The sequence below is a fragment of the Aphelocoma coerulescens genome, chromosome 3, assembly GCF_041296385.1.
Source record: "Aphelocoma coerulescens isolate FSJ_1873_10779 chromosome 3, UR_Acoe_1.0, whole genome shotgun sequence".
In the NCBI taxonomy this organism is placed as follows: Eukaryota; Metazoa; Chordata; class Aves; order Passeriformes; family Corvidae; genus Aphelocoma; species Aphelocoma coerulescens.
Genome location: NC_091016.1, coordinates 1,724,285 through 1,864,874, shown reverse-complemented (window position 1 = coordinate 1,864,874; position 140,590 = coordinate 1,724,285). Strand labels below are relative to the sequence as shown.

The following is a 140,590-nucleotide window of genomic DNA, read 5'->3' as shown; positions in this document are numbered from 1 at the left end:
CTGCAGAAGCCAATTTGATTCCGTGTGGTCTTCCCCCTGCAGGTGTCTGCTGGCCCTGAAATGATTTATGACTGCACTGGATTTGGGGTGGCTGTGGTGGAAGCAGTTGAGAGATGCAGTAGATCACAGAAAGCGGCCAGGCTGATGAAGTGTCCCAGGGAAGTGTCCACATTCGCTCAAGGAGCTGCTGATCCGTGGTGTCCCCGAGCCTGCTGCATCCTGCTCCTCTGAGAAACGGGGGAGAGAGGGGAAGTGATGGCCCCCCAGCGTTATCCTCACCCTACATCCAGAGCACAGCACTGTACCAGCTAACAAAACCGTACCCCAGCCAAACCGGGACAATCAAAGGAAGCATCTCGTGCAGTATTTCGTCTGTTTTATCGCCGCATGCATAGGGAGCCTGAGCTGCCGTTTTTATACAAATGCTAAAATTTATCATTTCTCGTATTTCCTGCGGAGATATTTTTATTACACTCGGTGTTTTCTCCCTCTCTTTTCTTTGTGTGTAACTAATGAAACGCCAGAAACAGTAGCAGAGAAGGGAGAAGACCAGAACAAAGGGAGAAAGGCACGTCCCGTGACAAGGGTGACCTCAGCCCAGCAGGAGCAGATGGCACTCGGGGAGGACACTCGGACAGAGCCCCAGGAACGCGTCTCCCTCTCTGCACCTGGAGCCTGTGGAGAATTGCACGGGATGTGCCAAAAGGTGAATTATGACAATCCTGCTAGTTCTGGGCTGGCAGCAGGGCTGGGGCAGGTCCCCTCACTCTGATGTCACCCACTGCCACAGGTGACAGCTCTTGAGCTCAGAGTTCCAGGTGGCACATGGGCTGTCCTTAACAGGCTTAGCGGGGTTTGGGGTCTTTTTCCCCCTTCTCCTCCTGACTCCAAACTTTGCTTCCAGGGGGCCAGGAGGAGAGCTCAGGACCCCACGTCGTGGGGAAGGGAGCTGAAGAGCACCCATATGTTCAGCATGTGTCAGGCTACCTTCTCGGGCTCATAAATAATGAATTATGTGCATCTGAGCCTCTCTCCCTCAAATCAGAACATCTAAACATGGGCACTCAAAATGTAACTTAAACTTCAAATTTGAAAAGCATCCATGCTCCCATCTGATTTTGGACATGTCAACCTGTACCCACCTGCTCTTTATAGTCAGTGGAGATGCCTGAGTGTGCCTCTCCTCCACTGACTCCAGAGCAACCCTCAGGGTAGGCTGCCCCTGACACCCACAAAAGCAGGTGCCGTGACCTTGGACAGTAAAGGAGAGCTGTGTATTTCAAGCTCTTTAAAAGTCTGTCAGCTCCCCGAAGCGGGAGCCATCTTCCTTTTCCTTTTTTTTTGCTAACGATGCCCGTGTATTTTCACTCATTGGTTCCCTCACTTGGCTTCAGCTCTGCCAGATGACTCATGTCAAAAGCTCATAAAACCTGCAGTAAACAGCCTACTGTTCCTCAGAGCAATTTGGGAGCTCCTTCTGGGAATATGCTTCAGATTGTCAATGTTCCAGCCCCGTGGGTGTTCCAGCACCACTGCTTTCAAAATCATTGGAAATCCTTGGGTGCCCTGTATTTTGTTCTTCAGGTGTCTAAATGTCACGTTTGGAAATCAATAGCTACACCCCTTTCCTTTTGAAAGCAATTCCTGCCCCCTGAGTCTGGCATCCCTCCTGGACTTGAACTGTTCAGCTGTTCCTCGTTAACGGAGGTGTCCACATAGTCGTGGCACGGTTTGGGTTGAAAGGCGCCCCAAAGCCCACCTAGTTCCAGCCCCCCTCACTTTTGGCAGCGGGGTGTCCTCCTGATGTTCCCTAAAAGGCAGCTCCTGCCAGAGCAGCCCTGGGCACTGCAATACCCGAGTAACACGTAATCCTCAGGAACCAAAATGGGAAACACTGTGCAGGCTGCAGAGGCACCGCTTCCTGCGGTGTTCCCAACGCCTCCCGGCTGCCTGAGGACGCCCCCTGGTCCCTTCCATTGCCTCGGCCTTTGCTAAAACAAAACAGCCTCAATTTCTGACTGACAAATACATATGGAAATGGTGCCGGGTGCTGAGGGATCAGCATTTCTCTCATCTGGGTAATTAACCTCTCAGCTGGCTGTGCAGCTGGATCTGAGCCCCACCGAGCTGTTAATCAAACCCTTCCTCCATATTCCCATACGTGCAGCTCAGTCTGGTCTGTGATTTACACAACCCAACATCAAACACTGCTCACACAGCCACTGGGAATTTCATTCTTTATTCCTTTTCAAACCCTCCCTGGCGGTCAGAGATAGGGGCGGGGGGGTGGGGGGGGGTGATTCATGTTCTTACACGGGGTCATCTCCTCCATGTGGCATCAATTGGAATGAATTTGCGTAAGGTGCTGAGTAGACTTCAGGGAAGGCGAGAACTTGTTCAGGATGGAGCTTCGAAAGGAATCAGGGAAACTTCCAAGCCTGTTTTCCCTGGGCTCGTGAGGAGCAGCCCTGGCCACACGGGAAGGGCTGTTCGTTCCCTGGGCTGGCTGTGACACCGCTGTCGTGCCAGGCAGCAGCTGGATCAGACGGGCTCCTGCTCCCGGGGGCTTCACGCTCGGCAGCAAGCACACTCATCCATGCCCACTCTCCGGGCCAGGGCTGTGCTGGGAAGGAGAAGGTAATCTTGGAAAACAGGGAAAATCTGCTGGGAAAAGAGCACTTCCATCGGTCTCTTCCTCTCAGCAGCACTTGCCAGTTTCCGTGCTATGGCAGTAAGATGCTTTTCTTTCAGCTGAAAGAATCCCATTTCCCCCTTTTTCTCTTTGTTTCTCTGCAGCTCTTCCTCGTGCAAAATCTCCAAAGGACCCTTGAAGGGTGGGCAGGAGTCCTAGAAACTGCTCCCCTCAGGGCCATTCCCCTGGCACTTTGGAAAAGGATGGAAAGTGAGGAAGGAGGAGCAGGACCCGAGAAGGACATGCTTTCTCAGGATGCCGGAACATCCCATGCTCAGAGCAGCAGGAGGACGTTTGCAGGCAGCTGCTGCTGGGACAAGGGCTCCTGCCGCACGTGCTCTGCTTCGGATGTAAATCCAGGTTTTCCCTTGAACTCCAGTTCCGAGCATTGCCGAGCACTGAGCAGAGGAGCTTCAGGAGGACACGTGCAGTCCCACCAGGGTGTTGCCCGCCCAGAGCCGGGGATGCTCAGGCCTTTCCTCTTTGTGCCACACTTCAGCCCCTCCTCGGAAAACACCCGATTCCAGGCTGTGGCACTGCAGGAAAGCCAGAAACAAAAATGTTTTTAAGAAATGATTAAACGAATTAATGTCCCAAAATCACTGGTGGCTTCTCTGCACTGTGCTCAGAGGCAGCTTCCAGCTCTGGAAATCCCCAGGTACTGCAGCTGGGAAAGGCTGAGGTGGGACAGGCTGTGTCTGCCAGGCACACCTCGCTCCTGTTCCCTTCCCTTCCCTCACCATCTGCTGGGGGCCACCCTCGAGAAGAGAAGAAGCCGATGGCGCAGCTGTCACGCCTTGGAATGAGGCGGACTCCTCGGTGTTTGCTGTCCTAAACCCGCCTGCTCACCGCAGCCACGTGGCTGCAGAGTTTGGGATCACTGGGGACGGGGGCGTTGGCTTTCCCCTTGAAGCTTTTTGCTTATAAATCCCCCGGTAAAAGGTCATTCGTGAGGAGGCGGGAGGGTTCACAACCACACTGACGCGGCTTTTTAAAACACTGAAATGCAGGTAAAGCTTTGGGAGCCCACAGCGAGCGGTGAAGGGTTTATTTAATCTTGCCTTTTAGTGTGTATGCCATTTTAAACCTGCCCAGCGCCTGCAGCTCGGCTCGCCTGAAGTCACACCATCCCTTTTTTCACCTCCAGGCGCAAGGGGTGCCTTTTGGGAAAGAAGGGAGCACGGAATAGCCCCTCCCCTGGCGCCCGCTCCCTGTAGGAGAATCCCTGCCTGGGAACACAGCTGAGGGCTGGGCTGGTGCCGGGCAACCGAGTCTTGTGCGCATCTCCTTTAGTTGCCCGCTCCAAGTGCTCCAGTTTGCTTGGAACACCGTCTGTTTCACAGGCTGTGGCAATGTTTGCTGCTCTCTCCCGGTGCTGCCGACGTGGTTATCTAGAGAACAGGCATGACTGGGGGTTTGCTCGTGTGTCTATAAACTTTGAGGGAGGAAATTCACAGAGGTGTTGAGTCACTTGCTGCTTCCTCAGCCCCTCTCCTACGGAATCACCCCCGGCCACCGGCAAGGGATGCTTTTCACTAGGCCAAGCCCCGGTGTCCAGCCTGGCCTTGGACACTTCCAGGGATCCAGGGGCAGCTGCAGCTTCTCTGGGCAGCCTGTGCCAGCTGCCAAAGAAGATTTTGAGTGCAATGCAAATGACAAATAAGCCGAGTGGGGAAGGGCATTACAGCCCTCCAGCAAAGCAACCCCATTAGTCCGTGGGGTTGGTCCTGGCTTCAGCTATTTCCAGCTCCCCGTTTTTTGGCTGCCCCTCATACCTCCCGCGTAGCCGGGCTCTGATGAGAGGTTGTGTGTTCCCAGTGAACACGTTCTTGAAACTACAGCCGAGGCCTCTTGGTGGGGCGTGTGCGAGCCCCCATGGTGCCCACGTGTGCTGGGCGGCAGTTTTCCTGCTGGAAATGCCCAGCAGTTACCAACACCATGCCAATCTGAACACAAACCTTTTTCAGAACTTCTGTTAAGTGCTGGCAAACAACAGAGAGGCTGCCAATTACTGCTATTGAAATTCGCCTTCGAGCTGGAGCAATTTACCATAGGGCTGAGTTTTCTTTTAAAACTGCTTTTATTTTCTCAATAGAAAATTCCCCGAGGAAATCTCCCTGGTAACCAGAGATTATGTTAGGGGTCCTATCAAAATGTTCTGCTGGTTTTCATGGACTCTCAGAAGAGAAAATAATCTTACCAGCAAAAAATCCTGATCAGTTGGTATCTTGCAAGTGTTTCGGTCCAGGTGCTGAACCCGAGGGCCACTTCGCTCCAAAAAGCAGGATTTTAAGGGTGGAAGAGCATGAAGAAATGGTGCTACTCTGACAGGCCAAAGGTAGTACTGGTAAAAAGGATTGGAGGGGTTTAATTTGATGTGTAAACACCAGTGGATCAAAAGGGAAACACCTTCCAAGTGTTACGATTGAGGTGGAATGGATGAGTTTGCAGGCTCCAATGCTGATGGCAGCGTGAGCGAGGGATTTAAACACGGTCTGACTTACGGGGAGTGGGGCTCATGCTGGATCCCCGCTCGCAGCATCAGCTGCCCCTCTCCGTCCCACACCAGCGGCTGCGTGACAGCAGGTTTCGGTCTCACCCTCCTTTGTGGCACTGCCCTGAAATCCGTCCCCTTGAGCTTCCCCGTTAACCTGGGCAGCTGTTAGTCTCCTTGAAAGTGTGCTGTAATGCCCTGCTGAAATGGAGTGTCCAGGGTGGATAGCAGTGCAGGGAGCTCCGGCTGCCTTAGGGCATGCAACGGGAATGGGAATGGGAATGGGAATGGGAATGGGAATGGGAATGGGAATGGGAAAGAGGAGCCAGTGCCCCAAGGGCAGGTTCGGCACCACCACCTCCTCCTCTCAGGGCTTTGGGAGGAGGGGCTCCATGAGCTCCTTTGTTCTACTCCTCCTTCCTTTAGACCTGTCCTCCTGTCCTCCTGCTTATCCAGGGAGGTTGTTGGGGCTTTTTAACATCTTTCCTGCTGGGAATATAGATTTGGTGGCAACAGCACCCAAAGGGGTTGTAAGGGGGCTGGAGAGGGGCTTTGGACAAGGGCCTGGAGCGACAGGACAAGGGGGAATGGCTCCCCACCGCCAGAGGGCAGGGATGGATGGGATACTGGGGAGAAATTCTTCCATGTGAGGGTGGGGAGGCCCCGGCACAGGCTGCTGAGAGAACCTGTGGCTGCTCCTGGATCCCTGCAAGTGTCCAAGGCCAGGCTGGACGGGGCTTGGAGCAGCCTGGGGCAGTGGAAAGGGTGGAACTGGACGAGCTTTGAGTTCTCTGTCAAACAAAACCAGTTTGGGTTTCTGTGATTACTGTCAAAGCTCCTTCCCCTGACAATGGCTCAGCTGCTGGGAGCGTTACTTGGGAACATTTGGCTGTCAGGAATCTTGTCTCAGCTGGAAGTTACACAAAAATGCCTCTTTGCACTTGCAGAACCACTTCCCATCCCGATGATGGACGACTTTCTGCTTCCAGACTGCTGTGTTTTGGCAAGAAAAGAACATCAAACGCACGTGTTCTGTGGCAGCTGCTGGTTCCCGAGCACCCTGTAAGGACGCCTGCCCCGTTCCTCGTGCCAGCCGGGCCCCTGCTTTCCCGCAGTGCACCTTCTGGAGGCAAACGCCAGGCAGGCAGCAGCACAGCTCCTTCCTCAGTAGCCTCACCGTGCTCCCCTGCCTGCTGGCACCACCCCTGGAGCGCCGAGCCCTCCATCCTCTGCCCAGGCAAGAGCTGGCAGCATTCCCTCTGCCAGCCTGGCGCGCTGCCCTTCCCGAGGGACCGGGATATACCGGGATAGAGCCACACGAAACAGCACCTGATGCAGCAGGGGAGCCCGGGCAGGTTTTCCCTGCCATAATGAGGAGAGTTTGCAGAGTGGAAGCAACTCCACTTCGGCAGCAGTGTATGGAACGATGCTCCCTGAGCAGCTCTGCCCTGAACTCTCCTAGAGGGATTCACAGAAATTTCTGGCAAACTCGGTGAATTTTGGGGGTAGAAGGGAGTTGGGTGTTTAGGCGCGAATGTTTGGCCTTTGTTCTCCCTGAAACTGCCCTAAGGAGAAGCTGAGAACCCAGCGTGGGGGAGCAGAACTCTCCAAAGGTGTTGATGGGCCGGTAGCTCAGCCCCAAATGCTGCCACAGTGCATCTCTTTGTGCTTTCGGCCTCTGCTTTCAGAATCCGGGAATCATTCAGGTTGGTGGCAGGTAGGTGACTGAGCACCTCTCTGTGCTGGTGAGCTGTGGGCTGCTCTGGTGGGTGATGGGGCTGTGGTACTGTGGGGCCGGGCTCTGTCATCCCTGGGGGGCACACAGCGGGTGTCCAGCCAGGAGCGCAGAAATGCCCCAAACACGCACGCCTGGACTGCAGGGGGTAAATGCTGCACACAGGCACGAAGAACTGATTCACGTCTCGCCACAGAGCAGAGCAGCTCGAGCCTCTCTGTTTAGAAATGGATGAAATGAGAACACCCACCTCGCATGTTCTTCCAGTAAAGCTAGCAGCTGGAATGGTTCGCAGGTGCTGTGACAACAAGGCTTAACTCCTCAGGTGCTGCTCGGGGCTTTTTTTTTCTTTTTGTTCTGGTTGGGGTTTTGGTCTTCTCCTTTCCCCTCCTGCTTCACTCTTTTACTGAACAGTTGTCTGAAATCAGTGCTGTCAGTGGAACCTTTTTGGTTGGTCAGGACAGCTTTAGAAGCAGCTTTGGGCTGCAGCATCTTTCTAGGCAGCCTGGCATAGCTCTCCAGGCTGGGGAGCAGGAGACCTCTGATAGTGTGAGAAATGCTCTCTGTGTCCGAACAAGGAATGCTGGGTGGGGATGTACCAGGGAACAGTTACCAGGAAAAACTTCCCTTCATTTCTCTGCCTTGTGCTGGCTTCAGGGAAGACCCAGGACATCACCTCTTGTTTTTTCTCTTGAGGCAGTTTGCTCTCAGGCTAAATCTGATTCAGGCTCTCTCTGCCCGCCTGTGCAGGCATCGTGCCAGTCCCGGCCCCTCGTGCCTTGGCTTCTTGGCGTCAAAATGTGGAGAAGGAGCAATTCAAAGCAACTTGCTGATAGGCCTCCTTTCAGCAGGGGTGTCTCTGCTCAGGTCCGTGTCACAGAACCGTGGAATCATTTCTGCTCAGGTCCATGTCACAGAGCCATGGCATCGCTGAGGCTGAGCTCTGGCAGGACTCTCAGTGGGCACTCCTGAGGTGAACAAACAGAAAACTCTGCTGCTGCATTTATCCTGTGGCAGGAGGCAGCAGGGCAGCCTCTCCTCTCATGTGCTCTGCTCTCCCCAAAAGCTTCTCCAGCCCTCTGAAGCAGGAGATTTATTGCAGGAGCTCTTTAAAGTGCTCCATGCCTTGTTCCCTTGTTAGCACAAGGAACAGGCGCTCCTGATGCCTGAATTATTCCCCTTGCCGGACTCTGGAGAGACCCAGCTTGCTCCCTTGCCAAATTCCTCCCTTCCCTTCCTCCATCCCTCTTTCCCCATCACATTTATCTCGTATTCTCCTGCCCTCGGAGTAATGGCTGGTACCTGCAGTGAAATCAAGTGGGACTGCAGTGATTTGGAGGTGAAGGGCTTCTGGACGCCTGCTCCGGCTCTTTTGTTTGTGAGGAGGGAACAAACCCCGCTGTTCCAGCACAGTGCAGCAGAGACAGTGGTGGCAGCGAGGGCTGGCGCTGCTGGCGAAGCAGAGCTCCACGGAAGCAGCCCTGGAAAGCAATCCATTACACTGGATCCTGCATTAACGGGCAGCACCGGAGCTGTGACTCACTGGACCACCACTACTGGTGCCTAAAAATACCTCAGGAGAACATTTCAGATGGATATTGCAAGTGAGTCGCTCTTCCCAAGGAAAGGGCTTAAGGAAACGTTTGTGTGCTGACAGAAACGACTCTCATCTCCAGGGCAGAGGTTTCTAGGGAGCACACAGGCCTTGGCCATCCGACTGCATCCATCCCAGCTGCTCCAGGCTGGCTGTTACCCGGGGCTCTCTGCCCTAGAAGGATTCTCTCTAATTAACGTGGCAGGCGAAGGGATCGATAACCGATAGGAAAGCAGATAGTAAGAACCACGTAACTTGGGACCGAGGAACATCAAACCAATGAATGTCTCTGGGTCTTGACAGTGTGGGAAAGATCTGGTAAAAAAATCACCAGGGAATCGTTCCCTGTGGTGGAACGATTTTCTCTGCACAACCCGGGCAACATGTGGATGAAATGATTTGCGTTGCGCATCCTGGCCGGAATAAAGCAATGCCTTGATTCTCTAACTCTCAAAAACGTTGTTGGAGAGTTTTTGTTTTTCCCAGAGTTTCGGTGACATCCTCGGAGCAGGGCCATGAACAAACCTGGACCAGCAGAGGGATGTCCCTCACTGTCCCAGCCTCTCCCATGGGCTTTTTCCCTGAGGGGTTTCCAGCACGGCTGATGCCTCTCAGCATGGGCAGCTTGGAGATCCCGCTGCTCTCCAAGCAGGGAAGCTCCTGGGACAGACGGTCCCAAATTTTGAGCTCTAGGAGGTCATCTTGCTTCCCAGCAGTGTGGCCACCTCCAAAAGCAAACAGGAGGTTAAAGCGGAGGTTTAAACCCTGCTTGTACTGATAAAAAACCAGAGTGTCCAGTGATCCCAAGGGAGACTCCTGCCCAGTGCCAGAGGGGCTGTGGGTAAGTTGCTCTATTTCCTAAAGCTCTCCCACTGACTGTGAGGAGCAGCTTTGGAAGCGGACAGGGAAATGCCTGCTGAATTCAGGCAGCCCCGCTTCTTCCTGTTACATTGCTGCCTCCTGCCCAGGAGCCCACCACCTGAAAATCTGCTCTTGGAGTGCTGAATTCTGTCCTTGGAGTGTTAGGCGCAGCTTTGGAAAGGGCAGCTTTTCTGTGCCACTGCTCACAGGGACTTGTTTGAGCCCGGTGCACAGCCTGGACTGTTCTGAAGCTCCAAGCGCGATTTAATCGTGTTATTTGGTCACTTTCTGGCATTACTCTGTTCCTTGGAGATTACATTCGTTTTCAAAATAGCTCCAAAATGAAACACTGCTGTTTTCTATGAGTTTTTATTGTGGGTAGGGAAAGAATAGGATGGGTTGGGATCTCGCCTGAGGCAGTTTGTTAAGCACAAGGAGAAGGCTTATAAACAAAAGGACAGTGAGGGGCTGGAAAAAGGCTTGGGGGCAGATTTAAGAGCAAATTCAGTAGTTTTTTCCCAAACATTAGGAGACCTTCTCAATCTCTGCAGCTACTTGAAAGGAGGCTGTGAGCCCAGGCGGGGCTCAGCCTCTTCTCCTGGGTAACAAGCAGCCGGAAAAGAGGAAACGGCCTCAAGTTGTGTTGGGGGAGGTTTGGGGTAGATATTAGGGACAACCTTTTCGCTGAAAGTGCTGTCAAGCCCTGGAACGGACTGTTCAGGGCACTGGTGGAGTCACCATTCCTGGAGGAATTTAAAGGATCTGTAGATCCGAAGTGACCCAAAAGAATGCCTTTCCCAGGGGTCTCGGTTACCCGTACCCACACAAGGCTGCATGCAGCCCGGCAGTCCTGCCATGAGGATGTGGCGGGGAAGGTGGCCCGGGCAGGGCCAGGAGGTGGCTGCTCTCTGCCTGACCTTGATCCCTGCTCTGCTCCCTCCCCTCTGCCCAGGAGCCAGGGGATGAGACCAAGCGGGACTTCCACGTCAGAGCCCTCAGACGCTGCCTGGAGAGACCATTAGGGGTAAAATGAGGGGCCAGCACACACAAACATGGCAGCTGTGCAGAAGTCCCCTTATGTGGCCGGTTGGCCTGGAGCAGAGCTGGCACATGGATCCCTTTGCTTATTTGGGCTGCTTCCCGCACTGCCAAGCAGCAGAAATATCATCTGCTCCTCGTGGCAGGGTATAAACACTCAACCTCTGCTTCCTGACCCCGTCGCTTTGATCCATGTGCTCTTCCAGCGGTGCCCACCGGCCATGGAGAAACACATCAGCCTGAGCGGATCCCTTTTCCCCTTACAAACGCGTGCACGTAGTCTTGGGAAGCGGGACAGGGAAGAGCGATCCTGGAGCTGCAGGGCAAACCAGCACATCCCTGACAAGGCTTCAGGGGTGCTGGTTATTGGCAGCAGTGGAGATTTCGGGTCACGATACTTTCGCTTCTTAGAAAGATTTGCTGTCTCTTCTTTGGTGCCAAACAGGTTTTGCCGTGAGGAAAACAAACCCGGAGGTGTGTAAATTACTCTGCCCCTTCTGAGGGCTGTTTCACTTGAGCAGAGAAGATTGACAGGACAAGGGAAACTGAGGAAATTTTATCAGCATTATTCCTGGGGCCGGCCTGTGAGTGAGCAGGGGTCAGGTGCTCCTTTTCTGGATCCAATTCTATTGCTTTTGAGCGGTTACACTGTGGTCTCACCAGATCCCCTTTTTTCCCCCCCCTTTTTGCTTTTTCTTTTCTGCTGTGGTGGTGCTGGAACCTGCACTGAGGTGAGCAAAGTGCTCTGCCATCCCTTTGTCTGGGAGGGTCTGAATTTCACCCCTGTTGCAGAAGACCAAGCTAAGGACGGGGTCTGGTCAGAGGATCCTACTGTTTGTGTCGCTCCTGGAATCCGTCCATCCTATTGGGACAGAAAACCCCTGGAGCCAGCTGCCCACGTGGAAACCAGGCCAGCAAAGCCTGGTCCCTGCTGGTCTGGTCACAGTGTGCTGGTGTCCCAGCTGAACCTGCTCCTCCATATCTGGGGCTCGCTTGTTTCTTCTCATCTCTCTCAGCAGAAGATGCGCTCTCAGGTCCCAGCCCTGTGCAGTCAGGGGATGTGGAGCCTGCTGAAAGTATCTGCCTCTGCTACTGCAGCTGGCATTGTCTGGGCAAACCAAACCAAGGAATTAGCAAAACCTAGAAGGTGAGAAGAGCCAGGGGTATCACTACAACCCCATGGGCAGCTCAGCCGCCTCTCCGTGAGGAACAACCGCAGATGGGCCGGGTGAACAACTGCGGTGCTTCCTGCGGCAGCTCCACTCCGACTGCCCAGTGCTGCTGGGGGGAGCAGGCTCAGGGGGCAGCCCTGCTCTGCTCCTGCCCTGGCCAAGTAAGGAGATGATGCTGCGGCTGAGGCTCGGTGATTTGAGGCTGCAGTGCTCATCCCTATCCCTTCCCTCTGCTAAAGCTTGCAGAACAGGAGGAATGAGCCCTGCTTTGTGAATCTCGCAGCCCTCAAGGCAGCCCCGGGATTTGGGGGGCTTGGCTCATAATTTCTGCATAGCTGGGGCTGGCAGCTCAGCATTTAATAGCTGTGTGCCTGGAGGACTGACTATAAAAAGTCATGTTTAGATTTCTGCAGCATTCATCATTTATTTGAGAAAATACAGCAGCAAGCGTGTAGGCAGACCCAAATATGGTAATTGCTCCATCGTCTCTGTCCCAGACAGAGGAACGATCCGGGTCCCAACGCCTTTTTCTCACCCTGACCCACACCTGACACCAGGGATACGTCTGTGAAGGCTCTTCAACAGCCACCACTAACTACTGAACTCATGGAAAAGCAGGCCTAGCAATTAGCAGTTTAATGCCAGGAGCTTGGGAATATTTTCTTGTTTTGTGGTTGTTTTGTTTTTCTCGTCCATGTAAGTGGGTTGCTTAAACTGAATTTAACATACACGGGGTCAGTCCTCTCTGACTGAAGGCTGCGTTAATACTATTTAAGTTTGGAAATGACTGGAGGTAAATCAAATTTAGGTCATTTTGCTTCTGAATAGGAACTTGCATTGAGGGATTGAATGCATTTTAACTAATCCACTTAAAGTCAAGCAGGGACTTAATTTAGATTATTTCTCCTGAGCAAGTCTGTCCAGGTAAGACCTTTCACTGCCTTCCAACCCACCCTGCTCCACTCGGGTAGAGCGGTGTGGCACCAGCAGAATTAAATCCACATAGACAGAACAGAGTGCTGGGTTCCAAAGTGTGAAATGAAATACGAAATAAGTATTCGGGAGAATGAAGTCATGGTCTGGATGGGGTTTTATTTCTCTCCTTTCTGAGCAGCCAGTAGAAATACAGCACATATCTATCTGGGTAAAAATACAGTACACAGGACAAGAATTTGAAGCAAGTCCAGAGACTGTCTTTGCTGTCCCTGAGGCAGCACGCCGTGCAGCAGCTGGGTAAGGGTCGTCTCGGGTGATTTTGTGGTCCCACCTGCCTTCAAAAGACTTCTTCATCTATTTTTTTTACAAAATACAGTGTCCTGATGAGAGTGCTAACTTCTTGTGCATGGTGTTTGCATGGCAGGCTGTTACAGGTCCCCCAGAAGAACTGGGGCTAATTTGTCACCGAAACAAAGGAGAGCACAGGTGAGTGACGTGGCCGCCTTCCTTCTTGGTGGGGTTGCTCATGCAGGAGATGGTGAAAGTGCTGTCCTTCAAGTAAACAGAACTTTCATTCATTAGTGCAAGTGGAATCATGGATGCTTGATTAGGAGGTCGGTTCACCACAAATTAACCCATTTCTCCCTCTTTGAGGTAGGGATTGACCATGCTGCTTTTCCAGCACCGCTTCTTTACACAGAATCACTTAGGTAGGAAAAGCCCTCTAAGACCATCAGGTCCAACCATTTCTCCAGCACTGCCAAGGCCACCACTGACCCGTGTCCCCAAGTGCCACATCCACACAGCTCTTAAATCCCTCCAGGGATGGGGACTCTGATGCTGCCCAGGGCAGCTGTGCCAGGGCTGGACAGCCCTTTCCATTAAGATGTTTTTCCTGATATCCAACCTAAACCTCCCCTGGTTTAGAAGGGGTTCTTGAAGCCCTTCCCTCTTTGTCAGGGTTTTCCTGGCAAGTGCCATCTCTGGGCAGTTCAGTGCCACGACTCTTCGGAGGGAACGGACCAGCTTGTGAGAGCTGTTACATGAGACAGGACTTGAGGAAGGAGCCTGGGTACTTCCCTGGCTGGCAGCGGACCTTGTTGTTCGGGCTGGATGTGCTGGCTGTTTCCTGCTGGCCGCGATAATGTGTTGGGAATTGGGAACGGCGGCGTTTGCCGGCTGGGAGCCAGCCTGGGATTATCAGCTCCTCGCAGGGCTGCTGCCCTCTTCCCTGTGGCTAAATGTGCCAGAGGCTCGTGCTGCGTGCTGAAAACGTGCTGGTAACAGGCACGCCTGAAAACACAGCAGAGCTTTTGTACTTGGATATTAAATTTCTGAGAGAATTTGAAAATATAATTTAATTTTACCATAAAGATTTAAAATAAATTTGGATAAATTACAGATACATTTATGCCTGAAAATTGGTGTCAATCTAGTTAAAACAGTAATGTATCTCAGACCGTGGGTTTTCTGTAGTTGTTTTAATGTAGGTCAGGCCAGGCCAGTTCGGAAAGTGACAAAGCCTTGCTCCAAACTGTCACCTGCTGAAATCTGGAGCACATTGTGTGTCAGAACTTGGGCAAATATGTTGGCTAAATTAGGTGTCATTGAGGAGCCAGCAAGGAGCTTCTTTCTCTTTCTTTCTTTCTTTCTTTGTCTGTCTGTCTGTCTGTCTGTCTGTCCTCCGTGATGTGCACAAGCACTGGCTGTGAGACCTTGGTATTTGCTGTGTCTGAAGTGCTGAAGGACTCAGGGACCATAAGCAATGGAGCTGTTTCACCAGCACCGTAGGAGAGCTCTCCCACAGCAACTCTGCTCTCCCCACAGGGATGTTTTTGGGTGGCTGTGCCGGTTTGCATTACGCTGACGCCTCACTAGATGTCTCCAGGAGCAACCTGTGTGCTCCCAGATGCATCGCCTGATAAATCCGAGGCTGGAACGGAGCTGGAACTGAGTCCAAGCAGGAGCTGGCCTGTTTGCATGCTGTCACTGCCTCTTCTGGAAATGAGAGCCAATCTCTGCAGCACAACTGGTCTTCTAACCTATTTGGGCTTTGTTGCCGAGAGCTGGTGACAAATTCCATCACGTAACACACTTATAGGCAAGGAAGTGAGGGCTACTCTGGGCAGGGGGAAACATCCCACTGAACCCTCTCTTGGTCTTCTGTCAACCCAGGCATGTTTCCCTCACAGTTTAGGTTGCCACTGAAGCCTGCTACATAAACCACTCCTCCTTCTTCTCCTATACCTGGAAATGGGGAAAAAATGGTAAGCAATAAACCATATCTCTGCTCACAGGAAGGAGGATCACAGCTTCCTTCCAGTGACTTCAATTAAGCTACTTCAGCTGGGCCAGTAAGTTCAGCCCACTCAGCCAAGCAGCAGCATCTCTTCTCCTGGTAATCGTGAGTTATCTCACGGAGCTGCAGCAGTGCACTCCGATTGCATCAGCTCGTGTGTGAAGTGCTGATGAGCTGGTTTCAGGTACGGACCCACAGATCGTCCCAGGGATCTCTGCCTCCTACAGGTCCTTCCAGTGCGGAGGGAACAAACAGCCCCCGGCGCTGGAGGCTCTTGCACCTCTCCTGCAGACCATGTGTTCCTCTCCTGCTGGCAGTCGCCCTTTCCAGCCTTCTCTAAATCCAGGCACGCTGCCGAGAGGGTGCAGGGGAAGGAGGAGAGGCAGATTTATCTGCTGTCTGAAGGGAAGTCACACACAGTGGCCTGGGAGAGGCCACTGGAATCACCCCAGGGCAGCCACCTCTGCAGAGCTGAGGCGATGGAGGCCCTGGAGGGAAGCGCTGCTCCTGGGTTGGTGCTGCTCAGTCCTTACGAGAGACCCTGGGATGGCCAAGCGTGCCCCTGGCAAGCCCGAGGACATTGCCAAGCTGGGGGACAGCCTGGGGGGCAGGAAGGTGGCAGGGCTGCCATTCAGGGAATGAGAAGTGGGCTGGCAGGAACGAAGTGCTGATGTGCTGGATGGAGCCCCCTGTGCGGGTGGGCACAGTCTCTCCTGCATGCTTGCCATGGCATCCTCCGGAGCACCCTGAGCTCCCCGGAAGGAGCCAGCCTGCTGAGCCAGGGCTGCGGGGACACAATTCCCAGGGCAGGTCCTCACCTGCCTCCGGCCCCATCCACATGCCACGAGGCCTGATACATCAGCAGGACCCAGGTGATGCGGCTCTGCCACCACCGGCGGTGGCCAGCGCTGCCAGGCAGAGGAGAGTTCCTGTCCCGAGGGGCTTATCAGGTCCTCGTGTTTAACAAGGAATAAGCAGTCCGGGTTAATGGCTGGACTTGATGGCCTCAGAGGAGTTTTCCAAGCTAAATGATTCTGAGGGAGCCACGGGAGAGCTTGAAAAAGGCAGGAAACAGAAGGTGCTTTCATACAGCCTGAGGGAAAGAACTTGTATGAGCAGCCCCGGGCCTTGGGGACAGGGGACACCACAGGAAGGTGGGGGCAGAGACTGGCATCCAGCCAGTGTTGCTGCTGTGATGGTGCTTTTTGGAGGACAGCATCCCTCGCAGGCAGGCCACTGTGGAGGGGTCCAGCAGCAAAGGGGGGCAGAAGGATTGGTGATGATCCAAGATCTATATTACATTTCATGATCTTTTTTTGGTTTCTCAGACTTTTACCAGCTGTAAACTGTGAACTCTGGGTATACCAATGTTAGGATCCATTCTGACACTGCTATTCTCAATATTTACACAGTTACCCATCCTTCTTCTGCATTTCTGAAATTTTTTTGGCTTCAGAAACATCTTCCCGTGGCAAAGGGTCCTCCAGGGCAATTTCACTCCATGTAATAGGGTTTCATTTGCGTTCGTTTTGAATTTTCTGCCCTTTAATTTTGTTAAACGTTGCTGTTTTCCAGTGCCATCAGGCAGGTAGAAGAGCAGCTCTTTCCTACGGAGCAGTTGTTATTCCCCAGCCTTTCCCCAAGGCGGGGATGCACAGGGGCACACCACCAGCCCGCCCTGTGGCTGCAGAAGGGGAGGGGAGCACCACGGGAGGACGGCCCATGAGGAGACACAGAATCACTCTGTTTGTAAACCTGATCATTGATTTGAGAGCAAACAAGCTGCTGCTGGAAGAAAAAAAGGAAAGAGTCATCCCGAGGCATTCAGCAATGAGCTATGCACGACACAGCCTCAAACCACAGGAAGCCCTGATATCCCATGAAGTAATAAATATTTTTCTATAAATACCAGCGTTTTTATTGCCTCTTTCATCCAGAAAGAACCCTAGTTGGCTTTTATGCGCTGCATACTCAATTTGGTAATTGCTTCTCCTCGCCACTGAAACACAAGATGTTCCCAAGAATTCACCAGTAGCAGAGGGTTAAGCACTGGGACAAGCAGCTCTAACGGGGGAGGGCTGTCCTGCTCCATCCTGCCAGTCTGGCTCCCACCCCTCTGGCCTTGGTCAGAGAAAAAAACACCTGGAAAGAAGGCCGCAGGAGAAAATACCTCCAAGCCTCAAAAAGACATATACACGTACAAATACAGGGTATGTTGTTTCTTTAGCCTGTTCGTTCGTGTCCATATTTAATTGTGAATCAAGAAGGGAGGATGTGGAAAGCTTTAGAAAAATCTGTCTAAGGAAGGGTACAGACCAGAAAAGGGGTGAGGAAGCCGGATGCTGCTGCCCTCCTTTAACCACCAAAGACCCCAAACCCCTCTGGCAGAAGGTGAGACGGAAATCAGCTCTGTCACGGCCCTGTTTGTTTTCCTAGAGAGCTGAAACACGGAGAGTGTGTGTCCCCCCCCCGCTCTCCCCTGTTATGACAGGCCTCCCTGAAACCCGGGGCTCACCACAAGCCTGTAAGTGCAAACACTTTTGCTCAAGCTTTTTGGAGAGAGGAGAGAGCTGCCACCCTTCAGGAGGAGGACACCCGGCGTTATCCAAGGCTGTGACCTTAAACTGTTTTACCCAAGCAGATGCAAACTTATTTAAATGCTCTTAAATAAAATGGGAACAGGCATAGCCTAAACTACTGTAAACTGTTTTCACATGAAAATCGCGTCAGCTGAGCAGCCTTTTGAACCACCCCGAACCTGGAGCACAAGTGCGTGACTGAAAGGAGGAGGTTTGTCATCGCTGCGTGTGGCACTGCCGGGAGCTGACCAAAAGCATCGCTCCTTCAGCTGCCGGCCACCAGCTAGCAGTGAGATCCCGGTGTACACACGCTCCCTGACCTCCCTCGGGGCACGGCTGGTTGGATTTGCTGAAACCAGCTCATTCAGATGGGTCACTCTACGTGGGAGCAGGGCAGGACCGCTCAGGCAGGCTTTCTGCTCACTGGGCAGGCCGGAAGGAGAGAGCAGTGGCAATCAGCAGCGTGTTTAATTGCATCCTCTCTGCGGCTTGCGGAGGATGTGTGTGATGTGTGTGTGAGTGTGTCTAAGGTTTGTGGGTCAAACAGCTGGTTTAAGCCAGCCCCTGTTACCTCACAGGAGAGAAGCACCCCGGCCGCTGCCTTCAGCCTGGCACTGGAGCTGCGCCCAGCCACAGCCCGGCGCCGGGCCACAGCAGCACACGCCTGGGGCGAAGGGCGCGGCTCTCTGTGTAGGCAGATTGGCAGGGAGGGCACGGATGCTGTGCTGGAGAGGAGGGGCCCTGGACTGGAACCCAAGGCAAGGAACCCTCCCACTGTCCTTTGAGACCCACCCGGAGTGCTGCAGGTGGGTTCTGTGCGTGTGGAAGGCAGCAGCAGTGAGACTTGATGGTTCTGCCACACAGGTGGCCTCTGCTGGGCAGCGCTGCCCAGCCCCAGGCTCACAGTGCCCCCGTCCATGTTTGGCCAAGGCTACAGGGCCACTCTCAAGCGCAGCCCCCTTCAGCCCTCGGAACAGACTTGGGCCTGCCAGCTGGGGATCGCCCTCCCCGGCAGCTGGATTCTGCCTTGCCGATGTGGATTGACTGTGCTCTGCTTGAATCCCAAATATTTTTCTCCAGAGCTGAAAGCTCTTTGTGAGCATAATCTGCGGGTCCAAACAGAAGAAAATCTCTGTTTGGTCTGAGGAGCAGAACTTGGCGTGGCTTGCGGGGGAAAACGCCAAGTACGCGAGGGCCATTCACTCTCCTCGCAGCAGTCACGGACGGCTGTTCCTTAGCTCCGCTGAGGCACATCTGGCTGTCATCTCTGCACATCTGTATCCTGTGATTTACACTGTCTTCTCCCAATGCTCTGTGTGGTTTTGTGCTGTGGAAAGAACAAAAGCGCCTCTTTCTGCCCCTCTGAGAGCTGGCTCTGTGGGAACCTTCCTAGGGCCCGCACAGAGCAAGGGGACCTCCTCCTCTGGAGCCTCCGCAGCCCTCCGCGGAGAACGCTCTACATGGCAGCAAGCATGGAAGGCAGTGGCAGAGGTGACACAAAGCAAACCCTGTGAAGCTCAGCAGCATGTTAATCACGTCAGGTCTTTAGCAGTTGGGCTTTTTTTTTTTTCCTCGCAGAAGGCTCCTGTGGAAGATAAATACAGTGTTTCTTTCAGAAGAGTAACATCCACCGCGATTCCCTTCCTTCTGTTTCCTCCTGCAGACGGAGACGTTCAAAGCCTGTTCCACCCACACACCTGTATATTGGTGGGAGAGAAGAGGGAATCCTCCTGTCTTATGCTCCCCAGAAACAGAGACGTTTCAGGAGCTGTTACTCACTATGCTAGTAAGGCATTTGCTAACTTGCCTTGTGATTCTGAGTGGGAAACTTGTTCCTGAGCTTCGTAGGCTTCCCAGATAGCCCCAGTCTCGATTCCCAAGACAGTGAGCTCCCACCTGGTATTTACAAGCAGCCCTGCAATGGGACCAGAGGAGGCTTATGATGGAGACGTGAGTAATGATTTTGCAGTGACTCTCAGGGTCACATTTTTAAGAAGCTACAGACTTCAAAGGGGCATTTAAATTTAAAGGGAGTACTTTGGGAGCACCGTCATAGCGCTCTGTCGTGTCAGCAAAAGGGACTTTCACCCCCAAGCCCCTCTCACCCTGCAGTGGGTTGACTGCTCTCCCATGGCACCAGTCAGAGCCAGCAGTGGGACAGTCAGGATCTCTTTCCTCTGTTGGAGCGGCTTGCTGTAGTGTTTGACAGCGCTACAGGTTTCAGAGTTGTTTACCATGGGATAAAACCTGCCCTGCCAGGGGGAAGGGAGTGTGTCCTACCCGGAAAAAACACAAACCAAAACAAAACACTTCTTCCCTAGCTACATCCTAGGCCAGTTGTCAGCTCCATTTACTGCCTGGGTGGGAGCTGGCTCTGCCTACCCTGGGCCAATAGGGACACCAGTGTTGCTAAAGTTGTGTGTAGGAGCACATGCAGTAGATGTGCAAGAGCAGAGTTGGAAACCAACATCCCGGTCAAGTTCAGAACTGGCAGAAACCCTTTCGGGAGAGGGTGGGTGCACATAGTTCACTGCTGCCCCCAGAATTAGACTGTCTTTAACAGGAAAGGTGGGTACCTAACCAAAAATACTGACAATGATGTTTACTTCCATTTCAGTCTGTGTCCTGTGAGCCGTGGCAGCCCATGGGGAACATGGAGGAACAGAGGTATTCCTTCTGCTCGCCTGTTCATCTCAGCTGAAGGTGGCTCTCCAGCCAAAACGGCAGATCCGTCATGTAACTCCAGGGCCCTTCCTGGGTGATGGTGTCTGTGCGCAAGCACGGGCCCTGCAGAGGCAGCTGTTCCCTCGCATGTGCACAACGCTCCGGGTTCAGCACAGCCTGTAGGTATTTGTGTCAATGTTCCAGTAGCAATTACGGCATTACGTGGAAGGAAGGAAGAACCGGCCCAGGCTCTCAAGCCGGGGAGCCCCAGCAGAGGAGGGCTGGAGTGGCTGTGCCAGAGCAGGTGGCACAGCTCCCCAGAGGTGTGTGAGCCAGGGCGCCAGGGTGCCCAGCAGAGTGATGGGAAGCAAGAGGGCTCGCACAGGACCAGGCTGAAGGGCAGGCGGCTGCTCACCCAGCAAGAAGTTCAGGGCAGAGAGTGAGAAAGGGGGGGAAAATCCCCAACCACCCTCAGCGAGAAACCCCCCGGGTGTCTGAAAGGCGCAGGGATGGCAGCAAGAGCTGCCTGCTGCAGTCACTGGGAGCACCGGTGAGGGGTCACCGGTGCGCTGGGGCTTTTCTGGTGTCAAGACACCGCACGGGTGGTACAGGCTGTAGCCCAGGAGACGATGCCGAGAGGTCCCGAGCGCCCCCGCGGTGGCGGGCGGTGCGATGGGTGCGATACCCAGCGCAGGCGAGGCCGGGCCACGCTGCCTCGCCGCCCCTGCCCGCCCGGGAACCAGCCGGGGCCGTGCTCGCTCTGCGCGCCGGCCGAGGGGCCGCGGCCCCGCCGGGCCCGCCAGCCCCGCCGCGCTGCCGTGCGGCCCCCGCCCCGTCCCGCCCTCTGTGGGCGGGCGGAGGCGGCGCTGCGGAGCCCGGCGGGGCTCGGCGCGGCGCGGGGAGCGGTCGGAGCGCAGCGGAGCGGCCGCGATGGGCGCCCCGGGCACGGCGGCGGAGCGGCGGCGGCTGCGGCGGCGGCGGCGAGGGGAGCTGCTGCGGGGGCAGCTGTGCGCGCTGGCCGCCCTGGCCCTGCTGCTGGCCGGCTGCGCGGCCGGGCGCGGCGGTGAGTGCGGGGCCGCGGCGGGGGGCGGCGGCGGCGGGGCCACCGGGGCCCGGCTGCGGAGGGCGGCGCTGCGGGGGCCGGGGCGGCCGGGGCTTCCTCCCGGGGGTCCGCGCCGGGGCCCGCCCGAGCCGGGGCGTTGCGCGCCGGGGGCGGCCCCGGGAGCGGCGCGAAACTTGGCGGAGCTCGGCGTGCGGGGCGGAGCGGGGCCCGCCCGCCACGGGGGTCCCGGCGGGCACGGGGCGCGGGGGGCTCGGCGCGGCCGGAGCGGGGTGCCCGGAGCCCCCCCTGCGGGGCCGGGGCGCTGCGATGGCGCCCGGGGGTCCCCTGCCCACCGCTGCGCGGGGGGCGATCGGAAGCGGCTCGCGTTTTGCTTTGCAGATCCGTGAATGTAAGCAGAATTTACGCCAGGCTTATTTGCCTTTAAGAAAAGAAGAGCATACCCCTCCGTGACTCGAATTTGCTTTTTAAATAAACAGACGTGTCTGAAGGGTTTCACGGTGTCCAGCATGGTGTGAGGAATGCTCTCATGTTCGGGGAAGAGCACAAACACCAGCTACGGCTTGAGCACAGCGTTTCTTGTGGAGTATAACGATATTGGGATGGGTTTTTGAGATTCGGGACTCTTATGCCCTCAATTTAATCGAATCATCTTTTTTTTTTTTTTTTTTTTTTTTGGTACATGTCTTCTAATACTTATGCTTTTTCTCACAAACACGGTGATTGCATCTGAGAAGTAAGGCCAGGAAAAACACGAACATCATTGTGAGTAAACAGGAGTTTATGCGTGTACTGAGGTATATTCAAGTCTGCCAGCATGGAAGATGCAGATGTGTAAGGCCAGTATCCATCCTTCCTTTACCTAAACTTCAAAGGCTGCTGGTGTGAAGGTCTGTGGTGCTCTCTTCCCCCTTCCCGTCAGAGGGAAGGTGATTTGTGTCCAGCCGAGCAGACTGGCTGCATGCTGCTGCCTTTGCCACACGAGATATTAGTAGGTGATGTGGCAAGGGTGATTTTCACACCTATTTTGAGAGCGGCCCAGCATGCTCACCTCTGTCTGAAGAGCAGTGCTCGTTCCCATCCCCTGTTTTGGGGTCCCTGCCTATGCAGAAGGAGCTCCGTCTGCCGCGAAGGCTGGTGCCGCAGGTGCATTCGTCTGCGCTCTGCCTGAGCTGCTGAAATGTTCCCTAGCTGGTGCAGCAAGCTCATGTCAGGGCTCTGGCCGCTTTGCTTCAGTTTGGGAGCCTGTCTCGCGTTGTGATCAGAGTTTGCTTAAAGTTAATCCGAGAGATGAGGAATGGCATTCGGCGCAGAAGACCCGGCTGCCGTGCAGAGCCAGGAGTGACAGGGAGAAGAGTCGTTTTACAGGTGGAAATTTTCCACAGCGCCCACTGCATCCGCTGGCGCTGCGTGGGCCCAAAGCGAGCGGGCTCTCTGGGGAGCCTCGGATACAGCCTGGTGCTCTCTGGCCTTTGCGTTGTGCTTAGGAGGTGGAAAGGTGTATTTCTGTTCAGCTGTCTCGGTATTTTTCCCAGGTGAAAACGTGGGGTTTAAGATCCAGCACAAACTTTTGACTGGGCTGTGGTGCGTTCCTGTCGAGTGGCATCTCTCTCCCTGCTGCCCTGGCAGGAGGCTCTGGGGTGGTTTTCACCGTGTGCTGTTAGGAGCACACGTGGCGTGGGCAGCTCCCAACATCCTCGGTGCCAGAGGGAGCGGTGGCAGCGTGAGGCTGGGCACAGGCTTCCCTGGGGTGCAGTGGAGATGCTGCAGTGACCGCTGCTCCTGGAGAGCCTTGGTGTCGAGGCGCGATCCGGCTCAGAAACCCTAGGCTTGAATCCCCTCTTCGCACGATACGTGCTCGTTTTGAGTGCCGCTGTTTTTCTTAGTCAGTCCCCTTCCCCTCAGGCACCGTTTCAGCCGTGGCCTGGATCTGGAGGAGCAGGGCTTTTCGGGTCACTGGTGACCTGTGTGTGCAGAGGGTGTTGGGTGCCAGAGCCTCCTTGTGAGGTGTGTGTACCTGTGTGTCCCCGCAGGAAACAGGCTAGAGCCCTTCTGGAGAGGCGGGTAACCACAGCGGTCTAATCGATAAACCATCTCGGGGAGGCAACGCCAGGGGCACGGCACAAGCTCTGGGTTTCTGCTCCGGTGGCTCCCAGTGCTTCTCTGAGGGACTTAGTCTAATCTCTCCATGTCTTGTTTGGCTGGGTCTCGAAAATAAGGCTGCTTTGTGAGGTGAGTGTGAGATCTCCTGACGCTAAATGATGCGTAGTAACAAAGTGTTAAAACATTATACCGTTCTATGAGGCTCATTCCGATGATCTCCGTATTGCACAAGGATCAAGCTTTCGGAAATAGACACAGTGCTGAGAAGAAATCCAAGTTCACACAGTTTGTCTGGGCAGTGATCATACAGCTGGGGAGCCTCTTTCTTTGCTTCCTGGCAGTGTAACTCCGTGGTTATGCTCTGACATTAAGGAAGTCAACACTGGTAGCTGAGAGGTGTAACTGAGGCCAAACACAGCCCTGCAGACCCCAAATCCAGCTGCCCGACTCTGCCGCCCGCGCGGAGAGGGTCAAATGGAGAGTGAAGTTGGGTTTATTTTTTTTTCCCCCTTCTCTATCCCCTCCATCACTCTGACGCAAATTCCCTCTTCCAGAGGGAGGGAGGAGCGGAGACTTCATTATATGAGACCGTCTTCCAGATCGTAATGATTCAGGTTTTTCAAGGGAGGCTTCTGAGTCAGGCCTTTTACCAGTTTGCTGTCGTGGACAGCAGAAATAGCAGGGGCATCAGTCAGTGGGATTTTTCTCTTCTTCTTTGTGTCTGTGTCTTTGGCAGGATGGTGAGGAAAAGCTGGGTCTGATTCTGCAGCCCTTACTCATGGGGATGGGCACATCCAAGCACATGGAGCTGCCCGTGTGATTCAAGCGTGGAAGACTGGGGTTTCTTTTAAGTCTTGTTTTAACTTGAGGGGAGCGAAGTGTTCAGAATGGCGGAGCAGGGCCTGCCAGATGCGTTTTGACAGGCTCTGAGACTTACCCCAAACATGAAGCTGGGGCTGTTTTCACAGGACTGGTATTTGCCTGGTCCTTGTGGGCTGTGGTGTGTTGAGAGCATCCCTGTCACGAAAACACACTCAGAAAGCCTCTGAGCAATCCTGGGTGGTGTGATGAGAGATGGGGAGCAAGGATCCTGGGCATGTCCGCCTTGCCGCCCCGGTGCTGGTTGGAGGAGCTCACAAGGCTGGAATGAGCCACGTAGGCTGCTCGCTCCCGACCGCTTTGTCACGGGCCCTGCCTCAAAGGGCTTTTCCTTACAGATCTCCTTACTGCCAAAATAACGCTGAAGAGCCTTGGTGTGACAGATCCTGGTCCTCTAGCTGAGAGTTAAGCGAAAACTCCCTGATTTCATTTGAATGTTTTGGTTTGTGCAAACCAAGAAACCCAAACCGAACTTTGGAGGTCATGCAGTGAAAGCACAAAAGCAGTTGTTTTCCTCACCTCTTCAGCGGAGCGTAATCCTAGCTCCAGCGTGAGTAATCCTAGCCCAGATGTATTGCTGTAATTGTTGGACCCCTGGATATGGGAATTTACCCTCATAAACTCGGGAGAGGCATCAGGCCAGAGCGTGGTATGTGACCTCTTTGGCAGGGAGCGTGTTTGGCCTTGCAGGAAATGACTTGTTCATTTATTTAGTGCTTGTTCAAGGTCCTGCACCGACAGCTGACTGAGACTGAGCCCTTGTGTTGAGCAGCTCAGGGAGAGCAGGGATGGGACGCGCGGCGCTGCTCGGAGGGGTGAGGGAGCCTGCTCAGAGCCATGCTTGCTTGGCTGTCAGCATCTGCTCCGGGCGCCAGCAGAGCAGGGCTTGCCCACCTGGCTGTGGCTGAAGAACTGCCTTCAGAACTCCCACCTCTCCGGGCCCGTTTGGAGTCCACTTCCTCGAAGTGTTGTGGAAGCGCTGGGCTGTGTGCCAGGCTGGCTGCCTTGCCAAGGCTGGGCGCCTGAGGGTGGACTCTGGCACCCCACCGGGAGCCACGGGGTCATGGTGCCCGGGACGAGGATGCGGGGTGCTCGGGAGCGCTGGCTCCAGCGGGGCGTCGGGGCTGAGGGCTGCTGGCCACCCCAGCTGCTCACCAGCAGAGAGAACACCAGGCTGAGAGAAGGTGAGTTGCAGAAAGACTCAGCAGCTGCTCTTCCTGTGGTGTCTGTTGAGGTAAGGTAGGCTTGTGCTGCACACCTGCCTGCGCTGATGGAGCGGTACGGCCTCAGTCCTGCCCTGTCCGTGGCTTGTGGCTGCTCCTGCCCCCATTGGTGCCTCGTGCCTGGGCTCTGGCATGGTGGTGGCCCTAAGCTGAGCCCTCCCAGCAGGCTAACCCAGCAGAAAACTAGCCCAGGATAAATAAAAGAGGTTTTCTGCCAGGCTAGCATGCTGGAACGACTCGGTGAGGGGCATTAACAAGCTGTGGTTGAACAGAGAGCCCTTGGGTGGTGGCTGTGGTCAGAACAGCAGAGCTCATGAGGAGGTGGACATGGCTGGTCAGTTCTGTCCCAGCCCTTTCTTAGTACTTCCTTCCTGTTGCTAATCTTGAATAGTCCGTAATTAGGCCATAATAGAATAATTACGAGTCCATAATTAGAAAAGGCAGGCCGGTCACACTGTCCATTTTTGGTCAGGGATCCTCAAAAGGCTCGGCTGGACCTGTCATGTATTCACGTGGCAGGTATTTGTGTCTACCCTCCTGGATATGGGACAGGGTCTTGGAGGAGATCAGCATCCAGCCCTGCAGTTGGAAAACTCCCCTCACCTCTGGACCTGACCTGCTTCTAGGTGTTATCCTGCCCCAGGGCTCTTTTCTCTGTTTTGTCTCTGTTCCTTAAATTGATGGCAACTCTGTGGTAGCTAGGGGTTTTCTTCTGGTTTCTGTTCCTTCTGGAGTGGTTTAAGTTACCCCTTCTGGCTTTCCTGTTGACGAGCATAGAAAACTTAGTTTTCATGAAGCTTTCTCTAAGATAAAACTTGAGGAAGAGAGCCAAGTTTCACAAAACCTGTCCCCGAAAGCTTCAGAGTTTTGTGTTTGGGAATGAAAACCACGTGGGGTTCGCAGGAGCTCAGAGTCTGAGGGATGCACCTTAGGATCCAGTGCAGCAGCTTCCAGCAGTTCCCGTGAAGCCGCAGGATTCTCCTGTGGGCACGGCGGTGGAGCTGGGCCATGTTGTGGTGGGAGCTGCACCGTGCTGTGCTCTCTCTCCCGCTGCTTTTCACAGCCCACAGCCAGGCAGCTCAGCCACAGCAGTGCATTTTGTAAAAAAAGGGGGTTTTACTCTTCTTCTGGCCTTGTCTTCCTTGCCCTTCTCTAGGGCAGTCTTCAGGCTTGGGGTTTTGGAGAGCACTGGGTCTGTTCAAAAGCTTTGCTCTGCTCTGGGTTTTATCAGCAGGAGCCGAGTCAGACCCATGCCAAGAGCCACTGGTAACCTCATCCTAACTTTTTTCCGCTGCTGTGGCTTTAGGGGAAGGAGCGGTCGGGCATGCCCAGGTGTGAGCAGCGTGGTCGTAGTCCTTCCACGGAAACCATCCTTCCTGTAGACATGCTCTCAGGAGAGTAGGGTTACACGGTGAGTAAATCCTTGCGGCTGCTCCGCATTGCTCACGGCATCAAAGGGAAATCCTTTGAAAACAAAGTGGTAAATGTGTGTAATTTGCAGCTCCTGAATGGGCTCTTGGCTGACCCTAGAGGGATGCAGGTGTTCTGTCTCTCCTCCCCGGGGATCCTTGCCCGACTGTGAGACTCCTTCAGCCCTGAGCTGCCTGTCCTTGTTACTGACTGCCGAGGGCATCCAGATGGGGAGTTTGCAGTTAGCTGGGAATCCCTCGGGGTCAGGTCCCTCTGTCTTGTCTCACGGAAAACTACTTTACGTTACCTTTTCTTGCATCGCCTTCCACAGAAGGTCAGGTCTCCACAGCAGCCAGCTAAGGAATGTTCAGGTGAGACTGAGACCCGATTTTGTCAGCTTGGAATTGATAGCAGTGGAGCTGCCTGGGCAGGGAGATGGGCGTGGGATGAGCCTGCTGTGCTCGGGAATTTGGGAGGGTGCTGAGGCCTCCATCACTTTGGCCAAGAGACAACTGCATCAAAGGAGCAGCTGTACCCGTGTGAGACAGGAAATAAGTGCAGTCCCTGTGTCCGTACTGTGGTATGGCTGGATTTCAGCTTAATGCTCAGATTTAAAAATAGAATGGGTACAACCTCTAGATGCTCAGCTTTTCTTCAGAAGCAGGCTGAGAAGACTCTGGAAATAGCAGGATTTCTCAGTGTGTTTGATTGTTGGAGGGAAGAGAAGGGAAGGGAGTGGGGCAGGGTGTTGCATCCAGCAGAAAGGGCTGGGCTCCAGACTGGATTAAAAACTGAAGCTTGATGGGAACTGGAGGTGTTGATCTGGGATTTTTCTGGTTGGTTGGTTGGTTGGTTGGTTGGTTTTGTTTGGTTGTTGGTTTTTTTTTTTTGGGGTGGGGTTGGGGTTTTTTTCGTATTGCTGAGACTAGGAGCATTGTACCAAGGACTCCAGGGAAAGGTCCTGGGTCTTGTTCCTCTGGAAAAAGGGAGGCATTGAAGAGGAGTCCAGATGTGGTGTCCAGGGAGAAAGCTGTGTGAGACAGTACTTGCTGGGACTTTATTTGCCTTTTATGGACGCTTTTGGCTAACGTGGAATGTCATCTGCCTATAAGCCTTGCCTGTGGGAAGCAGATGGTCCCCAAGTGATGGCTGGGACCTGGGAATCGCCTGGAGGAGAGGGGAGCAGGAGGTGTCTCCGCTGTACCTCCTGCCCCACGGCGTCCTCTTGCTCAGCTCTGTTCTGCCTGTGGCAGCCCAGGGCACAGGTCCTGTGTCAGTGGATGTGAGTGTGTGTTGGGAAGGGGAAATAGCATTCACAGGGGAAAACACTCCTGGGCACAAAGGAGTGTCGGGAAGGGTTTGGAGGCGTGGATTTGGTGGGTTTGGGACATTCCTGTGCCTAGCTGCGAGCTGAACAGCCGTGTGGAGTGGCAGGGATGCACAGCCTGGCCTGACCTTGCTGTTCCTCGATGGTGTGCGTGGTGCTTCAGCTCCGAGCTGGGTTTGTGTCCTCAGGCAGCCAAGACAGGGACCAGGGCTTGACTTGCAGTGTGGGAAGTGCTGGGTTGACATCAGGTGGTTTCGTGTGTGTGCGAGGTTACCCAGGCCCTTCCTCGCTCCAGCCATTTCTCAGCCCCCGATCCTGCCGGAGGCAACGAGGTGAGCAAGCGTGTCCTCAGGCTGCGAGGGAGGGAAACTGAGGCACAAGAGAACTCTTGGGATTGGCACGGGAGTGACAGGCATGCACGCAGAGCTCCGGTCCACAGTGTTCTGCCCTGTCCCTGTGGATTAACCCCGGGAAGTCTCCTGTGTCCCTGTGGTGGCTCCCTGGCAGCGTCCATCAGTCGCAGTGCTGGGAGAGGAGAAAGATGTGGCAGTGCTGAGTGTGTGCCCTTAAAGGGAACCTTGGTACACGGGGGCTCATCCTCAGCGTTTGCTCCAGCAGCAGGCAGCACCTATCCAACCAGAACTGCAGACACATTTAATAACTCAATTGGGAAAGAGCCTTCTGAAGTCCAGGCAAAGAGTCTTTTTGATACGCACGCCAAAAACATGCTAACTGAGCTACAAGCAACTGAAGGGTCTGCTATTAGAGTAATCCTCATTCAGAGATAGACACAACTGTTTTTTTTCCCTAAGATGGCCAGAACATCCTGTAACATAAAGCAGGAGGAGAAACGAGCCTTACATGGACATCCCTTTTTCCTCTGACAAGATCTGCCCTCCAGTTCTCAGTGCACCCCTGGACATGACAGTTGATTTGTATTTTTTGAGAGCATGGGGCAGAAGGAAACTCTTGTCTGTGAACGTTGCCTGTGCTGAGACAGGGCAGCAGTTCGTTTAAGGGAAAGCTGGAGCCGTGGCAGCTGAGCTTACGCACCGTGACGTGTCCAAAAGGGCTCCTAGCACTGGAGTTGTTAAAAAAGAGTAGGTGCATGTGATGTGCAACCCCCAGGCTGCTGGCAAGTAGAAAAGAGTTGTTAAATGCCTTGCTGTGGTGGCCAGTGAGTGCCACACGGTTCAGGAGCAGGGGGGGGTTCTGGCTGTGATCACACTTGACGTGTAGGCTCTGTTCCCTGCTCTGCAGAAGGGTGCCCGGTGCTGCAGTGGGGCCTGGGGCAAGGGACGCTGCAGAGCCCTGGGACACAGCTCTGCTGAGCGGTGCAGCAAGGAGGGGTCTCACTGATGGGGTGGCACCATGTCCTCTCAAGGATATGGGCTGCTAAGGCACCGTGGGTCAGATCTTTCGTCAGGGCACAGGTTTGGTGTCTGGGGTCGTGGTGAGCAGCCCATCCTGCCCAGGACTGAGCGACCGCGCTCCTCACAGGCCTTGTGAAGGCGGAGCCAAGACAGCCCTTGTCCCAGAGAGCTCCTGTCCAAGCCGGTGGCCTGTCACACGCACAGAGCTGGCTTGTTCCCTAGGTTCCATCAGCCATGCTCACAGCAAGGTGCTGCTGGCTCTGGGCTGCTCCTGGGACAGCAGTGGCATGGGAAGGGAGGAACGGGGAGAAGAGGCAGCGCCTAAAAACACCCTCTAGTTAACTTTGCTGCTGACTGTTGGCAGAGTAAAACAAATTGAGTTTCATGTTCTGTGGATTTATTCTTGTGCTAAATCAGAGGAGGCAGCAAATCGAGCTTGTTCAGAAGTGGAGTTGTCCAAAAAAGTAACTGAGTAATGCAAAAGCTTCTTGAGTGAAGAAATGATCCAGAGGGAGGCTGCAGGGGTGCCTGTCTCCTCAGCAGAGGTGGTCCAGCCCTCTGAGCATCTTTGTGGCCTCTCTGGACTTGCTCCAACAGGTCTGTCCATCCTTCTGATGTTGGTGGCCCCACAGCTGGATTCCAGGTGGGGTCTCACCAGAGCACGGTAGTGTTTTTAAAGCCTTGATCGTAGGGCTATTTAAAACAATCCCCAAAACCAAAATAGGCTTTTTGTTTCATTTTATGAAAACCATGCACTGTCCAAGGGAAGCAGGAGTTCCCTTCGCCCCACTCTGCGTCCCTCAGGTCACTTGGGGCATGGCGGGGCTGCGTGTGGGTGGCAGAGCTGTTTGGGAGAGGGAGGCTGAGGACCCGAGGGCTCTGGGGCTGGCGTCTCAAATTGTTTAAATTGACTGTGGTGGCACGGCGCCAGCTGACACCAGCTGAGAATCCGGACAGAACAACTTGTCCAAGGTCACCTCGCGGGCTAATAGCAGAGCGGTGAATTAAACCCGCGTCTGCAGCGTCTCACTTCAGGGTAAATAAAGAATTGCTTACCACTTCTTGGAGGGTCTGCCCGTCTTAAAGCCTTATAAAGAAAGGACAGCATCCAGCACTTGATTCTGGTATGATGTGGAGCACTGTCCTTTTGTTCCAGGATCTCTGGTCAAAAATAGAAAGTTGTTGGTTTTTTTTCCCCCCTCTGTAGTATTATTTTTTTCCTTGAAACACTTTGAAACATTCCAGGCCAGGCTCATTTCTCAGAGGAGGGCAGGGGTGCTGCTGTGCTGCTTGGGACTGGTACCTCTTGCCTTTGTGCCTGCCTTTTCTGACAGCTGGTAGGGAACATCCCCTGGGTGGAAAAGTAAGGGTGTACTTACCGGTTTGGACAGGGGTTGCATCCATGTCCTCTACTTTTAGGGACAGGCTGCCTTTGCAGGGATGTGCTAAGGAGCCTCTACAAGCTTCAGTCAAGCCTCAGTACAGATCTGCCTTGAGAGGCTTCAGCAGCCTTGTTACTCCGGTGCCACCCTGGTAAGGGCCAGTCCAAAACCTGCTGAAGCCAAGGATAGTTTTTGATAGTTTTCTGCATTGATCTGTGGTGATTTATGAGGAGCTTCCCGGATGTGTCTAGAGAGGCTTTTATTTTCTTTTTTCTTTTTTTTCCCCCTTTTTCCTTCTTTTAAAGTTTTTTTCAGTCACCATTGTGCTGAGAGAGAACAGGAGCTGTGTTACAATTCAGGGTCTGCAGCAGAGCAGGGCACAAGGCTGAGTAGCTGCCTCTTGCAGGAGGGGTCCCAGGGCTGATTCCCTCCCGTGGGACTGGGAAAAGGGATCCGAATGGCACAAAGGAGAGTGGGATGAGCAGGACATCCCTGCCCCTGAGGCTCTGCCAGCACCGGGGCTGGCACCCACGTGCTCAGTGAGCTTTGGGGTTCGCAGCCACATTTGCCGCATGCAGGGATGGGGGCTGGGGCTGGGTCAGGGGAGCACCAGGGACAGCCTGGGGCAGCTCAGCTGGGACACCTGTTGACTGTGGGAGAGTGGCTGGCTGAGCCTGGTGGGCCCTGGCAGGCGGGACGGCCCCGGATGTTCTGGGGCGTTTGGGTTTGGATCATCGGTGTGGAAGGGATGTCGTGGGAGGGGATCTGTGGCGGGACAAGGCTTACTTTTTCCAGATAGCCCAGGCTGGCAGTTTTGATTGAAATGAGCCTGGCTCACGTTGGTTCTGTGGTTCCCAGGCTGCCTGGCCATGTCCCTCTCTTCCCTGATTACCAGATTTATTCCCAGATGTGTTTGCTTACTTCAAATAAATATAAGAAAGAGATGTCCTGAGGCTTCTATATATATTTGTCCGTAGTTAAGGTGGGATTAATTGCTTAAAATTCTGTTTAAGGGCCTGTTATGAGATCAGCAGATAGGAGCATGGGATAAAATGCATAATGAATACATTATGTTATAAATAATGGACACAGCCAGTGCACTGGCATTCCTGAAAGGTAATAGCTCTTTCAATATTTAATTAAGTGGGTACCGTAGGGAAAACACTCTCTGTCACTGAGGTAATTTTCAGCTTGGCTTGGAGGCACATAGATCAGTCTGAAGGAGGGCAGGAACCCATGTGCAGTGGGGGCACCTTGGCGGGCACGGTTCGTGGTGACAGAGTGGTGTGGAACCAGGCTTTCCATGAGGTGGAGCCAGGCTTTCCAGCCTTGGTGGGTGCTCCCTCCTGCTCTCTTGCCTGTGGCTGACTTGGGGCAGCTTCAGGCCAGCTCCATTTGCTGGCCAGTGGCAGGGAACAGGACCACGAGCACCCTGCAACCTGTGGAGCATCTTGCTCTCCTGCGTTAATTCCGGCTGCAGGGCTGGGAACCAAGGAGATGCATTGGTGTCAGGAATTCAGTTTCCTGGGAAGGAAGGCACAGCATCAGTCACAGGCCAGCAGCTGCCCTTCAGCACATTCTCAGCACCGGTAAAAATCATCTCACAGGTTTTCTGGACAGATGCAGAAAAAGGGGGGTTGGCACCGCTCCGCAAGGCCTGGATTCACGCCTCTGTCCCTAACTTCTTGTTTCACAGTTCCCAGCTCCTCCACACTCCTGTCTCAGTATACTTTAAACCCTGTGCTTTTACTCCCCCCACTGCAGTTCTGCTCTGGCTGCTGGGGGCTGGCTGTCAGTGAATTGTCCTGAGTGTCACCTCACGTTGGGAGTGGATTCGGGGAGCAAATCCAGACTTGGTGCTGAACAGTGGCGTTGGATATCAGAGCCAGTGTCTTGTCTGGGCCTAGACTCGTCTCCGTTCTCCAAGTGCCTTTCCAGCTCTGTGGAAGCAGTAAATAACAACGATTAAACAAGCACCAGTTACAGATTCGTGTGGTGGTGTTGCAGGGAAACACAAGGGGAAAGGAGTTGTAAGGCAAAGGGACAGGAGAAATAGTCTTTTTCGCTTGAAAAACGTGTTTGTATTGAAATTGGACACAAAATCTCCCTTTTCCCTCGTGCTTGTTTATTCTTTTGCAAGATCCAGTTTTTTCATTATCTTTTGTGGAGAAAAGCATGAAAAGGATCTCTCTTTTGTGATGTTTCCCCTATCATCAGAGATACCAGAGTGGGAGCCAGGGCTTATGATGGCTTTTTTTTCCCTGTCCTTTCTTTCCTGGAAGGGTGGCTTGTTTTTAGTGCTCGCAGGAGCCACCAGGCCTGTCCCAGCTGCTGTCCCTGGGAGCTCCTGGGTGCTTGCTGTGTGCTTTTCCTGCAGCCTGGCTGCTGCGGAGCAGGGCTGGAGGAGGGACACGGAGCCCACCGGGCACGGGACAGGACCTCTGGTGGCACCTGGCAGTGCGGTGCGGGAGGGGGATGGAGGAGCCCATCCTGCCCATCCTCCTCATCGGAGGAATTCACCTTGCTGTGCCATGGGTGGATTTCACGGGATCATAGAATCCCAGAGCAGTTTGTGTGGGAAGGGGCCTTAAAGCTCATCCTGTTCCAACCCCTGCCATGGGTTGCTCCTTCCACTAGACCAGGCTGCTCCAAGCCCCATCCAGCCTGGCCTTGGACACTGACAGAAGTTTTTTAGGCAAAGCTGCAAGGGCGTCACTTTTCATATCTTTTAGAATTTAACTGGGATAAAGTCATGGTTTCCCTTCCCTTCCCTTTTGTTGGTTTGTTTTTTGTTTCTTGGTTTTTTTTGGTGGAAGAGCTGCTATGTTTCTTTTCCCAGCACATTTTTATGGTATTTTCAGACTAAATTTAATTCTGTGGAATTATATTTAGCTGGAAGCATAAAAGAGAGCAAACCAAAATAAAATATTTTATTCTGCTAAAACATTTCTTCTGACCCAAAACCGTCTTTCCTCACACTGTGTCAGCTCAAAATTAGGAGAGAAGTACATAAATGTGGGCTAAGGAGCAGTGACTGTTTGCCTCCTAAGCACAAAACCCCCAATCAACCCCTAGGTATTGGCTCCTGCCACAGGGGTTTGAAACACAACTTGTTTTTTCACTGCTTTTTAGAAGATAAATGCCTTCTCCAGAGAGTTAGCTCTTTCTGTAACACGTTACCCAATCCTTCCGAGAAACAAGGGTCCGTCTGGTAACAGTGAGGCTCTCAAGTGCTGTTTTTTCCAGCCTTGTAAGGTCATGATTTTTCCAGGTTCAAGCAGCCACGGGATCTTGGAACTGTGTAAAAAGTGGCACTGTTACTGATGGCAGGTCAGCTTTAGATTAATTCACTGCTGCTCTTTTTTTCCTCGCTGTCTACCGTGAAGTAGGAAAATCACAATGTATGGTTTTGAGAGGGACGACCCAGATGTGCAGCCACCTGTAGCATGCTCCTGCTGCTGTGATTCCTGCCTTCCATGAGCGGGCTTTTCTAGTGAAACGTGGAAAAGGGAAAGAGCGGGGGGTCTGGATACGCTTTAGGATTCCCTGGCATCCCTCACAGGGAGCAGGGATGAGGGGGAGACACATTGGAAGGAGCTTGGTCAGGGAGAGGAGCTGCCCCAAGGAGGTGCTGGGGAGGGGAATTTGCTCTCCATCTTCCTTTTCTACCTCTGAAAATTTCCTTTCTATTTATTCTGGGGCAGGGGGGAAAGTGCTGGCGTCTGCAGCAGGGTAATGTGAAGGATGCTGCTTGAAATTTTCCTCTGTGAAACTCCTGAACTTTTCTTCTATGACAGCCACAAGAGCAGGAGGAGGCAGAAGCAGAGTTCTCTGGCCGGTATTAGGAGACTGTCCCACGCTTGGGACAGAAGGCAGACGGAACGGGCAGCAGCAGCTCTGTCAAGGGGAGATGTGCTGTGCCAGCGGAGCTGCGGAAATCACGCCGGGCAGTCCACGGCTGCCAAGCGCAGAGATCATGTCGACAGTGCCCAGACTTTCCACTCGTGCCAGGTGAAATGTTAATGAGACGGGAGTGCCAGCAGGGAGTGAGATATCCCTGAGAAACCGGAGTAGGGAATCGGGCTCAAAGTGCCGAGTGCTGTTGGACAGGCCAGTGGGAAACTGCTGCCTTGAGACTTAACCTGCGTTTTGGGCAGGGCCACGGAGGTATGTCCAGGGTAAAACTGGGGAATTTAACAGGGGCATGAAAAGACTATCAGGAAAAGAAAAGCCCTGTTTACCTTAGAGAGGAGCCGAGTCACATGAGGCTGCGATAGGGAGAAGTAAAACGTGGTATTTTTTGCCAGGTGCAGAACTGTTCCTTTTGCGCTTGGGTGTAGATCAGGAAGAAAGGAATGGTCAATTTAATGGTCAAGCTGATGAATACTAAAGAAAACAAATATCTGCACAAATATACAAATATCTACACAAACTGGTAATGAACAATCATGGAAGCTTGGAGTAATCACAAATCCAGTAGCAGTTTTTGGCACAACGCAGTGAACACAAGACAGAATTTTATCTTCGCTGAACTAAGCTTAACCCAGCGCTCTTTGGGACCTAGAAACCCGGGAGCTCTTGGGGAGCCTGTTCATCTCTTGCAGGGATACTTCTTCATCCCCTGGGCTTTGCTGTGTGAAGTGGTGCAGGGACTTCACCCGGAGCTTGATGAGCCGTGAGTGCGTTTCTACGGAGCGCTGCCTGTCCTTGAAGTTTTCTTTGCCCTCACGGTGGGAGCAGAGGCAGACCCCAGCAGAATGCATGTGGAAATTTCACTTTCAGAGGGTGGGCAGCTTTTCAGAGTTAAAATAAACCAAAAGTCACATTTTGCTGTTGCTGTGAGAGCTGTGGAGCTGTTGTTGGAGCTTTGGAGTGTGCTCTGCCCTCCCAACTCCAGCTGGGCTTTGCTGAGAGCGGTGCTCAGCTTGTGCTTGCTGGGCTGGGAGGGGCAGAAGCTTCATGGGGCGCTCAGCGGGCTCTGTGCTCCTTAGGAGGGAGCTGGGGAGCCTGTCTGGAGGCGTGTGGGAGCCGTGGGCTCGGTGAGCAGGACCGGCAGCCCATGCGGTAGGCGCACGGAGTGCGGAGCCCGTGTCGTGCTCTGATGGGTCCCTGGCTTCTGCCTCACTCCTCTGACAGCGCTCGTGAGGGATGAGGGCTACAGAGGCAGCATTTGTGGTTTGTGTGGTGTGTTTGAGGCTAGGACAGGGTTCTGGGCTCTGGCAGGGGTCCTTTCTGATGCCTCTGAAGGGTCTTCAAGCTGGCAGAGAGGAGGGTCAGTTTGGACAGACACTGAGTGTGTGGTCACTGCTGGTGGGGGAACAGGAGAACTTGTTCACCCCTCCAGGTCCGTGAGCCTCCTCTAGGACCAGGCTGGATGTTTAACTGAGGCTGCAGTTACTTCTGTGACACAGCAAGAAGCATGTCGGATGTAATTGTGCCTGAGGTTTTATGGGGGCTGTGTTTTGGGTTTGTTTTTTTTTCTACTGGTGGTCGCATAGAAAATATGTGGGAGGGTGTGCAGTGAGGGGCTGTTGGTGCAGGGACCCTGCCCTGCTTGGTCGCCGCCTGCAGCTTGGCTCTGGCCTCTGTGCCTTACTCGTGTGGTACAGGTGTTATCAGCAGTGTGCTTTCCCTGCCCTCCTGCACCTTTCCATGTAGGTCAGGATGCATGGAAATACAGCTCTGAAATCAGGTATAAGGAGCAGGCTGCTTGTCAAAGCCAGGTGTAGGATTTCTGGGGGTTTTTGTTGTTTGTTTGGGATTTTTTTCCCGAGGATGCTCTATTTATGGTCTTTGCTGCTGATGAAGAAAAGCATCTCCCAAATCAGCCTAGGAAAAGAGCTAATCCATTTATGACACGCTTATGCAATCCCGAGCTGAGATTATGTGGTGGCTGTCTGCAGCAGGTGGGAGGAGAAACCCATGTGCAGGGGCTGGCTGGATGCGTCCCTGTGGGTCTGGGGCCAGTGGCCACAGGGACACGGCTGTGGGAGGGCAGCTGTGGAGCAGCGCTGCACCTCACTCAGCTGAGTGCTGCTCTTCCACCAGGATACACCTGGTCTGTCTTGAGCTCCCCACACCACTGCTCTCCACCTCTGCGCCGGCTTTTGTGGAAGCTCGTGCTCATTCCAGCTCTTTTCTTCCTCCGAAACATTTCTCTGCGGTTTTAACTGCAGGAAAGTTTCAGGGAAACGGAGATAATTCAGCTGGTTGTGAAACCAACCCTCCAAAACCCAAAGCTACCACCCTGAAAACAATAGATAAAAGGGACAGACGAGAGAGGAGGAAGGGCAAGCATATTTCGGAAAAGCTGTGCTGTTTTTGGCTCCGGCCAGTAGTTTGCATAGAAAGTAGTTTATTGTCAGTGAGAGCTGCAGATACCTGCCAGCTCTCAGAGCCCTGCCTGTGCAGCAGTGCTTTGTGCCGGGGAAAGGCAGTGGTGACAGAGCTGTTCCTTCAGCTGGGCCAGCCCTTCCCTGGCCCATCAGCTCTTCCCTGCTCCTGCTGGCTGCTCACAAGCACCTTCCATCTTCGTTGCCTTTCTTCACCTCACCGTTGCCGGGCCCAACCCTCCACTGCAGCAGATGAGTTTCTTCTGCTCTTCCAGCGCTGGCTTGGGGTGCTTTTGTCTCACTTAGCTGCTTGGGCCAGCTGTGCAAAGGCCTCCCTGTCCTGCAGGACCCCCATCTCCACACCAGCCTGCCTTGCACCCAATGGAAACTGGGTGTCTGCTCCAAGGTCTTGTTGCTGTTCCATCCTGTTGGGGTTCCTGTGCCGTGCTGCTGGAAATAAATGCGGTTGTGAGATCAGAGTGCATTTGGGGAACATGGGGATGTCGTTCAGCATTGTAAAGTGGTGTTCTTCATGCTGGGAAGTGCAGCCAGGATGTGCTTGGCTGTGTTACTGCAGCGCTGGAAGTTGGTTGTAAACTCCAGCCAGAGCCATCTGGAATAGCGTAAGGAGCGCCCGAGTTCCCGCGTGGAGATCTGGGTCACACACAGAGCCTTTTCAGGAGTTCTGAGCAGCCCAGGCAGTTCTTCTTTCCACTCTACTTAATTTTTGTGATCATGAGTGGAACAGGTCAGCAGTGTTGCTGGAGCAGCCATTCCCACCAGGCTGCCACCCCAGCTTGGCAGGGACAGGAGCTCCCAGCAAGCACACACTCGTGTGCTCCCTGTCTTATGTAAGGAGACACGGCCACTGGAAATGCACCGTCTGCATTGTCTTAGTTCTGTTATGAAGTGCAGAGCAGGCACAATGACAGGGAAAAATGACTCATGTGCTTATTGTCCATGGGAATATCTCCAGGAGGAAGTGCAAGTAGAGCTCTCCAGAACCTGGGTTCCGAGTGTGTAACGTAAAGCTGGTGCTGGGCAATTGGAATGGTGGAAAATACCTTGTGGCGACGTTCAGCGCTTAAAAATGTAATTTGCCCACTTTGAAGTACGCTATGGTGCAGAACTTTGGAAAAATTCTTCATTGTACCAAAGCTTTAGAGGATGTCACAGGATTATTTTAGTATAAAGCCAGCAGCTAGAACATTAATAAGAAAAGTGTTCAATCTGGCTTGCCCAAAATGGCGTTGTAGCTAAGGCGGGATGTTTAGCAGTCTTTACGTCTGCTGAGAAAACAAAAAAACCTCTTTGTTGTGTTTCCCATTAAAAATCATCCAAACCTGAATAACAGCATTTGAGAAAGAAAACTGTTAGCTTTCTTTTTTGTAAGTTTTCCTGCTTTTCCTTGGGAAGAGGAGTTTGGCCATGGTGGTGGCAGCCTGGTGGCCCCGTTGTGGGGTGCTGTGGCCGAGGTGATGTCCTTGGTGCTTGTGCCTCGTGCCGGCACCCGAAGCAGGGGAGGCCTTGAGCAGCCTCCACCACACCGCAGGGAGACTGGTGCCAGCACATGGGGAAACCATAGGGATCCTGTTATGTGTCACCAAGTGTCCTTGTTAGCAAGGTTAAAATCTTGATGTGTCCCTGTTTTCACAGGGAAATCCTTGGAAGGCCAAAGCTTTGAAGACAGTTCATCTCTAACTTCTATTTTCTATTGCTCTGTAGAGTGAAGTGTGTTTTAGAATGGAGATGCCCTAGGCAGGATTTTGGGGGCGGTGGGCTGCAAGTTCTGTGGTGGGACAGCTGGCCCTGCTCAGACCTGGAGGTGCCAGAGGAGAGCTTTTCCTGGTGTCAGTCACAGCCGTCCCATCGAGCTCGGCCGCGGACCCAGGTCCGCTGCTATTTACGCTGATTTCTGTCAGTGCTGGATGTAGCCTTTATAAACACTTCTACTGCCAAATTAAGCTTTTCTCCTTCCAAAGTCACCTTAGATGACTTTCTTCTTCTTTACCCCTTGCTTGGAAGAGTTTGCCATCCGAGAGAGGCAGAGTGGAGGGAGCAGGAGGGGCTCCGCCGGAACTCCGGGGCCATGGCTGTCCCTGTGCTCTCCCTCGTGCCATTGCTCCATGCAGTGGCACAGAGAAGCCTCGCCTGCTTGGAGAAGAGTTCCTCTGCTTTGAAAGCAGCTTGTATGTGGAACTGAAACTGCTTTGCTCAGGCTACCAGTGTGCTTGTTGTTACGGGAGATGCCTGATGCTGCATTACGGCTTGAGCTCCTTCTTGGAAACGCAGTCCGCTTCCATCAGCCTCATCTTACTGGTGTTCACGGACTAAACTGACAGCAGATTCCATTCCCTAGCAGTGGTAAAGCATTGAAAGGACAAAGTGCTTGAAGCTTCAAATGATGGCATTTGCTTTACCAAGGTGAATGAGGTTTTCTTTGCTTTAGGAAACAGGGGTGCTTCAGGCTGCCTGTGCAGCTGCGGCTCTTCCCCAAGACGTGCACCCAGATGGCTTTTGCGTATCCTGGGAGCGTTGGTCCCAGTTACTGCTGGTGGCCTGGGATGCAGATTCCCAGGCAACCCTTTCCCAAACATTGTCTCCTTGCTGCTAGCATGACATGGAGCAGCCTGAGCAGAGCACGATCTGGGCGAGGCAGACAAGCCTCAGGTTGGGCAGCTCTCCCAGCTCAATGCGCCAGGGAACCTAACAAAAGGGTTGGGACTTGCAGAGAACCTTTTCCTTTGTCCTTAGTCACCCTCTGAGACATTGGCACAAGACTTGAATCTCTGTCTCACTGCTTTTTTTGCTTTTGGTCTGTTTCTGAAGCAGTGGACAAAACTGGGAATAATTCAGAAGTCCTTGTGAGAGAGCCCGTGTTCTGCTTGGTGGGAAGGAGATGGATGGATGGGTGGGAGGAAATCCCTCTGAAATGCTGTTTGTTACTGGAGGGCCACAGGGTCCCCATTGCAAGAGGGCTGATTTGGTGTGTGGATACCTTCTGGCTTAAAAAAAAAAAAAGTAGAGTTTTTTCTTCCTCCCTTGAGTCTGAGCCGGTGTAGGAGGCATGGAACTGACACAGGAGCATGTGTGTGCCCAGCTGGCTAGGCAGACATGGCATGTCCAGGGCTGACCAGCCTCGTGCCAGGAATATTGTGGGAATCAGCCAACTGTCTTTGTTGACATTGCTAAAATAGAGCTTCACTTAGCCAGCACCAAGGCAAAGCTGAAGGGAAGGGCAGAGCAAGGGGTGAGTCAAAGGTAGCGAGACAAAGTGATGCCCCTTGTGTTCGTGGATATCTCCTGTTACTGGAAGCGTGGAGGTGTGGAAGTGAGTTGGAGGTGTGCTCCGGCTTCAGTGAGATGGTGCTGGGTGGGAAAACAGAGATGCTCTTCTAGGATGAACTTCGGAAGCTGTGGAGGAGTGCACCTGACTCCCGTGGGATGGGGAGCTGCTGGCAGTGTCCCTCTCCAGTGGGCTTAGAAACACTGCTCCTTTAAACCCAGGGGACCATGGGGTTTTTGAAATGCAAATGTTTGGGCTGCTTCAGGTGTTCAGGAGCAGAATCAGGAGCTGCCTTTCCTCATGTATCTGCTGCTCTTTTCCTTCAGGTTATGATGCCCTGAGCTATTCTGTGGAAAACAGCGACAAGTGGAGTGGGCGGCAGCTACTGCAAGCACGTGAGCAGAACGTGACTGACGTCCCAGAGGATGGGGGGCAGCTCTACGTCAGGAATTGCACCGAGCCAGGTAGGAACGAAAGCTGCCTCCAGCTCCTCGGTCCTGCAGTTGGCTTCCTCACATCCGTACTGCCAAGGCTTACCTATTTTTAAATCCATAAACACTGCTTTTCACAGCAGAACTTGGATATAATTTCCTCAAGTTTTGGGGAGAGGAGGGGAAGGGTTTTGCTCTGTTCTTTGGGACTAATGTAGGTTACGTGCCCCAGGAGAAATTCTAACAAATACAGCTCTTGCTGCACTTCTCTGTCTATAATTTTTCCTCTACCATAATCCTTAATAACATTTCTGGACAGATGGATGATTATGGTCTTTTTTAGACAGCGAAAAAACGGGTACAGAAATTCTTCTTTCTTCAATTTTCGCTTGTTTGCATAACTCTGGCACAGCGCAGACCCAGTCTTGCAGCCTCACATCAGCACTGGCAGTAATATTTTCCCCCACTGCGCTCGGTGCCTCAGCACCTGCTGTCTCACCATTGCAGCTGCTCCTGCTGCCCTCACCAGAGAGAGTGGACTGTAGGAAGCATGGGGGATTTCATTTGTGGTCAGTGGGTTTTCCCTTCCCCCCCGCTTTCTTTCAGAAATTAAAACAATAACTACTTCTCTCTCAGGAGAGAGAAAGCAGAAATATCTGTATGTCTGAAATTACTGTTTCTTTTTGAAATAGTCATGATGTGACATTCTGTAGTAGAAACTGATGCAGAGTACTGCAGAAAGGAACTGAAAGTAACAGAGTTAAGGTCCTGTGTGTCATTTTGTCAATTTTGTTTGGGTTTATTGCAGTGTAAATGTAAATAACATTAAGCAGTGAGAAGTATTGTTAAGCGTCCTGATGTTGGGCCGGGTGGCAGTCAGAAGCATTTGGGAGTGGGGACACGATTGCAGTGTCTACAAAGGTTACCAGCTGAGCTCAGTGGGCTGTAGGTGACCTGCAGAATGCACCAGTTCTGCTGCTCCGCAAACAGGTGAGTGAAGGAGCTGGCAGAAGGGCATGGGCACATCAGCTTGTCGTGGATGACATTGGTGCTGTGTGTGATCGTACAGCACGAGAGAGCAAAGTGCTGTTAGCTGTGCTTTCGCATTTAAAAGTGTGGATAGGGGTAGGGTGGTGCAAATCCTTGTACAGCCCTGACCCCAGCAACTGTGATTGTCAGGGAAAGCTGACGGAAGGCTTGATCCCACGGCCCCCAGGGCAGCACCGTCCTTCCCCCGGCTGTGCTGCTGCGGGATCAGGCCCCAAATGGTGTCACAGCATTTGGGAAGTACGGGATTTCACCAAGCACGTCTGCCTTTGCCTTCTCTAAGGTCTGCTCAGGGAAACTGGGGCAATTTGTGATGCTGCTGAGCATAATGCACGAGTGGTGCATCTCCAAACCCTGGGGGCCTGTTGTGACCTGGGAATCAGCAGAGCTCAGACCTCCCCAGCATCCTCACTGGCCCACATGTGTTGGCCTTCAGGTGCTCCTCCTGCCCTTGGGCAGCTGTCGGGAGGGAAATGCTGCCTGAAAAGGGTTTTTTCCCCGCTCGCTTCCCAAAGGAACCTGTATGAACACCTTGCAGCTAGGCAAAAGTGGGTCATTTAAGAAAGCAGTTTTACCTCACCTGCTGCGGGAGGCAAGCGGAATGCCTCCTGTTGAAATGTGTTGTGGTTCTTTTGCAGTGCTTGGCTTCTGTGGTGTGTTGGCAAGTAAACAAACACACCTTGACGAGCTGAAGGGAAAGTCTCTGTTCTTCAGCTGCTCGGGTGACGGCAGGCTCATTTGAGTGCCTGGCATGACATCTGCCAGCTGCAACTTTCATTTCCTAATGGTTTATCCAGTGGCCTATCTAGTATCATTTCGTCATCAGAACCGCTCCAGACAGGGGGGGTTTTGCTCACTTTGCCTTTGCAACAAAAACGGTAGAAATATTAAAGGGGTGAAATAGACTGAATCCAGCCTAGAGATCATTTTAGGGGGTTATTTGGTTGTTGTTTTTTTACCTTTTTCTGAGAAGTACTCGTCGCGGCTCTGGCCTGGCCCTGTGGCTGGTTGTGGTTGTGTGGAGTGCCTGTGGAAGCAGAACCACAGAGCAGCCTGCTGTCCTTTCTAAGGAGCCTCTCATCTCTTGTTGCCTGTCCCCTGAGTGTCCAGCCCTGCAGTCATAGCTGCTTGTCCCCTCCCTCTTGGATCCCGGTGGCTTCTCATGGCAGTGTCTGCTGTCAGACAGCAGATGCTCTTCTGGCCTCTCCTACCATCCCCTTGCCCTTGTGGTATGCACATGAAGGTGTGTGGAGCTAAAGATGGACAAAAAAGTCGGACAGAGTTTATTCGCAGAAGTAGTGATACTGTTAAAATGAAACACTTGTGACGCTGGGCTCTGTTTAACAGTTTTAGCTTATGCAAAAGATGGTGAGGAAAGAGTGAGAATTACTTGTGTCAATTCAGGCAAAGTATCATTTACTCACCCAGTCCTGTTCAGAAATGTGATTCACCCTCTGGAAGCCAAGAAAAAGGATTAAGCTGGTTTAATGTTGAGCTTTGGGTCAGGTCCCTGTGCTACCAGATTCAGAACTGAGATTGCACTGGAGGAGCTCCAAAGCTTGCCCTTAGTTCAGACGGGGTTTATTGGCTGTCAGGAGGTGACAGGCTCCGGGGCTGTGTCGGGATGGGATGTCGTGTGTCTGGAAGCTCGGGCTGGAGGCGGCGTGGCTGAGGTCCCGGTGCCAGCCCTCCTTAGCTCCTCACCAGACTGACATATGCTTCCTCTGACGAGCTGTCATCACCTTCCTCCCCCGCGTTACCGCTTCCACTCCCGCCTTAGAAAGGCTGAAAATAAAGTAACAGCCCTGCTTAAATGTGCTGTTTTAAAGTCACTGTCGGTAATAGCAGGAAATACTTGATTGCTGCAGGAACAAAAAGATCTCCGTGTGTTCATTTAGACTCTCAGCCATAAAAGTGTTTAAATTAAACAGACAAAGAAGCTTTTTGTGCAATTATTTTTTACATTTCCTCATCTTATTTCAAAAGCAACTTTCTCTTTTATCAATATTTTTCCAGTGAGTCATAGCTCATGATAATGTAATTTGTGGTGCTTGGCTGTGGAGCAGGTAACCCTTCCAGGCTGCTTGCTTGTGGCCATATCTTTGGAGCCCTTTTGGCACTGAGCCACAAACCTGAGCCCACAAACCCAAACCCCCTCGGGTGAAGCTGAGCTTTCTGATCTCTCTCCTCTGTGCTGTGGCTTATGCACGTGCTGGGCTTTCTGTGGTCTGAGCTCTCCTGGGTTGTCATGGACAGATGAAGTCAGGAGAACACGCACCAGGCCCTGCACTGCAGACTTTAGGAAGGCCTTCCCAAGCAGACACAGCATGCTATGTGAAGAGTGATTTTTTTGTTTGTTTGTTTTCCTTTTCTTTCTCTTTTTTTCTTTTCCTCTTTGAACCTCAATCCAATTAAAAAACAAAAAGTTGCCTTCCCTCAAGCAAAATTAATTTTATCCTAGCAAAAGGAAAAGTAAAAATTTGTTTCTGCCTTGCAAGTTGCCAAACCTTGCTTTCGCTTGGGGGAATGTTAGAAGAATAAATTGCTGTAAGTTTAGTAACAAAACGTCCTCGAGGAGTAGCAAAAAAGATGTTCTTCTCTCACTGAGCTGTAAGTTTGGTGAATTTGTCAGAAATCTGCTTGAACTTCTGCTCCCACACTCTGCTTCTGTTTGTCAACTTCAGACCTAAAGCATCAGAAACCCACAATGTTTGGGTTAAAACCTCAGAAGTGAAAACAAAAACATGCGTATTTCTTCTGGGTTCGTGTGCTGGCAGGGCGCTGGGTTATCTCTTGCTGCAGCCAGGAAGGGCAGATGTTCTCCTGGTGGGCACCAGGCGCTGAGCTTTGGTACTGACGTGTGGTCCCAGGGGCTGGGGCTTGGGGAGCCCGGTGCTGGCCGAGCCCCCAGGGCTGGTGCCCGAGTTTATCCAGACACTGGATTTGGCCGGGCCGTGTCCCAACAGCTGCACCTGTGGCTGAGGGGAATGTGCAAGGCAGCTGAGGGGCTTGGAGCTCTCCTTGCAGAAGAGCCCGTGGGCTTCCTTCATTAGAAACAGCTGCGGACGTTTTCCTTACCCGTATCCTTATCCTTAGGCTTATGCTGCGCTCAGGACTCGCTCGGGGCTCGGGGTTTGCTCTCTGGGCTGGGTTTTCTTGTGGGACTGCTGGATTGTAGGATCTCTTAGCAGTAATAGGTGGTCACAGGTATTTTCTTTAGGATTTTTCAGCCGTCCAAGGGGGCAGCAGCCCAAGTGTGGCTGAGTTGTGTTGCCATACAGGGGAGCAGGTACCTGGGCACCATCGCTCTGAGGCAGCACCTACTATGTTTTACAGCAGGGCTGTGCCTGGACAGCGTGCCAGAGGGGAAGGTCAGAACAACTGCTTCTGGCTGGGTACTTGAAAATTCTGAACTGATGGCCAAAACCAGGCAGTTCCCTGCAAAACAGGACCCTCTGGGCATGCACAGGATACCGGTGGTGTTCTTTTTGCTGAAATTTTGCCAGTGTTCCCGTGTGATTAAGTGTGCAACTGCAAGAGCCAGAGCTTCAGGGAGAAAAATAGTACAAGCTTGTGTGATTAAAATCAAGAGGTGGCAGTGCTCTTACCCCGGTGCTGTTACAGTTCATCCGCGGTGTTCTATTGCATCGATGAAACAATACCAGGAGAAAGGAAACCCCCAGATTCCAAAGCCAGCATTGTCCCCACAGTGTGCAGGCAGGGGAGAGGTGGCGAGCTCCAGGGCATCCTCCTCGGAAAGCTGCTGCTGGCTTTTGCAGGATACGTGTATTGGACAGCTGTAATTGAACTACTTCTTGTTGTGGCCGAAAAGACGCTCGGCTCAGCCCTCGGCGCTGCAGCAGAGCCGAGATGGACGCCCGTCGTAGGGGGAGATCCCACGGGCTGGGAGTCGCTTGTGTGAGCGGCGATGCTTTAGTGGTTGTTTCTGGTGGAAAACGCTGCGTTGCCACAGGCTGGCTGTGCAGCGAGGGCTCGCAGAGCGCTGGGGGAAGACTCGTGTGTCACGCCGCGTGGGGAGGGAGGAACGCCAAAGGTTAATTGACTGCTGCTACCCAAGAATCGTGTTGATAGTCTTGAGAAATGATGGCAAGGGGCCAGGAAGAAGGGAATAACCCTTGTAGGGAACAAGGAACGGAACCTGTACACCTGCTGCTATAAAAGGCACAGGAGGAGGTTGTTTGAGAGTCTGTCAGAAGTGCAGCCCCATCTGCGTGGTAGCTCTCCAGTGGTGGAGTGGGGAAACCCTGTGTCCTTTTTCATGATTACTTTTTCCCCTCTGGAATTAACTTTAAAATGCCCAGAAATTTTCTCAGCTTTCGGGTTTATTTTCGCTTTTCTCCTCTGTTACTTTTTTGTTTGTTCTTTGTGTCTAGAGGAATCAGACTTGCTTCCTTGACCTTTTAGTGAGCTTGGGTTACTCCTTTGGTTATTGTGTGCTGTGGAGAAGGCAGCAGAGAGGTTTAAAACACTGAAAAGGGACCCTTGCTTCCAAATCTTTAAATGCCTTTGCATTTAAAAGGTGTTAAGAAACAGAGCATGACTTCAGACACGAATAAATATCACATTGTACCTCTTCTGAACTGGGTCTTACTTCTCTGACACTTGAGGATGCCAGGCTGCTGCTGTGCATCACTCTGGTAATCTGAGAAGTCTTCCATGAAGCCTGTGACCTGAATTTCTAAGGAGGCAGTGAAAAAAAATTGTCAAGTCAGCCCTGCTCCTTTCCCTTGGAAGAAAACGCACTCAGATTTTCGCATGCTGAGCATGAAAAGCGGTGCCAGTGGAGGGCTTTGGGTTGGCAGCTGGGGAGAGTCAGTGTGGTGCCCTTGTTTGGTGACTCTGGCTGCCTCAGGGCACTGCTGAGGTGCGGATGGCTGCTCACAGCTGCAAGAACGTCGCAGCCTGCACCAGATGTAGATGTTCCAGACTGGCCAGGCACTGGAGTGGTTCATTTCTTTCGCACACCTGAATTACTCGTCTGCCGTGGCCAACGCGAATTGTCCACTTAGCATTTAAAAACGTGTTGCTGCATTGCTGTAAAACGTCCAAATTCTGCCCGGGGAAAATCTGTGCTGCTGTACATTTGTGGCTGTTAAAAACTTTAGACTTGCAGTACCAAGAAATTCGGGAATGAAGTCATTTGCCTAGGTGCCTGTTGACCCCAGGCCACGTGAAATGCGTGACTTGTTTTTGTTGGGACAGAGCATGAGGTTCCTGATCAGATTGTGTGAACGACAGTACCTTTCCTAAGCTGTTTTAGAGTTTCTCCGTGATTCCAGAAGGTCAGAAGGAGTAAGCTTGATAATGAAGGAAATCGGAGCAAGTGGTTATCAGCACATGCTTTAAATTCTGGTGTCTGTAGTATTTCACAGATCGAACATAAATGTGTAAACAGGGGCCTCAAGCACTAATTCAAGTTTCAGGGCTGAAAGCTGATGTAACTCCCAAGATCCAGGACAAACCTTTCTTAGAGCTCTGTTTTAAATTTGGTATTCTTGAGCTATTACTGCAAAGGAAGAAAAATAACATCTGGCCCCGTGTTGCAAACTGGATTTTTGTTGCTTGTTTTTCAGTTCTTGCCAGTAGTTAGTAGTTAAAAATCAAAGGTCCAGATTTTCCACGAGTGTAAATTATTACTGGCTTCATTGCGTTTACGCTAGATTTAAACGACCAAGAATCAAATAGAGCATCCCAAGTCAGGATTTAATGCAGTCGGGATGGAGTCTTTATCATCTGCCATCTGCATTTTAAGCAGTGCTTAATTGTATAGTTTTTATATACAGACACGTGTGCAAATTCACTTATGCATGCACAGAATAATGGTTTTACGTATTAATGCTGAAGCAGTTTGATTTAGTGTGCAGCAGTGGGTAAAATGAAAGTATTTAATTAAAATGCCCTTTTTTCATGGACTGCATTAAAAAAAAATTCCCAGATTAGATATTGGTCGCCCATATGTGCAAGTCCTTTGTCGTTTCCCTGCTGTTCCCGTTAGGAGATGGAGAGGGGAGAGATTTTTCTTTCCCAAAGATCCCAAGATGCCCGGTGCTGGCAGTGAGGTGGAGAAGCTCCCACTTTGGCCCAGGCTCTTCAGGGGCACTCCTGTCGGGATCAAAGTCTTCTGTGCTGGGTACGGTGGGACCACACAGAAAGAGGCATCACCGCTCCGTGTGCGCCTGCAGCCCGCGTGGGCGAGGTGGAAGCTGGGAGGCCGCAGGGGGAGCGGTGTGTGCCAGGCCCCCGCTGGGCACCTTGGGCTGTGTGCTGAGCCAACATCACAACACAGAGCTGACTGTGACAGCAGGGCACGCTCCGGGCAGACGTGGGGGATAACAGAACAGGGTGCCAGCTGCTTGGGGCATTCAAACCGGGCAGACACCCCACGGTCACCAGCGCGGAGAGCTGCTCGGCATTCCATGTGCGCTCATCCAGAGATACTGGGAGGTTTTCAGACTTGGTTTTATTTCCATCCTGAATTTCGGGATTTTAGGATATGGTCAGATACCCTAAAATTTCAGGATAGGGTCAAATATCTTTTAAAAGGCTTATACTGGTGCTTTGGGGAAAAAAAAACCAAAAAAGCACTGATTGTGGGGCAGCGCTTGCCCCAGTGCTTCATGAGCTGTCTGGCAGCTTCTCTCTCGGGGCAACTGCTGCCTCCCAGCTGTGCCTGTGCCAGTGGCCAGAAGTGGTGTCCAGGCAGTGCCACAGCTTTCTGTCCTCACCGGCGGTCTTGGCAGCATCTCCCCTCCATAGGCATGAGCTTGGATGAGCTCTGGAGGTTGTTTGCCCAGTCATGGTTGTGCCTCTTTGCTGGAGGGGGAAATACTTTGGAATAAACCCTTTCCTTAGTTTTACATGTATATGCATAGAAAAAAGACAGGTGGGGTAAAAAGAAGCGAGCAGTGCTGGCCGGAGGACAGTCCTGGGGCTGCAGCCTGGTGAACACGGGAGCGGTGTCAGCCGGGGCAGCTGGGGATGGATCAGCAGGTGCTGACGGCCTGAATGGCCACTTCTAATTAGCACTCACTGAAAGCCTCGGAAGAAACCGACTGGAGAATTAGCTCCTGCCCCGATGAGTGCGACTCCCCGGTGACCCAAGCACTGCAGCGCTCTGTCCTTCTGCAGCTTGGCGAGCTGCCCGTGCCCTGCCGGAGCAACGCGGCCTGGGGCAGCACCCCGGTGATTACCCACCGCTGCAGCTCCAGCCCCGAAGGGCTCTGAGGAATCATGAGCCAGAGGTGTTGTCTTCTCATCTCTTAACTGGCAGGAGAAGAGGAGGAAAGGAGAACGCGATAATTATTTTGTGTTAAAGCAGAGATAGTGACTGCTATAGGATTTCGCTAGAAAACAAAGCGGCCATTAATTATTCATTGGCAGAACTCCAGCACAGCTCAGCAGAGCCGGGGTTCCTGTGGGCCAGGGTGCGGGAAGCCCTGGGCCTTGTCACCCTGCACAGATGGCTTCCTCGGGAGGGGTCTCTTGGGGCTGCTGCCCACTGGAACTAAACCTGTTGCTCCATAAAACCTGGCTGCAAGCTGAGTGCCTGATGGGATCCCTGCCTGTGCTCATGGTAGACGTGGCCCTATCGCTGTGCCCCAGCCAGGTCAGCACGCCCGGAGAAGGGCCCTGGCAGAGGGACAGGTGGCTATTCAGGCTGGAGGTGTGTCTGACACTGCCTTCTGGCTCCATCCGCATCCAGTGTTCACTGGGAAAAGTGCAAGCAGAGTGCGGGGTGTGTTTGCCACTGGGGTTGGGGCCTGTGGACTGAGTGACGCTTCCCTGGCGTACTCTCGCATCTCCCAAGTTAACAAGTCAGTAACTGGTTTCTCTGTATGAAATAGCTCCTTGTGTTTCATTTTCCCTGGGAATTTGAGTGCTTCCTGCCCCCTGTGCAAGCCTTTGTGCTCTGCCATAAGAGCTGCTGAGCTCTGCCTCCTGAGAGGACGCCAGTGTGCTGGGGAAAAGGGAAGGAGGAGGCAGGGATTTTCTGTGAGGGAACATCAGAGCCGCTCTCGAGGCAAGCAGGATCTCGAGGATGTCCCCCAGGGCAATGGCTTGCTACGAGGAGCCTCGGTGAGGCAGGATGCTGCATGCAGGGATGCAGCAGCTTTCCTGTAGCCATAGCAACCACTGGGGACATGGTGGTGACTGCTGGCATCCCTGGGCTGATGGGCCTACAAGAGAGGTGTGGCTTCAAGGCCAGCAGTGAACTGACCCACAGCCGTTCAGGTGAGCAGGGCAGGCGTGGTGGGACTGTCCAGCTGTGCTGCCGGCTCCTTCCTGGATACCACATCGTGCCTCCAGCTCAGGCACCCAGGGTGGGCAGGAGCCGGAGCCAGGTCTGGCAGACTGCACCCCAGCCGTGCCAGGCTCTGCAGAGGCTCTGGCAGCCCCCCAAAGCCGAGGAGGGGTGGGCAAGGGACCGGTCGGGACAGCGCAGGGAGCAGCGGCCAGGGGAGCGCAGACTAATTCCGTCTCACAAACCGCGTCTCGGAGCGAGATTGTCGGACCCCTAAGGAGCGAGGCTCCTGTGGGTAGTGCTGAACCTCACCCTCTCCCCCATCCCCAGTTGCCAGGACTGCAATTGCCTGATTTAATCAGGATGCAGGAGCTGACAAATACTTGGACTGGGCGATGGAAAGTTCCACTGAGCCACCACTGCTGGTGTGCTTGGGGGAAGCTGGCAGTGGGGGAATCGAGCTGTTCGTGCAGCCTCCGTGCTCGAGTTAATTTTGTGTTCTGCTTGCACTTGGGTTCCTCCTTTGGACATGTCTTTCCAAACTCCCTTTTTCTTAAAAAAACCATAAATTCCAAGTGAAGCTTCTGTTGAAAGCCAGCACGTCTTCTGCCCTACCTCCGCTGCATCCGTGCTGAACGGTTTGGATTGAATCGCTGTCTCCTGGGGAGGACTTGCAGGGCTATCTAACCTGCCCTCAGTATAGAATTAATAAACAGGTGAGCACGCAGGAAGCTGAGGGGACCCAGCAGTCCACAGCTGAGTTCATTACCCATGACCTGCTTGGCCAAGTCTCCTTGAAGCTCTTGGTGGTGTTTGGTGAGTGCTGGAGGAGACCTCAGTGTGCGGGCACGTGTGCGTCAGTGTTCTGAGCCTGAGTCTTGTTCCCTCGGCAGAGCACGTGGAACTGCTCTGCCCAGCCAGGGACACTGGAGCTGAAGACAGGATTGATGTTTCCCTGGCAAATTTTTCCACGTAGGAAATTCCCTGCTGCTTCGGGCCCATAAATCAGGATCGGATGGCCTTTTAAGGGTGCGTGCTATCAGTCAGTTTCCCATCCTGTTTTGATTTCTGCAGATCCTTGACACATTCCCAGTGGGGGTGCAGACTTGCCTGCAGCCAGCCGAGCTAGAAAAGGGCCCGTTGCTTTCGCTCCTTTTCCCAGCCCTGTGGATGGTGGTCCCACAGAGCTTCCCCAGGTGACGCTGCTCCTGGGGGAGCCCTGCAGGTGAAGCTGGGGTGTCACTCTGGGGGACAGGGCTGGCGCCATCCCCTTCTCCCACCAGTGTGGTGCTGCCAGTCCTGCTGGAGCTCGGGCGAGCAGAGGGCTGGTGGGGTTAAAGCAGAGCCTCATTTCAGAGGGAGGTTTGCAAGCAGACCGGGCTTAATTTACTGCCTTATTTTTCTACTCCCACAGGACTAGTAGAAGAAACACATACTTTGTAGTTTATCTCTAAAACTCTAAGAACTAAGTGAACTGTTAAGACGGTGTTGCTGTGAGTGCTTAGTGTATAGAAAACTGAAACAAACTGGAGGCTTGTGCTCGGTGCTGGGAAGGTGACAGGCTGTGTGCCTTGCCAGGTTTGTGCCCTGTGTCCATGGCTCTGTAGGTGCTAGAAATGGCAGGGAAGGGAGCTTCTCCGGTGTGCACGGATTCCCCTCTTGGGCAGGACGGGCTGTGGGAGGCTCAGGAATGGTTTGGGGTGGTGTTGCCCATCTGACAAGCCACATGGCACAGCAGCGAGGGCTGGGGCGCTCAGGGCTGTAAGATCAAGGTCATCTGAGATCTGGGGTAAACAGAAACTACCCGGGAGGTTCTGCAGAGAACCTCAGGTGTGACTGTCAGGGCAAATCAGTCTTTATTTCTTGACATGCTTAACAGCAGGCACGGTGGGGCGGCCCTCAGAGTGCTGACACAGGCAAACACACACTCCGGCACGGCCGTGTGCTGTTTCTGTGGGGGTGAAAATAGTCACAAGAAAGTCCGAATAAATACTTTCCTCTGTCGCCTTCATCATTCTCCTCTTTTCTTTTCTAAATGTTTCATTGCCCTTCTGTGTAATACTGTTTTGTTCACTCGAAATTTAAACAGAACAGCTTCACCTGCTTTTTAATTTTTGGGCGAAAATACTTGAGACACCCCTCTTCTCACGCTTCAGTGTGAAGGTGTCTGTGTGATGGGGCCACATCCTCTTCCCAGCCTGCAGTGTCCCCTCGGGAGGCTGGGAGCAAGCTCCAGGATCCTGTGGAAGGCAGGAAACCTGTGCTGTTCCAGCTCTGCTCGGGCAGTGTGTCCTGAAGTAGGAGATGGGGATAGCTCCACTGCAGTTTTTTGCACAGAAACTCTTCGCTTCTGACGTTGGCTGCAGCAAACAAGTCTGGAAAAGCATTAAATCCTGAAGCCATTAAATGTATCGGCAAAGTGGGATTTTTTTTTTTTTTTTTGGTGAGATACTTTGCCAGCTGTTGTTTATGGAAAAAAAATCTCAATCTTTTTTATGAGAACTGTTTTTAGGTTTCTTTGTGTTTGGGGCTGGTTTATACATTATGCATTAGCTCGGGAAGGCAAAACATTTATTTACCAGCCTGAATATTTAGAGGAAGAATAAGTGGGAGTGAGTGAAAAGTCTGTATGGATAGCTTAGCCAGAGATCCAGAAGAACTTTACTGGTGTTAGAGATGGCACAGTTAAGTTGTAAGGGAACAGCCGGACAATCATAAATTGACTTTCCTCTGCCGATGTCTGGGTGACCCCTCTGCCTGCGAGGCCTCGTGCTCGTCGCTGGGCTCCATGGCCAGTGCACAAAGACAGCAGAATCCCCTCTCTCTGCTGAGGGGATGAGGACAAACAGCAGTTGGTAACTTCGTTGTTGGCTTCATGGAGGCCAGAGAAAGAAGGGACATGTGGAATGGTTCCTGACTGGTATGACTCTGTTTGGGAGGAGCCGAGGAGGAGTGGGTTTTCTTTGCTTAAGTTTGCTGAACGGTGTTTTTGAGAAAGTTCTTTTATAAGGCACCGCTCTGAGAAATACACGGTTCTTTATGCTGTTCTCTTTTCTTTTTGCTTGTGAATGAAAGAATGTTGATTAGAGCTCGGGGTAAGCAGCATGCCGTTGTTTGGGGCAAGGCACAGCACAGGAGTCGTGCTGCTACAGAAGGAGGCTCAAAGGTAACTGTATTGCTTGCTAACTGCAAGACCTTGCCACCAAATGATAGTTTGCGAGAGCTGGGCCGTCTTAGGAACAAATGGAGTAAGTGGGTTGGAGCTTTGAAGAAAATAAACACTGTGGGGAAAAAATACGTCCTTACAGTTCAGAACACCAGTTTCGAAACAAGGGGTGGTCAGGCAGCGACTTCCCTGGGAGCAGGTCCTTGGCTACCAAAGGACTTGGCTGGAAATTGCAACACAAGTTTGAGCATCATTCAGCTAGCAACAAGAAAACCAAGCCGTGAGACCGGTGAGCAGTGCTTCAACACGATGGCATTGAACAGAAAAGTTGCAAGCCTTCCTGAGCATCATCACTGTGGAAATGAGGACTGACCTTTAGCAGTCACAGAGCAACACCGCATCCCGTTCCCTGGAAGGGCTGCAGGAGCACACAGCAAGCAGCTGTAAAGAAGGGCTCAAAGAGACGGAGGCTTTGCAGCTCTCCGAGGCGCTCTGGGCGCTGGGTTGGTGTCGTCAGGGAGGGGAGGACATGGGAGCAGAGGAGCCAGGAGTGCCTCTTGGCAGAGCAGTTGTGCAGGACAGGCTCCTGTGGGCTGCCTGGCACACAAGGGAGGGAGGCTGCCCAGAATCTCCCTGTTGTGCTTGGTGGTGCTTGGCCTTTTCGCTGCTTTTCCAGGCAGGCGGTGTGAGGTGGCTGCTGTGGCCATTCTGTGTCCGGGGCTTTACTTGACCTCTGCTTGCACCGAATAATGATAAAGATACCTGCAGAGCTGCACTGGGCCCGGCAGAGAACGTGGGGGAGAAACCAAAGCAAAAACCCCCTCGGGCTTTGTGTCCGAGGGGAAAACAGAGTGTGTTGTTCAGTGCTTTGAGTGGGGCTTGAGTGAATCGTGTCTGGTTGGCAGGAGGCACGTGGTGCAAAGCAGCCAGCCCCACATCCAGAAGGGTTAATTTGCCCCACAGCATGTCCCGAAATAGCAATGTTTGGATAATGTTTTGGGGGGGTAACTGAGCTGGAACATGTGTATAACTGTTAAAATTGTGAATGCCGAAAAAGGGAATCCACTCTAAGCTCAAAAATACGGACTCGTCATTTAATTAAGAAAAATGTTACAATTGTGGTTCAGCTTTGCTGCATTATGCTATAGGCTTTTTGGCAGGGATTTCATGGGAGATGAGGAAACAGCAGCTTGATGCTTCCCTCAAGCCTTTTTGAGACTGTTCTCTGTTTTGCCAAAGTGTACATGATGCATTCTTAAAAAAAACCATCTTGGGTTCCTCGGCCTCCTGCTGGAAACTGCTCTGGAGGGTAAATGTGGGACAAAGCAGATCTTGGATGCCCCTGCTCCCCAGCTGGGGGTTTGCCTCTGAAAACCAGGGTGAGGAGGTGCAGTGAAGGCACAGTAAGGAAGGGTCTGGCCCCTCTGCTCAGCTGGACCTGGCGTTCAGGGAGGCAGGAGAAGTTCTGGTCGTCTGTGCTCCATTGTGTGATCTGCAGTAAAGTGGTAATTAGGTGGGGTGGTCTTCAGTGTTGGGGCTGAGCTGAAGGCCCCCAGCGTTTCTGTACCCCTGCACGGGGACACCAAACCCAGGCAGAGCCGCTGCACATCTCCGAGCACACGAAATCGGTTTAGAGCCCCTACGTAAGGGCGCCTCAGAAGTGCCCCGGCTGGAGAGGATAATTAAAATTTCAGAACCCTTTAACAGGGGCAGTTTCTCAATTCTTTGGGGAAATAAAGCCTTATGGTAAGGGCTGTCCCTTTGCTTGTGTTTTAAATTAACGCAAAGTTTAATTTGTTGCATTTGTTTTAGTCCCTCAGCTGGGCGAGGGTGAACTTGGGCAGATACGTCAAAAAATTAAGCTTTTCTCCTTAGAAAAAGCCACAAAGCCTTACTGCTGCAGTTACACAGCAATTACGAGGTTGGTGAAGAGGAGTGAGGGGGAAAGGAGGTCTTTAAAGCCAGTAGATTTGTTCTTTTTAGCTGCTTTCAGCTTTGGGAAACCTTTGCAAGCTCTTCTCTGCAGCCATGGGGACTCAGGAATGCTTTTTGACTGTTCAGTTGTTTTTTCTGGTTTTGTTTTTTTAACTCGCTTGTGATGAAAATGGGTTCGACCTCGTGGCTGTGTGAGGTGGCACCGAGTGAAGGCTGCTGCCAGGCAGTCCTGCAGGGCAGCTGGCACGGGGCCCTGCTGCTGCCTGGGACAGGAGCTGGGAATGAGAATGAGGATCACTGGGCTGAAGGGAGCCAGGACTGAGTTGTCCCACGTTAGGAGCATTGCCTGGTCTAGGGGCTGGCCCTCTGGGGGTTCAGTTGGCTGGGGAGGCCTCTTGGGAACTGATGGCTTTTGTGTCCTGCCGCATTCACAGCCTGGCTGTTGCTCCTGCGGGGCAGGATGGGGGAGCACAGGGGGCTGAGGGGCACCTGGGGGGCTTTGGCCATTTCCTCACACTTCTCCCCAGTTTTGGTGTTGGGAGCATTGTGCAGAGGATGCTGCACTCCGGCGCGGAGAGCCACAGGCATGTGGCAGTGGTAGGAGTGGTTTCCATGGAAACCTCTCAGCAGCATGACATCACCAGCACTGTCACATTTAAGCTTTTCAAGGGTTTTTGGATTTCAGGGATTGCATAACTTTGGAGGGGTTAGGCTGGGGCTTGGATCTAATCAGTGTTCAGGGGTCTTAGTTAAATTAAATTTTTAGAAAAGCCAAACACCCCAATCCAAAAGTGGCTGGCAGCGGTAGAGGCAGCAGTGGTTTTCTGGTCAGCTTGGACAGGCTCTGCAAAGCCCTGGAGCCCTTAGGGAAGGCTGAGCCCCGCTGGGCTGGGACAGCAGGAGCTGCTGGGCTGGGCTGGGCTGGGCTGGGCTGGGCTGGGCTGGGACACAGCCACTCATGGCTGTGACAGCAGCACATAAACAGCCCTCTGGTAAACCGTGCCATTAATTCATCCTCCTGCCCCTAGGTGCTCTGCACAATTTTGTGCACAGCTTTTGGTTTAAGCCTTCTGGCAGAAAGAAAGGTTTACAATAAGAAGAAAAAAGCAAGAAGTTTTATGTAGTCCCTCTCCCCTCCGGTCAGCATCTGTGCTGGCATCCCTGGAACAGGTACCCAGCTACGATTGTTGTAGCAGAGGGTTCCTGTGCAATTGACTCCTAATTATTAGGTTTGTCCTGCTGGGAGGTGCTGTGCAGGGAAGACAGAAGCATTCAGTACCTCCCAGCTGCCAGTTTACTCCTAAGTCTGTTCTGCAAGTCATTTAAGCAAGAGGCATGAGTTTAAAAAGTATCAGCAATGACATTACTGTTTCTAATCTTGTTAATAAGTTATTCAAACCTAGTCTGTGCTTCAATCGAAGTGGTGAGTCTGTAGAAACACCCACCTTTGTAAGTGATTGCGTAGCTGAGCCATGGTTTGTTTGCTTGGAGCAAAAGAAGAATCTTCATCTTGTTTCTAGATTTCTGTAATCATTTCCTAGTAGTCGTTTGTGTTCATCGTTCTGCCCAGTAACTTTTCATATATGTGAACTCGAGGAAAATTCTGTGTGGTTTTCTGTTAAATGTGACTTAGTGTTTTTGTGAGACATTCAAGACTGAAGCGCCTTGTGGGAAATTTTGAAATAATGTAATAACATCTAGCGGGGCACTAAACCCTGCAGATAACGCAGGGAAAGTCTTGAAAGATGATGGATTTGTTTTTAACCACAGTACAGCTGCTCCAGACTTGGGGTTCCTGACTCAGCATTCCTGATGGTAATGATTTACAGCAATGAAAGGCGAGTTAGTTCTGGGATTCCCTGCAACACAAAGATCGCCTGGGCTGGAAAGGAGTGACTTGTCTTGCTGAGGGGAGGTGCAGCATGAAAAGGGGGGGAAAGACTGAAATCCAGAGTAAACGCTATAAAGACCCCTCCTGGTGTCTTTCTTCCAGCTAGGCACATAAACTCCTCTGCCGGTGTCTCAGGGCCGGCTCTGCCTCTGAGCCACAGAAGCCAGTACCTGGCAGGGCTTAGAATCCCAGACTGGTTTGGGTTGGAAGGGACCTTAAAGCTCATCTCATTTCACTCCCTGCCACGGGCAGGGATACCTTGCGCTCTCCCAGGTTGCTCCGAGCCCCGATGTCCAGCCTGGCCTTGGACGCTGCCAGGGATCTGGGGGCAGCCACAGCTGCTCTGGGCAGCCTGTGCCAGGGCCTGCCCACCCTCACTGTAAACAACTTCTTCCTAATATCGGACCTAAACTCACCCTCCTTCAGCTTGAAACCGTCACCCCTTAGCCCTGATCAAGGAATGAAGGGTTGTGTTGCAGCTTTGGGGGTTTATGGAGCATTGCCTGAGGGAAGGCAGCTTTTAAGCATATTTTATACTTTATTTATTTATTTATTTATTCATTTTAGCAGAACGCATTTGTGTACGTCAAAAGATGTATCATCTGCAAGAAGAGTGTCATACCTGGAATGATTAATAAACCAGATGGCATTTTTCTGCCTCTGGAGAGTTAATCTCCTAATCTGTTTGTTTTTTACCTGTAACTGTTTATGAAAGACAATGGTTATTTTAAGGAGAAATTCTTAACCCCCTCCTTTCTAGTTAACTAATATCGTTGGCATCCACATACAGCATTTTGTTTTGCTAAACTAGAAATTCCTGTGACCGCCTGTGCGAGTAGCAAGAAGGCTGCAGCCTTTCTTTCCTACACAAGGTTATCGTTAGGGAAGATCAGGCTGCTTTTTTTAAGGAGTCAGAAACGTTGCAGTTCAATAGTTTTAACCAAAAATAATTGCAACCCCCTTGCTGAACGGGAGGATAGGTATGGTCAGCAAGACAGGCATCAGTTGTGACCTTTCCGAGCCACCCCTTTGGGAGCTGCTTTACCCTGTCATCCTGTACCAGCTCCTATCTGGTCTCCCCTTGTGCTTGTGTGGTCTGTCCACTTCCCTTTGCTGCCGTCAGAAACAGTTCTTCACTCCTGACAGGAACATGAGAAGGGGTGACTTGGGAAAGAGCCAGGTGGGTTTTATTGCAGCCTGGACATCCTCAGCAATATTGTCTGGCCTCTGCTGATTTCTCAGTCCTCACCATGGTGTTTGGGATGGATCAGAGAGGAGGCAGCTCGACTGTGAGACATGGTCTGAGCCGGTTCTCCTGGCAGGCAGATGCCGGGCACAGTGATGGCCAAAAGGAGTGAATGCCCACTCCAGTGCTGGCTCTTGGACCAGTGTCACTGTCACCAGGCTTGGGTGGCTCTGGAGCACAATCCCACTCCCCTGGCCTCTTTCCACAGCACAGGGAGAGGGTCACTGTGAGGTGGAACTTGTTGGGTAAAATGCACTCTGAGGTCTTAAGGACGTGTGAAGTAGGGAAAGGATGCGCAGGGTGACAGTCCATGCCATTTCTAAGCTCTGTGGGAAGCCACTGAGGGAGTAAATCAATCCCTTGGGTAGGATCTGCACCGCCCAACTCTGTGGCCCTCAAATTTTGGGCTCCCGTGGAAGCAGGCAGCTTGGAAACAATTACTAGAGGAGTTCATCCAGATTTGGGTCTTGGGAGTGGTCTTTTTTTGTGTGTTTGACGGCGGTTTGTGTACAGAGGTTGGAAGGCAAGTAGCTGTGAGTCGGTGTGGAGGAGAACTGGGCGCTCGTGGGGATGAGCACAACAGCCCGAGCTCTGAGGGGGGATTCTGCACGACTTCTGCACGGAGGGAAGCCAGTTCCTGAGCCCTGGCACATGAAGAGTTCCCAGCAGAGATCAGAAAATGCTGGTGCTCCAGCCCACAGCTCTACCGAGAGCTCGTTAGGAGTGCTCGCTGCAACAGTGTCAGCACACGGAGGAAGTAATTCAGGCTGGAGCAGGTAAATGTAAAATACTGGGATAATCAGGGGACTGTGGAGGCTCAAAATGAGAAAACAACACCTTGGTCCTGTTTGGTGCAGTAAGTAAAAAAAATAAAGTGCTGTCTGTACATACCCAGGGGTTAGCAATTATTTGGTGGACAGGGTTGGCACAAGAACAGGGGATGGAAATATGCAATGAGTAAACGCAGGCTGGAAGCAAGAAATTTCTAGCCACAAGATGGGCGGTGTGGAAGAACCTCCTAGAAAAGGTTGTGCAGGAAAACCAGACCATCCCCAAACTGGGACCGGTGAGGTCCCAGCTCAAATCCAGTGTCATGCAGAAAGGCTTTATAGGACTACGGGGAGGTGTTCGTGGGGGTTCCAGACCGGAGGCCCAGTGGAGCAGCTTGCTCGGGTGGAGGAGTCCCTGCCTTGGAAGCTGAGGCGTCTCAAGGACCCTGTGGATGCTCTGCCACGTTTCGTTCCTAAGCTGAGTGGCATTCGTGGGGCACCAGGAGGGAGCGCTGGGAGCTCAGCACTCAGGTGGGAACACGTTCCTTTTCTCTTTAATGAACTGCCATGAGACAAAAAGATGAGCACAGCTTCCAGTAACCCCATCTCAGCCTCTGTGGGCTGGTACCTTTGTGTGCTGAGAGAGCTTCATCTCCAAGGAAAAACATGCCTTTTGCTTGCAGTCCAGGGTCCCATGTGCTCACCCACGTGTTGAGAAACAGCTTGCAAATCATTATCTGATTGGCATCCAGCCACTAAACTTCCAGTGACCTGCCTGCTGATATTATTATTTTGTGTGCTGCGTTCTCCTGACATATCTTTGTTGAGCACGTTGTATTGTTTTTGGAATAAATATGAGGGTAAACAGTAAAAACTGCAAACAGCTGCCAAGGATGGAGGTGAAACATAAACTTTGTGGCTGGTGTTGGAAATAGGATCTTTGGTCTGGCCGCCCTCTCTGGAAAGGGGCAGGCTTGTTTGAGCAGTGCCAAAACAAAGCACACTTGACCTTTGCCATCCCTGGATGCCAGCTCAGAAGGCCTTGTATGCAGAATCTGGCTATTTTTGGATCTTGCCCCACAGAGGAAGTGCTGCAGGTGAGTGTGTTGGTATATTTGGGAGGTGTAGAGAGTTTCTGCAGTGGGCTGGGCTAGAGGCTTGTTTTACTATCCCAGCTCCAGCAGAACCAGTTGCTCTTCAGCAGTCGCATCCAAGTTGTGGAGTCTGATAGGCACTGACAGGACCTGCCTCCCGTGAGTTAGTCTAATGTGCTTTTTAAATGAATCTAAACCTTTTGGTCTCTGCAGTCCAGCATGAACATAATGAGTGTTAGCCATCTCTAAAATCCCAGGGATCCGGGGTGGCTTTTTGTGTCACACAGGGCACATCGGATGTAGGACCGACAGCCAAAACCAATGAGCAGAGCGGGAGTTTTGGAGCTTATCATTCCAGATCTGCCACCAGCCAGCTGGGTGAGACTGGGAGAACCCTTTTGCATGACTGCTTTGTTCACTAAGAAGGTTCAAGTTGACCCTGCTGTCTGTGCCGGGCCCAGTACAGCATGGTTGGATCTCGGGTGGAGCCTCCTGACTCTTTCCTGAGCAGTGAGGATGTTAACCCTGTGGTTTTTCTGTCCTCACGGAGTGTCGTGGCCTGTTCCGGGTGGGGAAAGGTCTAACCTGGAAAATGCAGTGAGCGGGAGCGGCTGTCTCTGAGGGAATCGAGGGGATTAGCAAGTGCCTGGGAGGTGACAGGGAAAGGCAGATTGCCATTGCTGACTGCGCGCTCCCTGGCAGGTGAGGGTGGCCAGGCGCTAAAGGTAAAAGTGCAAATCGCACAGCAGGCAGGAAAGGACCAGACAGAGGAGTGATTCGGGGGTGCTTTTGTATTCCTGGTGTTTCTCTGGCGTCTGTGAACTGTTGGGTTTTTTTGCTGTGAGTGATGGGACCTTAGCAGAGAGTCTGGGGATTCCCTCCGTGGCCTGGTGCCAGGGGGATCATCGAAGGTCAGCTCAGGTAATGCCTCGCCAGGGAGCTTGACAAGCACTGGAATACTGCTTAAATGCAGATTCCAGTGTTAGAGAGTTCGGTTGATTCTTTCTTCTGTTTTAAACACACTTGTTGAGTGTTTAGAGACGTTTCAGCCAGACCTGCTCACCGTTGTCCCTGACACAGGAACAGCTAAACCTTCCCAGATCCCTTGCAAGCGTTCCCACTTCCAGTTTAAATGAACTCATTATGTTTCAGCTTGGCAGCAATAAGAGGAACAACGGGGAAGAGGGAAAAATCTCGGAGTTAAAAGAGATTTCAAAAACACCTCAGGAAATGTTCCCAGCCAACCACAAACCCTCCCTGGGGATCCTATCCACATATTAGAGCTCCAACTGCGTATATCAAACGGTTCAAAAAGGAAAACTTGGCCTCCGTAGGGCTTGGATGGAGAGCAGGCGGCGGTGGTGGAGTGCCAGAGAGCCTCACCCTGCGCAGGAAAAGCCACCCCGTGCGGGCCTGACCTGTCACGAGCCGGGAAGCCTTTCAGGAAACTAATGGGAAAATGCATTAGGTGGGGATGGTAATGCTTTCCCCAGGCATCATGCAAGGGAGTGCTGCTTTACAGATTAATTCTTTCCCCGTGGCTGGGGCAGAAAAATATTCTGCTTCACTGATCGATGGAGCCTTGCTGTGGGAAAAGCACGAAGTGTGTCCTGTTTTCATGGCTGTGGCACAAGGTCAGCCTGTGCTTTGGGAAGAGCGTTTGCTGTGTGTGATCCGTGGCTCTGTCCCAGCCGCCTGTGGACACCTGCAGAGCAGGCCAGGGAAAAGTCAGGCGTGGAAAGGGAAGAGGGAGAACGTGCTTCCCTGCATGGCACATGCCAGAGCGCTGGCAGGGGCTAACTGCATGCACCAGGATGTTCCTGCTCTGGCTTGGTTAACAGTGGGGCAGGGAGCTTCCTTCCATCCAGTTACCACGTGCAAACGGAGTTGATTTTGAGTGGATTGAGGGGCTCAGATCCTGGTCTCAGTCTCCACGCTAAATTATGGCGTTGACAGCAAGCTGAAGTGTACGTCCCAGGTTTCCATCAAACTAACCAAGCACTGGGGTGGGTCAGATCCTCTATCCTTCAATGCCTGAGCTGTATTCCATGTCCCCCTCCAAGGGGCCCAGACCTCCGAAGCTGTGTTATTCCCACCTTGCGCTGTTGCCCTAGAAACCAGCCCTGTACATTCAGGGCTTCAGGGGTATTAAAGCAGTCAGCAGAAAAACTTTCCTTGGTTTTGGTTTGCTGTGGCTGAGCTAACTTGTGATAGGGAAATTCTCAGCAGAGAGATGAATAAAATCGGGATTTAACAAAAATCATTTAGTTTTCCGTAAAAGCTGCGTGGTTCAAGTCCCATAAAATCAGGCTCGAAGGGTTTTTATTGGGGTTTGGAATGGGTGGGATGGTTTCCGGTCTGATGCTGAGCCCGGTGGAAACGTGAGGAAGTATTTCAGTCCGCGAGTGTGAAAGGCAGTCCCTCGGTTCCGCGCTGCCTCCGTGTCTGGCGAGTCACTTCACCCCCCTGCACCTCTGTGCTGCTCAGTGAAGTGACAGTGGTGATGCCTGTGCCTGAGAGAATTAGTCAGCTCTTCACAGCAGTTTCAGGAGATCTCATGGAAAGGAGCCTTAGAAGTGGAACAAATTGGTATTTGCGATCCAAATACTTTGTTGCTTCTTGCCCAGTTCCGAATTTGCAGCTGCCAGCAGCTGCCGTGTGCCCTCGCTCACAGCACAGCCATCCATCATTTTCGAGCTGGTTTTGTGAGGGAATGCAGGGTGCACTAATCCTGGCCAGCAGCACGGCTGCAGGGGCTGTTACCCTCCTGGCTTTGTGACCCCGGTCTCCTTGCTTGGCTCTGTGTCCAGGTGCTCGGCAGAGATGTGCTGGGTCACTCTGGTCACTGCTGTTACGTGGCAGGTTTCTGTTTTGTCGTGTTAATTATCGTGGAATCATGAAATGGTTTGGGTTAGAGGAGAGCGCTTTGAAGGTCACCTAGTCCGACCCCAATTATATGGTGTTTCTCTGGGGCTTGAACAGTGAGGACCTGGAGGGCGCCTGGGGCTGAGAAGAGGAGGGGGGGGACGAGTTACCCAGAGCTGGGGCAGGGAGATGTGGCTTCCTCCAGCTGTGCTCCCCCATTGGGAGGGGATGTTTGGGTCCGTGACCCAGAAACATTTGTGTTTTCCAGCTCAGGAGCTTCTGTGCCTCTTTCAGGAAAGGGCCGGAGGGTCAGAGCTGCCAGGCTCCTCTAGCCAGGACTGCTTTCCTCTCCTGGTTGCTGCTGGGAGCTAACAGTGCAGAGAAATAGAGCAGGTACTATACCTGGCTGTGTTTGTCGTGTTCCGCAGAATGGCCACGAGGATTTTCCTGGCTGAGGAGCTGTGGCTTCCAGTCTCATTGATTAATATTCAGCTGCTCTTTAGTGATATTTTGCTTTGCTGAACCTTTGTTGGAAATGTGGCTGTGGTTGTTCTGTCAGGGCCCGTAGCAGAGGTACTGTCAATCCCTAGTGTTGGGTGCCTGACAATATCTGTGCAATATTTTACTTTTTGACCAGGCCAAAAGAAGCACTTTCACTGGTGGCTGGTTACTGAGCATTGGTGCCAGATTTAGGGCTGTGCCATCCGGTAGGACAGCGGTCATTCCTGTAATGGATCTCCTGTGTTCACCAGTGCCGTAGTTCCAGCAGAGCCCAGGGATGGCCAGCAGTGGTGCTGGGGCCGTTTCAAGGGTCTCTGGGGTTTTGCTGTCATTTAGGGATGTGTTTATTTCAACAGCCTCCTTACAGTTCGTTGTCATTGATGTTTGCACCCTGGGGAGGGTGATACTGCCCCTGGGATTCCTGCTTTGGAGGTGTTCGTGGTTACCTCCAAAAGCTGATACTGAAGGAATCCAGAGAGAGGGTGCGAGGGCTTCCATGTGCATTGAAAAACGTAGCCTTGGTTCACTAGAGAAAAGCTTTCCTGCAGATCTTGCCCCCAGCTAATTTCAGTAATTGTTTCTTTACCAGTGCCCTGTGTAAGTAGTTCCATGGTCACCCTGGATTACAGCAGCATGGATCCAGGTCCACTTGCGGGGGTTTCCATGTTGTGCTTGCTATACAGCATGTCTCCTGGAAGGGCTGAGGCTGCTGGCAGCAGGAGATGCCAATTTTAATCAAAGCCTGTCATTGCAAACCCAGCTTGTAGTGTGTTTGGGATGACGAGTGTTCCTCACCACGTGAGCTTCCTGAGGGCAGCCCTGAGCACGGGGGACAGGGGTCAGGAGTTGTGGCCGTTGCCTCTGTTATTTGGGGCTTTTTCCTTTCTCAGCCTGCCATACTGTGGGCAGCGGCAGCCGCACACCTCTGGGCAGGAGGGAGGTGGAGGGGACACTCTCCTTCCCCAGGCATCAGCAGAGGCACCTCGGTGGAGGAATCGGCGTCCTGGAGCTGTGAGAGAGAGGAAGGAGAGTGTCAGGAGGCAGAATGGAAGAAGAGAAATTTTTCTTTTTAGCTATTATTTGCTGCCTGGGTTGCAGGAGGGGCAACACCTGGGCTGCACAGAGGGCAGCAGGGCTGTGGCTCTGCACCGGGGTTGCACAGGCTGCCTGGGCTTGAGCAGAACGCCCAAACGTGAGCAGACCCCTCTCGGGCTGCTGTGCTTTAACCAGCACACAGGAGCGGGAGCAAACTGCGCTGCCCCTTCCTGCGGAACAGCGGGCTTGGTTTGCCATACCCCTTCTCAGCAGCTCCCTTCTCAACCCTGTTACCCTGTAATAATTTTTTCTCTCTGATTGATGTGGAATGATAACTTGGGGGGGAAGGACATGGGCTGCATTTTGAATGTCTCCTGTGCCCCGATTTTGTGTCTTCATCTGTAGAGTAAAAGGGATGCCTGCTGACCCAAGGGGGCACCTGATGGAATTAGCAGTGGCTCAGAGCTGGCAGGAGGCAGCCCTGGAAGGTGCTAGTGCATGCACTGGTTTCTGCCAGACCTGATTTGTGCTCTGGCACCTCAGTCTGCTTGCAGAGGGGCACAACTGCCTTGCTGTTCATGACTCCTTGCGTCTGCCTTCTCTCTGCATCCACTCTGCTTCCTGGCAAGCCAAATGCATTGGCTGTACAGTGGTCCCAGCTTGTCAGTTTTTAAAGCCTCTGAAAACTCAGCCTGTTTCAGGGACAGAGCAGGAGACTGCCAAGCACCATGGTGTTGTCATCTCGCTTTTTCTGAGATGTCCCTGCATCTCACCGCTGTGACAGTGAACTCTGCTGCTGCCCCCTGTGCTTTGGGAGGTTCAGTTTAGCCCCAGAGATGCCGACAGCAGTGCGTAGATAAAACGTTGCAGACCTTTTCCTTCCTTCGCCAAAAAAACCCGTCTGAGTTGAGACCTGTTTGTTTCCTGTGCTGTTCTTGTTTGGGATATCACGACTGTGCTTGCTGTGGTTTGTCCTGCACTTCCCCTGGCAGGGGTGAGAGGGGTGTGAGGCCCTAGGAAGAGGCTTGGGTATGAAACTGTGAGTACAAAGGTGCTGCTGTGGACGGTCCCCTGATGCTCGTGTGGCTCGTGGCGGGGCACGGCAGAGCTGCTGTGCCAGTGTGCGTGCTGGAGGTGTTGGGGAGCCTGTGCTGCTGAGGTCGATTCCAGGCCCACCAGTGATTCCAGGGAGAGCAGAGCTGGGCCAGGAGCTGAGCATCCCATGCACCTGTGGGCAGCCCTGTAGTGCCCACCCTGCCTGGCCCAGCCTCGCCGGCCGCGCTGCAGGTACTGCTCTGGGGTGGCCTGGCTGATGGCTGAGCTGACATTCGGCCACCTGCAGTTCCCTGGGGCGAATCTGCTCCAGGCTCCCGAGAACCCCCTTGCTGTTCAGTAAAGCGCTCCTTCGGCGGCGCCCGGGCTCTCTGGAGGGCCCTGCCATCCCGCGGGTTGTTAGCATGCACAGGCGTGCCTTGCCTGGCTCTCGGCAACCCCCTTTTCCCAGGCCTCTGCAGCCGCAGGATTCACTGTTTCGTGCCCGTTTCCCCGAGCTCCGCGTGGCAGCCGGGCACCGCAGCCGCGTGCCCTGAGGCTTGGCAGTGCGGAGCGTCGTGCTGTGCCCTGGGCCTTTTGCAAACACCCGGTGTTTCCCCCACTGGCAGCACTTCCACACGCGTCTCCGGATCCCCGCTGGATCCTCGCCCTGGTTCTGACCAGTACCCAGGCGGGGAGAGGTGCCGTGCTCGGGCCTCCGCGTGGCTGGAATGACACCTGGAAACGATGCCACGGGAGACTGCACTGGGGTGCACAGGGTCCCTCAGTAGTGCGCCCCTGAAGTGGGACTGTTCGTGCAAGGGAGATGAGAGGCCTTTTTCGGGCTGTTTGCAGATTATTCACGGCAGGGAAGTGTAACAGTTATGCAAAGGTTATGCCACCAAGGGAAACGTGGTATTTGGCTGTGTGATTGCCGCTGAAATCCACTGCCCTTCTGGCTAAAGCTCCCCAAAGCTCTTTGAAAGTGTCTGGCATGTGTTCCCCGAGTGTGACACAGCGGTGTATAGGTCAGCAGAGGAAATTAGCCTGGATCGCTGTGCAGCTGAGGGGAGCCTCCTCCTGACAGGACGAATCACCGGGAGCAGCTCACAGCCTGGCTGGCTCACTGCAGCTGGTTCTGGTGTGTCCCCTCTGTGTACCTGCTCACATCCCAAGCCGCCTTCTGTCCTTCGCTGGGCTGCCTGGCCGTTCCTGCTCCTTGTGCCTTGGCCAGGCCTCTGGCTCAGCATCCTCAGTGGTACAGTGCTTTTCTGCAGCCTGATGGAACGCTAGGAGATGCTTGCCATCCTCCCTGGCTTTGCTTTAAACGTGTTTTGTCTCCTTGCAGCCATTAAAACTAAAAGCCACATGCTGTGCAAGTGGATTTTCTCTTTATTAATGCTTTCAGGGGCTCTAGGCCGCTTCTCATTGCAGCGCGTATGTGCATTGTTAGGAAGTGGAGCTGGACTGTGAATTTACCATGTGAAATGCCTGAAGTTTTAAGCATTTGCATTTTTCCTGCAGATCAGGAAGGTCCCAGTCATAGCTGAGGAGCAGTTTCCAGAGCAGATCACAGGACCAGCACCCCAGGGGTCTGTGCAGCAGGCAAGAAGGGATCGCCCTGGTTTTAATGAAGTGCCCTCGTAACTGTGTGTTGGAATGGGATTGATGGATTTCATGTGAGTCAGGCCACAGGCAGCAGCACACAGTCCATATTTGGGTCCAGCAGCTGAAGGTGGTCAATACCCTTGTGTGGGAGCCTGTCCTGGACCCAGTGGGGGTGCAGGTGGGTCCCTCATCCCAAGAGTGCATCCACAGCTGCCAGAGAAGGAAGGATGTGAGCACATGGCCCTGGTCTACACGTGCACTTCTTCCAGAATCTCTGGAATTTGCTCGTGGAGAAGCAACATGCAATGGGAGAGTGTTGTCAATGATGTGACCCTTCTCCAGCTCCAGCCCTGCTGAGAGCAGGCAGGGGCTGTACAAAATGTCATGTCTGGCTTCCTCAGGGATCAGCCCTTCACGCAAAGAGACTTTCTTTGAGGGTAGGAATACTGTTGTCTTGTTTTTCCATCTTGGAAGGCAGGGCAACAGGGGCGGGGATAGGGTGATGAGGTGGGTGATGCTTGATGTAAAAGTGGAAGGTATTAAGGCACCAATGGGAGAACATCTCTGGGGTGCTCTTTTTCTGTCTCCAGCTGTAGCTGTAACATCAGCAGTGCAAGCACCACCCCAACCAGCCGACCTTTTGATGACACAGGATTTTGCTGTAGAAAACAGAACTTGGAGGGGTTGCAAGAGGAGAAATAGTTTAAAAGCCCCTGCAGATTGCTGTGTCGTTGTCCCCTTCCTGCCAGCTGGCCTGTTCATCCTCAGCTTCCCGCTGGCTGGTGGCACCTCTGAAACCAGGACCACACCCTTCCTCCTTCTCCTCTGGCAAGCCTGAAGCTCTGGAGGAGCACCAGAGTGCAGTTCTGGGGTGCTCAGCGAAGGAGAGGCTGGAGGCACTTCCTCCAAATGCTTCTCATTTGTTGCCCCATAAATGTAGGCTCTTTCAGAGTAATGAAGTTGTAAGTGTATCCTCTGGAATTGATTGAAAGACTAGTTCGCTGCTGTTAAGGTATAATCCTACTTTAAAGACTCTCTCGTTTGAAAAGATCGTCTTCTTCTAAGACTCCTGATATTACCAAGGCAATTGCTTCTGTTTAGGGAGGAAGGGGAGGAAAAGAATGTAATTGGGATAAGAAAGAAAATGAAAAAAAGAGCCTGGTAGTACCTTCATAAAACAGATGGTCCTTTCTCCAGCCACACGTGAAATAGAGTCCTGCCTGTGTGGGGATTTAGATGTAATTACAGCTGCCCTTGTAGCTTCCTCTGATGCCCTCTGAAGGAGGAAGAGAAGTGTGCGTGCGCCGTTGTCTCTCTTGAAAAAAGGCCTGGGGGCCTTGTGGTGTGCACACATCCATGTGCCGGCATTTCGGGTGCTCCGGCTGACGTTCAGCCAGGAAAAGAGACTGCTCAAACAGCAGAGCGAGATCCATGACTGGATCTGACCAGGGCAGCCGAGGGATGGGTGTCCCCCACAGGAGACACGGCATCAGGGACTGTGTGGAGGATGGCTGGGGTGCGTTGGGTAGGCTGATCATCAGGCTGGGGACAGCCCCCAGCGCTTCACCCAGAGTGAGTGAAGGTCAGGAAACCGTAGTAAATACCTCGTGGTGCGGGCTTGATCCGGCTGGAAAAAGGAAGGGACAAAGAAGGGGGGAGAACAAGGGGCGCGTGGGTGGAGACCACAGCAAAAGCCTCCCTGTATAAAAGGTGTAGCTGCCCACTGTGTATTCTCTGCCCAGGCGAGGCAAGAAAAAGCTCATCTGCACTTGATGGCTGTTGGTCAAGTTACCTCAAGAGAGCCTTTGGGAAGAACGAATTCTCAGGGATCCACTGAAATCAAGCCACCCTGTTTTTGTGGCCAGCTTTCTCTTGTCATGTGAGGGAGTTGAGGGGGTTCCTCCTTCCTCTCTGCTTCTCCTTTCTCCCAGCAGACAGCAATGAATGTTTTCCTTGTCAGCACAGAGAGCGTATAAATGTTTTGTGTATATAAAAGGCACAAAAAAACCTTAAGCCATCACAGAGAGGAACTATTCTTTCACTTCTGCATGGAAGTCAGGCTGCATTCTGATGGATCCTTTAAAGCCAAGGGATTGTGTTAGGAGGTGCGAGTGGGGTGTGAAAGGAGCTGCCATTGATGGTGTCCCTGTCAGCATCCTCACCTGCATTGTCACCTGGGCTGTAGCCACACCAGTGTCACCGCTGCAGCCCTGCAGTGAGCAGGGGGTGCTGCCTGTGTCCGGTGGCCACTGCCACCGAGGAGCTGGCACTCTCCAGTGGGCTCTGCTGGGACCATCTGGGGGCCTGGAGGGAGGGATCGCTCCAAGTGTGGTCCAGTGGGGGTGCAGGTGGGTCCACGGCTTGTGGTGAGGAGCACCACAGCACTGTCCTGCCTTTGGGACAGACCTTCCCGGCAGCCTTGTGTGGTCAGGCTCCGCAAAGCTGGCCTCATCCACATCGTCATTTGGGAACTAATAAGCGTGAGGCATCCAGATGGCAGGAATGATGTGTGTATTGTAGCAAAACTAATGCTAACGCCCGGTGATAATGCAGTGTTCCTTGGGTATCGGTAGCGATGTTCTGTTCTAAAATGGTAATAAAGGGCACATTTGCTTATTAGTAATGAATGTCAAGCCATTCACCATCATGAAAATATCCTATTTCCATGACTTTGATAAATAGCTGCTGAAGCTCATGAATTTTTAACAGTAGTCCTATATTTAGGGGCTTTCAGTTTCTGAGTGAGATGAAAGGCTCTTCGGAGATGGCGTTCTGGAAGCGCCTTGTCTTCTGCAACCGCTGGTACCTATTTAAAGCCAGTGTTGTCTTTCTGATGTATGAATAGTGTGCTGACATTGATTGATGTGATTTTTATGCTGAAGATTGGGCTCTAAGCCTGCCTGTCACCATAAAGAAAGATGCATAACTGCGGAGGGACCTGCCGTGTACTTTGCTTCATCTGCATGTGCTGCGTGTTCACTTTTCCCCACAGTCACAGAATAAACCGAACCATGTCTTCTTCTGTTGTCTAGAAACCAGCTAGGAGGAAAACAGGAAAGCCAAACTGAAATCTGTCAGTGGGACCCCAGAGGAAAGGGCAGGACCCAGCTCTGCCATGTGACGCAGGACGGCGGGCCTTGGCCCTCTGTCCTGCCTGGGCTACTGGGAGCTCAGAGCAAAGCCTGTGTGTGGGTTTTCCAAGGATCTGGACCCTGATGGTCCTCACTCTCTGGCTCGGTCCCCTGAGCAGCACTGAGCTCCTCCATCAGGGACACTCTTCCGGACAAAATGAGAGCAAGAAGGAAGAGTGTGGCACTATATAGATAATTACAAAGGAGACAAAAATCTCTCGAGCTTCCCATGCAATTCAGAAGCCGAGATGTGGGGAACAGAAGGCGTGCACTTTGTCAGGGCTGTGGTGGGGAGCCAGAGCCCCCAGTTTCATTGACCTCAGCCCTAGGCACTGGTTCCAAAGGGTGTTGTGACAGCCTTGCTGCTGGAGTCAGATTGAAGTAAATTAGAGATCCTTAGTCAGTGCTAATTGCTGGAAAGCTGTTGGTTTAGACAGGGCTGTGGTGGTTCCTGTCCATGGAGGACCTTGCTTGCTGCACCCTCTTCTTTCCACAGCCATCCCCAGTTCCCAGCTGGCTCTTCTCAGCAGAATGGTGTGCAGTTGCCCCGACTCTTTTTAGAAACAATGTGATTCATCCCATTTCTTGGGACAGCATGTGTCTCAGTCTTCTCTGAGACAGTCATTGCCAAGTGCGTGATGAATGCATGTAATGCTGAGAAAATTGGTGAAATCTCAGCCTGGAGTAAGGGAATTGCTGGTGGCAGGGTAATTGGTAGGCTGAGAAACCTCCCAGTTGAGCCTGGACATGATGAACTTCACAGTGCAGTAGCTGAGAAATTGGATTAAATAATGTTGATAACTCTGGGGACCTGTCGGGCGTGCGGGTGGTGTGAGCGGAGCGCCTGAGGTACGCTTGGAGGAGCAGAGTGGTGTTCAGAAATCGCAATAAACTGAAAAAGGGGCTTGAGAAGGTGTGAAGACGTTCAGAGGGCACAAGTAAGTGCCCTGTGCTGTGGGTTTCAGCCAGGCAGAGAGCTGACTGCAACTCTCTTCCAGAAGAGCTGGGCTTGTGGCTGAAGCCAGAGATGTGGGGATGGCTTGGAAAAGGCTGGCTGTCATCCTGAGAGCCATGCTGCTTTGTCACCTGAAAATCCCTCCCATGCTAATGTTTACACCCCCAAGAATTCCCTTTTAGTGTACTTTCATTGCTCCATCAAAGTAAAGGATTGCTCTAATTTCCCTTTTATGGATGCTTTAGTTAGGTGTAGCATTTTAACCTTGCAATCTTGGAATGGAAATTTTCCTGCCAGTTTTATATGCAAAGAGCAAAATGATGGACGTCTGAAGTATGGAGCTCGCTCTGATTCGCTAAATATATTTACATAAGATATAAGCGCCTGAGTACTTCAAGCACCTTGTGTTTGGATGGAAATGGGAGAGGATGTCTTGGCTTCTGTTGTGGCTGAGAGGGGAAGGGACCAGATCCCTCTGTGTGCCGGGAATGTAAGCTTAAATGGAAAATCCTGGCATGCTTTGGGGTCCTGTCCTGTGCTCCCCAGGGTGTCAGGACAGGGGCTCCCTGTCATGGCAGGGCCGCCCTGCCTTGCCAGCCAGCTCTTGGCCTCTAGAGGGGACAGGCCGTGTGTCCTCATTATCCAGGATTAATCTCCAAATAATGGTAAACACTGATTATATCGAAGTAAGAAAATAGTTAATGGGGTGCCTAATGTAAAATAACAAAGAGATTGTAATAGCTTTAAGCATTTATACATTCGAGGGAGCTTAAAGCGTATTAGAGCTGCTCTGCAGATGAGCCGGGACAGTTTAAATGTTGAAATTCATTTGCAGGCAGTAAATCCCTGCCCTGATGGCATGTGAGAGGCAGAGCCCGTGGCAGCCTCCGGGCTCGGAGGGCCGGGGTGGCCTGCAGCAGAGCTCGCTTTGGCAGGAGGGCACTGCTGGGTTGGGGGCTGGACTCCATGGCCTTCGAGAGCTTTTCCAGCCTCTAAAGGGTTCTGTGATGACTCTAGGACCTCTGTCCCCCCTCACACCCTACTCTGGCCCACGGTGCTGTCCCCATGCCACATTCCAGGTGCTCACAATGGCGTTGCCCTGCTGCTTGCTGGACAGGGCTGGCTTTGGCTGGCCCACGTTGGAGCTGCCTCTGTTCCTGGACCACGTGTTTAAGCCAACTTTTAACATGTTTGTGGCAAAATCCAAAAGTTTGATTCTTTGCAGGGGGTTGGGTTTTTTTTTTTGCCAGGTTCCCAGCCACCCCTGTAATGGGGCTAAGACTGAAGCAGACAGGGGAATTCGAACTCATGGCATCCCTGCATCCAGTACTTGGGATGCTGAGAGATTAAAACGTCCCTTCCTTTTTCCCCCAAGAAAAGAAGAGAGGTGACAGAAGCATCTCTTCCTTCCCCGGTGGCTTTGTAAAAGTGCTTCTTGTAAAGTTGCCTTTTTTGGTTAGTCTGCCCATGGATATGAACACAATATAAATATTTGTTCCCCAAAATAAAGCTAATGAAAGAGGGACTGTATTCTGTTCCAAATGAAAAGAAGTCCGGGAACTCCAGAATAGCTGTAATTAAGCCAGTAAGTTATTAGGAATTTCTGGCAGTTCATGTGAGGACAGGAGCCAGCCAGGGATTTGTTCTTTTCTTGCTGTGGTTTCACTGAGAGCCTTCCTTGTGCCAGCTATTTCTGACCAGAGCGTGTGGCTGATAATGGATCATTTTGCAGAAGCGTTGCATTTGTCAAGGGAAACATCTTGATCCAACGCCGACTGTGCTTAGGTCTGTAAAACTTGTAACACTGGCAGTTCTGCTGGTACCTCCCTGCGCCTCCTTTCACAGGGAGGAATTGCTGCTCAGGATGGGGGACGGGGGCACAGAGCAGAGCAAAACCTGCTGCGGAATCCCAGGAGGGTTTGGGTTGGAAGGGACCTTAAAGCCCACCCAGTGCCGCCCCCTGCCATGGGCAGGGACACCTTCCACTGTCCCAGGGTGCTCCAAGCTCCGTTTAACCTGGACTTGGATGCTTGCAGGGATCCAGGGGCAGCCACAGCTTCTCTGGGCAGCCTGTGCCAGGGCCTGCCCGCCCTCACAGGGAACAATTCCTTCCTGGTATCCAATCTACCCTTGCCCTCTGTCAGTTTAAGTATCCATATGTGTATATATATTAGCAGCTTAACTATAGCATGGTCAAGTGAAACACAGGAATATAAACGCTCAAAGATCCTGGGAAACAATTGCCAGATTCGTGCTGTGACAGAAATTAGTTCTTGTACTGAACAAAGGAAAGTATAACCTTCTCTTTAAAGGTCACTTGCTGCTGTTACTTGGCTTAAACTCTCTCTGAACCGTATGCTGTTGCATATTATTTATTATTTCTGATTTCTCCCCCATTTATGTTGAGATATATTTGCTTGTTGCCCTTGGATCTCGATGCGCCCGTGACCTTGCAAGCGACTCATTTGCACTGAAGCCAGCTGAAGGCTGAACCTTCTTGACTTCACAAAGGCTCTGCTTGTCTTTGGGGGTTTGTTCCTTCAAGACTTTACTTCCTGCAGCGGAGGAAGGCGTCAGGAAAGCGTGTGTACAGCTGGCATAGAGGAATAGCCCCATGATGGAGCAGGACTTGAGCCACACAGCACCTAGCCAGGAGAGTCTAAAGAAAAGGGGGACCACACAATATGGGGTGTGCAGGGCTGGGCACTTGCTGTGCCTCTTTTGAAGGAAATGCATTTTGCGATTTCTGTGCAGTTGTGGACATCTGAAATTCTGGAGAAGTGGCAGTCAGATGTGTATGGAATGAGAAGCAGCTCAGTTGTTAGGGATGCCCACAGAACCATGCGTGTTGTGGCTGTGTGTGCATGTTTGCACCCAGATAAAACAATTTACTGTGGGGGGCTGTGCCCCACGCTGCTTCAGCTGCTGGTTTGCAGCAGTTTAGTGGAGACACGAGTGAAACATTAGAAAAATGTTTTATTATTGATGCATCACCACTGTTTGGCTCTCTTTGCATTTTAGGTCATGCCACTGCAATGCAAACACCGTTTTCACTTGGCAGACAGTAAAACATTTATATATATATTAAATGTACTCACCCTCCCTTCAAAGAGAATTTAGCTCATCTCATTGATTTTAAAGGCAGCTAAAGATATTCACAGTCCCTTGCCTGTGCCGTGTGATTTAACTTTGTTCCCCGTGGGAACAGGGTTTGGTGGGCTGTGTGTGCCTGAGCTGGTCTCCAGGCAGCAGGAGCCGTGAGGCTGCACAGATCCAGCAGTTCCTGAGCCCCCTCACCTCCCGTGCCCGCAGGTTCACCCTGGCAGGTCCCCGCTCCCTGTGAGGGGAGACTGCAGGGATGCAGAGATGGTACTGTCCAGGGGTGCTGCTGGAGGCCAGGGAATTGGGTGAAACACTCTGCAGGCAGGTGCTGAATGCGACATTGTTGTGTACCCTGAACCCAGCAGCAATCGCAAGCTTGAGTTTAATATGATTCTGAGTGTGCAGGTGGAAAGGTAACCAATTGCTTTAAAGTCTGTTTTTGTTTCTCTGTGTGAAAAGGATGCATGGATGCAAAAAACATTGTCTGGGTTCACATCACAAGGTCTGCTCCACTAACATCTGTCCCTCACAGGTGACAACAGCAGAACTGGCAGGGCAAGAATTGTGGGGACAGCGTGAGACAGTGAACCAAGGCTGTAAATTTGGGAGTTTTCTGTGTTGGTAATTCATTGGCCAGGCTGAACATCTTTTGTCTGTTAAAGCAGTGGGAGATTTCCCAAGGGTTTTCTTGTCCCCAGAGTAGATACACTGGCTAGCGATATAAAGACTTCTTAAAAAATAAGTGTCTGTCTCAGCTTTTAGAACTACCGATCCAGTACAGTGCTGGGTTTTTTGAAAAGCAATCCCTTTGGAGAGGTGGGAACATTAAATGTGAGAGGGAAAGGAGTAGCTGGGAAGAGGGTTGTGAAAAGTTCCACTCCCTGAGGAGTGGTACAGCAGCACCTTCCCTGCACGCCTGGCCTAGGCAGAGACAGGTTTGTGTTGTGCCAGCAAACCCTCTGAGTGCAGTGTGATGCAGAGCATCCTGTAAGTCATCTGTGGCCGGGGCTGAACAGGGTTCCAGCTTTGAAGAATTGCACACTGATTGAGAATAAAAGGACAAGAATTCATTCCAGCTCATTGCATTAGGACTAAAGTAATCTTCCCTTGGTGGGTGTAGATCCAAACTTTTCCTCTGAATCTGGCGATACCCTTGTGATGGTGTCTCCAAAAGGTGCGGGCTCCCTGTCCTGCACAGCAGCCACTGCCTGTCAGAGCACCTGGAGTCAAGTGCAAAAGAGCACAGCCCCTCACACCTAATGCTAATCTGTTCCTGTAACATTTAGCTCCCTTTCCAAGGCCAATCCATACCTTGCTAACAGCCACCTAATTCCAGTTACTTCCAAATGCTAATAATCCTAATATATTTTTCGTAGTTCTGCAAGTTGCCGGTGCAAGGTAGCACTGCACCCCTGGGAAGGAGTGTTGTTTTGAGGGGCAGACTCCTGCCCTCAGCTTTCTGGGAATGTGCCCCTCAGGAACTGAAAACTGGGACTGAGTTGTGTATGTCCAAGGGCTGGAACCCCCTGGGAATGTGCTGGGAATGCACTGGGAATGCACTGGGTGCTGGGCTGCTCCCAGAATTGTGTCTAATGCCCATTCAGGAGGTGACTGGGGAGGTTGCTGAGCTCTGTGACTGTCCCGCCCTTCCACTGCTCCACGCTGATACCTGCCAAGTCTGCAGGACCAGAGTGGATTATTAGGCAGAAGTCTTTCATTCTTTGAGTTTAGGTTCATTGGCAGGGTGGTTGGGGTTTTTTCTGTGCAATCAAAACAAACCTGGCAAAATCTGCACCTATTTTCTGTACAAAGGCTGGGGACTCTTTTAAGCGAAATAACAAACTGTCTGAGCCTTTATAACCCACTAAATAGGGCAGCTGTTGTTGGAGTGGTGTTCCAGCAGCACCCTTTATTCCTTCTTAGAAAGGAGCTCCTGTGTTTTGCAAAGCTCTCCTCTTATCTGTACTCATCTGCACCTGATGCAGCTAATAAAAATGCAGCAGATTTCAAATTTGCATACATTATTTTGTAATTGCATGCTTCCAAGTGTAACCCACCAAAAGCATTCGTGTTTGGGCGATGTCGTGGAGGATGTGGTGATGGACATCTTGGATTTTCTCCGAAAAGGAGGAGCATTTCCTGCCAGTGTGGGGTGGAAACCTGAACCCGAGGGAGCACTGGGCATTTCTGCTGCGCGCAGGAAGGAGGGCCAGGATTTCCAGCCACTGACACTAGAGACAGCTTATGCTGTTTTTGTAGTGTGTTTTCCCTGTATGCCTTTACCTTAGGTGCACTTTGGGCTCCTTGAACTTCCCAGAGACTCTTGATAAAGGGATTGGATTTTTATCGTCTGTCGGTACTGAATGTAAAGTCTCAGAGGCGGCTGCAGGAGGGGGGAAGCACACACGTGTATTAGCAAATCATCTCGCATATTGCTGCAGGCAGACCTCCCCGTGTCTGCCTTTGCTTGTGGAACAGGGAATGGTCAGGAACATTCCTAAAGTTGTGATGAAGACATTGGGTTTTCACGTAATGATGTTTTGATGAGGAAAGATGAATCCTTTCCACCTGATTTACCTATATTGTCTGCCAGCTCCCACAGTGTTTTGTGTTGCTTGTTGGGGTTTTCCTCACTCCTGCCCTTGTGCTGGTACCTCCCCGACTACTTCCTTAGGCTGCACACACCTAAGGGTGTTTCTGGCAACTTTTGTCAGCTCTAGCACAGGACACTTGCTGGGGTGGGAGGGAAAGGCAGCCTGGCAGGACTAGTTCTGCCTTGGAAGGAAGTAGTCACAGCTCCTGGAAGTAGTTACAGCTCCTGGCAGGCGAGTCCCGACTGGTGATAAGATGTCACGGGCAACGGCTGGTTCTAATAAAGGAGAAGGGTATTGCAGCGCTCCTCCCTTGCAGATATTTTAAGGATGCCGTCTGTACTGCTCCAGTAGCTCCTGCTAGTTTGTTAGGACTCATTATAGAACTTACCAATCCAATAGGAATACAATTAACAGCAATAACCTGAGCCTTTGGGCAAAAGGGTGTATGTAAAAGAGAGTGTTTTCCTCCTCAGGTGCAGTGCCTGGATAGAGCTGTTGCTTGCATGAGGAACAAAATTAAAATGCATCTGCCTTTTGCTCAGTTACTGCTTCAGAGGCAGCAAAACCAGGAGAGTGAGCCAGATTGTTTTTCCATTTAATCATCTGTGCAATTGCTAATTAAGTTCCTATTGCCGGAGCTTTATTAACGCTAAAGTTGTGAAAGGCAGGAAGAACACAGTTTGATTTTTTTTCCCAGCTGATGGCTGAATGTGAAGAACTGACCATTTGCAGAAAGCTGTTGTTCCAAAATCTGAAATTACTGAGAAGCACTTGAATGCTAGAGCATCATCTTCACACTGGCTTTTTGGTTTCTAACCCAAAGCCATTCCTGCAGCCTAGTTGGCAGGCTGTCCTTAAGAACTTTATAATCCAATTAGCATCCAGTGCAGTAATAAAGCATTTGAGCAAATGGAGGGAGTTTGTCTTTCAGTGACTTGCGACAGTGCGTTTGCAGCAAAGGCTGTGAAGCGCATGGTGCGCTCCTCTCAATGGTTCTGTGGATTGCTGGGCAGTGGGAGGAGAGCTGCCAGCCCCTCCAGGAGGTGCTGTACCTGCTCTGGACAGCTCTGGCTGCTTCCCTGGAGGAAGGAGCCATGCTGGGCTCTAGGTGGGTGTCCATCCCCCCTTGGGCACCTGTGGGTCACGGGGTGGTGCTGGCCACAGAAGCAGATGGCGCAGTAAATGTTTGGGGAAAGGTGGTGCCCGAGGACAAGGTAAGCTGAGCCACAGGGAGGTGAGGTAGAGCCTCTGGCAGGCGGCGACAGGGCTGGGTTGGGCAGCCTCTCACTGTGTTACGGAGCAGCACGTGGGGTGGGTGTGAGTAGCTGATTAAACATCTGAGCTTTCTTTCCCCCCTCCCTGCTTTTTGCAGCTCTCCATGAATTCCCCAATGACATCTTCACGAACGAGAACAGGAGACATGGAGCTGTGGTCCTGCACGTCCTCTGTGTAAGTGTTGTGACTTTGCCTTTCTTCTCCTGCTGCCATGGACAGGGCCCAGTGTGCTCCAGAGTTCTGATTGAAGTTATTTTCTCTTCGGTGCATTTTCATCTCCTGTGTGGACTGTGAGGTCAGGGGTGTGATAGTTTTTGTTCTTGGGATCTTCTGATAAAAGGGAGTCAATAATGGGAGGATGGTTTAAACTTGTCTCCTGCTTTCATTTCTTCTGTAGACACCGTTAACATGTCAGGCCGTAGGAAGGAGGAAGTTGTCTCTGAAAATGGAACAGTTTGGCATCTTTAGAATGAAAACTAAATGTCAGAGATCTAAAAGATGCAAGATTTCTGCAAGCAGTAACTCTGGAACACTCAGCAATGTATGGGATAATGTTATTGACATAGAAATATCCGTGGGGTTACATGGATTGGAAAGTTTGCTTTATCAGCTCTACGCGTTACATTAGAGGCATTCTTAAGCAGCCAAGAAAATGCCCACTTCTAATGAGTGTTTAAAAGCTTTTAATAATTTTTAGTCAGCTTAAATGAGCAGTCACCATTAGCTGTGAGAAGTGATTCATGATTTCTTTTTGAGTATAAATTAGATTGTATTGTGTATTTTAATGTGGGCCCTCTGTGTTAGGATTTTATTTTGGCTAAATGGCTGCAAAAATTTGTTGAGTAACGTTGCTATTGACTGTGCCTGGCAAGTTCAAGAATCCCAAGTTTCCATGGGAACATTGAGCTTTGAGATGTTTTGGAAACTGAGCACTGGGCCCGAGCTGGATTTTTTTATCACCCACAAGAATACTCCTAAGAATTCATATGTGAATTCGGTTCTGAATGCGCTGAATGTGCCTTTAACGTGTATCAAAATGGAGTCTGGAGGACAGAACTGTCCACTTCAGAATAAAAGGAAAAATCTGTTTTTAATGAGAAGTGGAAAAACAACCACTGTCCCAGCAGAAATGTACTCAGCTTCTTCCCTTCTAGCAAGGCAGCTCCCTCGATCCGTCAGTGCCCCATCATTCTCCGTAGCAGTATTGTGGACTTAGGAAGATTTACTGACCACTCTTTGTCTTGTGGTCCCTGAGGTGCAGGACCTGGCCGGATTCAGCCCCTCGAGCACTGGGGTAGCTGGGGACAACCTCTTGCCAAAGAAGAAAGTGATACTCAGAGAAAACAGACAACTGTCAGCATTTAGCACCCTGCCTCTAGTCTGGGTTGGAAGGGGTGGTCTTCGTACAGGGGTGATGAGCCTCCAGTTCTGTTTTGTACCTCCTGGAAATAGTTGCCAAACGTGTGATGAAATCAGAGCATAAGTAGAAATGCACTTTTTGGGGAAAAAAGGATACAGGCACAGAGTTTCATTGTCTCCACCGAGGTTTTCCTCATGGGTTTGAGGAAACTGGACTGTAAAAGGGGCTCTGTAATCGTAGGGAAAACAATGCAGTGATGATTAGAGGTCATCATTGTGCTTCTCATGTTAGTGACCTCCCCTGAAACAGTTTCTGTTCATTTCAGTAAAAATGTTGTTCTTTCTCCCCTGCCCCTTTGCCCATACTTTCATGTTTATTTCTGAAAGACATCGAGGCAAAGCTGGTTTACCAGAAGGAACGGGACAAAAGCTATCACTGGGACCTTGGGGGAGTGCAGGAGGCTTCCCAGGGCATCTTCTCCCCACTGTTTAATAGGAGGGAAAAGAGACCCCAGCATATCTTCACAGTGGGGCTGTGTGAATTACTGAACACGATCTGATGCTTCACAAAGATGAAAGTTAGTCCCTAGACGCTTGAAAAATCTAGGAAAAAAATGGGCAGTTCAGCAACAGTTTTAGGCCTGAACTGAAAATACTTTGGTTTGAAGAAAAAGTGGGCCACTGAGGGCCTATTACAGGTTGGAGTCACTGTTTAATTTCTCCTGGATACTTTTTCAGAGCTCATCAGCTGACTGCTTCACTGCTGTTCATTATCTCCATGTCCCCTCTGAGAAGAGGCTGAGCTGCTACAGACAGTAACTGCCCACTAAGTCACTGGTTTGGGATGTTCAGTTTGGAGGGGCCAGGGTCTGCATTTTAAGTCTGGTGCCGTTCCTGCAGCCTGGGAGCTCCCCAGCACCTGAGGGCTTCTTTTTGCAATCTTAACATTGCCGTTTGTAGAATCATAGACTGGGCTGGATTGGAAGGAACCTTAAACGTTACCCAGTTCCAACTCCCCTGCCATGGGCAGGGATGCCTTCCACTGTCCCAGGTTGCTCCAAGCCCCGTCCAACCTGGCCTTGGACACTTGCAGGGATCATGGGGCAGCCACAGGTTCTCTCAGCAGCCTGTGCCAGGGCCTCAGCACCCTCACAGGGAAGAATTTCTTCCTAATTCCCAATCTACCCTTGCTCTCTGTCAGCATGAGGCCATTCCCCCTTGTCCTGTCATTCCAGGCCCTTGTCAAAGTCCCTCTGCAGCTCTCTTGCAGTCCCTGTGGGTACCGGAAGGCTGTGTAGTTGTTCTCTTAGCCTTTTCCTGGTTTCCAGTTTGTCCCAGCTGATGTTCCCGCGCGGACCTTCAGCCCTGCCGTGCTCAGGGGCATTGGCACCCGTTACCCCCTCGAGACGGGAGGGAAATGGCTTTGCTGAGAAATTCCCAAGGTTTTGGCTGACAGCTGAGAATGGGGGGGTTTGGGTCTCTGCGATATCCTGGCGTTTCTGACAGCACAGTGTTGCTTCCCCTTTTCCCAGCTTTCTCCAGCAAATCTGGAGTGCGGTGCCAGGATATGTTGGGCTGCCAGCACGAGGAGCCTCTGCATGGTCAGAGTTGAGCCTGTCCCTGGGCAGAGCTGGGCCCTCCACGCTGAGCAGGGTGGAGGAGCAGTGTCTGTGCTCAGCCATCCCTCCTGCTCCTGGCTGGCCACTGCTTCCTGTAGCCATGGGAACGGGGGCTCTGACAGGCACCTGCCTCCCTCCTGCGAGGCACTCGGGAAATGTAGGTCGCCCTGGACAGATCCTGTCTCTGTCTATTTCTGCATCGGGTCAATGCCCAGACACATCTCATTTCTGCAGCACAGAGCTGTCTCCCCGCGGGGCGATTTCTCCGGTGCCCTGGCCATCCGTGCTGATACCGTGTGAGCACTGCCGGGCACATGGTGGTACGCAGGCTGCTGGCCAGGGCAAACCCGGGCTCTGTGGCTTCCTGCTTTGGTTGGGGTTGTTTAATTTCCCTGCAACAATGGGGTTTCGGGTGGGTTTGTAATGCAGGCAGAGTTGAGGAAAGCCCCGTGCTTGGTTAACGTGGTTTCAGGGGTGGCCCCTTGCTGGTCCTACCCTCCCCCCAGGGCAGGGGGTCTGTGGGGCAGCATCAGGGACAGTCACCTCGGCCTTTCCCAGCCCCCAGGAAGAAGGCAGGGCTATGGGGATGCTTGCTCCTGCAGCGTTATGCTCTCTTGTGAAAAGCTTCTTTAGCTCAGTAAAGCGAGTCTAAGTTCGAGTATGACGACTGCCACGGCAAGCTCAAAGGACTGCTGGACAAAGATGAAAAATGGCCATTTCTGTCCTGTGCAGTGGAGCAGGTATTTTGAGTAAGATACTTAATCACCTTTGATGCATGTTTGTTTGTTAGAATCATCATTTTAAAATCGGTCCTAATGTAGTACTTAATCTGGCATTTATAATCCTTTTATGCAGGGCCATTGCATTTTCCTAATTTTCTAATACCCTTTGGGGGAGGAGGACTGAGTGTCTTTTAAGTGTGTTGCCTGGCTAAAGACTCCCACATCATCACTTGGAGTGATGCTGGGGCTGAGACTCGTTTTGTGTGTTGTGTCCTCCATGTTGTGCTCTGCTGCCATTGCACAGGCCGTGTTCTGTGTCCCCCAACCACTTCCTTTATTCCCAGTAGCAGTTTCAGGTGGAGCAGGCTTTAGTTTGTGCTGCCCTGCTCCTTCCTGGAGCTGCTGCTGCTCCCACGGTGCCTGTGAGGATAGGGGGAGTGTGTGCTGATGGAAAAATCCGTGGGATCTCAGGATGACTTTGGTGGGAGATGATACCTCCTCATCGGCTGCTGAGTGTCTCAGCCGTGTGCTGTTGGCCTTCTCCTCACGGGACATGCCGTGCAGACTGGCCTTCCTGATGCTGCTGCCTTCCTCCCTCTTGCATAAAATAGCCCCCACTGGTCACTGGTCTCTTTCCAAGTCTGGCTTGACATTAAATTCAATGTTTTGGTTGTGTTCCTGCTGGCCCAAGCTCTAAATATTGCTTTGTTTTGCCTGTTTAAAAAGCAAACAAACAAGAAAGGCCCCACCAAAAAAACCCCAAAGAACTTCCAAGGAAGTAACAGTTACTGCCTCCATGTGTTCACTGACTGTGGGTAGCTTCCAGTGGTTTAGTGTGTGAACAAGGCTGGGGTTTAGCCAGATACTCCTTAGATTCTGACGCTTTACACTTCATTGCACTCCAGCCACTTGAATAAAATTAGGGGAGACTCACAGCCAAAACCAGCTTTGCAACAAGGTCGTTACAGTAAATGCTGGAGCGAACAGGTCAGCGTGGGCTCAGCATGGTTGGTGCTCTCAGCCTGGTGTTAGCAATCATCCTGAGGAGTACAGGAGGTTTGGCTCCATGCTTCCAGCTCCTGCAGCGGGGTGCCAGTCCCCACTGCTCCGGGGGGATGAGCAGGAGCCTGGCGGGGGCGGGCAGTTCCTTCCCATTTGTTTTTCCCTTCCTTACTCATTTCAGTGCCCTTTTTGCCTTTCGTCTTGTACCTGATCCTACTAATGAGAAGGCATGAGTGGACAAGAGCAAATTCCCTTGTCACCCTTGAAGGTTGTTGTTGCGCCGTCTAAAAACCAGGACACTGTGAGATTCCACTTTAATACCTGCCCATGGGTGTTGGGAGGTGGAGATGCTTTGGCAGTCCTGCATGCGCTGGGAGCAGTACAAACCCTCTCCTGGGATCATTTGAATGTGCATATAAAAATTCAGAGAAGGAATTTTCTAAACTGAGGAACTGGTGGGCGTCGTGCCCCTGGTGCCTCTGGTGAGCACCGCAGGGCTCGGCTTGGTCTGAGGGCACCTACAGACGGTGCAGTGCCGTGGGTGGGGGCATCTGGGGTGAGCTGGTTGGGCTCTGGGACACATGTTGCTGTGGTGGCTGTCTCCCCTCGGCCCCCCTTTCCTTGCCTGCCTCCAGGAGGTGCAGGAAGAAATGCCAGCAGCCCTGTGCTCCGTGGGTGTGGATCGTGTCAAACGGAGAGGACACGCTCACTTTACAGGGATGATGCTGATGGACAGATTAGCGTTCTTGAGAGGCATTACTGTGTGTTTGGGCAGGACAGCGAGGGCACAACCCACTGCAGATTAATATGATTAGCAGATCAAAAATCCAGGCTGAAGTTAGGCAGCCACTGTCCCTTGTATTTCAGTGGAATTTGGCCACATAGCTCTCCAGGGCCGCTTCTGATCCTTGTTCCTTTGATGCACAATGCCTGCCAGCCGCTTGCTTCCTTTATCTCTGTTCATACAGTTGCTATTGTTGTCAGCAGCTGGTGCTCCCTTTGCAGGATCAGGTTCTTTGCTGCGCCTGATAGAGTTGGAGATCTGGAATTTTACTTACTCTTGTGGTCCTCGGGGCTGTTTTGCAGCGTAAGATTTTCAAAAAGCCTGAGTTACACTTATTTGTGTTTATGAGGAGGGACAAAGGAGCAGAGAAACTGTCCAAGTGGCATTCTAGCACCTGTTCCTCAAGATTGTGTCAAGTTCATTGGTTGTGATGAAATTCCCATCTCTAATACTGAAAAAAAATACACTTGAATTATTTTTGAGCTCCAAAGGCTTTCATGGCTGAGATGCACAGTAATTACTGGCTTTTTGCAGCAAAGTTGTAATTCTGGCAAGTTGGAATTGGTGTTTTTGATGCAGTTGGGGGATTTAGACCTGTTTCTGGAAAATCAAAACAAGAACAAAAACCTGGAGGCCATTTTTTTTGCTGCTTTCTCTCCAGAAAATAAATACTTCAGTCTCCTCCCCATCACCTGAGCTTCTGCAGGACTTCAACCACAATCAAAGCCAGAGGATCTGTTGGTGACGTGCTTGTAACGGGGATTCCCTAGGATTAAGACACTGTTTTTCTACAAATATTGGCCACTTCTCTCAGCTGTGGTTACTTACTGGAGCTGCACTGCTTGTAGAAGTAACTCTGTGCTGGTACTTGGCAGGTGTCCCCGAAAAGGCGGAGCTGTCTCTGAACCTTCTAGCAAGGCCACTCCGCTTGGACAGGGCCGGTTTGCGCACGGCTGCTGCAGCGCGCCGTGTCCCAGGCGGGTGCCGAGAACAACCTCTCTGTCTGCACGCCCAGCATTTGGGCACCTCTGTGGCCGTGTGTGCTGCGGCAGGAACCTGCCAAAGGGAGGGAGTGAGAGCCAGGATGGAGGGCAGAGCTCTGGCAGCACGCGTGGGCAGGTCGTTCCCGGCTGCTGTGGGATGCGGTGCTGGGAGCACTGCAGAGCCCGGCGCTGCCTGGCCGGTGGGTCCCCAGAGAGTGCAGTCCTGCTTCTCTCCCCCTTCCCTGCTGCCCCTTGGCTTTAGAGCTTTGCTGGGCTCTGCAGGGCCGCTCTGCTCCCCGCAGTGTGTCCTGCCCTTGCTCCTCTGCCTCTCCGTATTCCCAGCTCCGTTCCTTTCCTGCAGGCCTGTCTGTGTGAGCGGGTGCAGGAGCAGCCTCTGCGGCCTCGGGGCTGTGCTCTGCCGGTACCTGGCATGCTTTTCCCCTGGTCTTCCCCTATGCCAATGGGTGTTTTCCTGTCCGGTGGCGGTCAGTGTGTTGAGGTGGGGAGTGAGATCCTTCCTTCCCTGGGGCCACTGTGGGCCGGGTTACGCTCCAGGGCTTTGCTGTGTGGATGTGAGCCACACTGTGCCCTTTGCCTCTCGGGGCAGAGATCAGGCCCCCAGCACATTCTGGTTAACAGTACAGAAACATGGGTTAAATGCTTCTTGTGTGAAATTGAAGAGCTGGCTGGCTCGGTGTCCTTTCGAGTCTTGTGTTCCCCCTTGGTTTCATTTGTTCCTATGTGAAGTTCAGCAGGATGTACCACTGGGACCCAGGTGACATGGTGGGGCGCTTCAGTCGCAGAAAACAAGCTCCTTTCCCCTTTGTCAGAACACTGGATTTCACAAATTACCCCTCCAGGGTTTAGATTTTCACAGAAGACAGTTATTAAAATGCCTTGCACTGCACAACGGGGGGAAAAAAAGAAGGCAAAAATACTTCAGTGTGGCTTAGCAATGTCCAGAGAATTAAAAAAAAAAAAACAAACCCAAAAAAACCCCAGTCTTTACGGTGAAGATAAAATGTTGGCAGCTTTTGATAGTTTGTAAGAACTTTTGGATAAATACTTCACAGTCTTTCAGTTGAATCCCGGATAGCTCTATGAATTCATCTTGATGAGAGCGTTTTATTTTCTTGATGAGTCTATGCCAAATCAACCCTGAGTTGTGTTGGGATGCTGCTGTTCAGTTCTGTGTGATGGTCTCCAGACTCAGCCTTTTCTCTTCTCCACTGCAGGCCGTGTACATGTTCTACGCGCTGGCAATTGTCTGCGATGACTTCTTCGTCCCTTCGCTGGAAAAGATCTGTGAAGTAAGTGTTAGATGTTCCTTCCTCGTGAGCTGCTTCCACAGCAGTTCTGGGGAGCCTCAGGGTGTGGTGATGGTGTATTTACTGTTGTCCTGCAGTGTTGCTCGTGCTCCTTGTCTCGTTGCTCAACGCGACGTGTGCGCATTGACTCAGCCCCCTGTCCTCCCTCGCAGGACAGGCTCTCCAGGTGCTCCGAGTGTTCACACTGTGGTGGTTGCTGTTGCCTCTCGTTTGTGTGCCTTTGCAGATGTTTCTTCAGAAGCACCAGGCCCTAGCCTTAGCTGACACAAATGGAAACCTCTGGTGATTTACCCCAGTAGAGATGACGGGTCTTGTACCTTGCCCTCCAAGTCATGGCTGTCATACCTTCTGTTGTGTGGGCGTAAGTTGTAAAGCAGCAGGGACAGCTAGGTCGGCTGTAAAGAAGCTTGTGAATGCTTCCAGCAATTGCAAGGGACTCTGTTTCTCTGGGAAGGTTGGGATGCCTAAATTTTAGAAGACAAGGAGTACATTTCAGCCTAAATCAGCTCAGGCAGCTACAGAGAGAACACAGAGCACATGCCCAGAGTTACTGTGAGCCATATCTGCTGTCAGTTCCAGGCAGTGAAATCTTTGTGTGTGGAAAGTCTGGTTTGGTCTTGGCGGTGAGAGGTCTGTGTCATTTGTAGGAGATGCCTGCCCTTGTGCCTGGGGATGAGTGTCATCCATCAGGGCGTGGGCTGTGCTGGCCCTGGGAGAGGTGTGGAAGTTGGCAGGACAGGTCATTTGTGCTGACAGCTCTGATGGAAGCCATCTCTAAACTAACCTGACGTTTGTAGTTCAGCACCCTGCTCTGTGGGCCTTCTTTGCATCATCAAGGAAAAAAGTCTCCAGGAGATTCCACTGTTTTGGTGCTTAAGTATGGAGGTAACTGAAGGGTAACAACACGAGGCAGGAACTTCTGGCCTGCAAAGTTGCTGCACCGCCTGGGGCTGAATCTGGAGAACCCCCCACTGTGAGGTTCAGGAGAGGGAACATTGGGGTGGATGTGGGGATAGGAGATGCTGGGGATGTAGACATGCTGAGCTCTTTAACCTCCCCTCTCCCAGGCAAGTGAACCTCACTGGGAAATGTGGCTCTAGAAACTGGCTCAGGTGGGTGCCTGTAGATGAGCAAAACCTGAGCTGAGTGAGCAGTGTCCAGGACAGGCTTGTGTTTTGGGATGCTGTTAATACACCCAAGGGCAAGCCAGCCACCCAGAGGGAGGCAGGAAGGCAGGAGATGGAGGGAGATTGTTGTTTCTCTTGACTGAGCACCGATGGTTAAATACCGCCCATGAGTGTGTTTTGATTGAGCCTCACTCATGGCCCAGAGGCCTGACCTGGGTCTGTGGAGCACTGGCTCCTGTTGCAGCTCCGCCAGGGGCTCTGAGTGGCCATGGACAAGCTCCATCGCTTCCCTGAACCTCTGTTTCCTGCACTGCTCAGTGGAAACGTTATCCTTGACTGTGTTTACAAATGACAATAGGAAGCACTGGGCATAGTGTTAACAGTTCCTAATTTCACTGGTGGTAAACTTCATTGTCACAAGCAGGGGACTCGCAGGCTGCAGAGGTCCCTCTTTCACAGTCATTAACTCTTCTGCATATGCAGGATTTGTGTGTCTCTACCTGCCCCAGAAGTTGGTTAAACAAGTGCCAGCCTTACGGTGCCATTTGTTCTTCTGACAAATTCTCGGATGTGTTTGAGTTTGTACAGACATCTGATGCCTAAAAAGCAGACACCCTCCCTTGTGTGATTTGCTGCAGTATTTGCAAGCCCCTGGGCCCTCGAAGGCAGTTTTTGCTCACCCAGATCTTTGCTTTTTCGGTTATTTGTTGTCTTCTCACAACAATTCCTCACGTGCCCTGGTGGTTCTGAACCATTCTGATATCCAGCACCACCGGTAAGATGACGATAACAATTTTCATTCAGCCATGTGTAAAAGAGAAAGCTCAGCAATTGAACACCAGATCTGGAGTACTTGTATTGGGAAGTTACTGTCCAGGAGAAAGGTGCAGTGTGATTGGAGATTATCAAAATGGGTCGTAGAAACGGATCAGACCTGAACTGTTCTATTGCTCTTGCTTGACTCTCTCCCAGAAAGGTTGTTACCTACGTGTGGTCAGTGGATAGAGTTACCCTCCCTTAGGGGCCGGGAATATCTGTCGTGGAATCTTCAGAAAAGGCTGCTGTGAGGACTTCTGCACTCTTGTCTCTGTGCAAAGGTGCTTTGGCAAGGATGAAGCAGCAGAGGAGCCCTGAAGTGTTGCAGGGGAACGAGGACAGAGGGAGGCTTCCTGTGTCCTGACAGGCTGGGGGGGCTGCCTCAAAAGCCAGCGCTGCCAGGGACACTCCAACCACCCTGGGCTGCCTTCCCCGTGCTCCTGGCTGCCTCTCCTGTGCTCCCACAGTGGCAGCCGCTGCCTTGGTGTAGTAACAGCTGAGGAGTGGTGGCCGTGTGGCAGGAGCCGGTTGTTGCTCCCCTTCAACAGGGGAGGGTGCCTTGTGGCATCTGCTGAGCAGCAGCTGGTGCAGATGGAGCAGTGGGAGTGCAGACAACATAGAGGGTGTAATTAACCAAGGAAATCTTTGGAAGCAGTATGTGCTGATGAAGTTTTCATAGAACAGTGGGTGCTTTCCCTTCCTGAAACCCCCGTATTTTAGACAGTCCCTGGGTACTGCTGGGGGACAGGTACAGGAGGTTAAGTGATGTAGCCCAGGAGAAAGGGGGATAAGGAGAGGGTAAATGTCCAAGGCGCAAGTAGTACCAGGGAAGGTGGCTGGGGTGCACCAAGCCTGAGCCCCAGCCCTGCCATTTATGGGCCAAAGGGCAAGAGAGAAGGTGTGTGTGTGTTGCTGGGGTCATGGAGCAGACAGACCTGTGAGTGGTGAAGCTGCCTTCCTGTTGTGTGGAGTGCTGACCTTCCCCTCCTCTCTAGAGGTGTCACTGGCATAACCTGCCCTCTCTGCCGGGCCGCGCTGACTTCAGTAGCCCGTGCCTGTGGTGGCTTTTCCCCTGCACTTGACCTTTTGTTTACGCTAAACTTTACAGGTATCCGCTCTCAGCGGGCAGTTTAACGTTGGGAGTGGGATTCCTTCAGCTGCTCAGTGTGGTAATCAGTGACTCTGTGTTTCTCTGCAGCGCTTGCATCTTAGCGAAGATGTGGCTGGGGCGACTTTCATGGCAGCAGGAAGCTCTGCTCCCGAGCTGTTCACATCTGTCATAGGTAAGGAGCCTGCTGCTGCTGCTGCTTCCCAAAACATGCACGTTTCCCTGGCTGTTTTCAGAGCTGAAATGGGATTGCTGCATGCCTGCAAGGTTTGTTATAATCCCTCCTGGGCACACATGGGACGGACTGTGGGGAGTCCTCACCAGGTGAAGTGACTCTGAGAGCGCCATTATCTCGCAGCAGGGCTTGGATGTGACCCTGCCGAGCCAGGACCAGTGGACACCTCACTGTAGCTGCCCATTAGCCAGGCTGCACCTACAGCCTTATCCTCTCCTGTCTGCTTTCCTACCCCATCTGCCACGCCAGCTCCAGGGCACACTGGGAAAGGATTTCCTCCAGCCTCCTGGGTTGGTACCCTGACACACTGTTCACGTCCTCAGTAGCAGGTTCTCTGCCATCTCCTCCCCTCTGGTTAGTCTTCCAACATCACTTTTCCCTAGAAAAGCCAGAGTGGGGAGGAGAGGAGGATTTGAAGTGCTTTATCACAGCAACAAGTTGGTCAGAGCATCACACTTCCAAAGTGACTCTCCGCTTATGGGAAGTGCGATGAAGGGATTCAGCAGTCCCTAAGTGTGCAAAACCCAGGAAACTCTCGTGGTGCTCCCACAGCTGTGAGGGGAGGGGGGGCTGCAGGCAGCATTACAGAGTGATGCTGTAGCTAAGCACAAGGGTGAAGTGTTCCTGCAGTTTGACTCACCCACATCTCTGTTGGCAGGGGATCATCAGGGCAGCAGCTGGGAGGGTACAGAGGGCTCTCCATCACCAAGCAGAATTAGTTCTCAGCTCAGATACTCTGTCTCTAGACACTTGTCTTTCAGTCACGGCTGCCAGATGCAGAGCACGAGTTAATTCGTGCAAAGCTGTGTGCTCTGCGGAGAGGTCTGATTACACAAGCAGAGCCTTAACATTTGGGAACTTAAACTGGACCGAGTTGGGGTTGTCTTTCATTTAAGGGTAGTGCAGGGTGATAATAAAACCAGGTTGCTTCAGGCGACTTAGAGAAGCCCCGCTGGTCATCAGATCATTTTCCTGCTATGGTGTAACCCGTGTCACTTGGTGAGTGCTTCTGTGTTTCTGAGAAAAAGATGAAGTTGGAAAAAATACGTAAACTGCACTGGCCAGATAAATACTGTTGGAACCTTAAAAGCAAGTGGTGAATTTGAACAGACTGACACCAGCTAGCAGGTAGATGGAGTGTTATTTTTAGGCTGGCTTTCTAAGGAAGGGGTTTTGTGCAGCACCGTGATGCATGTGTCTGTCGGTTCATCTCCCTCACCGTTATCCTCATTGGCCAATTTTAACCAAATTTGACAGAAGAGCTCAGAAAAAAGCTTGTAACTTAGCCCCATAACTCATCCTGAGCTTGTGAGTAGCTGTGATGGCCAGACAGCTCTGAACCATCTCTGGCTTCTGCTGAAGCTTCACCCCTCCTGAAGCCTCTTGGGGTGGGGATACGGGAAGGAGTAGAGCACTGGTCAAGGAATGTCTTATGGGAGACAGTTTCCTGCAGATTTGTGTCCAGCCAGCTGCTCTCACGAGCTTGCAGTGTTCTATGGTGTGTACTGCTGTAATGTTGGGTCACAAGACCAGGAAGTTAGTAACTTAGATGGGTCTGAGGTACTTGGTTCCTGTCATACAACCCATCCAGGTCCCCTCAGAAAGCAAGTCTCTGCAGTTTGCACCATGAAATGTGAGAAAAAGTGGCAGAACTGGTACCTGCCTTTAGATTCATTAACTGCTCTTTCCCATTTACACGGTTTCTCTTGAACGTATTTTTCAGGTGTTTTTATCACAAAAGGAGATGTAGGCGTTGGAACCATCGTGGGCTCGGCTGTATTCAACATCCTCTGTATTATTGGCGTGTGTGGGCTTTTTGCAGGACAGGTGAGAGCTTTTAATGAGTCCTTACAGTTCTTGCTTTGCCCTGTGCCTTGGCTGTACTGCAAAATCAGATGCCAGGTTCACAACCTTGCCACAAATTTCTCTGGTTTCGTTGTTCCTCCCGCTTTTTTGAAATGAAAAGCAGAGCAGCAAACGTCAGCTCGGGCGTTTTGAGCTGCCCAAGGTGTGTGGGTGGGCAGAGGAATAAAACGCTGGTTGTTTGCTCCCAGCATAGTTTGTGACTGTTCTCCAGCGTGTCAAACCGCTTACGACAACACAAGCTATTCATCTGAAATTAAAGTAATTAGGTTGTGAGATCTGAGCTGCTGTCTGAATTGCAGACATGATTGACTGTATAATTAAGCACCTGAATCTGCATTTACCTTCGCACTTGCCAACGTGCCAGGTATTTTTACAATCTCATAAACGTTCTTTGACGTGTTACCATGTAGGCTTACTTGTAAAGAGTTGCGGGGTCATGTTCTCAACACAGGGCAGTGGAAGAGGAACTGAGGAGAAGAGACCTGGGTCAGTCTGGGAAAGCATGCAGAGAGAGGGGGCTTTCCTTGTGATCCAGTTCTGTTTTCATTAGCAGTGAACTTCTACAGGCTGACAGGGAACATTTTCAGTGTGAGGGGGCCTTGGGATAAGGTCACAGCAGCGCCTTTTAACCAACCACGTGTCCTCATTTGCACAGAACATGCAGCTGGCAGCTGCAGATGCTCAATGTGTCAGTGGTTCTGCTGCAGCTCTGTACTATGAAAACCCAGTTAAATGAGGTAAATTTTTAATGACCGAAGCCTTCCCAAGGGCATGAGGCTGTGTTCCCCAGAGGTGTTCTCCTGTCATCAACAGGACTTCCTTCTCAGGCTGCTTTTTTCATGCAAATGAAGGTGAATAGCATGTGTCTAGCATGGTGGCAGAGGAGCCAGCTCTGATTTTTACTCTCCACAGTATTTGATTGCATGCCTCAAACCTGCTAAAAAAAATGGCCACAAACCACAGCTTTTGGTGGAAAAGGCCTGCTAGAGCTCGGGGCTTGACAGAGAAGGTCAGTCTTCTCGAGAGGCCTTTTACAGGTGGGAGATCCTTGTTTCAGAAGGATGTAACACAACCAAAATGCTCTTGTAAACGCCTTCAGCCTTCCAGCCGTGGTAGCTTTCAGAAGTTCAAGTCATCCTAAGCACAGTCTGCATGTCTCTTTCAAGCCAAGAGTTGAGATTTTGACTGCTTTGCCCCATCTTTGTTTTCCTTGACTCTGCTGGTGATTTGTGTGTGGTTTTGTCAAGTCACATAACCTCTGTTTGCTGCAGTTTAATCCTCAGAGGGTGGGTGAGCACTGGAATGGCTGGCGTCACCATGTGGAACTGTGATTTTAGTGAGCAAGTAAGAAATCTCAGTGTCAATAATTCCAATGTTTTAGATAAAACTCTGGATCAGTTTGTGCTTTTCATTGTTTCCCACTCCCAACCTTTCACCAGAAAGTCATTCCCTTTTAGTGGCGTGATTCATCATTTGTTTTGTGTTAGTATGAATAGTAATTGGTTCTATTACCAACAATGTCTCTACAGAGGCACTCACATAGGTGGTAAATTTGGTTGTTGGTGAGATTTCTGTCCTGCTGGGGACCTGGATCTCAGTATTTAGTTGCCAGGTGAGCCTGGGGGCTGGTTGTTGGTCAAAGCTGCTTGCTGTGCTCCAGGATGGGTTTTTTTGGGCTCAGACCTGTGGAGTGAGCAGCTGGAGCCCTCAGATTTTCAGATGTATTGTCCGTGGGCTGGGAATCCCAGAGCTCAGACCTGCAAGGGCCTTCTGCTGTGTTTCCAGCAGCACTCTTTTAGAAAGCCTTCTTTTGGTTTGGTTTTTTGGTTTGGTTTTTTGTTTGTTTTTTTTTTTTGACTGGTAAACAGTTGAATTGTAAAATATGGACCAGCTCTCTCCAGGATATGTTTTATTTTTAAATCAGGTTGTGGTTTGCATGTGCCTGTGTTGGATGTTTTGTTCTTTGGCTTAAGAAAATACTGGGTTTGGTTACGTGCACCTTGTTTAGAAAAAGAAACAGATGTGCAGCCCCAAAAAGCTGGTATGCATTTGCTTGAGCACCAGCCCTAATTGTTGATTCTTCCAAGCCTTTCACTGGCTGTACGTGCACACTTTTCAGAATAAATCAGAATAAGCGTCCCACTGCTGGAACAGGAGAAGGGAAGCGTGCCCACGCCTCTGTACGACACTGCACACCTAAAAAAGGCATTAAAAGAGCATTGTGAGGGTTGAAAGTCAAACGCTGAAAAGTTAGAAAATAGCAGTGTTAGGGTTCCCTGCGCACCCTTAATTTGCCCCCCCGGTGCGTGTGCATTGTTATCCAGGCTTTAATTGCGGGGTCCCTTGCCGGGCTCTCCGTGGGCTCCCTGCCTCCCTCTGCACACAGAATGGACTTTGCTCACTTAATGAGCAGCTACTCAGGATTTTGTTTTCTCTTATTGTTCGCTTTGTGCCCTTCTGCCTTATTTACCAGGCTCTATTCAAGCCCTGTTCCAGAGGCAGAGTTATTAGTTTCCTCTTGAGTTTCTGCCGATCCCATCGCTATTGTAGCTGAGCAGTTGATGAGCAGTTAATTAAATTTCCCCAAAGCTCTGTGAGACGAAGCGATGTTTTAAAGATGGGGAAACAAAGCACAGAGAGATTAAATAAAAAAGAATAACTTGTCGTTTTAGGGGCCAATTAGAGCTGGCACAGGCCTTCTCCTTCCCCTGGTGCATAGCATTCTGTGGCATGCTCGCGGGTCCTGGCTCCAGGTGCTGCTCCCGCTGCTCCGCAGGGGTTTCCTTGCTGCACTGGCCTTGGTTTGAGTGGCCCAGCTCTCCTCAGGAGCATTCAGCCCCTTTCGCCTTATGAGCCCCTCTTCTCCTCACTCCCACTCATGGTCCACCTTCCACAGGGCGCCGCACAGAATGTTTCCGTCCTGAGCCCTGCCCTCATCCCTAGGGCTGTTCTTGTCCAGAACCAAGCAAGTGACTTAACTGAATCTCCTAACATTTAGTGGTTGCTTTTGCCAGTGGGGTGGTGTTCCTTCTAGTCACTCCCCCTCCATCTTTTGAGGCTGGGTAGAAAAGATTTCAGCAGATTCTTCCTCTGAGTCATGTATCCACCCATAGCTGTCTTTTGAGCATCCAGCTTTCTTCCAATGGTCTTGATCCTTTCTCCTCTCCCCACTCCTCCGCTCTATGTCTCCTTGGCTGGACCTCTCCTGGCTAATGTTACCCATGCCAGGGAGGCACCTCTTGAGGTACAGGAGTCTGCTCTGCAGCCAGGGAAATCATATTTTCCACTGTTTTCGTCTCCTCTAGAGATTTTGGGCTGGAGGGATTCAAAAGGCGACAGTGGATGCAGGCTGCCCGTGTGTTTGATGGCCAAATGAGAACCCTCCAGTAAAAGCTGGATTTTCTAAACCAGCATCCACACTCTGAAAATCAGAGCTTTCAAATTATACCTTAAACTGGGCCTCTGCAGAAGCAGAACTTCATGTCTGGTGTGTGTTGAGGTGTCTGACCAAGGCATGTTTGGACAGGGAGCTCAAGCTGTCCCCACGGATGGTGAATGCAGGCCGTGTGCCTGTGGCAGTGAGCCTCAGAAGCTCTTCCTGCTTTCTTCTTGTAGCCTGTTGAAATACTCTGCATAGCACACGCATCCAGGCAGTAGATGCAATTTTTAAGCTGTAGATGGTTTCAGTATATGGAAATATGTTAGGAGCTGTCCTCGTTCCCCTACCCGCCTGTGCAGTGCAGGTTGGATGTGTCTGCAGATGTTTCCTCCTCTGTCCATACACCTGGGACACCAGCACGTCTCCCTGCAGGTAGGCAGCTGCTAAGGCACACAACCCAAATGTTGTTTTTTAGCTGCTGTGTCTGCTTTGCTTCCTTCTGGCAAGGGGGGAACGAGGAGGTAAGAGAACACTGAGGGAGAAGGAAACGGCAACAGATGCAGCCCTTCAGACAGCAGTCCAGCAGCATTCACGGGGACACATGCTGGATAGCAGCGAGGAGGCTGCTGTCTGCGCTGTGATGGATTGTGTCGGGCTTTTTCCACACTTGCAAGCCAGCTGGGTATGGGGAGCTTGACCTTAGCCTGGGGTCCCCTCCAGGCCTTGGTTGCTCTGTCCTGTCTTCTCTCACGCTCATGTTTGTGCTTCACAAGCTCTCCCCTCCTTCCCCTGCCCTCTCACTGTCCTTGGCGGCAAGGACACGACATTCTCGGAAGCAGTCCTTGCTTAATTCAGCTCTCATTCAAGCCAGCACAAGCAGAGTTTGTTCAGTTTTGGACATTCCCCCATCCGGATTCGTCTTGTTTTTGCAGCTCTGCTGCTCTCTCCTCACCATCCTGTCCCACTCTGTCCTCTCCCAGCACTGACCCCCAGCCTTTTGCAGCATTGCAGAGGAGGATGGAGGGTGAGAAGTGCCTAAGTGGGAGCAGTATAACCATGAGTTGCAAGTCACTCTGGCATTATCCTGTAATTTTGAATGTGCGTGGCTTGACTTGTTAATTAGTATTTAACTGCTGTGTTTGTCAGCTGAGTCCAAGTTTCTCTATTTTACCTTTCCCCAGACATAGACAGGCTTCTCTGGGTGGAGCAGGGGACCAGGAGTGCTGGGTTGTGCCACAGATGTTCTTCCAGTTACTTGTTCTGTCAAGGGGTCCGGTTGGCGAGGCATCATTCCTCAATATACTGGAGCGGAAAAGGGCTGACTGTCTGACCTGCCTCCTTCTGTTCCAGTGGGATTCTTTTACCTCAGAAAGTAAACTAAATTCAGCAGGCTCTCCTCTGTCCAGGTCACAGAACACTTGTGCCAGCCGAGGCACCTCTTGGAGTTATCAGCTGCTGTGGGTTAATCTGTGGAAAACAGGCCTGAGAAATAGTGTTAGGCATATTGACGAGGACGCTAAACGGAGTTTAATAACCTGGTAGAACATTTTCTAATGAAGCAACTGGGACTTCTGTAATCTTTTTTACCCCACTTCTGCCATTCAGCCAGCTTGCATGCCTCTTAATCTTTTAAGCTTCAATTTTACTCGCAACTCAGACTGCAGTCGTTACCGACTTTCAGTTTTATGATTGCATTCATGAGCTTTTTTATTTTCTTCTCCTCAACTGTGGAGGAGTTTTAAAAGGGAAGAGTTGGAATGCTGTTGCTTTTTTCTTCGTTGTTCTGTGACCATCGGTGGAAAACATGTGAAACTCTTGGGAAGCAGTTTAAGGAGAACTTAATGCCAGCTGCTGGGACTGTTCACTGCTCTCACAGCCCAAGGCACATTGGGGTTTGGTGCTGGCCTGATCTTTCACTGACAGGGTGTGTGGCAGACATGGGACAGACTAATAAGTCAGACTGAAGCAGTGCCAGAAGCCAAGGCTGTGGTCCTTGGGTACGTACCTAGAGCTGCTGGCATGGCCGTGCTGTGTGAAAGCCCAGGTACAGGGAAAGCAGAGGGAGGATGCTGGCAGTGCCATTCTCGCTGTCCTGTGGAACATCAGGCGGTCTGTAAGGTGCTGAGACTGCAGCCGGGGCAGAGAGGTGTGGATGGAGTTTCAGGATAGAGAGGCACCCTTAATTCAGAGATGCATGCTGCCCAAGGCAATCAGAAGAGTTGCAAATGGATTCCTATCAGCATCAAACCAAGGCCACTTCCTAATTGCCGCAAAACACCATCACCATTTGAGGTTAAGTTTTCTCTGTCAAAATTTACACACAGATCAATACTGTGGATGTGCCATTTGTAGGATTTTTTTTCTCAGATCGTTTATAGTGTAAAAGCAAGGCAAATCACAAAATCTGTTTCTCACTTCCGACAAGGACTGGCCAGTCTGAAGAGACTGGGAGATGTTTACTCTGTGCACGCCTTCCTGTCTACAGCTGTCCTTGAATTCTTCTGTGGATCCTGTGGTCCAGCAGAGGCCTTGGGGTCCTGCTGCTTCAGCTCTGTGGGAATCTGAGCTAAAGAGACATGCTGGTCCAAATAACTCATGGATGATTATGACTACCAGTTGAGCAGGGAAATATTTTTGGCTTTGTCCTGAGGTTTGGAGAGTGTCCACTGTTTCCATTCTGAGAATGTCACAGAGACAGATTGCTGCGGCAGTGATGAAAATATCAAGAGAGGCTTAAAAAAGCAGACATTCTTGGGGAAGTAATGAGAATAGATGGAGCTGGTGCTCAGTGTACGGACTGGGAGCCAGAGTGACAACCGAGCTTTGCAGGGAATGGCAAGCCAGAGGTGAAATTAGGGGGCTGGTAATTGGAAGGAGGCTTTCATCACAGCAGCTCCCTTAGATCACGGCTGCTTTAACTTTCTGAGAGAGACAGGTATTTTAAGGTCTGGATTGTTCTTTGGCCTGACCCTTGCTCGTATTTAGTGCTTTGCTGAAGCTGGGAGTGGTGGTTGGTATTGGTCAAAGCCTCAAGCAAGCCCTAATGCTGCATCGTGGGACCCTGGCATCTTTGGCCAGGATTATGGTCTGGAGACTGAGCTGGATACTCGTAGGTTCCTGGGATATTCAGACATGACCATGGGGTATAGAGGGAGTGTCGCTTAGTCCGGGATGTCCTGCTGTGCCGTCAGTCCCAGCACGGGGGCCTCTGGCCGATGCTGGCTGCCTGCTGGCTTTCCTGGGACTCTGCACAGGCAGCAGTGGCTTTCCGTGCAGGAATCTGTCTAAAATATCTGCTGTGGCAGAGCGGTTCAGTGTGCCAGGAGGGGGTGTGGGACCAGGATTCCTACTGTGCTGGGAGATGGCACTTCTGAGATCCTGTTGGACCTGCTTGGCTGATTCTCTGTCTGAATTATGGATGTGTCAAAGTGCCAGCAGGAACCCACCACCCTTCAAACCGCACCAAGTCTTGCGTGTGTCTCCCAGGAAAGGTGCAGAGGCTCTGCAATGGCTTCTTGCTGACAGCCACAGATGGATCTGCGGCCTAATTTAATGTAAAGATCAATACAAGTAAGGCACTGTCACACTCTCACATTAATCTGTGATGCTTCACTGATACCATGAGCAGTGAGAGTGAGCAGGCAGGTGGCCGGGTCCTTGGAATTACCCGAGCTGAGCAAGGAGTTCTTAAAATAATCAGCTGCAAAGTTTAAAGGCAGAGCTTGTGCCCCGTCAAGGGAAACAGAGAAGCCCTGAGAGACTGGTCTCTCTCTCAGGGCTGTCCTGAAACATCAGGCCCTGACAGGTTCTCCAAAGGCAATCAGGGATGTTTGGCTTTTCAGGGATCGTAAGGCAGTGTGAGCCCAGCGGGCAGTCTTTAAACAAGTCCGGATTGTGTTTCTCCTGGTGTTACGTTTGGGGAGGTGAGGGAGCGGGACCCACACAGCACTGAGCGGTGTCCCCACAGCACCTGGGAGCTGTGCAGGGGCTGCGTCTGGGTGGGTGAGCGGCACAACACGTGCGTGTCCTGGGGCTCCTCTTGTCCTCGCCCTCTTCAGCGTGGCTCAGATCCTTCAGCTGATGGGCCCTGCTGTGGCCCATCTCTGAGCAGACGTGGCACTCGGGGACATGGGCTGGCGGTGGCCTTGCTGGCGTTGCTGGGGGGACAGTTGGGCTCGGTGAGCTTTGAGGCCTTTTCCTACCTAAACAGTTCTGTGATTCTTCAGACCACTGCTGGCTTTTGTCTTCCCATCCTCTTCAGAGATGAGAGCTGATACCTGAGGTAGAGCACTTTTTATTTTTGTGTCATTCTAAATGCATAAGACGTGGATTAACTGCAAGGTATGGCCAGCCTGATTCCCAGAAAATCTATCCCAGACCTCCACCTGAGTTCACTGCTATCTGTAACAGTGGCCAACAGCTGGTCGTTTCTCTTGCTTTGGCATGAGATCCTGCTATGTTATCACGGGGCTGATTTGAAATTGCATTGAGGGTTTGCTGAACAGTAGTGTCAGGAGCACAGCCCCTTCTGGAGGGGACCCCAGCAGGCTTCAAAAGGCCCCTCCTGGGCTCCGAGGGCAGCTCCTGCAAACCAGGAGCAGCGTGTGAGGAGGTTCCACCGCACGTCTGGCTGCAGCTGATCCAGGGGGCTGACACAGTGCGCTGCTGGCCGGCTCTCATGGGCCAGGGGCTTGCAAGGGATGGCGGTGAGCAGCAGCTTTGCCAGGCAGCACAGACAAACGCTCGAAAGCCAGATCCCAGCATCTGTTAGGGTGGTGTGAGAGCTTCCCTAATCACTTCTGTGCAGTCCACATCAAAGAGGGGCAGGATGAGGTCTGACTCGGATTCTCGGCTTCTGGATGCCTTTTGACGGTGGTGGATTCACTGCTGGCACATCTCTGTTGACCTCCGTGGGCTCTTTAGGCTAATCGCCGCAGGGATTGTCTCTAATCTTTTGACACCCTCATCCAAGCATTCCTGCCTCTCCACATTAGCAAATTAAGTTATTAGCTCTTAATACCTAAAAATCTAGACCTTCTGTGCCAGAGGGTAACAGAAAAACAAGATTAGGGAGATTGCTTCCAAAGCCTAGCATTTCCTAGCAGTGTTAGTAGCTGATCACAGCTCGAGAATGTCAAGCAAAGAACAGGCCATGAGATGAGGAAAACACCCGAAACAATTCAGAGTGAAGAAGATCCCTGAAGAACATGGATGTGATTACATGCTTCCCCCGGAAGTTTAGCAGCCAGAATACTCAGGAGTGCACACACCTCTGGACTCCTGCAGCAGGAGCACAGACATCCTTGCCAAGGGAGCAGCAGCCCTGTTCTGCCACGTGTGCTTCATCTCGGGCCCATTGCCACCATGGGGCACGGCAGGCTATGAAAGACAGCCAGCTGGATGGCCTTTGATGATGGACATCTCCTGGGCGGGAGAAGAGCTTCTACGCTGCTAGGAGCAGAGAAACAATTTGGAAGAGCAGAAGAGAGAAGGGTCAGTTTTACAGAGGATAAATGACGAAGTCCTAGGACAAGGCATGGGGCATTTTGCCCCATGGGTGGTCAACTTCAGTGCTACAGGCAGCAGATGCCAGTGCCTGATCTTAGGGGATTTTCCCTTTGGTGGCTGATCTCCACATGTACTAGATGGAGGAGATTGTGTGTGCTGCATGGGGCCCCAGCTTCAGGAGTCGCAAAGCTCAGAATTCAAGCTAGAACTGAGAAGAATCTTGGTTTTTCTGCTCACCAGCCCTTCAGAAAGGGAAGTAAGCATTCTGAGTAGTAAATGTTACATGCAGGAGTTTGCAGGGTGAAGGTTTACTGATGACAAACCAGGTATCTATGATGGGTGAGTTTACCCCTAGGAGAATGATGCTGTGGCATGCAGGGAAGCAGGCCCTGTGTGTCTTGTGTGGACCCATCTGGGGATGCTCCCATTCAAGCCTTAACTTCAGAGCTCTTCCTTTCAGCTCAGGGGAACAGGGTTCAGTCCCCACTGAGTGGTCAAGGGACAGCTAAGGGGCACTTGCCTGGGGTTTGAATTTCAGGCACTCACTTCAAACAGCAGAAACATCACCTGACTGACAGCTCAGTGGTTCTACAGCTGCCTCTTTACGCTCAGCTCCCACAGGACCAGCTTGCTGCTGGCTTACAGTATGACAGTATTGCTGATTTAGAACTCGAATTTGGTCGTGTTTTTACCCAAGCTGATTGCTTCCCTGATTTCTTTTTCCATGTTGCTGATCTGTAGTTTAAGTGGTTTCCAGTGTTTTAAGATTTATATGGAGTCCTTGGTGGCTGCAAGGCACAACTTAGGCTTTCAGGACCTCAGTAGTTCTACCTCAGGACACGGTTCTGACCAGCAGGCTGAGCGCTGCCGTTGCCCTCGGTGCTCACAAGCTCCTTTCACCCTCAGTGCACGGTTGCCTTACGTGCCTGGCTTTCCTATATCACATGGACCAAATGGTTCAGAAACTTCAGCTGGGTGACTTGGGCCCTAAAGACATCTGAGATTGAATTGCCCCACAGTTACTGCATCAGGGAGACCCACTCAGATGTCTGTGAAATGTGAGCAGCCTGTACAGGTGCCAGGCACGAGCATGTTCCCTTCAATCCAATCTGGGATTAGCACAAGAGTCCCTGTGATTCCCACAGGATCTTGGTCTATCAGTTCTGTGCAGCAGACCCCTGCTACAGACCTGTACTTAAGCATCTGGATCATAACGTGCTCATTCAGGTGTCTGAAGAAGATTCCTTGGGAAAACATTATCCTGCACCTTCAAGATCATTGTACAATATCAAAGAATGGGAGGAAGACTACCTTGACATCTTGCAACTGGGGGCACCTTGCTTTCACAGCTGCGCTGCGCTGCATGGTGGCACCCCTGAGCCCAGGGACAGAGGTTATGAGACAGAGCCTGTTCCTGTGGGGGCTGTCGTTTGCTTCAGAAATGTGACTTCTGTGTCCAGAGCTGACATTTACAGCTGTAAGATCCCCAGCATCCGTGCTGAGGAAAGTGCAGAGGACCTTGTGCAGCATCCTGAAAGCTGAGTGGAATAATGTCTAGTTGTTCTGTAAACTCTCTTTCAGAATTTGCTCAATCAGAATGAAGGGGCACACTTCATTCTCATAAGATGTGAGATTTAATTGAGGGTCTCTGGATAGAATTATGAACCCAGCTCCATGTTTCTACATTTAGAAATTTCCGTCAGAAAGCATCTCCATTCGTCTATCTCTGTGTGCCTAGAAATGTACTGTCGGTGTAGCTCTGGTTGGACCCGAGGGCTCTAAAGGCCTGCTTTTTTATTTCAGGTAGGAGTTTCTAACATGTAAATGGTTGCATAAAGAGACTTCGCACTGGGCATAAATTACACCCATTTTTTAAAAAGCCATACTACTGAGAGACTGTAGGGTTTTTTTAAGTGTAATGGTCAGTATCTTTTTACAGCATTTGTTTTGCTTGCAGTTTTGGAAAATTCCAATATAGTAAGAGTTAATACGAAGAGAAATTTGGGAAATTATTTTTGCTAACACTGAAATAGAACTGAAAATGAAGTTGCTGTTCATGTGACCGAATTCATGCACAAGCATGACTGGAGGGTATGGTCAGAAAACTCATGTGTATGTTCAGATCCAAATCAGTGTAAATGAACCATCTCCCATCTTCCTCCTTCAGCTTTACACTTTTGAAGGATGTGACCCAGAGTGTTTGAAATGCACTCCAGAAATGGCAAATACTGAGGGAACTTCCTAGAGCTGCAGAAAATAGAATCATACTGAAGATGTTATGACCACATGACTGCTTTTAATCTGCCCTTTTGAATACTGTTCATGAATTAACTCATTCACTGGTATTTTTTCTTCTAATATCTGAATTGCAGGCTTGTGCAGCCTGCAGTGAGAATTCTTCCTCATTTCTGTGGCTTTGGAAGGTGTCGGGTGGCATGAACTGCACAGTAATCCCTTTTTTATTCTCCATTGCGTATAAAAAAAAATCCCTGGTTTTTGTTCGTAACACTTTGCTGGAGTGCTGACTTGAGTGTTTGTCCCAAAACCTGCATAGATGCACGCAGAGCTGCAGTAACACTCATCAGTGTGGTCGTGCTGGTAATGCCTGAGCCCCTTCCTGTAGAGCAGCAGCCCTCATAGACTCCTTGGGGACACACAGCCCAATGTGGGGGACAGCTGAGTCCACTGGTACTTTGGATGTGGCCATTCCTGTCTCCCCAGCAGATGTTCGTTCCCCTGGCAGCTGCACAAGGTGTTTCCTGTCTTGGGCCTCCTCCTCAAGTCCCAGCACGTGTGGGGACAGCTCCCGCAGAGCGACAGGCTGAACCTGGCACAACGCTGGCGTTCTGGCGAGAGCCAAGCTGACATCCTCTCTCTGCCTCTTTTCCCAGGTTGTTGCACTGTCGTCGTGGAGTCTCTTGAGAGATTCAATCTACTACACGCTGTCTGTTGTTGCACTCATCGTGGTAAGTTTTTGAAGGTTCTTCATCTGCAGGAGCCCATGTCTACTGCCACCTGTAAAGGGAACCTGCCATGGAATCACAGTCTTGTAGCTAAGATCCCACCTCCAGCACTCACGGGGATTTCTGCTTGTGGAAAACTGCTTGTGGTCTCCGTGGTTCTGCTGGGAAGTTTGGCCAAAGGGCAGGAGATGGAGGAGTGTCCAGAGAGCCCAGAGGGATAGCTGGGGTGGGGTGTGGTGGCCCAGTGCGGACACGGAGTGCGGAGCTGAACCCACGTCCTGAGCCCCCAGGCAGCCCTGCAGTGGATGCATGGATTGGGGTGCTCTCCTGGCAGTGACCTTCACAACATCCTAAAAAACATGTAACTAACCTGTAAGGAGGCAGCACTTGTGCCCAGAGGAGAGAGGTCTTCAACAGCTCCTGCAAAACACTAAGGTTAGTTTTTCCACACGTAATAGGGGCAGTGCGTGCTAACAGAAAGTCCTCAAAGACTACACTTTCAGCAGTTCTGGGACTATCCCAGCATTCATCAGGTTCATCAAGAAAATGCTCCAGATCTCTCAGAATTGGGCTATTCAGTGAAAAAAAGTTTTAGCTAAAGACACTGCTATCAGTTTAGCATTACCTTTGCAACCAATGCCGAACAATGCCAGGAAATGTAAAAATTGAATTTCCAGGTAACAGTTGCTTTTCTTCCCCCCCCCCCCCCCCCCCAGCCTAGCCTAGTATCCTAGATTCCCTAAGAAAGGTAGAGTGATCTTGTGAGGTTAACTTTCATATGTCAGCGAGAAGGGGACTTTAGAGTCAGAAGAGGGTCACTTGCATCTCTGCCATCTGGGTTACTGTGATTAGTGTGTTTCAACAGTGGGTTTTGGTTTGTTTCCTCCTGCACATGGCCTCTCTCTCCAGACATGCGCTGTAGGTGCAGAGGCCTCATCCTAAACTGAGGATCCTTCTCAGCCTGTTTGTACTTTTATTCCCCATATTGCAAGGCCAGCCATTTTGTACCTGGTGAAAAATAACTTTTCTACATAATTATTAGCAATGAGCTGCAAAATGAAGAAACTTTTATTTTTGCTTTGACAGCTTGACAGTAATCTCAGACCAAAAAGTGTTGCTAAACAACAAACAGAGCCGCACATACTAATTGTAGTGAGTCCCATTGCACAAGCTTAAGGATATCCAGCAGGCATTCTCTTAGTTCACTCCACAGGAAGCACAGATGTGGGCATCTGCCTGGGACCTAGCCTCCTGGTGCTTGGATTGGGCATTTCATTTATTGCATGGAGGCAGACAAGTTGAAAATCTGGTTGAAGCTCTTGAGAGTTGAAACTCTGCCATCAGTTTTAAATTCTTTAAGCAAGACGGGTTTTTTCATGGCTGGTTCATCCCTGTGGTAGTCGGCCGCATCAGGACATCAGGATGTGGAGAAGAATTCTCTACTGGTTTGTGTCCAGCGCACCCCTGAAATTCCTGTCTGCGTCTTCTATGTCATGAGAAAGTCGTATGGCTTGCAGAACAGACATCTCTGTTACCCCTAAGACTTTTCTCCTACACCTTATTTCTGTTTAAGCTGTTCTTCATCATTACAGAAGTGCAGGAGTCCTTTTCTTTTGGGAGTGTACCCTGTCATACCAGGATGCAGTTATTTTTTCCCTAAGCTTTGAGTTAGCTTCTATCCAGCTGTATGCCCACTCTTCTGCTCATCAGTGGTGGAGTTCAAGGCCCTCCAGGCAGCCAGGGTAGCAGGATGGTGCAACTCCAGGCATTAGAGACTGCTCGAAGGCGTTGCCAAAGCTCCTATTCCCATGTTACAGCCATACCTGGATAATTTGGGTTGGGTGAGGTGGAGCGCATCCCAGTGTCTTTCGATGTTACTCTGTAACAGTCATAGCAAATGACTTAAACACATGTTAGGGAAAAACAGAGAAAGATGGGAGGAAGGGAAAACATTTTAAGTGTTTAAAGGTTTAGCTTCCCTCTAGCTGATGCACTGACCCTTTTGTATGCAATATTGCTCCCCTGTTGATAGCACATGAGAATTTCTCCTTTCAAACACTGCTTCAGTTTAAGAAGTTTCTCCTTCCCTTCACTCGCCCAGGAATCCCTGGCTTCCCAGTGTCTCTAATTTTTCCTGTCCTTCTAAGACAGAATCCAGCTGAGGTGGAAGGACAATGTTGCTCAAATTCCAACTCTCCAGTCCCCCATGGCTCAGCTGGGAGATGAGCCACAGGCTCCATGCAGAGCACAGTGTAACCTGCCTGTGGTTTCCCCTTCATAAGATTTGTGTGCTCCTTTTAGAAGACACTTCAGTGCTTTGTATGCAGGGAGAATTTTCCATATGAGGGCACTGAGACTTCTCTGCAGCTGGAGTAGAGTCATCAGTCTTGAAGAATTACATTGTTTGTAGTTCATTCTCATGGCGTTTTAAACAGCAGCCACTGGTGCTGTGTTAAAAGTTGCACTCCACTGGTATCTTTACTAATCATAAACACATGAGGGGAAATAAATATATTCCTTCCAATGCTGAGATACAGCAACTTTTAAAAGCTTGATACTGTGCTGGGTAAATTAATATGACTTTGTCTCCATTTGTACTAGAAAAGGTAGTGCAGTGCTGTTGTAAGAAATAGGGCAGTATAGATTCACCTGTTTGCTGCTCCAGGCCATTTGATGAGAGAGAGTGAATTCTAAACCACAGAGGTTAGAAGTGGATAAACCACATTTACTGTCCTTAATTCATCTTGATTCAGCCCTATGATTTTTTTTTTTTTTTTAACTTTATAATGTTACAATGCTGTCTTCTCGTAGAGCTTGGGAAGACTTAACTCCTTATTCTCTTGAGAGGAAAAAGATGCCTGTGTATCTTAACTTGAAGGGACATGGTCAGAGTCATTAGTGGCAAAACAGAGATGGGTGCTATTTTTAGTTACAAAAGTCAGTGCACACGCTTTCATGTCCCATCACACCAAAACATTGTAACCTAAACCAGGCCTTGTCAGGTTGGATCACGGTGACCGTGAACTGTAATTTGCAATGTTTCGTGGTCATGTTTTCTTGCAGTAACCAGTGTAAGTCTTGCCTCCTGCCGGCTGTCACACGGGAGTTGCTATTTACGGCTGTATGGCCACGGGGAAGTGTTCACTCTGCTTTCAGGGCCTCGTTCCTTTTCCCCCCCCGTTTGCTTGGGCCGCAGCCGTGGATCTGTAATCCCTGGTGCGGGCACGGCATTTCCCTGCTGGTGCTTTGGAAGGGCCAAATGGACCGCGGACCATCGCCGAGGCCGCGAGGGCTGTGTGCGACTCCAGCTCCAGCCTTCCGCGGAGGCGCTGGCACAGCGGGTCCCCTTCACAGCTGTCCCGCCGCCGTGGGAGGAGAACCGGGGCCGCGGGGAGCGGCAGGGCTGGCGGAGCACGGCAAGGGGGAGGGCCTGGTCACGGAGCACGGCGGCCACCTGCCAGTGCAGGCCTTCAGCCACTGCGAGCCTTCAGCCACTGCCAGTGCAGCTCTTCGGCCTCTGCCTGTGCGGCACCTCAGCCTCTGCCTGTGCGGGCCCTTCCCTCACCCCTCGCCATGGTGCTGCTGCTTCCTTCACAGCCCTCACCATTGCCCTGGGTTCTCCCGTGACACCCCTCACCTAGGGGCTGGTCCTTCCCTCACGCCCCTTGCCATGGTGCTGGTGCTTCCCTCAGGGAGGAGGCGCATTCCTTGCCCGAGGAGGCTTCGTGGCACAGCTGGGAAAGCCACACTGCCCATCCATCAGCAGGTGTGCCAGAGGGACTGTCACAGTAGCTACAGTCAGCTGGGGTGGTGGTTACCCTGAGCTGACGGGAACAACACCTTGGGCCCAGCAGGACACGGCAGCAGCTGCGGAGCTTGCTGTGGATCCGCTGGCGGGTCACTCGGCGTCTGGCCGGGAGCCGGCGGGGAGGAGGCCATGTCCGGTGAGACAGCCGAGTGGGTCACAGGGATGCAGCCCCATCTCTGGCTCACGGATGCTTTCCCTCTAACTCCTGCAATAACTCTGGCTAACACAAGGATCCAGTGGCATTTGGGAAGGAGTACCTGCTCGCTTTGGCTAGGTGAGAGAAACTAAGGGTTGAGAAATTCAAAGGCTGGGCAGGAGGCCAGTGCCAAAATACACCCAAGCTTAATGCCATTGCCATGAGCCCTGGCTTGCTTTACTCTGTCCCCTGCCTCAGGTGATGAGCTGTTTTCAAGTGTGGTTTTGTGTATAACATGCTATTTTTAAATCTTTTCTCCACAGTTTATTTATGATGAAAGAGTTTCCTGGTAAGTGAATCCCTTTTCTTTTCATTTTTTCCAGTTATACCACAAAAAGTGCCATAATTAGTGTTTATGAGGCGAGAAGGAGAAAGCTAAAAAGTTCTGCAGGGCAGCTATTTGCTGCTGTGCGAGAAACATCAGCACAAGACAGGCCAGAATAACTAATTTTTTGAGCTAGAGAGGAAAGCCCAGGAGAGTGTTGCTCAGACTGTTCCTGGTACAGCAGCAGTCAGTGCCCTCTGCATGCCCTGCAGCAGCTTGGGGATGGCAGTGTGCTCAGCAGAGCTTTGTGTGTGCCAGAAGGGGACCCCCAAGCAGTCATAAATAAGTGTATATTTGGATTTTTCATAGTTTAGTGAATGGCCAGTTTAAAGAAATAAAAGAAAAATAAAAATATCCCTAATAGTGTGCTTAAGTGCAGTACAGTAGGTATGGTGGTCTAGGAGGGCTTCAGGCACTTTTCAGCTGCTTTGGTCTCATGGTTTTGTTTCCAGCACGAGGTGACAGAGCTGGAGGTGGCAGTGGAGGTGAGGCATTGGCTTTGGTATCACTCTCAGCCGGTGTCATTTGGATTACAGGCACTAGGGAGCGTCAGGCTGCTTAGGCTGGTGTTTTCCCTCACTGGCTCTTGCCCATTTCAGAGGCAGGTTTCAAACACCCACTCTTGCAGTGGCCGGGCTTTCTTTGTTGATATTTCTGTGTGGTTTTTCTACTGAAATTCACCCGAGGGCCAGTTGTATTTAATGTGCTCTTTAAAAAAAAAAAAAAAAACCCAAAAAAAACCAAACCACAATGCAGAAGCTGAGTGTTGAATCTTCAGAAGCGGGGATTGAGACATTGATACAGTTAGTGCAGTATCTCAAAATGCTTGTGGAGAAAATGTTCCATGAATTTTAGCATATAGTAGTTTGATAATGGATGATTTCCACAAGGACTAGCAGTTTGCCATAGGGAACTAACTATGCAGAACACAGCAATTTGGTGAATGAAAAAGATTACCTAGAAACAAACTCTAAAAGTCGTATTATAATTTGTTTTCATACAAATTTTACTATTTCATTAGTTTGACACAGAAGCAGCAGAGGGAAAAAACCTATGAGTGTCTAATCAGCAGTTTGAACTGCTGCCTGCTGCATTCTCAGTGCTCGTGCAGCAGCAGCAGCGACAGAGCAGCTGCCCCTTGCCCAGGTTGTCTGAGCATGATCAGCTTTACAAAGCCCAGCACCCTGCTTTACATCCCTGCAGGCAGAGCAGGGTGACTGCTCCCCTCACTTGGCCACATCCCGTGGTTATTGTCCTCACAGAAATGTTGGTGGTCCTTGTGATGCCTTGAGAGGCCTCCTAGACACAGAGACTAGACAGGAGTAAGGGAATAAAGGCAGGTGTTTATTTGAAAGGCCTTCAAAGGTACACCCTGGGGAGCCAGAGGCCACTGCCAGGATGGACCCCAAGGTGGACTGCGGGTCACGAGCTTTTCACACTTTTATAGGTTGGTTCATTTGCATATCAGGGTTAATTCTCCAATTAAAGCTTCAGTTTAATGATGTAATTCCCCTCAGCTTACACCCCCTTAGAGGCTCTTTGGTTTATACTTTTTGGGCCTGGGTGTCCTTGGAGAGCAGGCCCGGAGAGGCTTATGTCTAACTAGCAGGAGAGAGCAGAAATTAACAGGCTACAAGAAACTTCCGAGTTACACACTAAGCAGTACAGCGATTTGAAAAATATAAAAGTTAAAACCTAAGGCATCACCTAGCTGTGCAATTTGCTCACTGAACTCCTGGGTTTTGTCACTTGTTCTTAGCTGGCAGGTCAGTTTGGCCAAGTAAAATCAAAGAAGTCAAGAAAACAAGGAAGGCATCATGCATGGATGTGCGAGCCATTTCTCTATGCATCCCTTTTTTATAGAGGAATGTTAAGGCAGCCCAGGAGGGTTAAGCCTTTCTGCACACTTGTGGCATGGCAGATGGGGAAGTGGCTGAACAGGGGCAGCTTATGCCGTGCCCTGCTCTGATGTGTTTATGTGTTGCTCTTGTTTCCAGGTGGGAGTCCTTAGTCTTAGTGCTGATGTATGTCATCTACATCTTTATAATGAAGTAAGTCAAATGTGCCCTCAGCTTATTTAAATCCTAAGGCTCCCTGTTCCCCTTGCCTCACCCAGCCCTCCCAACAAGAAGAAGAAACAGCCTCCAGTTCTGGAAGGGGTGGTTTAGCTTGACTGTTAGGAAAACTTTCTTCACCAGCAGGGTTGTCAGGTGCAGGAACAGGCTGCCCAGGCCAGTGGTGGAATCACCATCCCTGAAGGTGATTCCCAAAAGACGTGTGAATATGGCGCTTAGGGACATGGCTTAGTGGTAGGCTTGGCAGTGCTGAATTAAGATTGGACTTGAAGATTGTGGAGGTTTTTTCCAACCTAAACTGTCCTGTGAATCTGTGCTTTATGGCTCTCACCCTGTGTGAACTGACCAAGGCTAATGCAGCAAATCGGGATCCATCCTCAAGTCCCACCAAAATAGTCTCTTCTGACTTCACTTTAGCATCCTTACTTGGAAACAAGCAGGAGCGAGGTTCCAGCCTGCTTTTCACGGATGCAAAGCTCTGCAGCAGTTCTTGCTTGCCTGGAGACCTGTGATAAAACTTCAGCACAGTCAGCAGTGATTTTCTGAGCATCTGGCCTGTGTGACTTCTTTCACACAAGTTCTTGCTAGTAAAACTAGTCTGTTCTGCTGTTTGGTTCCCCTCTTCCTGTCTTGTTTTTAAAAGCCAGTGGAAAGGAAACCCAGATGTAAACTGGAACATTCAACAAAACCTACCGGCTGCCAAGCACACCAGTGGTCTTGTCTCCACAAGTAAGGCTAGAGATTTGTTTTGAAATGATGAATAGAGTAAATATTGTGAGAGCAATTCTCAGTGAGAACAGCAAAACACTCAGGCTGGGTGAAGGGAACACAAGTCAGAATTCATCTAATAATTAGAAATTTTGACGTGGAGGGTAGCTTCACCCTTGCAACAATTAACTGACCAGCAAGACAGTTGTAATATGTGCCTTCCCCCCCCCGCCAAAGATGAAATGAATTTAGCATAGGGTGTTGTGTTTCTGTGGTGAGTCCTCCCAGTAAAATAATGCTGATACTCAAGTGTGATTATGTGATAAAAAAATATACTTGGATGGTGACAAGCAAAGATCACTCGACACAGAATATTCATCACACCTAACACACAAGCCTGTATGTCATTCAAGATCCATGGCTTCTATCTTTCATAGCCTTCTGGGTACAGAGAGATTGCATGGTGTACAATTTAGCTGGAGCTCTGGGATGCTCCTTAAAACCAGAGGAGTTTTCTTCCCTCCCTTAGCTGTATTGCGTAGGATACAAGTCTAGGAAAGGAAGACTGTCAAGAAGTAAAAGTACATCCTGAGTTTGTTTCATTTGTGCAGGTACAACTCAACCATACATCACTGCTTTGAGAGGAAGACAAAAAACTCTGCAAATATGGTGAACGGTTTAGCAAGTAACACGGAAATGGACGACAACAGCAACTGCGATGCCACAGTGGTGTTACTAAAGAAAGGTAACTGTTCCAGTAAGTCACCCTCTCGCTTGCATCATTCTGGGTGTTCTGTCCCTGCTCACACGTGGGAACTGCTGCTGTCTTGTAAGCCACGAAATAGGAGCGGGCAGGGTGGCCCTTTTGGACCCACCCCTCCCAGATGAGGGGCACGGTGTGGTGATCCCGGCCACCACACCCTGTGCCACTGGAGGTGGCTGAGGCCTCTTGGCTGGAGGAGGCTGAGGCAGGCTGATTCCTGCTGCTGGACAAGTGCTTGGCTGTAAGGACTCCTTCAAGCCCAGGGGTTGGCTATCTAGCCTGTTACAGCGATTTTAAGTCGTGCTGTGGTCACTGTTACTCTGAACCAAAGTTACATCTTCTCCAGTTAAACTTAACTCCACTCCAAAGGGATATCAACTGAGCAAGGAAAAAGGCCCTACTTAGACCAGTGTACACTTTACCCCCAGTGAAGGGAGGATGGGGACTCTCTGTGGGTCTGGGAACTGTGCTCTTACTGTATGTGCTGTCTTTACCATGCCCAACTTTTCCACGTAAGTGGTCTTTAAGAGTATTTCACTTTGGCTGAAATCTGTTCCAGTTTGACTTTAGTATGATCATGTATAAAAATGGTTGTGTTTCTTCAGCTTAAAAAAAATGCCCCCATCCTGTAGCTCAGCAGCAGTAGTTCAATGTCTGCGTTTGCAAGGATGTGCTAAACTGTATTTGCAGCGGAATTTTTTTGTCTTTAAAACAGTCAACAAGCATGTGCAGTATGTGCTTGGGATGTATACGTACCTGTCCTCAGGAATAACTCCTCCCTCTCCCCTGAGGCACTGACTTAGCCTGAGAAGAAGCTCCATCTTGTTGAAATCAGTCCCGGTCTCTGACTACAGATGGGCTGCCTCTTCTGTTTTGCTAGTCTATCCAAAAAACCCACCCACCCAACCAAAAATAGATCTCTTTTCCTGCAAACGGTGCTCGAGAGGCATAGTCTGCATACAGTAAGCAGTTAAACATAGCAGGGTTTATTTGCTGATAGCAAACGCCTGGAGTCTGCCAGCTCTCAGTTACAGGCCTGTTGCAGAGGGAAAGCTGTTAGCAGTGCTGTGCGCTCTCATCTGGGGAAGCTGCTTTTGTGGGGACGGCTCTCTGTTGCCTGGAGCTCTCCACAGCAGAACTGTGCTGGCAGTTCTGTGCCAGGAAAGCTAGACTGGGAAAACTCAGTGAGCACAAACTCAGGCCTTGCACGTCCAGCTTTACCCACTGGCCTCAGGGTTAGTTCTGATTGTGGGATTTGGTTTAAATGTCCCCACAATGTGTTTTTGCATACTCTGATGGTAACTTTTTGATTTGGACACTTGTGGTTACTCACGCTGACTGAGAAAGGAAGACGAAAGGATTGCTTCATCTTCTTGCAGATTGTTCCTGTATTTCCTTGGCCCTGGGCCACGGGAGGCCCGGAAAGGCAAGTGGTGCTGCTTTGTGTCCCAGCCAGGGGCACAGGGCCACCAACAGCACCTGTTGCAATGGGGTGCCTGGGGGTTTCAGACACTGTTTGTCTTCTGAGGCCTTTTCTGAAGCCTTTTTTTAACAGAGGACCAAAAAGTCTGAAACAGAAAGGTTTCTGTGTTTGGGGCAGTTCTTCGAGGTGCCATTCAACAAGTGCCAATGTGGAAAAACTCACAAGGAAAAGCCAGTTGGTTTTTGTTGTTTGTTTTTTTTTAATATGGAGGAGCTCGCTTATCTACCCCAATGCATGGAAGCCTTGGTAGGAAAAAAAAAAGTGACATGAAAGCCAAGGAGATAGTCTCCTGTAAGACTAACAGTGATGGTCAAAAACGGTAATGCCACAAAACATTTGCCAGTGTTAAACACTGGTTTTAATAAACCAGTGCAGAAGTGTGTTGGGTAAGGCCTCAGGTTTCCCTGCTGCCAAGTCCTAGTCCTAGCACAGGATTCACAGCCCAAGGTGTCATCCAGGTACAGGAAGGATGAATCCTAGAGGCAGTGGGCATCAGCGCTGTGCCCCAGGAGGAGCACGATTCCGGGACCTGCCTGTGTCTCCCTGTCCCTTTGCTCCTGCGCTGTGGATTGCTCTGGCACGTGCACTTGCTGCTGGGTTTGGTGGCAGTTCCTGGCCATGAGCTGCAAGCCTGGGGTGCAGGAGCCTTCTTCTCGTTCATGTTGATACCTTGCAGGAACACAGTTAGTGGTGGATGAGGACAATATCCTCATGGAAGTGCAGGTTACAACTGGAAATAACTGCCTTGGTGGGATAGCTGCTGTTGAAGCGGTGGTCTGCCTAGTGCAGGCCTGTGATAAACTGTGCAGAGCAGATTTAGTTCTCTGTAAGGAGCGTCAGTGGTGATACCATGTTGACTGTTTAAAAACAGGCATATAAGGTGTGTAGAAGGCGGAAATTAAGGACAGATGAGCCTTACTTTGAATGGTGTAGCTGAAGGAATGGTTCTTACAAAGAACTTCTGGAATCCATGGGTTTGTTCTTCTGAGAGCCATGTAGAGCAGAGGGAGAGATTGCTGGAGGAAGACCTCAATTTGTTTTTGTTCCTTGGCTGCAGGAAATTTCCACCGTAAAGCCTCAGTGATCATGGTTGATGAGCTGCTCTCTGCCTACCCACACCAGCTTTCATTTTCCGAGGCTGGGCTCCGGATCATGATAACCAGCCATTTCCCTCCCAAAACACGTCTCTCCATGGCCAGCCGCATGTTAATCAATGAGGTGTGTCTTTTATCTCCCCCACCTGCCCTTCTCGTTTAGAATTTTCTCCTTTTCCTGTAGCAGTGTTTGGCTTGAAATGCACCTCTGGTGTTTCTTCTGGATCCCCTGATAGCGCTCTCCCAGATTTTATCCTTCTGACATTGACTTCACTAAATCATCCCTTGCTCTCTGTCCCCTTGGAGATTTTAGCAGAGGGTATTATGCAGTTATGTTAAATGTAGCTGTTGCTCACAGGGGGTGCCCCCTGCATAGATCTGTTTAATAATATGGCACTACCCTGAGACTGCACTTAGTATGTCACTGGTCCTGGAGTCCTCCTGGAGTCAATTCCACAACCACTGGACCTTCTCTTGTAAAAGTTGTACGCGTGAGATTTACCTGGTTGTCTGCAAGCAAGCATTGTGTTGTACCCGATGAAAATCATTCCTTTTGCTCTTAAAGATAAATTTTTAAAGAATTCTACACATCTCTCTTTCTCTCTTCTTCCCTTTAACTTAAAAAAAAAATCAAATTTGAAAAAAATCTTATCTTCCAGTGAGGCTTTGCCTTTATTTACAGAGACAGAGGCTGATCAACAGCAGGACTTACACCAATGGTGAGTCAGAAGTAGCAATCAAAATACCCATCAAGCATGTGGTGGAGAATGGAACAGGTCCCAGCAACTCCGCAGAGCGGGGCGTGAACGGCACACGGCGGGACGAGGACGTGGCTGAGGCCGGGAACGAGAACGAGAACGAGGATAACGAAAACAATGAAAACGACGAGGAAGAGGAAGAAGATGATGATGATGATGACCATGAAGGGCCATATACACCTTTTGACCTACCCAGTAAGAAGCTCCTGGGCCTGTGTGGTGTTTGTTGGGATATGCTGGAAAGCATGGCAGATGCATGTAGAGATAGAAGTGTCTCTGAGAGCTTCCATCAGCTTTCACTTTGCAGTGAGGCTCCTGTTCACACATAAAAGAGGAGGGGAACCGGGAAGCAGCAGGAAGCTCTCAGGGTGCAGGCTCCTGGGGCTGGGCACACCTCTGCTGCAGCTCCTGGGTTGGCCCTGTGCTGCTGTTGCAATCAGAGGGGAGACACAGCAATCTCCACAGGGTGGGTTCTGCCCCCAAAACATGGCTCACCCTCTGGAGAGCTGGATCTCTGCTCACTGTGGAGGATGCTGAGGGTGTCTGGGCTGGTGGCAAGGAAGCCTGAGTGCAGGTCAGATGTGCCCATGGCTAGGACATACCTTTGCTGGGGGGTGAGGTGTGCTCTTACTTCAGTTGGAAAGTGCAGTGCTAGTGTGGGCAAGGCACTGGTGGTGCTGATGTGGGCAGAGACACAGGGTGGTCCTGTGTGCCTCTGCTTTCCTGCTGTTCACTAGGCACTGCCATAGTGCTTCTCACTCTGTATGGAGGGCTTAGAAGGTCAGAGCAGCTGCATGGCTCATGGCTCAGGCTGCTGAGCACTGCACCTGCAGGGTGGAGATCTCCTTTTAGCCTAGTCCCTCTTACCACATCAGGGCTCTGGTCCTGCAGCGATCATAACATATCCCTGTCCTACCTTTGAGTCACAGTTGCCGTAGCTGGCAAGATCTGCTGTGTTGCAGACGAGCTGGAATACTGTAGGGACTGGTCCTGCCCTTTACAGGAAAGATATGATTTTGGGAACTCCTGCTCAGATCTTGCTCAAATGGCATTTCTGTAGTTTGAGTAAGGAAAAGACCTGAGCCTTAAAGAGAACAGTTTAGCTGTCCTATGGACTTTCATAGCGTAGGAGAGGCTGGCATGGACCTGGAGATGTCTGGTTCCAGCCCCTGCTCAGAGCAGGTCCTCCAAGCCTGTGTCCAGTTCAGTTTTGATTATCTTTAAGGATGGACCTCCCACAGACTTTTGGACACCTGTTCCAATGTTTGCCCACCCTCACAGTAGGAAAAACAGAGAAAATGCACAACTTAGTGTAGCATCTATCCTGAATTTCCCTTACTAGAAGTTGAGTCCATTGGCTTTTGTAATTCCCTTGTGAAGGGCCTGCCCCCATCTTTTCTGTACCTTCCCTTTAGGTGACTGAAGGTGGATCAGATCTCTTTCTTGAACCTGCATTTTATGCGGTTTCTGTAAGAACTTGACCAGGGGAGGGGGGAGCATGTGTGCTCTGAGCCATTACTTAAACTCTCAGGGAATGCCCTTCATACTCCTGTGCCTGTCTCTGCCCTCCTATCTGCCATCACACCATGATCTCCTGAACAAGGAGTGGCATGTTGGTGTAACAGTTAGGCTGAGGTGTCCCTGGCATCCTGCTTGCACATGCTAACAAAATAATAACATTTTGAAATACGGCAGACTTGACTTGTGATTGTTTCCCTTTGTTTTGTTGTTTGGCAGCTGGCAAGATAGAAATGTTGAAGTGGGTCTTCACATGGCCCTTGAGTTTTGTCCTGTACTTCACAGTGCCCAACTGTAACAAACCCCACTTGGAAAAATGGTTCATGGTCACTTTTGCTTCTTCTACCCTGTGGATTGCAGCTTTTTCTTACATGATGGTGTGGATGGTACGTACCAACTAACCCAGAAACCACTGCCTGGGAGAAGCAACAGGAGGGGGTTTGTCAGTCTAGAGAAATGTGTAGGAAGTTCTGCACACCTGAATTTTCAGGGTTTGCTTAGGTTTGCTTCCATTTCTATTGGACCTGTCCACACTCAGAGAAAAAATTAGAAGCCAGTAGCCTTTTGGGAAACAATTGCAGCTGCAGCAGTGGAACGTCTCCCAGTCCTGCATGGCAGTGCGAGGAGTGCTGAGTGACAATCTGGCCACAGTAACTTTTCATTCTCTTGGAGCAAGCAAGCTCGAGAGATATGGAGTTGTGAATGATAACACTTTGAACTCAGCATGAACAATAGCATGACATTCACTCAAATTCCTGCAGAACTAGAACCATAGGGTAGTTTTGTGTCTGCTTAGCTAGTATTTGTGTAAACAGCTTGATGGTTTATTTCCTCTCCTTAGGTGACAATCATTGGGTACACACTGGGAATTCCAGACGTGATCATGGGCATCACTTTCTTGGCAGCAGGAACCAGCGTGCCAGACTGCATGGCAAGCCTTATCGTGGCCAGGCAAGGTAGGTGATCTCAGGGATGGCATCCTGCTGTGGAAGTGTATCCTTACATTCTCCCCCTCTTCAGGTAGCACAGATGTTTCCTGAATGTGAGAATATACAGAGCCCTTTTCACGAGCCTGGAATTTAAAACAAGAACAAAGGAGGAGATAAATTGTGCTGCTATTGCAAAGCAGTTAATAGGTTCTTAACAGCAGTGTGGGACAGTTTCTGGCAGTATTGTCAACTTCAAGCCTTCCCCAAGAATCACAGTAATTTCCTTAATTTGAATATCAGTGGTATAGAACTATATAATGGCATAAGAATCTTTCAGGTCACTTTCTGGTTTTCCTCCACAGTCATAAGGACTGGGAGATGCTACTGTTTTTAAGGAAAGCAGCTCCCCCATACTTGTGGCCCCAGCAACAGGTGTGTTAAGAGGAAAAGCAAGTACTCAGTACTACTTTGGGGAGCAAAACCAGTGGCTCCTCACTGCAATAAGCAGCTGCTGAACAGACGTCTTTTGCAATCAGTCCAGTACAGAAGCTCATGTGTCATGGTCACAGTAAAGCACCAAAAGGCCCCCTGAACATGGCACCAGAGGGCTGGCAGGTCACAGCCAGCACAGCAGGTCCCCTCACCAGCAGAGGATTAGTGGAGGGGAATTCTCAGATTATCCTGGAAGGTCGGTTAAGCCCCTTTAAGCCTGCTGGCCTTGTATGATGGGGGGGGGCAAAGGGAACGGAGGGAGTGAGTGGCATCTTCCATAAGTCTTGGCCTTTGGTGCCAGTTGCCTGGATTAGCTCAGATTAAAGGTACAAGACTTTTCTGAGATGTGTCTGAGTGCACGTGGTTTCCGTTCCTGCAGGTATGGGGGATATGGCCGTGTCCAACTCCATCGGAAGCAATGTTTTTGATATTTTGATTGGCCTAGGCCTTCCATGGGCTTTGCAGACCCTAGCAGTGAACTATGGATCATACGTAAGTCCTACATTTTTCCCATTTGTTTAGTTATTTATTTATTTTTAATAACCCGGGTATATTTAGGAAAAGAAAAAAGTCTACAATTCTGTGGATTTTATTTGAAAAAACAAGTAGTTCTCTCTGTCACAAGAAGTAGAAATTGTAGTGGGAGGAATAGAAATTAATTGTCACTGGACATTTCCCATCCTTTTAAGGACAGAAATCTGTGCTGAAAGAAGCTAGCTCACTACAGTGCACTGCATTTTCATACTCCTGAATATATTCCAAGTAAGAATGACCCTGCTTTTAATAAGGCAGAGGGGATAAACACACAGGTGAAATATAAAATATGGACGAGAGCTGTGGGGCTTTTTGGTAAGAAAAATTCTAAACTTTGCTAAACTGTTAACACACTGGAAAGTGAAGGAAACTGTTAAATAATTGGGTGTTTCAGAGCATGACCATCAGCAGGAAACTCTACAGAACTTTTCTGTTTAAGAAAAAACTACCTGAGACCAATGAATTTATGCTTTATTTCCCGGGTGAAAAAAGAGCCAACCCCTGCCCCCAGAGTGGCTTCAAGGTTCCTTCTGAGAAGGAAAGGCAGGAGATGCCACACAGTTCTAGAGGGAAGTCACTGTGGCTACGGGACACCACTCAGACAGCAGTGTAGGACAGAGGGAAGACTGTTGATTACAGTCACTGAGTGAATGCAAAGTTAAAAGACAGGAGAATCACAGAACTGCTGAGTTTGACAAGTACCTGTGGAGGTTATCTAGTCCCCAGCCCTCTGCTCAAAGCTGGGTCAGCTAGAGCAGAATGCTTAGGACCTTGCCCGGTTGGGTCTTGAGCACCTCCAAGGATGGAGTCTACTTTGCTGTTTAAGCACTCTCACGGTCAAAAAACATTCTTATATTTAAATGGGATTTCTGTATTTAAAATTGTTCCTCTTGTCCTTTCAATGGATATCACTCAGAAGAGTCTGGCTGCACCTTCTCTGTCGTCTCCCATCAAGTATTTATGCACATTGCTAAGATCCCTCTGAATCTTCTGCAGTCTGAGCAGTCACAGCCCTTTCAGCCTCTGTATGTCAGATGCTGCCATCCCTTAAATCTTCCTTGTGGGCCTTCACGGGACTTCGTCCAAGAAATCTTTATGTTCCTTGTATCGAGGAGCCCAGAACTGGACCAAGCACTCCAGATCTGAGCGGAGAAGGATCATCTTCCTCTCCCTGCTGGCTACACTTCTCCTGATGCAGCCCAGGATGCTGTTGGTGCTCCATGCCACAGGGGTGCATTGTTGACTTCAGCTTGGTGTGTCCACCAGGATCAACAGGTCTTTCTCAGCCAAGCTGCTTTCCAGCTGGCCAGCCCCATGCTGGTATGTGGAGTTATTCCTTCCCAAGTGCAGGGCTTTTCGTTCCCCTTTGTGGATGTTAATGAGTTTGCTGCCTGCACATTTTTCCAGCCTGTCCCAGTCCCTCTGCATGGCAGCACAGCCCTCCAGAGCATCAGCCACCTTTCCTGGTTTTGTATGGGCTGTGAACTTGCTGGGGCTGCTCTCTCCCCATCATCCAGTTCACTAAAAAAGACACTAAGCAGCACTGACCGCTGGGGTAAGGCCCTAGTGACTGGCGCCCAGCTGAGCTTGGAGCACAGTGCTTCAGCTGGTTATCAGGCCATTCCACTGCCCACTTATCTCTGCTCTTCTTCCTCTGTTTGTCCCTGAGGATGTTTGAGAGAAATCCAGCAGCCTTGCTAAAGTCAGCACAAACAATGTCTGCTGCTCTCCCCTTACCCAGCAACATGTATGACCCCTTGTCATACATGGCTGTCAGCAGGGTCAGCGGGATTTCCGCTCCATAAATCTACATGTCTCGTCCTTCCTGTGTTTAGAAGGGGTTCCTGGGATTATGTGCTTCATCATCTTCCTAGGGATCAAGGTCAGGCTGACCAGCCTCTAGTTCCTCAGATCTTCCCTTTTCTTGAATATAGGAGTGCCATAAGGAAGCAAAGCTGTAGGAATAAAATCCCTTTCTTTCATGAGCAATTTATCTGTAGCTCATCTATGTTTTTGTGAAAAAGGATGAAAACGAGTGGCTGAACAGAAGCAGCCAGCTTTCATGGAGGCATAACAATATCACTACTGTTCTGCACACCCAAAATGTCCATTGTTCAGTGTGATCACATGGTTGGAAAAGGCAGTCTTGGAAACAACCCCACAACTAGCAAAAGAGAATTTCCTCAGTTTTCACTTGCTGTTCCTGGATTTCTCTCCAAATCCTTCGGTAATTGGACTTTAAAACAAAGCAAGTCCCCTCTTTCACCTGCCTGTTATTAGTAATGAGTTATTGAAGTATTACTAAGTCGCCAGCCAAGGCTGGCATCAGCTGGGTCAGGTGCATCTTGGTGACAGTGCCCAGAGCTCCACGATGCTGGTTGTTATTCCGGGAGTGCGGCTGATGTCCCTGGCACCCAGGTCAGAGGGGGCAGCAGACGTGGAGCTCCAGTTCCTGAGGTCTGTCAGGCTGAGCCTTGGGCTTCTTTGCATGAGCAGGCCCTGCTGACTGCTGTGGGGCTTATGGGCTCAAGCCAGCCTGGGTGTCCACTAAATATCACTGTGAGTCAGAAGTACCAGGTAATTTCTGAGCTAATAGTACAGGATTTAGTACTGCTCCTTTGGTGTTTGGCAGGATCCAAACGTGTCTCTCTAGTATCTCCCCTAGAAGGGGAGCTCCTCAAAGCAGTCTTGATGCCCCTGACCTGCATGCAGAGGCAAGGAGAGATGTGTAGAAGACAAAAAGGGCTTGCTTGATCATGATTACTTTTGCGTGGTGATCCAAAATTGTGATTGCCTCCCTAGAATGTTCAGAGTAAGTCAACTGTGGCAAAGTTAAGCTCCTGCTGAAAGTAAACACATTTTAATAAACAAGCTGTACTAACTTCTGTGGAAGCTGTGTTTTTGAACTTACACTTCAATGCAGAAGAGCCTCCTAGAAGCCCCCTCCAGCCTTGTTTTTCTGTGATTCTAAACACTCAGGGCTTTCTCCAGAGTGTGGTATATCTCTAGCATCATACTCTGTAAAATCCGTACACATTTACCTTGTTCCAGGCTGCCTGACTCAGAATCTCCTGTGGACAAATTTCGCTCCCTGTTAATGCTGGTGTAAAGAGTTTTGCCATGTTACTGTGCAGAAAAGGAGAAGATTTGCTCCTTCTTCCCCATGGTGTGCCCTGGTGCTGTGTGTGCACACACGTGAGCAGCCTGGTGCCCTGTGACCACAGGCATTCGGCGCCTTCTCAGCCGTTCGCTGAAGTGGCTTCACGTGGAATCAGGACTTGTTGCTTAAACAAGCTGACTCTATGGGGTAGTGTCTGAGGGGGGAAAAGGCAGCTTTGTGATCTAACAGAATGAGTCAGGAAAAGAGCAAGAGGGGGACCTGTCAGAGAGACAAATGGGCTTGCTGGAGTCACAGTAGGTGAATGGCAGAGCTGGAAATAAGCTGTGAATCTCTGGAGAGACGTCCCGGTGCTGGGTTGCTAAATCGCTTTTTGATTAAGTGCCTCTCTTCTGACTGCCCCTTCCCTGGCCCCCTTGTCAGTGGATGCTGCAGCTTAGTATTTATTTTATTCTTCCTTCCTTGTTACAAGAAAGGAAAGGAAAACCATGTTACGATTCTCAGGCTGCATCTTGGAAGCATCTGTCACCTGGTTTAGAGAAGGAGGTTTTCCTTCTGTATTCCTGCTTCAAACAAAACATTTTCCTCTGGGATGTGGGTACACTGCAAGTGCCTCACTCTTTGCCCTCAGCTCAGGTGTCAGTTCCAGAGTTCCTGGCTCGGACCAAGCCACCTATCCTTTTCCCATCAAAAGGCAGATCTATTCAGGATTAAACTTTCCACATCACACCCCTTCTGTTTTTACAATGCCAAGTCTCTAGCCCAACTATATGTTTATTATTTTAGAGCTCCTTGTTTCTGAACACTCATTAATGTCCAGGTACTAACTCTGCCTTCATCTGTGCTTCCCACTGGAGCTTCCATCTCCACTGCTCACTTGGCCACCCCCCTGCAGCAGCTCTGGCCTTCTGTTACGTACGCAGCTAATCTGGCAGGCCAGCAGGGCTTTTGGAGGAGAAGCAGCATCCCTCTGGACCTTGAGAGTCCTTTGACAGAGTTCACTTGCTCCTCCCTTCCTGCACTGAGTCCTGGATACGTTGCTGGCTCTCTAATCCAGTAAGCATCCTTCCCCAGTGCACCTGGAACATGCGGAGTGGAAGGATGTTTGCTCCGTATCTTCCATCCAGTTGCCTCCCTCTGGAATTTTTTTTTTTTGCGTGTAAACCAGACGTCATCCAGCAGTATTTTAGAGAACAGGAATTTTAGCCTAAGGATAAGCAGCCAGATTCATTTGATCATGTCAGCATTTGGGAGTATAATCATGTCAGTCCAATTTGCTCCTCTGCCCGATAACTTCAGCCAGTTTCAGCAAAATTTGACAGTACATTAGAAGTCTGAGAGACCTGGCATTCCTTCCACGCAAACAAGCAGCTTGAGCCAGCAGGAATAATCGCAGTGCAGTCGTTGTGTGTTAGGCATCGGAGAATCCGGAGGGAAGCTAATGTTTGCAAAGCACACATGGAGACGGGAAGCATCACTGTTCTGCTCCTCGCTGACCGGTTGGTTTTCCCTAGTTTAATTCCAAGGCACTAGGGTGAATGGTACATTGGGACAAAGCTGGCTCCCTGGCTTCATGGCAGAGAGATTTTTGGGATGATTATACTGTAGTAGAGCAAAAGTGTCCCTGCCAAACCTTGTAGCATCCCTGGAGTTCTCTGCAGCCACAGCTCCCACATCTCCTGCGCGATAGCCCTTAGTGGCCACGTGCAGCACTCCAGGTATGTACCCTCTGCAAAGTGAATTTTGGGATATGGAACAAAACAGGGATGCTTTCTTAGGAGTCTAAAAAGAGGTTTAAGAAGGACATCCCATTTAAACATGCAGGAATGTAGCACATGTTTGAAGTTCCAGTTTGCTGAGACCACTGTCTCATGGCAAGACCTTGGGAATGCAGGATTTAGACTGAATTTCCACTGCCAGGCAGAGGCACTGAAGGAGAAGGATCCCCAGACATACAGAAGACCTGCAGCTTTTTCAGCTGAGGGACTGGAAACAAAGCATAGCCCTTCTGAAATTCCTTACTGGGGTAATTTCTGTCATATTTGGGCCCTGAAGCAAAACCGGTCTGGGTTTTGGCAATAGCTCCTTGTTTTCCCTTAAGCAGCTGCCAGAAAAGACCTTCAGAATAGAATAACTTTTATTTCCGTTGTTTTTCCTCTGCTGTTTAGCTTTAGCCTTGGCTGCCACAGCAGCATGGGAATGACTGGAGCTGGTGGCAGCATCTTTGCATTTGCTGCACAAGCAGCAGGGAGGTCACCCCCCCTCAAACTCTGACAGAGGAGGCTGTGAACATGCAAACCTTCCGTGCGTGATCAGCCAGAACAGCATTCTTCTGCCTCAGCTTCAGCCCCTAGACACAAGCCAGTCCTCAAAGGGGAGTTTGGGAATATTGATTTTTCCTCCTCGCAGTATGAGGGAGTGCTTCATCTGCAGACAGTTTTCTCCTGGGGAAGAGGCATTTCCTATTCTTAAATGAACAGGGGACTGGGCTTTTCCTTATATAATTAAGATGACTCCAGCTGAGACTCTTCTTCTGGTCTTTGCCAAAACCTGAAATTATCTCCTCCCTTACTGTGAGTTCTGAATGTTTTGCTGCCCTTGTTTTCCCTGAACTCGCACATTTTCACATATCCCAAGGAAATGTGTTCCGTTGCCTCCTGCAGGAAATGCCACTCATCTCATGAGAGGGCTGCTTGACTGATTTCTGCCCTAATTTCACCAATCAAGGACACATTTTTCTTAAACTTTTGTTTCAAATTTCAGAATCTTCTAAGCTTCTGTGCTCACAGTTAAAAGTCATGATAAGAAACGGGGTAGGCTGTGGGGGTTACCAGAGGAGTGGAATAGTTCATCAGTTAAATCTGTATTTCCAGAGCTGTAGACTGATGGGAAATTTGTGAAACAGCAGCAGGTAGTCCGAAGTCAAATGCAGGAAAAGAAAGGGTTTGTCAGGAAGCTCATTTGGCTGAACTAGATAACACACCACAGCTGGAATTTATGGACAAAAAGGTGCAACTGTTTGAGTAAAAAAGCGTTGCTGGTGAGCTCAAAGTACTGGAAAAGCTGTGAAGAATTCCAGATGTTTCTACTGAGGCTCAGGAGGTGATGTATGCATGGCACCTCCCTGCCATGGAGCAGGCAGAAAAGGGACGGAAAAGGACAGAAACAACACGTGAGAAGAGCTCTAAAACAATCGAGAAGTGAATAGAAAAGATCAGAAGGACAGTTGGAACAAAGGGACATCGATGTAAGCCCGTTTCCAAAGCACGCTTGCCCTGGGATGACTGGGAGACCGATTCCATAGATGGGTGCCGGGTGTAATTCCAGATGAACCGGACTTGCAGTGCTGTGGGGTTACCCTGTGCACACCGACATTCCCGTGGACTTGGCTTGCAGGGAGCACTGCAGGGGCGCGGGCAGGGGCCCGCACGAGGCATCCTCGCCTGGCACACGGGGAGAGTGGAAGGATCCTCCGGGTAAACAGAGAAGTACGGTGAGAGGAACGAGGCATACGTGAACTGTGGGGATTCCGCCTAGCTTGGATTTCACTCTCTCAAGACCACTCAGCAGCACTGTATAAAAATCACTCATGGTTCTGTAGGGTCACTTTCTGGAGTAGGCAGACGCCTGTTGCAAAATGTGTTTGGGCTGGCAGGAGCGTTCTTGTTCAGGTTAATTGATAGCTCTTTGCTTTGCCCGGCAGGGGGAGCCGGGCGAGATACCGGGCCAGGGATGTTGTTGCTGGTTAAACGCAGGTTGGGAACTGCTGACCGCGAGTGAAACTCGAGTGTTTTGGCGCAGTGACCCTGCGAGGGGAAGTTGGTGCTCGCGCTGCAGAAGGGGTTGCCATGTTTGCTTTGCCCACACAGGAAAAGCATGATGTGTGTCGCTCTTACGTTGGTAAAGTTGCTGTCAATAATTAGCATACGTTCTCTGCTTTTGAATAATCCCCAGTGGCAGCTTTTATTCCCCTAAATGACCTCCAAGGAAGAGCCTTGCAGATAGTCTGAAGAAAGCAGCCTCAAACACCTCTCTTTGAAAGCACTGTCCTCAGCAAATTAGACACAGAGGCCTTTGGAATGCTCTGCTGGTTTTACGGAGGATGAAGGTGTGACTGAGAAGCAGCGTCCGCACTTTGGGTTAAATGCAGACATTTTCCGTGCTAAAATAATTCCATCTTCTTCACTTGCTTCCTTTTCCTGTAGATCCCTTTCCAATTGATACATTTTATACTGACAGTTTTTACAGATATTGGCAGTGGTCAAACGAAATTCCTGACCAAAATCCAGACAGGAATTTATTGTAAAATAGTTTCTCTTTCTTAGCCAGCTGTTCTTCATTTGGGATAGCAGGGAAGGCAGCTTTAAATTTGTGTCGTAGTTACGCAGAGTTAGTGTACAGTTTTTTGCACTTTATAATAAGTAAAATGGAAGTGCAGTCTAGCTGTTATGTGTGGGCCATTCTGATGGGTGGAAGCAGGAGAGGAGGAGTGGGTGCAGAGGAATGACTGAGGCAGAGCGGGCTGGTCCGTCTCTGAAGTTTACATTAGCAGTGGGATCATGACGTTTCTCATCTTCAGTTATGCAGACAGTCCCAAAGTCGGCCTTCATGCCCTGAAGCAATCCAAATCCTTCATTTCTTTGAGCAGTCTGGTGAGGATGTTGTATTTAACATGTGATGGCCATAGGAATATAATGGTCCTGCTGTCCCTCCATACCCTTACAGCATATAGCCTAAAGAAATCCTCCAGTACCTTTCAGACAAAATGATCATCATGGCTGTAGCCTTTTTTTATGATGCCAACAATCAGTAGGGAAGGAAAATGTGCCATTTGTGTGAGCTGGTACTTTGACATGTGTGAAGGGAACAGCAAAGCTCAGGCAGCACAGATTGACACAGAGGATCCTGGGTGCACGGAGTTCAGTGCAGGCTCAGAGTTTCAAAGTGTCGGGACTGATCATCCTTTCTGACTCTACAAGTCAGGCTTTCCCCTCGGTGGTCCCTGGGGAGTGAACCTAGATCATTACTCTGGATTTAGGAGCAGTAATTGGGGTGAAAAGGATTTCCTGACTTTGGTGCAAAATGATACAACTGTATCAGCATCCCTGCATTCTTAAAATTGTAGTGCTGCTTGTCACAGTAGCAATATGCACTTCTCTTGTAAATGGGATTCTTTATAGTCTAACTGGAAGGATGGGAGCACTGACAAGCCAACCTCCCTTAGAAGGACGTCCTTTCCCTCCACACAGTAGCTCCTGGAGAAGCTCTCTCTCCTTGAAAGACTCCGCTGAATTGTCCCCTGATGATGCTGCAGATGATGCTGTTTGAGAAGGTCATATAAAAATGACCAAAAGGATAATGATTAAGTTCCCCAAGAGAAGGATGGGAAACCAAGGAGAAGTGTGGTCCTAGCTGAGGAGCAGGACTGGAGAGATGGCTTTACTCCCTGCAGCCTTCCTTTGTAACCTTAGGTTTATGTCTCACAAAAATCATGTTCTTAAAAGTATTTAGGCCTTAAAGATGTAGGTGAGGGCCTAAGGTTAGACTCCAGAGCCTCTAAAAGTGGCAGTTTAATGGCATCCCAGCTTTGTGGACCTGCGTCTCGGTTCTTCTCTTGGACAGGGGCTGCAACTGGGGCTCTGCCATGGAGACAGCTACACCAGAGCCTGTGATGTGCCCGGGTACCTTATGCAGTGCTGCAGGCAGTAAGCTGTCTCTGTCTGATCTGCCTCGGTGCTAAATCATGTCCAGCCTGTGTTGGTGTGCCACGATGCATTGACACAGACAATTTTTCAGCACCTGAGGCTCTAGTCTTGAGATTACTGACTTGTTCCCTTCACCAAGAGGAGTAAGAGTAGGGAAGAAATAAGGTGAGAGTAGGGAAGGAATTAGCTGCTTGTGTGTGTCCTTTTTTATTTTCCCCCACTGTGAAGCATTAATTGGTGACTGAATGCAAGAGTTCCTTTCCCCTGTTTGTTCTTACAGTACTTATGTAAGAGTTAGTTGCCAAAAAGAAAATGTCATGATATAATAGTACAAGAGAAGGCAAAGCTCACGTGGAAGTGGAACACTGTGAAGTGCTGCCAGGTCCTAAGGATGCTCCTCTAATAACACTCCTTCCTTGACAAATTAGGGAGTAGGCAAAGTAATCTGTGATGAAATAGTCAGACTTGTCATTAACAGCTTGCAAGCCACTGTTTAGCAGCTCAGCAGTTTAGGATTATGGAAATACAAGCAGAGAGGAATACTGTTGTTTGAAATTGTGAGATGGTTTGATAAACTTCCTTCTTTTACAGATTCGATTAAACAGCAGAGGACTTATCTATTCTGTTGGTCTCCTGCTGGCATCAGTTTTTGTCACAGTATGTATATAGTCTTTTGTTCTTCTTTTCCAAAAGAGGGATTTTTATAGATATTTTCTTCACCTGCCCCTTTCTCACCTCCAGCTGAAATAGTGGTTGCAAAGTCTGTTGTTACGGGATGGGGTGCTCCGTGCTGTTGAAAGCTTCCCAAGACCTTGATCCGGCTCTTGCAGGAGCTGTCACTCCCACGGGATGGCACTCCTGCTCATACAGGTTTTCATGGGAGGAGCCTGGGAGAACCATTAGTAATCATCAGTTATTTCTCTGCTAGAGCTGAAGCAGGTCCCTTGATGCACGATGAGATCCATTCTCCTGTGAGACAAGCAGACAAAATGCTGAGCAGGTTGCTTGGCCCTCTGTAGGATCCTTCTGAAATACGGCACAGTCCAGAAGAAACAGTGCCTGACAATGTTTCTGTTGAAATCAGTGCTTTGTGTTCCCTGACCTTTCCCAGAAATGATAGAAGAGGAATGATGTGACATCTTCCAAATCTTGAAAATGGGGGTGGGGTGGGGGGCATGTCCTCTGCAATGCACACCAACACAATTCCCACATACACAAGACTTTTAATCTTTGGTGGGAGCAAACTGTGCAAAGTCAAGCAGTCTTGGACTGTGTGGCTCTAGACTGAGATTCAGAGGAGCATGTGAAGCATCTTGAGTTTAAAAAAAAGGGACCTGGCCTGTAAATCCATTTCTGATTGAATTTAATGGGATTGTTCTTGCCAAAATTAAATTCGCTGCAGGAACTTAAGGTGAGGTGATGTGAGTCAGGGTGGCTTCTGTGACTGCTGCTCTGATTTACTTGAGCTGTGGTTTTCAGCTCACTTGCTGCAGTTTGCGATTGCTTCCAACTGATCATCATCAGTAAGGGGACGGCCCTCTTTTGGCTCCTGTAGCTGAGGAGGGGATTTACCACTTTGTTCAAAATGCTCCTGCTGTGGTGGCTTACTCTGTGTTTATTGTAGGTTTTTGGTGTCCACGTGAACAAATGGAAACTGGATAAGAAGCTAGGGTGTGTGTGCCTTTCCCTTTACGGCATCTTCCTGTGTTTCTCCATCATGACAGAATTCAATGTTTTCACTTTTGTGAACTTGCCAATGTGCAGAGATCACTAACGCAGGTGGCAGACTGTCAGGAGGAGCTTCCTTTTTACCTGTGCAATACAAGCCACGGCTGGCATCTCCTGGATGCAGTGCACCTCCAAGTCGTGACCTATATCCTGTTCACTGTTCATAGGACCTGTGGCCCCATCTAGGTTTGTCCTCTCCCTGGCCCCCACAGCCCGGAGCAATCCTTCGTCGATGTGAAGAGTTCTTTTCAACATTCATGTGATTTCCTAGCTCAGTTTTTGAACAGTGTGACTGGGACTCAAGATGAACTGGCTGCTAACTGGCGTTAAGCCAGTCAAAACTGGTCTGCTACAATTCCTTCTTTTTTTAAGTTATTTGATGGAAGACTAATTAATTTATGACTTAAGACTATTGCTACAATGCAGAAGAGGGTACGTCGTATGGAGGTTGACTTTCAAGGAGAATCATGGGAATTTTTTTTTGGTTGTGGGGGGTGGGTTTTTTTGTTTTGTTTGTTTTTAGTTTTTAGTTTTGGGTTTGCAGATTTTTTTGTTTGTTTGGGGGTCGGGGTGTTGTTTTTGTTCTTTTTTTTTTTTTACTTGCCAGAGATCAACGTCCTCTCTTGCATCTTCTCCTTCCGAGTGCTGGGTCTCCTGTAACAATCCAAAGGCCACAGGGCAGTGTAAAATGGAAATGCAATTCAAGGTACTCAGCATAAGAATGGATAAAAGAAGATTGTTGAGGAAAAAACTGATGACTTTTTACTATAAATAGTTAACCTTGTACAGGTGTGATGAGGAATGCCAGCTAAATGTGGATTTAAAGGGTAAACACCGCTACCATTTTACTATGAATGTTGGAGTTTTATTTATTAGGGCGTTTGTTATTTCCAAGCAATAGTTTGATCGCCAGCCCAGGAGGGCTGCCAAGGAGGTGTCCTGGTTTTTAATGGTCTGCATGTGGAAATGGAAGGTCAGAACTTTCTCTCCTTCATCAGATTTTTTGTTTTGGGGGGATTCAATAGTTCATGTCTTATTCGTTCTGAGAAGGACGTAAGTACATGTCAAAACTTTTCTAAATGAGTTACAGACACTGGTTTCTTTAAGAGGAAAGAGGCATATTTTGCACAGACATAGTTACTGAAGTCATACTTTGCCATTCTTTAAAGAATACACTGGACCTGGCCAGATATTTGTTGTCTTAAGCAGTTGAATTTACCTGATAACAGATCATGTGAATTCATCACCCCTCCTTTGGGAGAGGGGAAGACACAGACAGAGATGGCACATTTTAAAATGTGGAATATCTTCAATGCAGACTCGCTCACAGATCTTAAGTTATTGTGAAAGTTTAGCTATTCATTGTTCCAATATCCCTGCTAGATTTTGTATAATTCTGTATTAATACGCAGGCAGATTCTGCCCCCTGAGAAACACCATCACTGCTTCATTTGTATGTATTGATACTGTGGGTTCTTGCCACTGCAGCTCTTGTATTTACTTTAAGCACTGATCACTTCTGATCCATTTGGTATGTTTTTTCCTCTTGTATATGTTCTACTATGAAATGTATTAAGAGACTACCAGCTAGGTTTTGTCTATGGTACAAACAGTGGCAAATAATAGTAAAGGTACAGCTAACCCTACGTAACAGAAAGAAAGGAAAAAAAACCAAAACACCAAACCCTAAACTATAGCAGGAAAAGAAAGAGCTCCAGTTTAAAAAAAAAAAAGAAGAGAGCCATGTTCTGTTCACAGATGAAAAGCCAACTTTTATTTCAGTTGCACTTTCAGAAGGGATTTTTCCTGTCTGGTTTTCTTTGGGCAAAATGTTGTAAGTGAAAATATTTACACCCTGTGGTTTCCATTCAGCTCAGCACCTGGTTTTCTTTGTTTGTTACACCAAACACGTGGAGGCACTGGCAGCTCTTGCACTGTGCATGGCAGCGAAGTCCTGTGGAAAAAGCCACGTCCCGTTGGCCTCGCTCGGGGAGCAACATGTGCCGGTGGCTCCCTGGCAAGAAGAAGGAAGGGCCCAGGGACAGGCAGCAGAGAGAGTCGATGACATGCCTGCATCGCCATTTTTCGTCCTGGAAAGCATTTGTGTTGCTGCTTGTTGAGCCCTGCAGCTGTGGTTTGAGCAGCCTTCTCGTACCTGTGCCCGCGGGACATCCTCTTGCGCTAGGAAGCCCACTGTACCTTCCTGTCGTTGGGTCTTTGTTTCTTTTGTCGTTGTTCTTAATGAGATGAATAATAATAATAACAACCACTAAAATGCCTAAAATACTTCCTTAAGTCGAATGATGTTTGCAACAGCGTGGCACGCGTCACTAAAGCCACCCCACAAACACGCAGCTCCGCTCTCATAGCGAGATGCGGTTGCTCCTAAGCAGAGTGTGTGTCCTTGCTGATAAGGGGAAGGAAAAAAAGGAGAGAAGTTCCATATCAGGGCCTATTATTACTTCTATTTTGAATATTTATACTGCTGCTCCAATGGAGCCAGTTGGATCTATTTCTGCGAAATAGCCATTACCTATCCCATGGCACAAAAACTGCACAAGTATTTTTTAGGAACTTTTCCTACTGGTGTGCATTAAATACTGTAGTAATTGTGTAGTTTTGTGTTGTGTGTAAAACCTGAAATACCTTGCTTTGATACTTGTGTGTGTTCCCAGAATGTTCTGCAAGTCGCTTGTTCTAAGCAGAAGCAAAAGGTACCTGGAACTGCCGTTACCTGTGCCACAGGAGAATTGATAAGCATGTCCTAGAGTGATGCTTCCTGCCAGATGCGCTTCTGATTTGCAGCTAAACCGTCAGGTCCAGGCCTGGTTTGGAACAGAGCAGCCCGACTGAATGTGCATAGCGGTGCCGGAGGGAGCGTGCCTCTCACGTGTGGCAGCACAGTCACAGCCTGTGCAAAAGGCCCCAAGGCAAAAAAATGGCAATTTTTGCCATCCTTCCTGTACGCCGGCTCCAAAAGTCGCGTGGACGGTTCTATTCCGATGCAGTGCAGACTCAGAGCTTTACTGGGCCTTGCAGAGCACTGAGTCTCCCAGAGGCTCTCTCCCTCCCAGGGGTTCTCTCCTCCTGAGGTTGGACTCTGGAGGAGAGCCAGTGCCTGGCTTCAGGGTCCCCGTGGGAGGCTCTGCTGTGCCCGCGGCTGCCCAAGCTGTGAGCCACCTCCGGCTCGGGAGCCCGCTGGGGGCTGGGGGTGGCTGCTCCAGGGGGAAAGGAGGGAGCTGAGGGGCTCTGAGGCCCAGGGTTGGGGGCTGCACGGAGCCACCAGTGAAGCAGTGATGTGTTGGGCTTTTTTAGCATGACTGTGATTCATTTGCAGTTTTAATCTTCCGAAAGCAAGGGTCACCTTCGCATCTGAGGCTGCTCTGGTTTTTGGACCAGTCAACTGTTTTTGTTTCCATTCCTAGCAATTTCAGACGATCTTTAATGACTATTTCAAAGGGAGATTAAAGAGCATTTTCCTCCGTGGAGACGCTTCGCTGCAGTTCTGACTTTGACTTAAGTATGTGATCCTTGGCTAGCTTCAGATCTGCCTGACATGGATGGCCTCCTTTTGAAGGCAGAATGATAGGATAGGGTATGATAACAGATGGTTTTAAGACATGCTAGGAAAACTGCTTTTGTCCCTACCAAGGGTCAATTTTTTACTTGCCTTTTTTTTCCCCCCTTTTTCTTTTTATTTTTGTTTTTCATGTGCTGCATTTTTTGATAGACTTTTTCTGTGATAGGAACACCAATCCGAAATGTGTGCATGGGAGATTTTTTTACTTGCATAATTTGTTGGTTTTGCTGTGATGTCACTTGCATGCTTAGTTTCCAGCTCTCTGCCCTCAGCAGTGTCACTGAAGTCAACTGATTACCTTTGGATTTGTGATGGTGGTGCTCGTGGAGAACGAGGGGCAGGACTGGCATTTTTTCTTGGCGAAACAAATCAGGTAGAATGGCAGTCTAGTTTAGAAAAAACAACATTCAAGGCAGGTGGAGCAACCTAAAGGTAACGTTTAATACCCTGCTGTCAGAACAGGGCTTTTTATATGTCTTTTCCAAATACCCCTATTGATACTTGTGAGTTAAAATGTAAATTGAATATTGTTGAACAACTTTTTAGAAAACCATAGCTTTCTGCTGATTGATAAAGGTTTCTTATATTAAGATTTTTTGGAAACTCTAATCCTTTCAATTAAAATTCACAGAGATGCGATAGGGTGAGGTTTACGTGTTTCAAAGTTACACCACTGGAGCTTTAAACTTGTTTGAAAATAAACTTTAAAAATCAATCTCAGTGGACCATGCTTACCTGGATTCAAATCTGCCTTGTACTTACAAAGTTCCACTTGATCAGCAGCCACTGCAAGTCTGTCTGAAAGAGACTTAAATCTGGGTAAGAATGTCCCTTTTAGGTTGGCACAACTTTAACTTTTAAAGCCATGTTTTTAAGGGAAGTTAAACAGTTTAAAGCCATGGTTTTCAGGAAAGCAATGGAAGTTTGAATATTTTGAAAGACCTCAGCCACTTCAGATTTAAGGAGCTGCAAAGTCTGAGTGTGCTGAATGGATGTACCAAGCCGAGTGCAAGGCTTAGTTTCAGGAAGAGAGTTTTCAGTATTCAGGGACTTGAGTGAAATCTGACCTTTGTGAAACCAGGGGCAGAACCCCAGTGACTGTTGTAGGGTCAGTGATATGTTTGTAGCAGTGAGTCCCGGAAGGGATGGGGACGCTGCATTTTTTTGGGTGAGTGACCGTTTTTTTTCTTACCTGAAAAGATAAATGACTATTAATTTAATAAGACCAAGCACCTTTAAGGGAATTTACATGAATATTCCTGGCCTCAAATCTGAAGCACAGTTCCAAAATGCATCTACTTCTGCCCAAACTGCTCAGACTTGTCTGGCTGAATCTGCAGAACCGAGCTTGGTGTGGACAAATCCCTTCCTTTTGGAGAAGTTCACTCTATTCCTGGGAAAGCAATAGGGTAAGAAATGGCAGTCTGTTTCATTGTGCCCTGGGGATGTAAACTGGCTATGAAATCAAGTATACGCTGGCCTGAAACAGTCTGTCATCACGAGCAAGTTATCCACTTGGGTTTGGGTAGAAGCATCTAATTTCAGGAAGGCTTCTAAAAAAAGCACAGTTTGTTTAAAGCAACATATTTTTAAATGTATTTATGTAGTAAAAATTACTTCATTGTGGTATTTTTTAGATAGGTTTCTGTTTTTCTAATAGATTTGCAGAACAAGTTTGAAATCCTCCACACCAGAACAACCTGACAGAAAATCTTGTCAGTGTAGTCTTCATCTGCCGGGTTGGATTTGAATGGTGCTAAAAGTCAATGTGATCATTTTACAGCAGCAATGCAACGTAATGTTTTTACTGCCAGCTGAGGAAAAACACACCTCTGGATGCCTGACCCTGTGAGGATGTTTGTAGGTGATTACAGATCTGCTCCACTGTTGAGCATTTGTCGCCGAGGTTTTCCATTGGCGTGCCTGACAAGCAGAGCAAGACCTGGGGTTCCCAGAGGAGAGCAGTGCCTGCTGCTGAACGTTTTGTCCTGTAATGTGAAGAGAGGGCTGCTGGTGCACAGGCCCCTTGGCTACTGGTTACTGCTGCCAGTGCTCCTTTTCCATAGCAGGAGCATGTATTTCCCTGAGGACCAAGTCTTACCTTAGCTCTGGTCAGCGTTGCTTTTGGCTGACAAATGCTGGAGCAGGGGAGGCAGCAAGGGCTCCGTTCACTTTCTGTGTGTAGAGGCAGATGTTGGGTGGCAGATGCTGTGTCACAGGAGGACTTTGGATAGAGCCTGTATAAATGTTGGGACGTTCCATGAAATCTTTCCCAAGAGCAGGCATCCCTGTACACCCAGCAGCCACCTGCTTGCTTCCTTATTTTATCTTGCTCCTTGTGTTGCCAGGATTCAGAATTTTGCTTCCACGTTTTCATAAGCTGCATCCCTCTGGCTTTGAAGGCTGAGCCACGTCCTGCCTTCTGTAACACAGGATTAATGTTCTGGGCTAGCAGAAATAGTGTGCAGGCTTTGATCCAGTAAGCTGGTGGGAGAAAATGCAAGCAGATCCTTGCTTGGCGTACCAGCCTCCGAGCACCTGACTCCGAAGAGCACAAGCTGCCTGCCTGGGAAGTGCCCCAAGCCACTGGGACAATCAGTCACTGCACAAGTACGTGGGGACGCTTTTCATGGGATATGTGTGTTTTCAGAGACTCTTTCAAGGGAGTTTTGCACCCTGTGCAATGACATGCTTTGTACAATAAATATAATTGATCTAATTAAGGGATTCTAGATCTGACCTGGGCCTTTTACACTTTGTGAAGCCAGATTATATTATATGGGAGTTTTACTGAGGGACTCAGTTATAAGTTCATATAATTCATAGGCAGGTTTTTAGTGTTATTTTTTTTAAATGTATGAACATAGATTTGTATTCAAGCAAAATACAATATTTATACATATATATATATACACACTTTACCTAGTAAATTATACGTGTTAACTGTTGTTAAATTGATGCCCTGTGGTAACCAGCTGTTACTGCAAAGGAATAAATTCTTATCATGGCAACTGCTAAGATGCTGTAAATGTATGAGTATTTAAGACAGTCTTATACATACCTATTTATAAACTCAAGCAAAGCTTTTATTTGTTTTAGCAAGGTATTGTGAGTGGTGCATGGCAGTTGCCTGTCTGTAATATATCGGGTCAAAAGCCTAAACAGCTTATCTGTGTGTATTCAGCAATATCTCTAATTATTGTTAGTCATTTGAAATCCCAGTTCTATTGCTGAATATAAAGTTAGCCTGGGGGGGTGGGAGGGGAAAGAGCATGCACGAGACATTGAGGAGCTCAGAAAGTTCTGCACTGCAGTATTTATGCATTTTATTTATTTATTTATCAAACACAGAGAGCTGAGCCCCTGGTTCAAGGAAACATTTCCCCATGCTGGCAGAAGATTTAGGAACCTAATTTTGGTCCCCTCCTAAAGCTAATGCCAAGTTCCCCTGGACCAGGGGCCAAGCAGACGAATCTATTTAAAGCATAATTCCATCCTTTTAAGTGGCCACAAGAAGGGGTGAGACCTTCTCAAATGCTTCTTGTAACTTTTCTTAATATAGAAGCTGAGAAATGCTGAGAGGTCCAAGGATGCTTCTGCAGCTCATCTGTAAGAGTAGAAATATATAAATAATAAATACTCCTTGCACTTTTAATATTTGTAATACCCCTGTCCTGAGGTACCGTTTGCAGTAATCAAAATTCACATTTCAAAAGCTACCCACAAGTAGATTTTTTTTATTACTACTTTGTAGAGTTTTTTTTTGTTCCCCCTTTTCATTAAGGAAGTAATCTTCCTTTGGCTTGTTTTCCCCAGTTCTTTTTAACAGTAAGTGATTGGCTCTGGTTAAATGTGCAGATCCCCCTAAACCAGGTGTCATGTGCCAGCAAATGCTTGGGGGTAGCCGACGTTTATTGTCCCAGCTTAATGACAGGGTTGTTCCCATTTACAGCAGGCAAGGACCTCCCACCTTGAAATCCTGCAGTAAAAGCTGTCCCACCACTCACAAACACAATAATCCCCTATTTCCACCGCACTGCTTTGATTTTGGGGGGGTCAGCAGATCTCCAATGTAGAAGACTATATCACATCATCGCTATCAGTGTGGATGACGTAGGGCTTACTGGGGGAAAATACAACAGCAACAATGGAGTCCTTTTACAGACCATGTTTTGGGGGAGACTGGAAGTCTTTCTTTTGCCAGCGTTAAAGACATGGGGGAGTTAGAGATCAGGAAAGAAAAAAATGGAACCTAAAGGCAGAATGCACAAAGTACAGCCTCAGTCCTTCATGAAGGTTTTGTATAATGTTCAAGTTTTGCATAGAGTGAGCTCCCATATTCTGTCAAGCATAGAGCTCAGCTGAGTTGTTCATTCTTGGTTCTCAGAAACAACCTTTTTCTCTCATGTTTCTCACTGCTGTGTCAGGACCTCTGAGCGTAATGTGCATTTCTGTATCACAGAACTGCTTTGTGAAGTCGCTTACGTGAAGTGAGCGGGCACATAGATTGAACCACAACAGGTTTTTGAAAGAAGCCAAAGCAAGATGTTTGTGTAGTAACTTTGTTCCGATGGATTTTTTTTTTTTTTAATGGGTGCCAGAAGCAAAGGACACAAAGTGTGATTCTGTAATCATGCAGCACCAGTGCAGGGCAAATGCTAGCGAGAATAGTATGGCATCACAAAAAGCTGTCTGTTGTGTAATTCAGATACTGGCAAGTTTCATAGGGGTCGCATTTACATGAAGATTTGCCTGGATGCTACTTGATCTTTGCAACCCTTGGTCTTTGATCAGGAAAGGTGAGCAGTACTTTGTCCCTTTCTCAGGGAGAAGGGAGAGAGATGCCTAAGCCAATGTCTCCGGACTCGCACCCTGGATGCACAGGCGTGCAAGTAGCAGTCTGTGTACCTGAGAGCTCACTGGTGTGCAGTGACCTTCACAGTGCATTGAAGATTTAGGGGTAAATTTTAGTTAGCGTTCCCTTGAGGAACAGTGTGATTGACTTCACTGTCTCCCCTCGTAAAGCTGAGAATCCCTACTGTGCAGGCAGTATGTGTGTGAGATTACTAATGGAATGTTACCTTCATCCTTCCATCGAATCTTTGTTTTCCAGACTGAAACCATACTAGGAGGATGTTTGTTTGTAAGGGTTTGGGGGACTTTGTTTGATTTTTTGCTGTCTGTCAAAGTCCTGTGCAACATGAACCCTCCCAGCAAGGTCTGGCAGTCGTTTGGGTGTTCTCCTTGCTGGTGCATCCATTGGAGCTTCAGCCAGTGGGACATGTGGGAGGGCAGGGGTGGTCCTTCCACTGGTCCCAGACACAGGTGTGTGACAAGCAGCGGAAGGGTCACTCCTGCAGAGCACTCCAGCACGGGCCTGGCAATGGGAATTGAGGCACAGGTGAATCAGGATTCCACAAAACAAAAGGGTGAGCAGACAGACCTGTTAATCCTCAAGTGTGCTGCACAAGTTTTATCCCCTTCGTGCGTTTTTTCCAAGCCAAGCCCAAACTGTGGTGTGTACGTGGTGCCAAGCCAAAGGCAGCCAAGCTCAGCACCCGTGGTCAGCCTGGCATCACCAAGGCATGTGGGGGCAGCCCCAGGCCCAGCACTCTGTCCAGGGGGGTGTTTAAATCATTTCAGGGCCCAGCAGTCAGCTGTTCGAGATGTGATAATTTCACAGAGCTACCATGGAAAATTTGGGTTTGTGCTGTAGCTGAAGTCTTGGGCTGCTGAATGTGATCCCTGCCATGGCTTGTTCTAAAACAGACACCTGAGACTGTGCCAGTCTGAATCGTGGGCACGGTGGGTTCTCTGCCTTGTGGCACAGTCACAGCATCCAAGCTGCAGGAAGCACAGCAATAAAAGTGTCTGACAGGAGCACCTTTGGTTCGATTGGGGATCAAACGACACTGGGTCCCTTATCTCTGGGCAATTCTGTGATGCTTCTAATCATAAGGAAGAAGATGTAGGTGGAACTGAGTGCAAATGTACATATAATGTATGTTCATTTACAACCAGCCAGAAAGCAAAATAAGCAGTGGTTTCTAGTAAAATAATTCTACTCAAAATAGCTTTTTTTAAAGTCAGCTTAAAAGTGTTAAAATGGTGGAGCCACAGACAAAACATTTGTTACCTTTTGAAATGAGTTGCAATGGTTTTGTCATACTTGTACAAGTGTTATAAGGTCAGCCTTTCTGTATGTTTTACAACTTACTGTAGAGTAGTCTTCTATGCCTAGCTGTTCCACTTGCCTGTGTAAGTTACAAATCTAACAGAAATGAAAGCATGCATTTTTCTCTGTTTGCTGGTAACCTATGAAATTAGAAACTTGTATTTCTGTGTTTTAATGTGTTATATTATAAACAAAATTCACAGCACTATTGTCTATGGAATATCAAAAAGTTTTATTAGAATGGATTACTTTAAATGTTTTGTCAAATGATTTAATAATGTGTCAGACGTCTACACTAAGACAATATAATGTTTATCAATAAAAATATCCTCTCTTTGTACTAACTTAACACTTCAGGGTGTGCTTGGACATAGGAGTAGAGCACCCCTGTGGGTTCCAATCCCAATGATTTATTAATTTTTGGCTTAATTTTGAGAGTACTCTATACCTCTCGTTTGACCTGAGCATTGGATATGGGAGCGAAGGAAGAAGAAAAGAGAGCTTTTTTTTATACTTTGTACTACCTGTGCCACTGCATATATTTGCTGTGAAACACAGCGGTTCCTTTAGAAGTCATCCAGGACATGTAGGAATCTGTGCAGAAACAAACACTCTGGGAATTTTATTTGTTATTATATGAAGAGTCAAATTCTGCTTTTTTACAGCAGCACAGATCTGAAATTACTGGACTGGCGTTAGTTAATCTCTTCTAGCATAGGGAAGTGGGAGCTGACTGTCACTCTCCCAGCTGGAGCAATCTGTGCCTGTGCCTGTGCCTGCTTCAGCCACTGACAGCCGTGGCGGTGAGAGCCAGTCCTCCCTCCGAAGCAGTTCCTGGAGTAAAGTTTTCAGTAATGCTTGGAATAATAATGAGGGGGCGGGCAGCTTCCCTTAGAGAGCAAAGCACTTGTGGGCAGGGCTGGTCAGAAGCCCGTGCTTTGAGAGAGGGAAATGCTTGTGCTGCTTTTCTACTCTGCATCAGCTAGGGAGCTGCAGTGTCGTCCCCCCCCAGCTCAGGTGACAGGATGCTTCTTCCTCCTACCTCATCCCATGGGACACTTCAGCTGACCCTCCTCCCGCTGTACGTTCCCTGAAGGAAGAGCTTGAGATCCTGGAATGTAATTGGGTCTGGCTGCCTCCCCTTGAACCCCTTTGACTTGTGTCTTTGTAACAGCCGCTGATGAAAGGATCTGTTTGGTGTGAAGCACCCGCCGTGTCTGCAAGAAGCAGTGCTGTGTCTTAGGCAGGTTGTTTACACATCCACAGCTCATTCCAGGTACAGAAGAGTCCTGCAGTGCAGAAAAGGAACACCTGCTGATCCTACACCTCTGTCCACGAGCACAGTGCGGGGAATGAGGTGCAGCTTTTGATGTTAATGCAGGAAATGTCTTTGATCAGTGCCAGCCCAGCAGTTGTCCTGAAAATATTTTCCACTGGTGGGATTGTTTGCTTTCCATCCCTGTGTGCTTGCAACCCAAAGCATATGTTGGAATCCATACAGATGCTCCGTCTCTGTAGATACTTCCCCATGACTGGTTTTCTGGTTCAAAGATAATCTTGCTTCTCGTCGCAATTTGGTGCAGCTCCAGTCGGCTGTTGGACTCTGAATATACTCTCACTTCCTACCCCCTGCCACGGTGATATGCCAAATATGCATATTTTTTGATTCTGCCTTGTGATTGCTTCACTTTAGAAAATTTTTATGGAAAGTTAGAAATTGGTTTTCAGAGATTGGGCAAGTAACTGACTTTCTAACCACTTTCATTAAAATTAGGAACATCAGAGTGTGAAGACAAGCCACCATTGCTTTCCCTGGAGTGGACGTGGATGAATATGTATTCATATTCACGTATTCACTTTTGCTTTTGTAGAAGCTTGTTTCTGTGTTGCCTTCACAGTTATTCTACAACCATCACAAACCCTGACTAAGCAAAGATGTGAATTCTCAGTGCAGAACAAAAAAATTGAAGGATCAGAGCAAAAGTACAAACTGGTTAAAAGGAACCTAAGCCTCCTCTCCCACATGACCATCTTAAATATGCAAAATTAGAGCACAGATCCGGGGGTTTTTCCCCTTTGGAGGTCACTTCTAGCTTGCTTTACAGAAGCCTGACTTGTGTCTTTGCCACCCCAGAAATTAATTGCTTTGAAATAATACCTGCAGAGGAAAGAGATCTGTTCCCTGTAAATTCCAGATAACAATCTCCCTCCAGGCTGTGCCTACTTGATTTTGTTTATTCCAACAGAAAGAGTGTGTGCATGCTGAGCAGGACGTCGTGGGGCTGCTTGGCATCCCAAAGCAATGGGGTTTTGCACTGCAGGAAGGCTGGGGCATTTCCGTACAGCTCTCACGCACACGTCCCAGCTCCAGGTGAGACTTCCCACCTGAGGCTTCTCCCCATCCTTGCACGGGCATGCCAGG

The 140,590-nt window shown here is 50.3% G+C and overlaps 1 protein-coding gene across 3 annotated transcripts; it reads left to right on the top strand.

Moving 5' to 3' along the window:
• Positions 1 to 21,049: 21,049 nt before the first annotated feature.
• On the top strand, positions 21,050 to 130,375 carry SLC24A3 (solute carrier family 24 member 3). Of its 3 annotated transcripts, none has more exons than XM_069008754.1 (17): positions 21,050 to 21,127; positions 40,766 to 40,903; positions 78,478 to 78,554; positions 86,085 to 86,159; positions 89,319 to 89,403; positions 91,187 to 91,290; positions 103,108 to 103,182; positions 107,447 to 107,472; positions 109,506 to 109,559; positions 110,903 to 111,036; positions 113,595 to 113,755; positions 114,314 to 114,584; positions 116,127 to 116,293; positions 116,749 to 116,863; positions 117,708 to 117,820; positions 127,277 to 127,342; positions 128,310 to 130,375. In XM_069008754.1, the coding sequence occupies exons 4-17, from the start codon at positions 86,094 to 86,096 to the stop codon at positions 128,457 to 128,459; spliced, it is 1,587 nt and encodes a 528-aa protein (XP_068864855.1). In that variant the 5' UTR covers positions 21,050 to 21,127; positions 40,766 to 40,903; positions 78,478 to 78,554; positions 86,085 to 86,093; the 3' UTR covers positions 128,460 to 130,375. The 3 variants fall into 3 exon arrangements, with proteins under 3 accessions (XP_068864855.1, XP_068864854.1, XP_068864853.1); XM_069008753.1 differs by having other exon boundaries at positions 110,903 to 111,048; XM_069008752.1 differs by lacking the exons at positions 21,050 to 21,127; positions 40,766 to 40,903 and having other exon boundaries at positions 78,486 to 78,554; positions 110,903 to 111,048.
• The last annotated feature ends 10,215 nt before the right edge of the window (positions 130,376 to 140,590 follow it).

Coding starts and splice junctions, on each gene's coding strand:
- SLC24A3 (XM_069008753.1), top strand. CDS start 86,094: ATGTTCTACGCGCTGGCAATTGTCTGCGATGACTTCTTCGTCCCTTCG. Junction 111,049..113,594: donor AAAGAAAGGTAACTGTTCCA/GTAAGTCACCCT, acceptor CCTTGGCTGCAG/GAAATTTCCACCGTAAAGCC. Junction 127,343..128,309: donor TGGCATCAGTTTTTGTCACA/GTATGTATATAG, acceptor TGTTTATTGTAG/GTTTTTGGTGTCCACGTGAA.